We start from the raw sequence: 144,179 nt of genomic DNA, 5'->3' as shown, positions 1-144,179 counted from the left end.
ACTCTGCTGGCTCAGCTCTCCCCTTCCTCTCGCAGGGGCATAGCTGTCAGCTTACAGTTTTGAAAATAAGGGACCAGCAGCCTCGAAAATAAGGGATCAGCAGCCAAAATAAGGGATTTTCCGGGCACATGTTTGTTCAACTTCTGAGCCCCTCCGAGCCAAAGGCAGAAAGCCCAGCCAGCAGCCAAACGAAGCCTCAAGCGGTGGTCCCCACAGCGCAGCAACCCGGCAAAGGGGATGCAGCAAGGAAAACCACCGTCACCTCTCCACTGGGAAGCGCTGAGCAAAGGCGAGTCCCCAGGCAACGCGGCTGATTTGATCGGCACAAGGCATGCAAGCTCCACCCCCCAGTCATTCTTAGACTCCTTATTGGGTGAGCAACGCAGCCAAGCAACACAGTTGGAGCCTCCCTCCTCCCTGGCTGGCAGGGAGGGAGGGAGAGGAGCTGCTTCCTTTGAAACCCGGGAAATTTAAGGGACATCATCAATAAGGGACAGCAGCAGGACACGGTGCTGGGATAAGGGAGTTTCCTGCCAAATAAGGGACGGTTGACAGCCATGCGCAGGGGAAAGCAAATCACAAGGGCAGGCACCAGCAGAAATCACGATGCAATAAAAACCATGAAGCCCACCAATTGCCTCTGCACAGCTCCATCCTTCTTTCAGACACCGTGATATATCGGTATATTAGCTGGCGATATATCACAATGTTGAAAACTAGTTATCGCCCAGCCCTTCTCAGTACATTGCTTTTTCTTTTACATTTCTGACAACTTGAAACCAGGCGCTAAGGGACAAACTGACACTGTCTCCCATGCATGGTGTTCTAAAAACTACATATTGAAAATATTCCGGAAAGACACTAAAGGAATGACCAAATCGTTGTAATATTAAAGGCTATGGCCGGTAGAGTCCTGTAGTTAGATGAATCGTTCTGTTCAATTTTATTAAAATGATCTACTCTCATCAGGAGCATGAATTTCAGAATCAAGACCAATTTCTGTCTTGCCTCATAAGAGCGATTAACATTAGGAATGCATTGGGGGGGGGGAGTGATTATCCATTATTAATGCCCTATCAAGGCAAAAATAGGCCTTTAAATATTGGAATATACATCAAACACATACATATTTTATCATCGGGTCACTTAAGTCAACTATGTTCGCTGCAGAATTTTCTTCCATTGGGCAGAACGTCCAAGTGTTCTGCATATCTAGTAGGCGGAAATACATTTACAAGCTTTCTTCTAGCTATCCATTTATTATCTATCTCTGCGGCCATTTCACAAAAACTTCCCATCCATAAATCTCCTATTACACTGGAAGGAGAAGGCAAGGGTGACCTTTCAGCACTTTTTATCTGGTCCACAAAGGACCTAAGTTCACGCCAAGGATACGAAAGAGGAAAACTCCTCGACTTTGGTCTTTCTGACCGCTGGTTGCAATTCACACCTTGTTTATTCCAGCTATTCTGATCCCTTCTGGCTCGTGTCTGGGCTGCTTGCGTGTTGAGGTCCCCAAGCCACCCTCAAATAAACACAATGTGCTGGTCCCAGGGGGTTACCGTGCAGCATGGTCTGAGGCCAGTCTGAGGTCGAGGGTGCGGAATGGAGGCTGTCTGTCAGGCTGAAGTGGGGTCCAAGGAGTCGGGGGAGGTCAGGAACTCTGCCAGAAGAGCAGGACAGGGTGCAGGCAGGAAACCCAGCCAGATAGGCGGGGTATAAATAAATTATTATTATTATTATTATTATTATTATTATTATTATTATTATTATGTGCAACTCCAGATACATTCATACCTGTCAGCTTTGCATCTGTGCAACAGTGCTCTTCCGTGTCCGATCCTGATCTCCTTATGTTGGGCTTCTAGTCTGGCACCAGAATGGGCTGTAAAAACTAGGGCTCAGCGCTACCAAGCGAAAGGCACAGCATTTTTCTCAGGTTTCCTCTGAAAGCCACACGCTTTCCCATCTCCCCCATCCTTCCATATCTCATTTAAATTCAAAGAGAGTCCTTGATACCTTTCTTTCCATCTCGGACCAGGCAGCTCAGTCCAAAAAAAATTGAGTTCTCACCCATCTGCCCCCAGGCAGAAAACCAAATTTTTTTCTTATGTGGCTGTGCAGTTTCCCCCTCTTTCTGTTTTCATTACATCAGTCCAGCTAGTGTGTGTGTGTGTGTGTGTGTGTGTGTGTAATATATATATATATATATATATATATATATATATATATATATATATATATATGTAAAAAATATTATATTTTTATAATTTTAATTTATATACATTACAATAATTATTTTGCCAAGTTTTAACATTTTCAATTTCGACTCCCTTCCCCCTCTTTCTGCTGTTCCTTACATTTATTTTCATCCTCATACTCCAAATTGTCTTATTCTTTTATTCTTTTATTCTTTTATTATGTCTCATTCTTTTATTCGTCTGTTCTATCACATTATTTTTTAAAATTGCAGGCTTTTACAATAATCCTTCCAATGTCTTAACCTGTTTGATATTCATTTGCAAATACTAAATACTCAATAAACCACTTCCATTCCTTTCTAAAAAGTTTGTTGTCTTGATTTCTTATTCTTCCTGTGAGTTTCGCCATTTTTGCGTATTCCACAAGTTTTCATATCCATTCTTCTTTTGTCGGGACCTCTTCATCTTTCCACTTTGGGGCAAATAACATTCTCGCCGCACAGTTATCCCTTGGGACCAGCACATATAGTCACAGATGTTCACTTGTAATATTTTTGTTTTAAGATATATTACCAAGTGCCCCGCATTTTGCTATCATTGGTTTTTTAATTCTTGAGTTCTTTGCATATTTTAAGAGAGAGAAGTGCTCTTAGCAGCTGGGTGGCAGGCAGGAATTAAATGGAGCAAGCTTTTTCTAATGCTGGGGGAAGCGTCACCAGATCACATTCTGTCTGTCACACATCTCATTGCATTGTGCCCAAAATACATTCTGGTGGAGTGCAATCTTGCACATGTCTGCTTGGAATTAACTCTCATTGAGTTAAATGATTGAGGATGTCTGTGCCTCTTCGCCAGTTGTAACTTCCGGCATGCTGCAAAAACTGCTGGCAGCAGTCACAACTCTCTCACTGCACTCAAGGCAAACTGAAAGACTTGTTCGTAATCTTACAGTGCGGTGGTTCCCAAACTCCCAAAGATAACTTGGAAATTGCTGAGGCTCTTGGCATTATACCTGATGATTTTTCAGGTTGTTGTAGCAATTGGAATGCACCGTGCTGGATGCTGGATGAATTTTAATTGCATTTTAATTGCTTCTTTTATTTGTTATGTCACAAATTGTTGCGTTACAGTGGTACCTCGGGTTAAGAACTTAATTCATTCTGGAGGTCCGTTCTTAACCTGAAACCGTTCTTAACCTGAGGTACCACTTTAGCTAATGGGGCTTCCCGCTGCCACCGCATGATTTCTGTTCTCATCCTGAAGCAAAGTTCTTAACCCGAAGTACAATTTCTGGGTTAGCGGAGTCTGTAACCTGAAGCGTCTGTAACCCGAGGTAGGTAAAGGGACCCCTGACCATTAGGTCCAGTCGTGACCGACTCTGGGGTTGCAGCACTCATCTCACTTTATTGGCCAAGGGAGCCGGCGTACAGCTTCCGGGTCATGTGACCAGAATGACTAAGCTGCTTCTGGCAAACCAGAGCAGCACACAGAAACGCCATTCACCTTCCCGCCAGAGCGGTACCTATTTATCTACTTGCACTTTGAGGTGCTTTCGAACTGCTAGGTTGGCAGGAGCAGGGACGGAGCAACGGGAGCACACACCGTCACAGGGATTCGAACCACCGACCTTCCAATCAGCAAGCCCAAGAGGCTCAGTGGTTTAACCCACAGCGCCATCCATGTCCCAAGGTACCACTGTACAATTTGAATTCCATAGACTGAGAGACAACAACTGGCCCAGGGTCACATAGTGAGTTTCGTGGCTGGGTGGTGATTTTAACCCTGATCTCCAAGCTCCAAGTCCACTTGATATCCCTGCATTTCATTCCACATTCCGAGGGGGAGGGACGTTGAAATAAATATAATATAATTAATATAATCCTTTCCCATAGGCCTGGAAACACATTGGGTTCCTTGTTAACAGTCCTGTGTTGCACCTTTAAGACTAACCAATTCATATTGCAATCCCGTACATATCAGGGAGCAATTCCCACAGAATTCAGTCGGGCTTCTGAATATTATTGCGTATCAAGACCCCAAGGCTTATGTTGAATAATAACACCAGGACACAGTATAGTAGGTTAATGGGGAAATTTAGACCACAACTTTATTGGTTACAGAATGTGAGCGGTATTGGCTTAGGCACTGGAATTGAACTGACTATGTCTGACTCCTGCCCACCATGCAGGTAGTCTAGTAAGGGTCAACCGCCAATAGGGGAAACCATGTTGATGTACATCAACTCAAGCTCTCCCAGGGTCCCTGATGCACCCGGGGACTTTCCAATGACGTGGGGGCTATAATAATAATAATAATAATAATAATAATAATAATAATAATAATAATAATAATTTATTATTTATACCCCGCCCATCTGGCTGGGCCTCCCCAGCCACTCTGGGCGGCTTCCATAAAAACCAAAAATACAATAAAATATCACATGTTAAAAACTTCCCTGAACAGGAAGTGGAGCGGCCTTGTCACATGAATCCACAACAAAAATTGGGACGGGAAGGATCCCTTCTGAACTAAGAGATGGAGGCCGTATAAGCTTTGTCCCTGCAGAATGGCAACTGTGACAGCCGGGAGCCCTTCTGAAAGAAGTAAGACATTTTTCAGATTAGCTTGTTGCTAACTACAGTGGTACCTCTGGTTACGTACTTAATTCGAGGTCCGTTCTTAACCTGAAACTGTTCTTAACCTGAGGTACCACTTTAGCTAATGGGGCCTCCTGCTGCCATCGCTGCGCAATTTCTGTTCTCATCCTGAAGCAAAGTTCTTAACCTGAGGTACTATTTCTTGGTTAGTCTGTAACCTGAAGCGTCTGTAACCTGAGGTACCTTAATAATAATAATAATAATAATAAGTGGCAAAACATCAAACATTAAAAACTTCCCTAAGCAGGACTGCCTTCAGATGTCTTCTAAAAGTCAAATACCTGTACTTATTTACAAGTCAGATATCACAGGGATTCATATTTTTCCGTCTTCAGATGCCCCTTGTGGGATCAAGCAGAGGGGTTATAACTCAGGAAGCCCCTCTTAGTGCTCCACACTGCCCTAACTACAAAATTGCTCCCTCCCAAGTAGACAAAACCACATGCAGGCTGACTATAGAGTCACAATCAGAACCTCCATGGCGTTGAGTACTCCTCTGGCTCAGCAAGCACACACAGCGGGAGACGTTTTTGGCAAAACTCTATTCTTTGCCCTGAAGGAAATTAATGTTTGCAGATGGCGTCCACATGACCGAAGTAGGAAGTATGAATGGAATCCTTACCCACGAACAAGAAAACAAGGCTTGCATCTTCAGTCACCAAGATGCTGATAGATGCTTGCCCAGAAGGCGGTTGACATCTGGCTGGATAACTACATTCCTGGCCTGGAGACAGTTCCTAAATTTACTCTCATCAGACTGTTTACAAAGCTGTGGCAGAAGAATGCTACTCAGTGGTTTGGAGCACCTACACAAGCCTGACACACAAACCCCATTTTACAGCATTTCTGAAGTTTTTAGGGGCTCCCAAAATATCCAGAACAAGCGCCAGGATGAAGACCGCACTCCAGTTTTCAGGATTTTTAGTGCAATTGTTATTATCCGTGGCAAACAGAACCTGGTCGTTCTGTTGTAAATAAAAATATGCCCTTTTCCCTTATGGGGTATCCAAGAGCCCATATAGAGTCCTTACATAGGTTCCCTATTGGTAGGAGAAAATAACAGAGGCCAACCAGAGAATATTGAGAAGCAAAGCAGCTAGTAAGCTTGATCTTTATTGATCTGTTGCAACAGGGTACCCCCCTCACACGCAGGAGAGGAAGAGGACCCAGAACAATGGCCTGCAAGGCCTTATAAAGACTTTTGAAATTCCCCTTCTCTAGATCAGGACCACCCCCAGAAACATTATGCATACATCACAGAAGGGGTGTAACCTAAGACCACCCCTCAGATACATCCCACCTACATCACAGAAATTTAAATGTTGTTTTTCTCTTCTCCTTGTTTATCTGCAAATTGTGATAGGAATTTTATGGTTTTAGATATATAGTAATGTTCATAACTCCACATACATGGATCAGTACAGGAAGGCAGACCTGGAACCATTTTGATTCCTAAACTGACCAAATCCTTTCTCTGCAAGGTTAAAAATGGAAAAGCCTCCCCATTGTCTCTTCCTTTAATCTGTGTTTGAATAAGGTGTGAGCCTGTGACCTGGCCCAGGAAATAAGTATTTTAGCACTACAAAAGAATGGCCAGGCTCCCCAGAAAATCCAATCAAGTAACCTGCTAGACAGGAGATAAACAAGGAGAAGAGAAAAACAACATTTAAATTTCTGTGATGTAGGTGGGATGTATCTGAGGGGTGGTCTTAGGTTACACCCCTTCTGTGATGTATGCATAATGTTTCTGGGGGTGGTCCTGATCTAGAGAAGGGGAATTTCAAAAGTCTTTATAAGGCCTTGCAGGCCATTGTTCTGGGTCCTCTTCCTCTCCTGCGTGTGAGGGGGGTACCCTGTTGCAACAGATCAATAAAGATCAAGCTTACTAGCTGCTTTGCTTCTCAATATTCTCTGGTTGGCCTCTGTTATTTTCTCCTACCAATAGGGAACCTATGTAAGGACTCTATATGGGCTCTTGGATACCCCATAAGGGAAAAGGGCATATTTTTATTTACAACAGATGGCGACCACGCACGAAGGGACTTTTGGTTACCCGGATTCTGGGAGGAGGAAGGACTGGTTATCCAGCGCGCACCAGGCAGTTTGCCAGGAGGAATAACCAGTCTTCCATCGGTCCCAGGGTCTGGCAATAACTTGGAGTTCAGCGAGGCTAACCAGGGGAAGCAAAGCTTGATCAGGCCGGCCTTAAACAACCAGTCAAGAGATCCCGGGATCACCAGGACAGCGCTTGCGAAGTGAGTATGAGTAGGAAAAATGGGTAGTGGGGTGGGATTCTGCAAACCACAGCAAACCTATACTTCTCAAATCCTTACTTCTTTCCTCACTTTAACTCTTGAAAAAATTGCCTTCTACTCCTTTCTGTCCCCTCGATCTCAACACCAGCCTTAGCCCTTCGGAGTATGCCCAGGCAAAGGTTGTGTGTGATTTCTTCCACTTAACTCTGTATGCCAACCTATTCCTTCGGAGTTTTGCCCAGAAAGGTTGTGCAATTTCTTCTGCACTGAAAACTATAATTCCCAAAACTATAACTCCCAGGTGTAGCCGCACCTCTGCCATGGCGATCTTTGTTAGAGATGACCTGTGAGCGGAGAAAGCAAGGGCACCTGATTCCTTTCCTTCTTTGTCATTTCTGAGTCTCAATCTGGCATTGCAAGTGTGCAAGCGTTCAGTAGGGACTCTGAGTTAGATTGTAAAAGGCAGGGAGGTTGCTGTGAGTTGTAGAATAGAGATTAAGTGAGGTATCCCCAGGTTTTTCCCCTCGGAGATTTGTCCAGGTATCCCCAGGTTTTTTCCCTCGGATCCCCAGGTTTTTCCCTCGGAGATTTGTCCAGGTATTCCCAGGTTTTTTCCCTTGGATCCCCAAGTTTTCCCCTCGGAGATTTGTCCAGGTATCCCCAAGTTTTCCCCTTGGATCCCCAGGTTTTTCCCCTCGGAGATTTGTCCAGGTATCCCCAGGTTTTTTTCCCTTGGATCCCCAAGTTTTCCCCTCGGAGATTTGTCCAGGTTTCCCCAAGTTTTCCCCTCTGATCCCCAGGTTTTTCCCATCGGAGATTTGTCCAGGTATCCCCAAGTTTTTTTGTCCAGGTTTCCCCTTTTCCGGACCCTTCGGAGTTTTGCCCAGGTCCAAAACCCTTTTAATTGAAAATGGGTGCACCTCAATCAAAAGAAATGAACCCACAGACTCCTGATGGGAAAGAAGCCCAGTTGGTGCTTACTTCCTGCCTGGACTCTGACAGTCCCCTTCAATTTGTGTTTAAGAAACGTTTTTCCTGTGTTTAAATTGTACTTAGGTAACATCCAGCAGCTGCTTATCTTAAATGTGCCATCTAAAATAAAAATGCAAGCTTGCTCCAAATTCTAAATCTAAGGAAGCCATGTTGAGCCTTATCAATCTTAAAGCAAGACAAAATGGAGAATGGAGTGTGCAAATGTTTGTTATTTGAGAGAGGCTCTAAAAGTTTTCCTCCCAAGTGGTAAAATCCTGTATACGTGCTACTTGTGTTCTGAAAGGGGAATTACCCCACCTCCTTCCTCTAGTTTTAAGTGAGGAGGGTGATTCTAAGTCTAATGGCAAATGATGTTTGTTGTAACTTTTGAGTTTGTGAGAAGGTGAAGTTAACCTAATGTTTCTGCTGCAAAAGCCTAGTTGAGCCAACTGCTCTCTCAAGCTAAAATGCAGTGTATGTATTTCATTAAGCGTATGCCTATAAAAGTATGGTGTTCATTCTAAGAAAAAATATTTGAGTCCAGTTTTAACTTCGATTTGGTTGGACAGAAGAGTTATTGTAAGGCTCCTGATATCTGTCTCTATAAGACTTCATGGCCTCTTTTGTTAGAAAATGCCCACCCTCCCCCTTGTTTCACTCTGCCTCTTTCAGTTGTTTTCTCCCTTCTTACTTCTATGCCAGGTAAATTTACTCCCGAGTAAGCTTCCTTTAAAGGAAACTGCAAAGGGGGGGGGGCATAAATTAGGCTTACTATTCCTCTGCAAGTTCAGGAAAAATTGTTCACTCTTGTATTCCTTTTAAATCAAATCTATGGCTGTTTAAACTTTGCTTTATAAAAGATCCTCTCCCTATCTTAGGAAAAATGTTAACTTCAATCTTCTTTTAAAGATAATTTCTATAGGAATTTGCACTCTTTAGTCTAAGGAAGTAAACTCTCACTCAAACCAGCTTCAAGATCTGCTAAAAGGGTTGGGTACTTTTATTTTCCTTTTCCTTAGTACATGATAGGCGCATGGTTTGTGATAGGCGCATGGCTTGTGATCTCTTCCCCAGTTGTGTCTGTGTACATAAGTATGTGTGTGTTTCTGGTAGTACAAATCTTGCTATGAACCCTGTATTTTAGGGTTGGACTAGATGACCCCAGGTCCCTTTCAACTTTCCCAATTTGTGGCTGATGAGTTGAAATCCAGCCCAGATTGCTCTTTGTTTTTAAAGGTGAGAGGTGAATGTGTGTGTTTCTGGTAGTACAAATCTTGCTATGAACCCTGTATTTTAGGGTTGGACTAGATGACCCCAGGGTCCCTTTCAACTCTCCCAATTTGTGGCTGTGTGGAAGACCATGTGTCTGCAAGCATTGGAGGGTAATTCTTAAATTCTGGTGTGGTAATGGAGTTGAAATTCAGCCTAGCTTTGCTTTTTAGTTTTAAAAGGTGAGAGGTAAAAGCCATGATGTTTTGAAGCACAACTGGTAATATCAAGCATTTGAGTGATTACAGTATTTATCATTTTGTCTACTATTTTTTTAAATCAAACTTAAAAGTCAATTCAAAGTTTAAGCACATACAAATGAATAATCAAGTACAATTAGCCTTGGCCATTCCTGTAAATTAAGGCGCAGAAAATAATAATATTAATAATAATAATAATAATTTTTTGTCTGCAAATGGTAAGGCTGAAATGACTGAGAATGTTAAAAAATCCTATGAATTCTAACGCTCTGGCCATTTTTACTCATAAATAAGAGAGCGGTTGATTGTTCCGCGAATGACCAGATAAAATGACCAATAATGATAGCCCTTTCCTGTACATAAAGGAAGCTTGGGCTGAAATTGCTAGCTTTGGTGAATACTTAAATTGCTGAGTTTCTCTTTTTTGTTGTTTTAAAATCTAACCCTATTTTTAAAATCTACTCCTTACCTTTCCCTTCCTTATTCTAATTGAGCCAAAAGATGCAACATTTTCAATGGTATAAAAGGTTTGCTGAGACATGAACTCTGCACATGCACAGAGGCTAGATCAGCTAAAGAAGAGAGAAAGAGGAAGGGGGGAACTGTAAGGGGGGAGAGGAGGTTTCTTTCAAATGTAAAACTTGGAACCATTGAGGGAAATCATCCTTAATGTGTTTTGCTCCAGGAAGACAATAGTTAAGTACTGGACATGCCAAATTCTTTTCACAGGTAAATATCAAAGCACTCCCACTGTGAGTTCCTCTCTTGAGTAGTTTCTCCCCCCCCAATGGGATTTAAATTTCATAAGTTTTTTTTTTTTGTGTGTGTGTGTGTGTGTGTGTGTATGTGTATATGCCTATGCATTTTAGGAACAGCATTTCCTGACAGACCTCTCACATGAAATAATTTTCCCTTTCAACAGGTGTGTGTATATTGTGTGTATATGCCTATGCATTTTAGGAACAGCATTTCCTGACAGACCTCTCACATGAAATAATTTTCCCTTTTAACAGAGTGTCCTTTTCTCCCACAGCACAAATGATAATGAGAGGATGCAAACAGTGATTTAAATACTCTATAAAAAGCAATTGCATTTGTTTCTCTTTTGTCTTTCTTCCCTAAAAGCCAAACAGTCACTTTCTTTCTGTTCAGCAAAACAAGTCTGAATCCCTGCTACATTAGTTGATTTCCTTCTATCTCTTTGTGGCTTTGACATTTTTTTTGGTTACAAATAATCTGTTTTCGTTTATTAAGTTCGTTTTATCAGTTCTTCCATTATATATATGAAATTAATCGAAGCACAACCAAACATTGTTTGTGGAATGGTATTTGTTTACTACCTTTTTGCCTGAGCATTTCTTATTAATTCTGTCATTTTGGCTAGTGCAAGGTACCTGCACAACTTTAAATTGCCATTCATTTTTCTTGGTATTAACTCATTTCCCAGTATTAACATTACAGCTGATGATGTCACATCAAGAAACAGTTTTATTTTCATTTGGGATGTTAGAATGCCAAAACAGATTACTTCAGGTTACTTCAGGTTGCTTATTAATTGTGTGTCTTAGCATTTATTTATTTTTGGTTCCTCATAGCTCATTTTGTGTGTGTGTGTTTTACTTTGGGGACATGTTCATCACATGTTGAAAGTCAGTTTCATGAAGTTCTTTTATCAGATAGCATATGGTGAATTTTAAGTTTTTCCCCATTGTTTTCCCATTTTTTCAGTCCAGTAGTAATCTGTGCGGTTTTTGATAATATCTTTGTATTATTTAATAATAATTCTTTTCTAAATCTGATGTTTTTGTGTCAAGTTTGTTTTCATCTAACTGGTAATCTAATTTTTTGCTTTCCTTTTTATTTTTTAACCTTTGTATTTTTTACAGTTCTCTTTCTATACATGTGGAGTAATTTTTTATTTTATAATATGAAAAGAACAACAACAACAAAAATTAAGTGAAAGAAAGCAAACAAACTTAGCAGATAATAACAGTAATTATATGGAAATGTGATAATAAATAATAATAAATAATACATTTTATTTATATCCTGCCCTCCCCAGCCGAAGCTGGGCTCAAGGCGGCTAACAACAATCAAAATAGTCCAATAATGATAATGAATAAAATGTTTAATCCACTAAAATTGTTATTATTTGCAGCTTCCCATGGAAACTGGAGGACATCCTTTTTGCCTTTTGCCCCTTTGATGTCTAACTGTGTTTTTAAGTCACCCCAAAACCCTGCCCCTTACAGGATATCACTTCTACAGATGTGCAATGATGAGCAGCAACAACCCCTCAACTCAGTCAACCCATCACAAGACCAGCAACAACAGAGTTTTCAAAGTGCCCACAGCTATCTCTTTCAAAGGATATAGACTGCCGGGGGGGGGGAGTGGACCTGACAAAGGGGGGAGTGGACCTGACAAAGGGGGGAGTGGACCTGACAAAGGGGGGAGGAGTTGAATTGCAAGGACATTTTTTCACTTGAACCTTAAGACTGTGCTCCAGGATTCAAAAGATACATACGTAAAAGATCACAATTGTGTCAAGATATGTAACAGATATTTAATTATTATTTTTTTTGTATTATGTGTTATTATGTAAGAATGTTGAAATGTGTCTGACAGTGTAATTTCCACAAAGGGGGGAATATTGTGTGTAACTGTTTTTATGTTTAATGTCTTATTGCTTACACACCAATGGAGAATTCTCATGCATTTTTTTCTAATAGCTCACACTATTGTGTAGTCCAATGTTTAGATAACCACATTTCATTGTCCCACCTGACACTATGCCAATCTTTCCCTATCCATTTTAATATGTGTTAAACCTCTTTTTGCCAATGACAAACTTCTGGATCCATAAAACACCAGGTACATGAAGGTGGATATGCTTTGGTTTAGCAGGAATGATTCCTTATAGACTTAAATTGACTTATTTGGACAACTGCCCTTGTTAAGAATGGTTTTCTTTTAACAGATTGGTTTGAAGACTTGAGAACCATGGGGCAAGATAAATTCAAATTGGACTCAGTTTGAATTGGGCAAGTGTATCCAGGCTGCAATTAGCTTTTTGGTCCTTTAAGTGCAAGTGAGCAACTTCCCATTGTGCGAGTGCGAGACCATAGCCTGTAATAAAATCCCATAGCTAAAGGCCAAGGCGAAGACCTCTCCCTCACGAGATGCCCAAAACCTGTGCCAGCTATGGTGAATGCCAGGCGACATGGTTAAATGAAAGCCCTGAGGGGATTCAACAGAAGGGATGTGTTGCTGTAGCACTATGTCAGTGTGAGACCACAGAAGAGCTACCTTGACACCTGAGAACACAAAAAATGGCGGGGGGGGGGAAGCAAACTGCACTTTTCAGTCATTAGTGGACCTTACCTTCCTGCTAGGTGTAAAGCATAGAACACTATTGAGTAAATGGTCTCTCCCAAAGTGTTAGAATGCCACAAGTAATTTAGTAGCAAAACGCAACATGTGTTATTTTTATGATATATTTATACAAACACATCCATTTACAACATACGATGTTATTAATTGTGGGGCAAAAATTTTTAAGAAAAATTCTAGCCCCAAAGGGGGGAAATTGTGATAGGAATTTTATGGTTTTAGATATATAGTAATGTTCATAACTCCACATACATGGATCAGTACAGGAAGGCAGACCTGGAACCATTTTGATTCCTAAACTGACCAAATCCTTTCTCTGCAAGGTTAAAAATGGAAAAGCCTCCCCATTGTCTCTTCCTTTAATCTGTGTTTGAATAAGGTGTGAGCCTGTGACCTGGCCCAGGAAATAAGTATTTTAGCACTACAAAAGAATGGCCAGGCTCCCCAGAAAATCCAATCAAGTAACCTGCTAGACAGGAGATAAACAAGGAGAAGAGAAAAACAACATTTAAATTTCTGTGATGTAGGTGGGATGTATCTGAGGGGTGGTCTTAGGTTACACCCCTTCTGTGATGTATGCATAATGTTTCTGGGGGTGGTCCTGATCTAGAGAAGGGGAATTTCAAAAGTCTTTATAAGGCCTTGCAGGCCATTGTTCTGGGTCCTCTTCCTCTCCTGCGTGTGAGGGGGGTACCCTGTTGCAACAGATCAATAAAGATCAAGCTTACTAGCTGCTTTGCTTCTCAATATTCTCTGGTTGGCCTCTGTTATTTTCTCCTACCAATAGGGAACCTATGTAAGGACTCTATATGGGCTCTTGGATACCCCATAAGGGAAAAGGGCATATTTTTATTTACAACAGTTCAAAAGGCAAAATTCCAGGCAAAGGAGTTATAGCCATCTTTGCCAATCTGGTATCTTCCAGATGTTTTGGACTACAACTCCCATCATCAGCCTGAGCCAGAAGTTGGGAGCTGGAGTCAAAACATCTGGAGCTTCTCTGGTTAGCAAAGACTGAGCTGTAAAGTATTTCTCTTCTGGATGAGAAAGGAGGTGGATGAGATTGAGCAGCAGGCCCAGAAGTCGTGTGCGGAATAGCCTGTCTCCTTGACAATTACCAGTCCAAGAAAACTGGAATAGTTCTGATATGATGTGCCACATTACTCATCCAAAGACTATCTCTGGAGAGACTTATCTTTCATTTGTTGGCAGCTTCTCTAAAGCTTCAACTTGAATGCGGAATATCTGCCCAGGTTTCCTACGTGAAGGGTGGAGAGAAGGTGTGTTTATCCCATGGAAGGCAAAAGAGCTTAGTGAAGTTTGTGCAGGTTCTCACAAGAGGATGAGTGACTCATTAACAAACCCCAAATGAGCAGGCACGCTGCGATTGTGACGGCAAGTATTGTTATTGCATTCCTGCTGTGGTTCTCCCTTGTCTGGCTGTATTGTTGCCAGCCTTCTAAGTAGGGAAGTTAAAAATAGAGAACAGTTGTTAGAAAGCTTTAGGGAGCATTCTTTTTTCCCAAAAAAAAGATAATTATGGATCCCCTATGGTGCATAGATTCTCACTAGTGGTGCAACAGTCGTTCTGTTCAGAGGATTATTCAAGACATAGATGGGAAATCAGAACAGCTATTCCGATGTCTTGGGCGTGTGATAAACTGCAACTCTTTTGGAAGACTGCTGTTAATGAGATAAGCTTCATTAGAAACCCAAACGTTATTTGCACCCCAGCCTTGGTTTTGATAATCTTTCTCCAAGGTCTCAGGCAGTTCCAAGAATGGAAACTCAACTGATGTGTTTGTGTTTCTCTCTCTCTCTGTGTGTGTGTGAGAGAGAGAGAGAGAGAGAGAGAGAGCTCCCATGACTTAGATGGGAGTGTTTGGGTTCCTGTAAACCACAGAGCCTAGGACTTGCCGATCAGAAGGTAGGCGGTTTGAATCCCCACGACGGGATGAGCTCCCATTGCTCGGTCCCTGCTCCTGCCCACCTAGCAGTTCAAAAGCATGTCAAAGTGCAAGTAGATAAATAGGTACCGCTCTGGCGGGAAGGTAAACGGCGTTTCCGTGTGCTGCTCTGGTTCGCCAGAAGTGGCTTTGTCATGCTGGCCACATGACCCGGAAACTGCACGCTGGCTCCCTCGGCCACTAAAGGAAGATGAGTGGCACAACCCCAGAGTCGTCCGCAACTGGACCTAACGGTCAGGGGTCCCTTTACCTTTACCTTTGATATTTTCAGGGGATTACAAGTCATACTAAGGCTGTCTTGAGGGGGTCTTAGGGCCTGGGGCAAATCACACACCCGAGCCTTCCAAAGTCCAGGCCATCCTTCTCAACGACATCCCCGGATATCATGCAAGGTAATTTTCAATGAGAACGAAAAGCAAAACCCGCCGAGGCTGTTTTTCTTCCTGAGAGGATGCCGTTCACTCAGATGTCAGCTTAAAGGTTGTGTACGTCTTCTCTTCCCCTTCCTCTTAAAGTTAGAAGTCCTGTAGGTACCATAGCAACAGCTGCATCACGTGGCTTTCTGCAATGCCACCTAGAAGCAGATGTGAACTGTGTTGGCTAATAAAGTCTGAGCAAGTGTCAGACAGAGAGAGAACTCAGCCAGACTCGGCATTGCTTTGGAATAATTCATTACTCAATGATTCCTCACTCCTCTGATTCACATAGGTAAATCCCAGCCCACAAGCAAAGTGAACTCTAATTACAATTCTGCCTTTCAAAAAGGAGCTGTCAGTGCTGCTTACATTCTGCTGATCTCTCTCTCTGTCTCTAATTATCCAGTACTCCATTGTGCTAAAGCTTGTAGCTAGGTGGGTTTGGGAGTGGAATCTCTATTCCTATGCACATGTGTTAGCAACCATTGAGGGGCCCTTTGCTTTGCTATTGGTGGGATTGATCCTGGCTGCAAGGCTGTGATATAGAAAAAATAGGGGTGGTTGGCTTTTGCTGCCCAACTCCCCAAGGAACTGAGTCCCCTAAGTCCATGATCAGTCAGAGATGAATGGATGGAGGCAGGATGCAGTGAAAGCAAGGCAGATCTTTATTTTTCTGTTGCGACAGAGTTCCCTCCCCTCCTAGCAAGGAGGCAAGAGAGACCCCAAACCAAGAAGAAACATCTCTTTTCAGGGTTTGAATTTTGGCATCAAGAAGAAGGACACCCCCTCTACAAACAGTCAGAAATTACATCACACACAAGGTGGGGTTACTGTGGCTCAGGCAGGCCAAGGTGTGATATTCCTGAGGATTTAGCAAGCTTCACAAAGTTCCAGACACAGTTTACACAAAACATTAGCATTTGATAAGACCATCAGGATGACCATCGGACATCCCTCAATGCAGAGCATCTGGGCAAACCATGACAATTAATACAAAGGAGGTTTATAGATATAGGAGAAGAATTCCTTCAGGAACTTCCCCTGATTGCTGTCTGCCTGCCTGTTCTCAGGTAAGGGGAATTAAGGAGGCAGAGGAAATATTGAGAGCGCCAAGATGGCTTTTGGATTGCTCTCCTGCACTATTTTAGACATGTGATTTATATACTTATGTATGTGCATTTACCTTGTGCAATTATCAACATTTATTCTATAAGGGTGGCGCTGTGGGTTAAACCACAGAGCCTAGGACTTGCCGATCAGAAGGCTGGTGGTTCGAATCCCCGCAATGACGGGGTGAGCTCCCATTGTTCCGTCCCTGCTCCTGCCCACCTAGCAGTTCGAAAACACGTCAAAGTGCAAGTAGATAAATAGGTACCACTCCGGCAGGAAGGTAAATGGTTCGCCAGAAGTGGCTTAGTCATGCTGGCCACATGACCCGGAAGCTGTACGCCGGCTCCCTCAGCCAGTAAAGCGAGATGAGCGCCGCAACCCCAGAGTCGGCCACGACTGGACCTAATGGTCAGGGGTCCCTTTGCCTTTACTAAGACTTTAGAATTCCTATAACAGCTGGTTGCTTGCATTTAAGGGGGGGTGAACCTAAAATTGAGTGGGTATCAGGACAGTTGCATGCTAAAAAACTGTTGTGCCTACTAGAAGCACACACTAAAACAAGCATAGATCCACTTAACGCAGGAACTTCGGAAGCTGTTGTACCCTGAGGCTCTGCACACACACCCATTTACAACCAGTGACTCCCACTGCTGGTTTGGGAAGCAGTGTAAACATCCATATCTATTCTGTATCTTGGAGCGATGGAGAATCGTTCACATCTCTGCACCAAGAGATCTCTTTATCAGAGATATGTTGTTTGAAGTTGATGTGCCCTTGACAGCAAACTTCAAGGAAGCTCTACAGAGACTCATCAACTGTTTTGCCCAAGCCTGCAGGGAGTTCAGCCTTCTCATCAGCCTGACGATGAGAAAGACCAACATTGTCCTGGGTCAGGACGTTACCGGCACTCAACGTTGATGACTACACACTTGAGGTGGTAGATGATTTTGTCTACCTGGGTTCCACCATAACCAGGAACCTCCCGATTGTCAGGGGCTGGACCAAGGAGGAATGGTGGGGACTGCCACCCCTCCTCCTGAACCTTCCCAAGAATAGGACAGTCTTAAATAGCAGAGACATCACATTGCCAACAAAGGTCCGTATAGTTAAAGCTATGGTTTTCCCAGTAGTGATGTATGGAAGTGAGAGTTGGACCATAAAGAAGGCAGATCGCCAAAGAATTGATGCTTTTGAATTATGGTGCTGGAGGAGACTCTTGAGAGTCCCATGGACTGCAAGAAGATCAAACTGATCCATTCTGAAGGAAATCAGCCCTGGGTGCTCACTGGAAGGACTGATCGTGAAGTTGAGGCTCCAATACTTTGGCCACCTCATAAGAAGAGAAGACTCCCTGGAAAAGACCCTGATGTTGGGAAAGATGGAGGGCACAAGGAGAAGGGGACAACAGAGGACGAGATGGTTGGACAGTGTTCTTGAAGCTACCAGCATGAGTTTGACCAAACTGTGGGTGGCAGTGGAAGACAGGAGTGCCTGGCGTGCTCTGGTCCATGTGGTCACGAAGAGTTGGACACGACTAAACGACTAAACAACAACATAGATTTAGAACAGTGGTTTGCAGAAGAGCATAGTTCAGAGGCTGCAGAGGGGAGAAGCAGGGAAATATTGGAAGATGAACAGCAGCAGGAAGAAGAAGAAGCGCCAGGGGAGAGACAGCTGACAGACTCAGTGTCCTTGGAAAGCATTCCTGACACACACACACCCCAAACCAGACAGGCATTGCGGGTAGTAGAACAGAGAGCTCAGAGTCAGAAAGCTCAGTTAGCCGACACAGGGGTGATGTAGAATAGGGACGACATAGGGGGGTTGGACTTTACTTGGAGCAACGCCATTTCTAGAAAGAGACCTCATTCCTTTGTCTCCCGCTGTGATTATTGAATAAACGAATTGGTAAGAACTCTTCTCTGTTTTTCTCTGCTTCTTTGCTGCCACCATGGGAGAGATCTGATTTCCTGAAGCCTGACAACTGTCAACGCTGAGCTGGGCAAACATTTTAGCGACACAACTACAGCAATGGCTCACCCCTCCAAAAGGGCATGAGAGAATGCGAGGTTAAAGTTCATTACCAAGATGAAGGTCTATCAGGCTTGCGTGTAAGCAAGTGAGTTGTGGGCAGCTTACAACCACCAGGAGCGATACCTCAACGCTCTCCACACAGGCTGCATCAGGAAGATTGGGTGCATCAAAAGGCAGAATGGAATTTTAAACAAAGCTGTGCTCTCCTAAGCCTACATTCCCAGTATGTTTGCAGTCCTGTCTCAGCAAAATCTACACTGGCTTGATCCCCATGGACATGCTCTATGGGGAGCTGGCTTCAGGCACCAGCCCCACTAGTAGCATAGCTGTCAACTTACAGATTTGAAAATTAGGGACCAGCAGCCTCGAAAATAAGGGATCAGCAGCCAAAATAAGGGATTTTCCAAACACAGGTATGTTCAACTTCTGAACCCCTACGAGCCAAAGGCAGAAAGCCCAGCCAGCAGCCAAAAGAAGCCTCAAGTGGTGATTCCCACAGCGCAGCAACCCGGCAAAGGGAATGCAGCCAGGAAAACCACCATCACCTTTCCGCTGGGAAGCGCTGAGCAAAGGCAAGTCTCCAGGCAACACGGCCAATTTGATCGGCACAAGGCATGCAAGCTCCACCCCCCAGTCGTTCTTAGACTCCTTATTGGGTGAGCAACGCAGCCAAGCAACACAGTTGGAGCCTCCCTCCTCCCTGGCCGGCAGGGAGGGAGGGAGAGGAGCTGCTTCCTTTGAAACCCGGGAAATTTAAGGGACATCATCAGTAAGGGACACGGCGCTAGGATAAGGGACTTTCTCGCCTAATAAGGGATGGTTGACAGCTATGGCTAGCAGACTTACTCTGCGTTACAAAAATGTCTGTAAATGAGATGAAGGCCAGCAACACCAACCCTGCTGTGTGGGAATGCCTTGCAGTTGGCCACAGTGCCTGGAGACAAGCAGAGAGCAGTAACGCCATGGTGCATCTGCAGCAGCACAACCGGACGCCTTCATCTGCTCCAGCTGCAACAAAACATGTCTCTCCCATATCAGTCTCTACAACCACAGCAGGCACTGCAACCTTCCAACAGTTTGACTTCGCCCCCAAAGGCTCACTCCTCCATTGCCTCCCAAGGCAGGATATCAGGGAATGGGCAGAGGAGGAATGGTGGAGACCGCCTCCCCATCCTGACCCTTCCAAGGAGGAGGAGGAGGAAGACATATAGATTTACAACAGGGGTTTGCGGGAGGTCGCAACTCAGAGGCAGATGAGGGGAAAAGCTGGGGTATCATGAGAGAGCCGGAACAACACCCGACTGACACGTTCTCATTAGAAAGCATTCCAGACCCTCCATCTCCCAGAACCCGGCGAGCCTTAAAAGTAGGAGAGCAAAGAGCTCAAAGACAGAGGGCATGTAGCAGCACCCGTAGATGAGATGATGAGATTGACGAATAAGGAAGTGGGAGAGATTCACTCGGGACAATGCCATTATCCAAGAGGCTGGGTTCTATAGCCTCTTTCTGCAAAGATTGAAATGAAAAAGGACTGTAAGAAACTTTTCCTTGTCTCCATACTTTCTTGGGCAACCAGCCAGGAGCCACTGACAACATCCTGACACAGATGGATGCCAATACTATCATACCTTGGGATAAATACGCTTCAGGTTGAGCGCTTTTGGGTTGCGCTCTGCGGCGACCCAGAAGTAACGGAGCGCGTTACTTCCGAGTTTCGCCGCTTGGTCAAAATGACGTCACACACATTCGCGGAAGCGGCAAAACGTGACCCGCGCCCGCGCAGACGTGCTGTCGCGTCTTACGTTCTGTTCAGGATGCAAACGGGGCTCCAGAACGGATCCCGTTTGCATCCCGAGGTACTAGTGTAACAACCAGGAAAGGAGGATATCCCTGACAAAGCACAGAGTAGGTGAAATTCTCCTCTGCCCATCACTCAGCAGCCCTTTGCACCAATTCCAAACCTTTTTGAGGAGTTTTCATTCAAGACCATGGTGTGTAGCATCATTGCCACATAACCTTTTTCCGCACATCCTGTTTCTCCTCCCTCCATCTTTCTCTTGTCTGTTTCTGCCACACCTACTCGGCTACGAGTGATGGCCAAAGAAGAAAGAGGAAGAAGACACGCCGTATTTCTCTCTTGCCACTACTGCCTGTACCTCCTCTTTTGTTGTTGTTCTCACCTAAAGGCTTCCATCCATCTCCCTACCTCCTCCCCTCGACCAAGTCCTTCCTCATTTCTCGATTTCTCCCAACTTATCCCAAGTGCTTGAATGATTCAGCGGCTCAGCGAATGAACAGGGAGAAGCTGGCGTACTGTCATGCAGCAGACAACAGCATGTGTTTGCTGCTCCAAGCAAAAGTTAAATGAAGCATGGCGCCAGAAAAAGGAAAGGAAAAAGCTCGCACATATATGCACACACATTCACAGTGAGAAAGTTGCAGCAGAGAGAGAGCTAGAGGGTTCGCTGGAACTTAACTAATAAATTGAACAAAATCATCAACAGCGCTGGGAGTTGGCAGTCAGCCTTCAGCAGCAAGCTAAGGAACAAACGATCCCCCTCATTCCCAATGCAAGAAGTAAAGTTACAGGGAACCAGGCAGAGGGCCTTCTCAGTAGTGCCACCTGCCCTCTGGAATGCCCTCCCATCAGATGTCAAGGAAATAAACAACTATCTGACTTTTAGGAGACATCTGAAGGCAGCCCTGTTTAGGGAAGTTTTTAATGTTTGATGTTTTATCCTGTTTTTAATATTCTGTTGGGAGCCACCCAGAGTGGCTGGGGAAACCCAGCCAGATGAGCAGGGTAACAACCACAACAACACAACAACACAACAACAACAACAACAACCTGTGTGCAGGATTGCAGCCAACATGTACATCAGCAGAGAGGAAATAAACAACTATCTGATTTTTAGAATACATTTGAAGGCAGCCCTGTTTAGGAAAGATTTCAATATCTGATGTTTTATCACTTTGTTGTTGTTGTTGTTGTTGTTGTTATCATTAATTCTGTTGGGAGCCACCCAGAGTGGCTGGGGAAACCTGAAAGCACCTGAAGTCTGAAAGCACGTCAAAGTGCAAGTAGATAAATAGGTATTGCTCCGGCGGGAAGGTAAACGGCTTTTCCATGCACCGCTCTGGTTTTGGTGTTCTGTTGCGCCAGAAGCAGCTTAGTCATGCTGGCCACATGACCCAGAAGCTGTACGCCGGCTCCCTCGGCCAATAAAGCGAGATGAGCGCCGCAACCCCAGAGTCGGCCACGACTGGACCTAATGGTCAGGGGTCCCTTTACTTTAAGGAAAAGCAGGATATTCCAGGATCAAATCAGAAACTGGGATGGCTTCCGTAAATCTGGGGCTGTCCCTGGAAAATAGGGAGACTTGGAGGGTCTGAAATGGAATCCATGCTGAATCCAGGAATTAGAAGAGCTCAGCATTAAACGTACTCCCCGCCGCCCCCGCCCCCCATGCCCAAACTCACAATGCTGCTTTTTTAAAGGGGCCTCAGGTGGTGCCATTTCAGTAGTGGGAGAATCAGAGAGAGATTTGAAGTGGCCGAGGATTCAGCAAGTTTCAGAGATCCTCTTTTCAGTCGATTCCAATCCCACACACAGTTATGCATCTCAACGGCATTCCTTGTAATCGTCTTGCTCCTTAAGAACTATTAGAATACCTTCTACCATATGTGGTGGATATGTAGGAAAATACAGGTATTCTGGGAGAGTATCCCTGCAGAACTGCAAAAAATGCTAAAGATCTCTTTCAATAAAAAAAACCACAGAGGCCTACCTCCTGGGAATAACAGATTTGGATATTCCACAAAAGAGGAAGGGTATCTTTTTATATGCGACGGCGGCAGCAAGAGTTTTGATCGCAGCAAAATGGAAGAGTAATGAAATCCCCTCTATACAAGATTGGATCCAAAAGCTGACAGAATATGCCGAATTAGATGGTTTATCAGAAAAAATAAAGAATAAATCAAAACAGGAATTTGTTTCAAAATGGGAGGTTTTCAAAGAATATCTGAAAAATAAATATAGTAGTTTAAATTCTGTTGCAGCATTCGAGGAACTTCAGTAATAGTTGCAAGGTAGATATAAGAAATTAGATATATTAAGAATAAGTTTATGATAAAAGTGTGTATTGGCAATAAGTAATATGGAATTGAAATATGGAATAGACGGGAGGTTGGGTCTTTAGTGTTAAGACCAATATATGTTTTATTGTTTGCTAAGAAATTTATGTGTCTATGGTTATTCTTGTGTGTAATTTGGTATTTGTGGTGTTTTTTTTCTTTTTTCTTGCTGTATCAATAAAAATCTTTTTTAAAAAAAGAACTATTATAATACCAGCACGGTAACGTTATAACGTTATCATGTAGTGCAAGGTTATTATGGGGATATGATAATCACATGCAGCCCTAGTTCATATACCCAGTTCAAAAGCCCCTGAAGAGTGCAGAATTAGGCCCAAACAAGACATGGCATTAATTGGGCAAATGCAATTAACACGTGCATTAGAAACTGAAAGTAAATAGCAGCTGCAGGGAGCCTGAGCAGCAGGGAAAACGTGGAGGTGGAGAATTTAATCCTCTGTCTCTAGCATTCCTGACAAAAAATAAACTCCCTGTTTGCAGAGGCAGAATCCTTCATGGGCATCCATCACATATGGGAAATCCTCACGGCAAACTGGTGATTTGCTCCACCTCCAAGCAAGGATGATTATAAGACAAACTTTAGTTAACTTTCTTCGATCCACTCAATTTCTGCCCTAGACAGACACATCTACCCAAAAGCTACCAATTATACGGACCTCTTGGATGCCCTTGCATCTCTGAAACACAAACAGATTAAAATGGAATGTGAATTGCACGCTGGATACTTTCACAGGGAAGAATGTACTTTTTCGTTCTGTTTCTCTGCCGGAATCAGGTTGTTTGGGGATTCCAATGTCCTTGGTAGGAAACGTCCTTTCACTAAAGGAAACCACAGGAATGTAGATATATCTCGCATTCTCACTGCATCTTAAATCCTTCTAAGCAGCAGTGAGAACGTGGATGGGAGGAGCTGAGCTGCATTCTGGCTTGGGAATGACCAGTTCTGGTGATGCATTTGCTACAAACACAATTCTTTGGGCTCAAAACTGACAGCACCTGGTACTGTAGTATTTTAATTCTAGTAAAGGTAAAGGGACCCCTGACCATTGGGTCCAGTCGTGACCGAATCTGGGGTTGCGGCGTTCATCTCGCTTTATTGGCCAAGGGAGCTGGCGTACAGCTTCCGGGTCATGTGGCCAGCATGACTAAGTCGCTTCTGGCGAACCAGAGCAGGGCACGGAAATGCCATTTACCTTCCCGCTGGAGTGGTACCTATTTATCTACTTGCACTTTGAAGTGCTTTCGAACTGCTAGGTTGGCAGGAGCAAGGACCAAACAACGGGAGCTCACCCCGTCTCGGGGATTCGAACCTCCGACCTTCTGACCGGCAAGTCCTAGGCTCTGTGGTTTAACCCACAGCACCACCCGTGTCCCTATTTTAATTCTATTATGGGTTAATTACTTTTCGAACTATTATCTTTTTATAGATTTTTACCTTTTTGCATGTTGTTCAAATTTGTGCAAACCACCTTGAGTCCCAGCTTGGGGGAAAGGCGGGATAACAACAACAACAACAACAACAACAACAACAACAGCCCAACGTAATTTGCAAAGAAAAGACAGTTATGCCTGAATTGGCACAGCCAAAGCAGCTGACAACTTCTTCCTTCATAGAAGAATGTAAATAAGACCTGCTTTGCGGGCTAAGACCCCAATAGCTCGTGACCAGCATTTCTATGGTGAGAAAAGCAAGTTTTAATAGGATTTTGTTATTAGTGCGTTTTCTGGAACTTAGCAGACATTCTCATTTCTCCAGAGCTGCAATCTTAATTTTCCGTTGTCACAATGCAAGTCGTTTACAAACTGATTGTGCTATATTACTTTTAGAGAATGGAAGCCAACATCTTGATTAACCAGGGAATGTTCCTTCAAACACCAGAAGTTTCTTCCCCTTCCACCCTTCTCACAGAATTCTTGCTTTTACTCATTTCTCTAATGTGAGATTCCGACCACGTCAGACCTTCCAAGTGCCCCTATTTTCCAGGGACGGTCCTGGATTTTCAGAAGCCGTCCTAATTTCTGACTTGATACTGGAATGTCCTACACTTCCTTAGGACGTCCTTATTTTCATCAAATGTTGGAGGGTTTGTTCGGGTGTCCTTATATTCACCGGAGAAATGTTGGTGGATATATAGAGCTTTGTGACTCCCGAGCCAAGGAGATAAGTTACTATACAACTTTCAGAAGACATCTTAGGACAAGCAGGTTATCTGTAAAGGAACTCTGCCTCGCATTCAACAGTATCTGGAGAAGGTTTTTCTGCCAAAAGTGAAAAAAAAATAAGTTGAAGCAGTAATTGGCTGCTTTGGATAAGTTGGGTGATTTATTTTATTTTATTTTTTCCAGGAGGGGGGACTTTTGAGAAGTTCCCAGAACTCCTAAATCAAAGATCAGTAATTTTTCTTGTGTCTTAAATGGAAAAGTGAATTCCAGCTTCGTGAAACAATTTGTTTCATTCCTTTGGATAGGGTCATGGAGTGCCTGTCTACCCCCTATAAAAAAGAAGTAGTGTTTACTAGGAAATTGTCATAGATTAATCTGGAGGGAAAAGAAAATTTGTATTAGTGTAGAAGGAACAAAATATTAGTGATATCAATTCTCCCCCTCTCTTTTCCTTCAGATTTCTAACTACAGTGGTACCTCGGGTTGCATACGCTTCAGGTTACATACGCTTCAGGTTACACACTCCACTAAGCCAGAAATAGTGCTTCAGGTTAAGAACTTTGCTTCAGGATAAGAACAGAAATCGGGCTCTGGCAGCACGGCGGCAGCAGGAGGCCACATTAGCTAAAGTGGTGCTTCAGGTTAAGAACAGTTTCAGGTTAAGTACAGACCTCCAAAATGAATTAAGTACTTAACCCAAGGTATCACTGTAGACTGTGTCAGTAAGTTATATATAACAGCAGGGTTGAAACATTGAAATCAGAAATTGCCTAACAGCAGTCTAAAAAGAAGTTGAAAAAGTCGTGCTTTATGGTCGCAGCACGGATATATTTTTTTGTTTCAGCCAGTTCTCCTCCCCAGTTTTATATATTTCTACAGTTAGTAAGAGCGGTTTTTAAGAGCAAGCGAAATGTCATGTGTTTATCCCCGTTCAGTCAATTGCACAAGACGGTTAAAGCAATATTACCTGGGAAAAGCCCCAAACACACTCACCACCTTGGGCGGGACTTGCCTTGACAAAAAATTTCCACACTGGCAGGAAACCAGAGCAAGAAAGTAGTCATTATCCCACACTGATGAAATAACACTAAGGAAAAACACTTTCAATGGGATTACTATGAAACGGTTGAGAGGAGTGGAAAAATACCCAGCGGCTGCTTAAAAACCACGTAAGGTCTTGAGCATTTCGTTGGGTGAAGGAAGGGGTAGGTTGATTTTCAAAAAGGAAATAAAATGGGAGAAAGAGAATATCGATAAAATATACTCGGAGTTGAGTGTTGATTTCATGCTCTTTATTTCAGCTCATGGTAAACAGTGAGTGAGTGATTTCCCAAAAAACCTCTGGCTATATGTACATTATTTACACAATGGGTCCCGCGTGATTGGCTGATTCAACTTCCCTCCTGGAGCCTGATTGGACTGCTCCTGCAGACCAATCAGGTTGCTGTCTTCTAGGATCCTACCTGCCTATTGTTCTAGGAACCAAGCTTAGTACATAACAATCGAGGTCCTGAGGAGCAGTGGGCAGAGTCAAACACTAACTTTGTCTGGTGGTCTTTCAACGACAACCAAACTAGTTGTGATCTGCATCATTGATCTGCATCACTCGTGTAAAAAATAGGGGAGAGTTTCTACATCCTGTATGGAGAAATTTTAATGTCTAATGTACGCAGGTCTGTCAGGGGTCCCTTTACCTTTTTAAGGAAAAGTGGGACATTCTGGGATCACATCAGAAACAGTAAATCCATGGGAAACAGGGATGCTTAGAGAAACTTGGGTGTTCCTATCACATCTTGTGAATGTAACAAAGCCCAAACAAAGGCAAACAGTTCCCCTGGCAGCATCCATTTGAAGGGTGAAAGGTCTCCTCAGTGGCGTAGCGTGGGGGGTGCAGGGGGGGCCGGCCGCACCGGGCGCAACATCTGGGGGTTAGGGTTAGGGGGCGCAAATCCACGGGTTAGGGGGCGCAAATCCACGGGTTAGGGGGCGCAAATTACTTGCCTTGCCCCGGGTGCTGACAACCCACGCTACGCCACTGGGTCTCCTATATATGTTATTGTCCATCCATGGGCATGTAGATCTGGAGGTCGATCTGCTACTCTGGAAAATGAAGGAGTTTTTCCCTCCGTGGCCTCTGGGCACCCAAGGCTGCTTCATAAATCAATTGCTATTTGCTAATGCAAGCTGGATCCAAAATGCTACCTTCCTTTCAAATCCAAGCTCAAGGCTGAATAATAATAATGAACCTGTTTCTAACCATTGCTCTGTCTCTCGGTGTCTATTCCCCACCTGAAAATGGGGGATGAACAGAGACGGGCTGTGAAATGTGGTTAGTTAAGGTAGTGATAAACATTACCTGCCCATGACTTAAGAGACAGGGTGGGCTTTAAATCTAGGCTAGATAAATAACTTAAAGTCAAAATTATACTCGGAGATGACTCACATTCTTTGCAACCGCCATCAAAGGAAACTACAAATGCAGTTTTAATTAGTTCCATATTGTTTCCTGTCGTGCTGAAAGGGTGTTTTTTTTTAAAAAAAAAAAAAAAGTCCAATATTGTGCATTTGAAAAGATGTGACTGTTCTATCTTCGGACAATATACACTGCATCCCTTTACATAAGTAAACTAACTTCTAGTGATAGCATTGCTTTTTGAGTTGATTTAAAAGAAAGAAAGAGAATATGCTCTAGTAATAGGATTTTCCCTGCAATAATTATTCCCCTTTATCCCTGCTAAAGCTAAGTGTTGCCTAAAAGCATGTACACGTTGCTACTTTAATTGACTCTATGCCCAAAAGACAAAGGATAACCACATGACAATATGCTCTTACGCCGATGCGGTGCATTAATAACTGGAATGATTGTTCATAACACCGGCTGGTTTCATTAAGCCAAAAGCCACACGTCACTTGCAGATTTCATCATTTGCCAGTCCTGTGTCTGAGTGTTTGAGGAAGTCGGTTGCTAGCGGAACAGACTTAGCAGACGGTAATCACCACATGAAAATAAACCCAGCTTAATCATGGGCATCGTTAAGGCCTGCCTACTACCTGTGAGTGGCACGTAACAATCTTCAAACTGGCAAGGCAGGCGCTGGGCTGAGGGTTCATTGCTGTTCGAACGAGGAGGGAGAAGCCTGTCTTAACCTGTCCACAGCCACAGGAAACGCAGACAGGGAGGGCAAACGAAATGGTTCTACAGGTGTCTCCTGCCTGAGGGTACCGAACACCTACAAAAACAGTAGGCTCTTTGAACCAGCACTCCACTCGTTCTTCTCAATCCTGGGACTCTGCTACATTGGCAAAGAAAAAGCGCTATATTGTGTGTTGCTCGCGCATTCTAACACTGTGACACCAGATGGCGCTGCGGAGTTCCGCCTTTCGCCAACCCAATTCTCATACAAAGTCAGATCCAGCCCTGGTGTGCCATGATACCCAAAGGGTGCCCTACTGTCAGACAGAGGGAGGCAGCTGCCTGTTATGGGCTGACTAGATGCAGAGGAGTGGGGGGGGGGGAGACCAGCTGGGGAACCCCCAAGGGAACCCCCCAGAATAATAATAATAATAATAATAATAATAATAATAATAATAATAATAATAATTTATTATTTGTACCCCGCCCATCTGGCTGGGTTTCCCCAGCCACTCTGGGCGGCTTCCATAGAAACCAAAAATACAGTAAAATATCACAGATTAAAAACTTCCCTGAACAGGGATGCCTTAAGATGTCTTCTGAATGTCAGGTAGTTATTTATCGCTTTGACATCTGATGGGAGGGCGTTCCACAGGGCGGGCGCCACTACCGAGAAGGCTCTCTGCCTGGTTCCCTGTAGCTTTGCTTCTCGCAATGAGGGAACCGCCAGAAGGCCCTCGGTGCTGGACCTCAGCGTCCGGGCAGAACGATGGGGGTGGAGACGCTCCTTCAGGTATACTGGGCCGAGGCTGTTTAGGGCTTTAAAGGTCAACACCAGAAGAAGAGTTTGGATTTGATATCCCACTTTATCACTACCTGGAAGTAGTGGCTAACATTCTCCTTTCCCATCCTCCCCCATAACAAACACTCTGTGAAGTGCTGGTTTTGACCTATGAAGCCTTAAACAGCTCAGGACCACAATACCTCAAGGACTGCCACTCACTTCAGTATTGTGGTCCTGAGCTGTTTAAGGCTTCATAGGTCAAAACCAGCACTTTGAATCAGGCCCGGAAACTAATTGGTAGCCAGTGCAGTCGGACCAGGATCGGTGTAATATGCTCAAACCGTCTTGCTCCAGGGAGCAACCTGGCCACTGAATTCTGCACCAGCTGAAGTTTCCGAACCGGCTTCAGAGGCAGGCCTACGAATAATGCATTGCAGTAATCTAACCTTGAGGTTTCCAGAGCACAGACAATGGTAGTTACCGTAGGCTATCCTTGTCCAGATACGGGCGTAGCTGGGCCACCAGCCGAAGCTGATCGAAGGCACTCAGGCCCAACAGTCATTAAACGGACATTTGTTATTGTTTAGTCGTTTAGTCATGTCCGACTCTTTGTGACCCCATGGACCAGAGCACGCCAGGCACTCCTGTCTTCCACTGCCTCCCGCAGTTTGGTCAAACTCATGTTGGTAGCTTCGAGAACACTGTCCAACCATCTCATCCTCTGTCGTCCCCTTCTCCTTGTGCCCTCCATCTTTCCCAACATCAGGATCTTTTCCAGGGAGTCTTCTCTTCTCATGAGGTGGCCAAAGTATAGCGCACCAGATTTCTGTTCCTCCATCTGGGGAGGTGAAGAGGTGGAGAAAACCTCTCTTGAGCTTGTTGATGAACTGCCACAGCACAGCCAGCTCTCTCTTTTTTATATATATAAAATATTTATTAAAGTTTCAGAAAAAGGAATTACATAAAAACAAGAAATACAAAAGTAAAAGACAAAAATAAAAATACAGAATAATAAAAAGTACACTTACAGAAAAAAGGAAAAAAGGAAAGTAAAAAATCAACCTTTCCATATCTTAGATTCATATCCTTGTTTCCCTGACCTCCTCATACCTCCCTTTTTTGTGTTCCAATTCAATTAATTAATTCAGCAATTTCTTTCCCTCCTTATTATCCTGATCTTTGATCTTAATATATTATAACATTAAATTTTTACCTATTTAAAAATCCAATTTTTCCATATTCTTTTATATCATTACAGCTAGGAACCGCTTAACTTCAATCAAACATCATTCTAACATTCATTAATTTTGCAATACTTCTGTAAATAGTCTTTAAATTTCTTCCAATCTTTTTCCACCAACTCTTCTCCCTGGTCTCGGATTCTACCAGTCATTTCCGCCAATTCCATGTAGTCCATCAGCTTCATCTGCCATTCTTCCAGAGTGGGTAAATCTTGTGTCTTCCACAGCACAGCCAGCTCTGGTTCTTACAGGGAGTACCTTTTTACAAATTTATTCCCAGCTGAGCCTCCTTTGGGGGTGGGGATCTCCACCCAGCTGATGGGCAGCTTCTTGGGATCAGACATCTCTTTGGATTCAGAATCCATTAGCCCTCTCTGCTCGGACCCGCTCCAAGGTCCTCCAGATCGAACTCCCCAGGCTCTTCCCACTCATGACAAATATGCCTACAAAACACTCCCATCACTGCTGGCCTATTTTAGCTCAACACAAACCGCAATACACAGATGTTTCAAATACCGCTTCTGTGAAGGGTAAGATTTATCACCCATTCAAAGATGTGGAAGAAAACCACAGATGGAAATATTAAGTGGTGGAGTGAATCACAAGTCGGTTAAGTCTGTGGAACCCAATGAGTTTAAAATCAGTTTAAAAGTTAAGTATTTCCAACTGGTTTGAAGAATGCAACTTGAGTTATATCAGGCAGGCAGGAGTACGTTGTTCCGAATATAGGGATCCCATCTGTTTTCTCATAGTCTTCTTCTTCAAAGTTGTGCTTGACTTCCAGATCCTTTTGACAGATTTGCTGGTGGAGCCTGAAAAAGCCAACCGATCCCTGTGCCTCATTTTCCTCGCATGTGTAATAAGAATATGTGTCTGTCACAAATGGCTGTTGCTGAGCTCAGTTTCCCATAGTGTGAAAATCTATTTGCACTCCTCAGATGGGGGGGGGCGGAAATCACATCAGAACAGGAGTACAGTGGTACCTCGAGTTACAAACGCTTTGGGTTACAAACGTTTCAGGTTACAGACTCTGCTAACCCGGAAGTAGTGCCTCAGGTTAAGAAATTTACCTCAGGATGAGAACAGAAATCGCGCGGCGGCAGCAGGAGGCCCCATTAGCTAAAGTGGTACCTCAGGTTAAGAACAGTTTCAGGTTAAAAACAGACCTCCAGAATAAATTAAGTTCTTAACCAGAGGTACCCCTGTACGCTATTATTATTATTATTATTACAGTGGTACCTCTAGATACGACAGGATCCGTTCCGGAGCCCCGTTCGCATCTAAAGGTAAACATAACTAGTGATGGCACGTCTGCGCACACGTGCATCGCTTTTTGCCACTTCTGTGCATGCGCGTGACGTCATTTTGAGCGTCTGCGCATCGCGCTCCATTACTTCCGGGTTGCCAAGGAGCACAACTCGAACGTGCTCAACTCGAAGCGTATTTAACCCGAGGTATGACTGTATTATTATTTTGTCGTGTTCATTCCTATTAAATGGCATGTTATAAAATGGCACCTGGAAGGTGTACCAGTAACAGGAAGAGACTTTTAGATGAGAAAGTTCATCTAAGTTCATCTACATTGAACCGAGCTTGATTTCTAACCACACTTGAGTTCTTTTATTTTTTAAAAAACGAAAGTGTTTTGTCATGAGATAATTAAATCCAGTATAAACTTCGTTATAAGTTACTCCTTAAAAATGTTCATGCAGGCTGCATTCCAAAGGTAGGGGCAAGTGCTTATACCTCCATATTCCAGTATTGGGAAATGATATATAATGAATTGGGGGGGGGCGTTTAAAAGTACCTTAAAAAAAAAAACCAGAGTCCTTTTTGTTGGGGATAATTCAGGGGGAAATTCACAGGTGTCAAAAAAGATTAATCATGTATGCCACTACTGCGGCCCGTGTTTTGCTAGCCCCCAAATGGAAAACGAGAAAGGTCTCAACCAAAGAAGAAGAATGGCAACTTAAACGGATGGAAAATGCACAGCTTGCAGATTTAACATATAGAATAAGAGAACAAGAAGAACATTCATTTAAAGAAGAATGGAAAATGTTTACTGAACATATGGGTGAAAATTGTGTACATTTGAAAATGCTGGTAGCATTAAGATAAATTCAACAGTGTAAAACAGTTTTGATGGATGTAACAGAATGGTTTAGTTCATGTAAAATATGCAGGGATGTATGACAAGCAAAATGAACCATGGAAAGAGAAGAAGGGAAGTCGTTGATTTAAGGTTGTTTAAATGAATATTTTGAAATGTAAATTAGAAAAATTTAATAAAAATTATATATTTTTAAAAAGAACCTCTGTATCCCAAACTCAGGTGTGCTTCTCCTTCCTGGTTTACATTTTATTTTTTTATTTTTTTGGCCAAGTGCATAAAGCTGAAGGCACACAAGTTAAATGTGTGTTAGTTGTGGGCTTGCTATATACTTGGAGGACACCTCAATTTACTCTGACTTACCCCATATGCATGAGGACCATATGAGGGCAGTATTGTCAGAGTTGCAGAACACAACCTTGAACCAGGGCAACATTTATTTTATTATTATTCTATCCACCTTTTCGGCGAGGAGCTTAAGGTGTGTGTTGTTCTCCACCCTCTCCATTTAATCCCCACCGCGACCTTGCAAGGTAGGTTCGGCCGAGAGATGTGATTGGCCCAAGGTCACCCAACGAATTTCACATCTGAGTAAGGATTCGAACCCTCATCTCGCAGGTTTCGCTCCAATACTCAAACCGCTACTCCTTGGGGCAGAGACACACAACCATTGGGCACGCCTGTTGACCCTTGGAAAACCACCTTAAAATGCTGGCCATGTTTTGGTAGTGGAATTAGAGTTTGAAACTGCTCTACCTGTAGCAAAAGGAAGCCTCCGTTGTTGCATTCAGCTGGGGTTGCAATGAAATGGTGCCGAGGAGGAAGGCATAAATCTCTCCCCCTTCCACTATGCAGACAGCTTCAATGTGAACGAAGCCTTTTGCATAGGTCCCCAGTCTGAAAGTTTGGAGAACTGCTGCCAATCAATGTACAGTGGTACCTTGGTTCTCAAACTTAATCCGTTCCGGAAGTCTGTTCCAAAACCAAAGTGTTCCAAAACCAAGGTGCGCTTTCCCATAGAAAGTAATGCAAAAACGGATTAATCCGTTCCAGACTTTTAAAAGCAACCCCTAAAACAGCAATTTAACAAGAATTTTACAATCTAATGAGACCATTGATGCATAAAACGAAAGCAATAATCAATGTACTGTACTATAAAATAAATAAAACAGTATTGTAGATGATAAAAATTTAAAAAAATATTTAAAAATTCTTACCTGCACTGATGATAGTCATTGTTTTTGCTTTTATCCATTTCCGCAGTCACTCAATCAATCAAACAAACTGTAGCTGAACTGGGATCCACACAGTCACAAAAACAAATTAACTGAAAAAGCCTCAAAACAAAGAACGCAAAATAAATAGCAAAAACAAAAGTATCAAATATAAGCTCCAAATAGCACCTCAGAACACTGCGATCAGAAATCGCTGAACACAATTTAGCAGCGCAACAGGAAACACAGGGGAACTCAAAACGGAGCACGTTTGGCTTCCGAAAAAGAGTTCGAAAACCGGAGCACCTGCTTCTGGTTTTGCAGCGTTTGGGTTCCAAGTTGTTCACAAACTAAGCTGTTCAAAAACCGAGGTGCCGCTGTACACAATACTTAAATAGATGGACCAATGCTCTGATTCAGTATAACACAGTTGCCTATCTTCCTGAGACAGAAGTCACATGAAGTAAGTCACCACTTTGTCTGACACTCCGGTTTAAGGCTGTGTCTCCCTCTGCACAAGAGGTAAACTTTAGTTTCGTAAGTCACGCTAAGGATGAAGGGAATAGGACCTTAAAGGCGAGGAGTTGTAATCAAGGCGTCATTCTTTGATTATAACGTTCAACGCGGAGCATTCAATATCTCTGCTCTAATAATACAGAGCGTAAGGCGCTTGGACGAATCTAACTGCTCATTTTAGTATTATTGCTTCCACTTTTGCCTTGTTTTGCTTGTGTTGCTAGTGAACAGAGGAGGGATGTTGCCAGCAAGCTAGCAAGCAAGTTCAAGGCTATAAATAACGATAACCAGGAAGAAAATACCTGTCACCAAGCTTTATGTTCCATTTATATTGACTAGAATGATAGCTTTTGTTGTGGAAAGGGTTTTTTTTTTTTCTGTCTCCTACATCTATAGCAGGGCCAGATTTAGGTTTGATGAAGCCCTAAGCTACTGAAGGTAATGGGGCCCTTTATATGTCCAGCTGTCCTTTGTCAGCAACAAATTGTCGCTGTTTTTTGTGTTGAATATATGCTATATGGTCATTTATGGACCTAGTAGGTATCTAAAGTCATTTGCACATAACAAAATATGCATTTTATCGACTTCCGGAGTGGTGCCATCGGCAATGGCGGACTCCCTCTGAACCGGAGGGACCAGCTCCGCGTGAAACGGGTCCTTTCCGCTGCGGCGAAGCAGGGACCCTTTTAGAAATCACAGGCGGATGAAGCCTGTGACCGTGGGACTTGGTGGACACCCTTAGCGGCCCCCCCAACCCGCAAAGGAACCCACTAACGGGCTCCGAAGCGAAGAGGGGGAAGTGGCACGGTGCTGTGAGTCAACTGCTATTTCCGCGGAGCGAAGCCGCATAGCCGTTGCCGGAGAGCGCTGCCTTTTTCCTGGGACAATTTGGCATCTAAAATAATCACCCGTGAGTACTTAAACATTGAACAATTGGACTTCAAATAAGAACTTGTGATTAGAAAGGAATTGGACTTAAAAATTCACCTTAATTTGGTACTGAAACGGGAAGGTCTAAACAGGAGGTCAGCCTTCCATTTCCTTGTAGTCAGAAGAAAGCAAAGATAACGTACACTAGAGCTTAGAAAATCACTTTTAAAGGATCGGTTTTCACCATTTAAAATCGTTGAACCCCCCTTCGGTAGCAGGAGAAGAAGGGGGATCTTTTTTGGACTGTTTAAACCTGCAGAAGTGAGTTTAAAGTAAAGTAACTTTCCACCGTCCTGACCCTGGAGCGGGGTGTCAGAATTGACGTTTTGAAGCTCATTGACCAGAGACAAATGTTTTTGACAGATAGTTAAAAGAAGAGTAACATTGTGATTCCACTGTTTCCTTTCGCATTTTAAAGGAACAAATATTGACAAAATATCTAAAAAGAAACTGTGTTGCTATTGTCCTTAAAAGAAAGAACAACCAGAAGTTTTCCCTCTAGAGGGGGACTGTGAAACTGTAACAAGCTCTAGGGAGCTTACAGCTGCCACAGATTACAACCGTGGGAAAGGACTTGTGACCTTGCAGGACAATGTTTTCAGAAGCACTGTTGGGTGCTTTCTGTAAAATAAATGCCCTATTGGATCAGTTAAGTCAGAAGACGGATTTGATAACTAATGCGGCCAGAACATTTGAACAGGTAGTGGGAAACTATTTGGAGCCCACCCAGGAACTTAAACAGGAGTGTGTCCTGACAGAGCAGATGAGAAAAGAGGATGTTGCAGAATCTTGGGCGCCAGAGATGGAGGGACTTTTGGCCCAGCAGGAAAATGAGCTTTTGGATTTGACAAATGAACTTGGAAAAAACCAGATTTGGAAAGACAAAGTTTGGATTGATTTGGAAATGGGGGGTTGGACTGACCCCCCCCCCCATGCAGGGATGTTTGGACTTTCCGAGTCTGGCAATGGGCCGTCAGAGGTTTGGAGTTGTTGAGGCTTCCAATTTTGGAGGGAATTTGAAAAAAATACCACATGGAGTCTAGTCTGGACTATGGGAAAGGGGCTGATTTGTTGAAAAGGGTCAAAAACACTACCAAGCTGGAGTTCCCACGAGTGAAAGGAAAATATGAAAAAGAGCCGCGGAAGGGACATGGAAGAGATTTGAAGGCCTCGGATATAAGATCACCAAGTTAATGTGCCAGACTAATGGGATAAAAAGGACTGACAATCCTGGGACCGGGGGGAGGGGACGCTGGAAGAAGATTGGATTGTTTTTATTTCCTTTTTCTATCATTAGGATTTTTTTATAAAATTGATGAACGTTGGAAAAATGTTGAAATGAAATTACTTGGCTCTTGTAAAAATGTTTAAAGAATTAGGTAAAAAGGTAATGGTTATGAGAAGTTGGCAAAAATAAGATTTAAGTCTTAAATTTTAAGGTTTTTTATAAGATAAGATGAAAATAGAGTAAGGTAATGTAATGACAGAATATTATGAATTATGGAAAGGATTTGCTGTGATAATTATTAATTAAGATACAAGAGATGGGAGGAGGAGGAGGTCATGGAAAGAAGGTAATGAAAGTGGAGAATTTGAAAATGATGGTTTTATTTTTTATTTTTATTTTTCTGTTTTTGTCTTTTTTTCTTGTATTTTTTTTTAAAAAATTCAATAAATATCATTAAAAAAAACAAAATATGCATTTTATCAAAGTAATCGTTGAAATGAAATACAATTAAGAAGAAGTAAATTAATAGCGAAATTGGGGGGGGGCAAGAGAATGGGGCCATAAGCTATAGCTTGTTTAGCTTATACGTAAATCTGGCACTGATCTATGGCATGTATTTTATGTGCACGTGCGCACACACACACATATATGAAGCCTAGGAGCAGCTCATCTCATTTGGATGCCTGAGGTGAAACGGGAAGCTGCCACTCCGCGCCACCAAAGCGAGGGGCAGTTTCAGGTGAGATCTTCCACAAGCTCCCCAATATCTCACCACTTCCACTCGCTTCACTGGTGATGGCAGGCAGGCTGCCCATATCTCCTGCTTGGACTACTGCAATGCACTCTACGTGGGGCTACCTTTGAAGGTGACCTGGAAACTACAACTAATCCAGAATGCAGCAGCTAGACTGGTGACTGGGGGCGGCCGGCGAGACCACATAACACCAGTCTTGAAAGACCTACATTGGCTCCCAGTACGTTTCCAAGCACAATTCAAAGTGTTCGTGTTGGCCTTTAAAGCCCTAAACGGCCTCGGCCCGGTATACCTGAAGGAGCGTCTCCACCCCCATCGTTCTGCCCGGACGCTGAGGTCCAGCGCCGAGGGCCTTCTGGCGGTTCCCTCACTGCAAGCAGCCAAGTTACAGGGAACCAGGCAGAGGGCCTTCTCGGTAGTGGCACCTGCCCTGTGGAACGCCCTCCCATCAAATGTCAAAGAGATAAACAACTACCTAACATTCAGAAGACATCTGAATCAGGGAAGTTTTTAATGTGTGACATTCTAATGTATTTTTAATCTTTGTTGGAAGCTGCCCAGAGTGGCTGGGGAAACCCAGCCAGATGGGCAGGGTACAAATAAATTATTATTATTATTATTATGGCATCGCCACACAGGATTCCACCAACTGAAGAGGCCACCTCAGTACACCTCATGGGCAAGCTGGCCCTGATGAAGCCCTTCAGAAGTTGTTGAGCTACCTCTTCCATCAGTCCAAACTGCACCACTAATAGTAAGGGGTGGCTGTCGTCAGAATACAGCAACATATGTCAGGCACTACATTGGGTATCTCTGTGTGAAGGCTTTTGGTAGAAGACTCTTAAATGAAGCCGGTTCATGAGTGGCATGGGCATACATCCGGAATTTCTTGGGCATACATGGAATATTGTCGTCGGAAGCAGTGTCTGGGTGTAAATTGGCAAAAACGTCTGGGAAAATCCAGACGTATGACAACCCTATTTCACCATGCTACTCATGAACCAATTTTCACCAAAAAAGAAGAACCTAAAATTAGCTTAAAAATGGCAATTTGTGGTTACTGCAGGATACTGTCTTGGTGTAGGCTGTTAGGGGGTCTCAGCAGGCTTATTCCCTCTCCTTATTCCTTATCCTCAGCTCCCCACTCCCAATCCTCATCTCTGCATTTTGTGCCTTCACAGGTTCTCGTCAAAGCTGAGGAAACAATGGCACGTTTTAGGAGTGACCACCAACCATCTAAAACTGCATATATCCAAAACTCTGTGTGTGTGTTTGTGTGTGTGTGTGTGCATATGCATATGCATATGTATATGCAGTGTTTTTTTCTGGGAGTATACAGGGGTATGCACACCCCTAAACATTTTTTAAAATATAGTTTCTTCTCTAGCACAGTGAATCGTCAGTTCCGTTGCTACTCCCGATGGCGGCCTTATTTCCTTTCCCAGTGTTTCCTGAGTCTCAGATGGAAGCGAGCGTTTAATGTGTGAAGCAGTGTGGAATGTGGATGTGTGGTATTTTACTGATGAAAGTTTGGCCTCATTGGGAAGGGGGCAGTATTTCAATATGAGTAATGCATGTTCTTTGTCCTTTTGTCCATTTACTGAATTAATTTTCCTCGATTTGAACTGTAAAATGGTGATTTTCCTGAGTCGAAATGAGAGTACCCATAAACATTTTTATAGAAAAAAAGTTCTCTCTGTGTGTGTGTGTGTGTTCGCTAAAAATAAAATAATAAAAACGGCAATTTGCCCCAAAAAATAAAAACTCAAGAACTCTAGGCTAAGCTAAATAAAAGCTTTGCCTCCCCCCCCCCCAAAAAAAATAAACTCAACAATTTTTGTGTCTGGATTTTCACTTTTCAATATGGCAACCTTAGAAAATATCCAGCATAGTATAGAAACAGTATGAGAATATGACAACAGAATCTGTTCCTTCTTCTTTGAAGGTTACGTGTGAAGATTTCTTGCAGAATTCCATACAAACTTAGCATTCCAGGTACAAATAAATTGATGTGGCCATATTTAAGCAGGAGGAGTCATTGTGAAATCCCAATTTCCGAGCATTCTTCGAGGTGTCAGGTGTTGGGTGTCGAGGTCCCCAGGGCCACCCCAATAACTCACACATCACACAGAAATTTTTGTTTAAGGTTTTTGGCATAATTTTGGCCACAACTTTATTAAAATACAAAAATGTCAGTGGTTGCTTAGGCATTGGTTGCGACTATCTGCCCCCACCGTGGGGGACAGACTGACATTCCGCACGCCTGTGAAAATCAGAAAAGGGGAATACACTTGGGCGTAGCGACGGAGCAGGGAACCTGCCCTCAGCCCTCCCCAAATGCAACCAGGAGCTCATTGCAATGGCCCGAGCCCCCTTGACAGAGTGGACAAGCAATAGTTAGCCCCCGATTCCTTTAACGGAATCCCTCACAGCAGCAGCATTGGAGGGGCAGGCACAGCCAGTCCACGCCCCTCAACCAACCAAACCATAAACCAATGCCTAACCACAACCTTACAGGTTGTAACAATTTTCTACGCAGTAAGCAAAAACCAAATGGCCCCAGCCAATCAGCCAGATGGACAAAATTCCTACCGGGCCCCTGCCCCAAAGCAGACGACCCCATGACAGGCATAGCAAGGTCAAGCGAACAACCCTAAATATAGGGAGGGGGCACGGGCAATCCGATGCACGGGCGAAAACAGGAAGCCCTAGCCTCATGCAAAGAGTTTTAGCATTTCTGGCTGTCAATCAACAAATGGCAACATTAACTGCTTCCCAACAACAAGGGAAGCCCAATCGCATCGCTGGCCAACGATCAATTAGCCCGCCCCACAACTTTGGAGTGTCCTGGCAGCCCCCACCGCAACACGTGCTCTCCATGAAGGAGAACACTCTTTATCGGATGACGGTAGATTTAGTCTCTCTCTCTCTCTGCTGCCACTGTGGTGCGGCCCCAAAACTAATCTCACAAACGTGGTCTGGAACACGAGAGCTGGCAAAGGGGCTGTGGGGTGGGGGCATAATGTTAAGCTAAAAATAAAAAAGGAGAAAGACAGCTTCCTCTTTGCTCTGTAACTGAAGCCCCAAGACCAAGGTGACACTATGGAAAAAGAGGAGGCTGTCGACTCGAGTGCCAACCTCTCCCAGATCCACAAACAGCTCTGGCCTGGGCAAGGCTAGAAATAGGCCCTGTCTGGAAACATTCTGTAAAGTATGTCATGCTTATTATGAGGTCACATTCATGAATGGTTTTGATTACACTTATAGTGCCTCTCTCAAGGGACGCGGGTGGCGCTGTGGGTTAAACCACAGAGCCTAGGACTTGCCGATCAGAAGGTCGGCGGTTCAAATCCCCGCGACGGGGTGAGCTCTAATTGTTCTGTCTCTGCTCCTGCCAACCTAGCAGTTCGAAAGCACACCAGTGCAAGTAGATAAGTAGGTACTGCTCCAGCGGGAAGGTAAGCGGCGTTTCCGTGCGCTGCTCTGGTTCGCCAGGAGCGGCTTAGTCATGCTGGCCACATGAGCCGGAAGCTGTACGCCGGCTCCCTCAGCCAATAAAGCGAGATGAGCGTCGCAACCCCAGAGTCGGTCACGACTGGACCTAATGGTCAGGGGTCCCTTTACCTTTATAGTGCCTCTCTAGTTTCATGGTAATCATTCCGCCGCCTCCCACCAAAAGTGGGGATGTAGTCAAAACAACCCCTCTGAAGCGCCACAAATCCAACTCAATGGTGTAATGCCAGAAAGTGTCAATCGCTTCTCCTACCTGGGCAGTTATCTTTCCACAAGGGCCAACATTGATGCTGAAATCCAGCATCGTCTGAGCTCTGTGAATGCAGCTTTCTCCCGACTGAAGCACAGAGTGTTTGAGGACCGGGACATTCGCAGGGAAACCAAAATGCTTGTTCACAAAGCTCTTGTACTACCAACCTTACTGTATGCTTGTGAAACACGGACCACTTATAAACGCCATCTTCAACTCCTCAAAGGATTCTATCAACGGTGCCTCAAAAATTTTACACATCACTTGGGAAGAAAGGCAAACTAACGCCAGTGTACTGGAAGAAGCAGAGATCACCAGTGTTGAAGCAATGATTCTTCAACATCAGCTTCGTTGGACTGGTCATGTGCGTGTCTCTTTTTTTGGATTACAACCCATTTATTTTGGATTACAACCCTTTGGGGGGGGGGGAGGTCCCACTGGTGAAAGCGCGCCTTGGGTTACAACCTGTTTTCGTTTACAACCGGACCTCAGGAATGGATTATGGTTGTAAACCAAGGTACTACTGTATTCTCTCTCTCTTTCTCTTTCTCTCTCTCTCTCTCTCTCTCTCTCTCTCTCTCTCTGTGTGTGTGTGTGTGTGTTTGTATAGTGGGAGTTGAACTTAATCATCAATGAAAGGTCCACATGATCAAATTATATTATTATTTTTATTTATTTATTGAATTTATATACCGCCCTATACCCAGAGGTCTCAGGGCAGTTCACAGAACAAAATCAAAATATTAAACCACAATATATATAATCAAGATAAAAGCAACAACCCAATAACACCCAATTCTACCAGCAAGACAAATAGGGAGAAAACCATCTGCTGTGTCATTTCTGAATGGCTTTGTTCTAATGACACAGCGAAAAGCAGTTTCTAGGCAAAACAATGCTTATTGTCAGCACAGCGCAGTTCATGGTGGCAGCTCAAAATGCTGATCTCTTTGTCACGAGAGAATACACTATTGTTCTATTACTTTTTAAAAGCCAGGCGATTAAACACAGCTACCCTGATCCAGTCAAATAGGCTTGTTGGCCGAAAGAGGTTTCTGGAACTGAACTGCAACAAGTATTTTGTCCTCTCTGCCTGTTTTATCTGAAGCATTAAGATTTTTACCCCAGGAATTAATTGATGTTGTTATAATTTGGCTATTATTGGGGGAATATTGGAAAACTAATAAAAACGCTGATGGGGATCTTGGTACACCCATTAGTGGGACTGCTTACATCTGTTTTCAAATGGATGCACTGAAGAAGAAGAAGAAGAGTTTGGATTTGATATCCCGCCTTTCACTCCCCTTCAGGAGTCTCAAAGCGGCTAACATTCTCCTTTCCCTTCCTCCCCCACAACAAACACTCTGTGAGGTGAGTGGGGCTGAGAGACTTCAAAGAAGCCTGACTGGCCCAAGGTCACCCAGCAGCTGCATGTGGAGGAGCGGAGACGCGAACCCGGTTCCCCAGATTACGAGACTACCACTCTTAACCACTACACCACACTGCCAGGTAACGCAGATTCAATCTGAAAAGGGCTTTTGTTTTCAGAATGAAACCAGTTTCTAAAGAAGCACTTTTCAGAGGCGCAAAACATGCAATAGAGCCAGATTATGTGTGTGCTACATTGATGCTAGAAGAAAATGTATGTACCAAGCTGTTGGGTTCTTGCACTCTTAATTTAAGAAAGCACTGAAATCAGCTTACTAATACAGAATACACACCCACGGTGAAATTTAAGGGGTGTTTCTGGGTGTGTGTTTGGTGGCATTGAGGCAGAGATTCTGAAGGTAAGAATAGAATGACCCTATTTTCATCTGTTGGTGTTGGAGGAGACTCTTGAGAGTCCCATGGACTGCAAGAAGATCAAACCCATCCATTCTTAAGGAAATCAGCCCTGAGTGCTCATTGGAAGGACAGATTGTGAAGCTGAGGCTCCAATACTTTGGCCACCTCATGAGAAGAGAAGACCCCCTGGAAAAGACCCTGATGTTGGGAAAGATCGAGGGCACAAGGAGAAGGGGACGACAGAGGGCGAGATGGTTGGATAGTGTTCTCGAAGCTACCAGCCTGAGTTTGACCAAACTACAGGAGGCAGTGGGAGACAGGAGTGCCTGGTGTGCTCTGGTCCATGGGGTCACAAAGAGTCGGACACGACTAAACAACTAAACAACAACAACATTTTCATCTGTGACTTGTTGGAAGAAATGAATTTTGCAGATGCTTTGGGCTCCACAGAGCTGGTCGCCCAAATATTCTGCTTATACAGCTGGTGGGGTTATTTTCCGTGCTTCTGATGAGCCCAGGGACAGAAATGCAACCGCCTTAGTATTTGCAATACTAAAATGATACCTGGTTGTGCTTCCCTACCCACAAGCACCCTGTGGCCTCAAGCCTGCCAAAGCCTTAGTCACCCTTGCTGAGCCGCCCTAACCATGCGAGGAATCCTAGGGAGGGTGAAAGCTCAAGATTCAAAACATCACATGTGAACGAGATCATGCCTAGTGGTTTGCAAGCGATGAAAGGTATTAACTAACAGAAGTGTCATAGCTCTAGTATGCGGAAAAGAATTATCAAGTTCTGAAAAAGGGCATTGGAAGTCATGTGTCACGGAGTGGTGGGACACAGAGGAACCAGCTGGGGAGTCACCAAGGGAAGAAGATTCAGAGCCCGGGGAGTGGTGGTGGGGAAATGATAAGTAGTCAGAGAGAGAAGACTGGGAAGAGGAGGCATTGGAAGCTGAAGAAGTTACAGGGCTTAGTGAGCTGGGAGAATCTGTGGCAGAAAGAAGTTTGGAATCAGAGGCAGAAGCTGAAACAGGGCAGTGGGAGGAGGGCGGCTGTGATGAGTCAGGCTGGTGAGGAGTCACAGGGGTCTCCCACTCCTGCTGTGACAAGCTCTCCTCCCCTCTGGTCTCCCAGAACCAGGAGAGGCATGAAGTGGGAGGAGCAAAGGCAGGCATGCAGGCACAGTCTCTGATTGCTTGAAAAACACCCTGGAGAGTGTGGATAGGACTGCAATCCTATACCCCTTACCTGCGGGTAAAGTAAAGGTAAAGGGACCCCTGACCATTAGGTCCAGTCGTGACCAGGGGTTGCGGCGCTCATCTCGCTTTATTGGCCAAGTGAGCCGGCGTACAGCTTCCGGGTCATGTGGCCAGCATGACTAAGCTGCCTCTGGCAAACCAGAGCAGCGCACGGTAACGCCGTTTACCTTCCTGCCGGAGCGGTACCTATTTATCTACTTGCACTTTGACGTGCTTTCGAACTGGTAGGTGGGCAGGAGCAGGGACCGAGCAACGGGAGCTCACCCCGTTGCGGGGATTCGAACCGCCGACTTTCTGATCGGCAAGTCCTAGGCTCTGTGGTTTAACCCACAGCGCCACCCGGGTCCCAATGTAGATCTTTACCCATCCCTTATTCCCTGATGAAGAGGGGGACACCATTTAGTGGTTCATCTCTGGTGCCAAAATGTCTTGGTCTAGCTCTGGGGGTTCCTAGAACTGCTTTTTAAAAAAATAATGAAATGTGTGCAGTCTAAGTGTGTTTAAACAAATTAAAAACTCTTTTAAACCAACAAGTAGTTTGACCCTCAGCCGAAATTCCTTAGTAGCAGTAAGAGCACTATTATTATGATTGAATTGAGTCCCTTTTCCTTGTGTTTTCTGTTCTATTTTTATATAGTTGCACAATAAGCTGTTGCCTGTTGCACAACAGAGTTGGACTTGGGCCTCATCAGACAGGGAGAAAAAAGGCACACAAGATCCCTAAAGAGTAATGAAATCCCCTCTATACACGATTGGATCCAAAAGCTGACAGAATATGCCGAATTAGATGGTTTATCAGAAAAAATAAAGAATAAATCAAAACAGGAATTTGTTTCAAAATGGGAGGTTTTCAAAGATTATCTGAAAAATAAATATAGTAGTTTAAATTCTGTTGCAGCATTCGAGGAACTTCAGTAATACTTGCAAGGTAGATATAAGAAATTAGATTTATTGAGAATAAGTTTAATTATGATAAAAGCGTGTACTGGCAAAAAGTAATATGAATTTGAAATATGGAATAGACGGGAAGTTGGGTCTTTAGTGTTAAGACCAATAGATGTTTTATTGTTTGCTAAGAAAATTATGTGTCTATGGTTATTTTTGTAATTTGTGTGTAATTTGGTATTTGTGTGTGTGTGTGTGTGTTTTCTTGTTGTATAAATAAAAAACTTTTAAAAAAAAACAGCAGCACCTGCAGGGCACCCCTTTTAGTGGGGTTGGGTGGGATTTGTCCTTTTCATGGGATCATTAGATGGGGCACTTTAGGAATTTTGTTGCTATGTTTTGTTTTCTCGTCAAAGTTGTTTTGAGACATTTTTATATATAAAGAAATGAATAAATGCAAAAAAAAAAAAAAAAAAAGGATCCCTAATGCTGCCTTCTGCGTTTTGGAAGCGTTTTCCCCTCCCTAACTAGCCGGAGTCTATGTGGTAAGAATGATTAATGCCAGCCACAGAAAACATTTCCTGTTTTCGAACACTTTCAGTAAATAAAACTGATTTCTAAAGGATACGAAATCGGGTATTTTTGCAGGACATCTGGAACTTCATCATCCCAGAGTCCTTGAAAAGAAACAACTTTGCTTGCTTTCAAAAGTGAATCCCTTTCGCATACTCTCCAACATTTCTCCTATGAAGGTAAAGGGACCCCTGACCATTAGGTCCAGTCGTGGCCGACTCTGGGGTTGCGGCGCTCATCTCGCTTTACTGGCCGAGGGAGCCGGCGTACAGCTTCCGGGTCATGTGGCCAGCATTACTAAGCCACTTCTGGCAAACCAGAGCAGTGCATGGAAACACCATTTAACTTCCCACTAGAGCGGTACCTATTGATCTACTTGCACTGGTGTGCTTTTGAACTGCTAGGTTGGCAGGAGCTGGGACTGAGCAACGGGAGCTCACCCCGTCGCGGGGATTCGAACCACCGACCTTCTGATCGGCAAGTCCTAGGCTCTGTGGTTTAATCCACAGCGCCACCCGCGTCCCTATTTCTCCTATAGGGACGCCCTATTCAATAATAATGATAATCATGATCGTAATTTTACTATTTATTTCCCACCCATTTGACTAGGTTGCCCCAGCCACTCTGGGCGTCTTCCAACATATAAAAAAACACAATAAAACATTAAACAACTTCGCTATACGGGGCTGCCTTCGGATGTCTTCTAAAGGTTGAGGCAGAGACCTCGTTTTCTCTTTTTGGTGAACTTACTTTTTATGTTATGTTAATGCATCACGCATATTGATGACATCGTCATGACCAGGATGCGAATTGTTAAACACGGCTCAAGATTAGCAGGAAAACATTTAACTCTTCAGAAATAAAGAGGTTGGAAAGTAGGGTGCAACAGAATGGTAGAGCTGAATATCTGCATGGGCAAAGAGATTAAATAGAACATGATTCAGCCGATGAGATTAAGAGCTTCTGCTTTGAAGTGACAAGGACCTAGGAAGATATGACAGATTCACTGTGGAGACTTCCTGGAAGAGGAACGGCCCTCAAATAGATGCTGCAGTGACAGCGGACGCTAGTTATCTGTCGTCTTTTATCTCACAAATAAAAGTTATTTCTCAAGCAGAGAAGAGAAATACCTGCTTGGGAAAAGTACGTTTTCCATTTGCAGAATCCCACCGCCCTAGAAAGTCATCGAGCAAACAGTTCAGCACAGCTAAATCGGGATTAGATAGCTATGAGGCCAAAGATAACATTTGCAGCTGTGTGATTTAGATTAAAACAATACAGGGGACAATCAGGACAGCATAAGCTGATTGCCTGTGAAGGCCTGCAAGATAAATTTGCATGGCCTGAGACAACTGGCATTCACAAGGAGGACAGGCTTCTGTGCGATGAAAGAGAAGGCCCACCTCTTTCACACACGAAGGACTGGCAAATGGATGTTTATCGTCATGTCCCTATGTACGATCTGTATGACCCAGACCATGAACCTCAAGAATAAACTCATGCATATACAATGTATGAAGTACTCCTCAGCCACCACTTATGGAGAAAAGCTTACGCAGATAAGACCAGGGTGTGGCTACTATGGTATCACAGCATGATGATTGCTGCGTTCCTTCAAGATGGACTGATGAAATGAATCGGGGAGAACTTAATTGCAACTGATTTTGCTGATCAGAAGAGCTTCCATATTTAACCTGTGAAGGTGAGGGGGTAGCAGGAGCTCAGAGCTTTAGAGCTCAATTCCTGACCATTTCAAGGTGACTCCAGAATCACAACCATCACTCCGAGTCTTCACAGGAATTGGCATTTTCCCCGAACCACACTCAGCTGCCCTACACCGGACATCATATGTGGGGAGGTAAAGAAGCAGTTCCCCTTCATGGATTGGTTCAAAATTGGGAAAGGAGTACGGCAAGGCTGTATATTGTCCCCCTGCTTATTTAACTTATATGCAGAATTCATCATGCGAAAGGCTGGGCTGGATGAATCCCAAGCCGGAATTAAGATCGCCGGAAGAAATATCAACAACCTCAGATATGCAGATGACACAACCTTGATGGCAGAAAGTGAGGAGGAATTAAAGAACCTTTTAATGAGGGTGAAAGAGAAGAGCGCAAAATATGGTCTGAAGCTCAATATCAAAAAAACTAAGATCATGGCCACTGGGCCCATCACCTCCTGGCAAATAGAAGGGGAAGAAATGGAGGCAGTGAGAGATTTTACTTTCTTGGGCTCCATGATCATTACAGATGGTGACAGCAGTCACGAAATTAAAAGACGCCTGCTCCTTGGGAGAAAGGCGATGGCAAACCTAGACAGGATCATTAAAAGCAGAGACATCACCTTACCAACAAAGGTCTGTGTAGTTAAAGCCATGGTTTTCCCTGTAGTGATGTATGGAAGTGAGAGCTGGACCATAAAGAAGGCTGATCGCCGAAGAATTGATGCTTTTGAATTATGGTTCTGGAGGAGACTCTTGAGAGTCCCATGGACTGCAAGAAGATCAAACGTATCCATTCTTAAGGAAATCAGCCCTGAGAGCTCACTGGAAGGACAGATCCTGAAGCTGAGGCTCCAATACTTTGGCCACCTCATGAGAAGAGAAGACTCCCTGGAAAAGACCCTGATGCTGGGAAAGATGGAGGGCACAAGGAGAAGGGGACGACAGAGGACGAGATGGTTGGACAGTGTTCTCGAAGCTACAAACATGAGTCTGACCAAATTGCGGGAGGTAGTGGAAGATAGGAGTGCCTGGCGTGCTCTGGTTCATGGGGTCACGAAGAGTCGGACACGACTAAACGACTAAACAACAACAACAGCAACAAAGAAGCAGTTGCAAATGAATCAACAGGAGCCTAGTGCATTCCTGATCATTCCTTGGGAAGTGGGACTCACTTAGGTAAAGGTAAAGGGACCCCTGACGATTAGGTCCAGTCATGGCCAACTCTGGGGTTGGGGCGCTCATCTCGCTTTATTGGCCGAGGGAGCCGGCGTGCAGCTTCCGGAGGGTCTCTCCGGAGGGTTTGGGGTGGGGTATAAAGGTGAAGGGACCCCTGACCATTAGTCCAGTCGTGACCGACTCTGGGGTTGCGGCGCTCATCTCGCTTTATTGGCCAAGGGAGCCGGCGTGCAGCTTCCGGGTCATGTGGCCAGCATGACGAAGCCGCTTCTGGCGAACCAGAGCAGCGCACGGAAATGCCGTTTACCTTCCCGCCGGAGTGGTACCTATTTATCTACTTGCACTTTGATGTGCTTTCGAACTGCTAGGTTGGCAGGAGCAGGGACCAGGCAACAGGAGCTCACCCCGTCGCCGGGATTTGAACCGCCGACCTTCTGATCGGCAAGTCCTAGGCTCTGTGATTTAACCCTCACTTACCTGGGAGTAAACTCTGCAAAATCAGTGGGATTTAATTCCAGCTTAACATCCTTAGGGCTGCACTGCATAACATGAGTAGAAGCTCTTGCACAAATCTCTCGTGGGTAATTTGTCTTCATTGAACAGCAATAATACTAGGAGGAACCTGAAGGTCACTGAATCTATGCCTTGGTCACATGGAAGAAACTACATACCTAATCAGAATCTTATGAAGAGCTCCTCTGTTTCCTGCCTACGGCGGAAGCATGAATGATTGGGACAAGAGAAAGGAGCTTCTCGGTAGCTGCATCCAAGTTGAGGAACACCTTCCTCCATGAGACTTGATGGAGCCTTCCTTTGCTGTCTTCCATCAGCTGGTGAAGACTTTTATATTCCGAACAGGCTTTTTTTTCAAGTAGTGAATGTTGTTTTTATCTCCCATGCCTGTTTCTATACCTTGGAAGTCGAACGGAATCCATTCTGGAAGTCCGTTTGACTTCCAAAACGTTCGAGAACCAAATCCTAGCTTCTGATTGGCTGCAGGAAGCTTCTGCAGCCAATCAAAAGCCATGGAAGCCCCGTTGGACGTTCAGGTTCCAAAAGAATGTTCACAAACCGGAACAATCACTTCCAGGTTTGCGGCGTTCGGGAGCCAAAACATCCAAGTTCCAGGGCGTTCAACAACCATGGTTTTATTCTGAAGTTGTGATTTTAGCTGTTGTAAAGGTTGCAAATTACCTAGGTAATGGATTAGAAAGATGGGACAGAAATTATCAAATAAACAAAATAAATAAGTAGCCATTGTTTTGGGTGGAAGGGGGGAATCAAATTTATATTGAAAAACATTCCCAAGAAAATATATATATTATATATATTCTAAATTTATCCATCGGTCTGGTCTCCGGGATAACCTCGTTTCCTCTTTGATCGACTGCATGAAAGAAAGATCCAATCACTGAACCTTGGATCATTTAAGGATCAAAAGTTCTTACCACTTGGGTATCACTCTGTCTTATCTAACACTCCAGCTTCAGTTGCTGCCAGCTCTTCATGTCAACAAAGACAAGACTGAGAGAAGGATCTGGGGAGGAGAGAAATTTCTGCAGTGATGCAATGCTGCTTCGTTGGAAAATAAGGCTAAAAGCTGAACGATAACACAAGCCATTCCTTCTTGGCTTCTTTAATAAACAATGTAATAAACAACATTCTAATCTACAGTGGTACCTCGGGTTAAGTACTTAATTCATTCCGGAGGTCCGTAGTTAACCTGAAACTGTTCTTAACCTGAAGCACCACTTTAGCTAATGGGGCCTCCCGCTGCTGCCGCACCGCCGGAGCCCAATTTCTGTTCTTATCCTGAAGCAAAGTTCTTAACCTGAAGCACTATTTCTGGCTTAGTGGAGTGTGTAACCTGAAGCGTATGTAACCAGAGGTACCACTGTACAGAGAACGGTAATTCACAACTGCTGCCTCGTGTGTGTTTTGCTGTGTTAGCAGGACCAAAGTGACCTCGCTGGAGTGCAAGCCTGCACAGTGTGCATGGAGTTCCTGGGCTGCCCAGATGACAAGACGCCACTCTTGGCCTTAATGATGTGGTCCAAAGGAAAGCAGAGCAATACACTGGGCAACAGCTTGGCTGCAGGAGTTGCCGGAAGGAGGCGTAAAAGGAGCCATCCAAAACTGTCATGGGGATTCCACTCCAGATTTGTGTAGGGTTTATTCCTTAGCATTTTCTTCTCCTGAAGATGTCCTGGAAGAAGAAGAGTTTGGATTTGATATCCCGCTTTATCACTACCCAAAGGAGTCTCAAAGCGGCTAACATTCTCCTTTCCCTTCCTCCCCCACAACAAAGTCTTTGTGCCCAATTCTACATTATTATAGTTCACAGCACTGGGTCACATTTTTTAATTACAGGGTGGGGTGGAGAGAAGACGCAAATTGTTATAAAGTTTTCAAATATTGCAAAGTGTTCAAATGCAAATGTTCCAGCAACCAAAACGTATTTTAATAAGCCAACAGCGAAAAAGAAGGGCTCGTCCAGCTTTCTGGAAAATCCGCTCTTTGGTGCTAAATTGGAGCAAACATCAATCCGGGGGGAAACCCAAGTGCCATTTGTCCCATTTGAGCGCTAAAGAGCAGTTTCTGTAATTCTGTTTCCTAGCCCAGTGAGTTTAAACAAACAAACAAACAACTTTTCAAAGTGAGGTCATTGGTTTCAGGGCCAAGCATTCATCCGATTTATGTCAGGTGCTCTCGACAAGAAATAATAAGACGTAATATTTCAGTTTTGGCAAAGGTAGCCCGTGATGGAAGCAGCCACAGGAGCGAGTGGTGGTGACTTTGGCCAAATGTAAACCAGCAGTTGAAGACAAGCTGCCTTTATCAAACTCAGATATTGAGATTTGTAAAAGAAACAAATAAAAAAGAAACAAATAAAAAGGGTAGGCTGAAAAAGGGTAGGCTGAAAAAGGGGAAGGGAGATTTAAATCTGCTTTAAAAGGAGCTAATCACATAGCTGCCTTTGGGTCAAAGCAACCTAATTCAGCTTATAAACTTTAATATCAACAGCCTTAAGCTGTTTGAAAATTCCCACACTTGTTTCTGCAGTTTTTATACATTGCAGGCTGCATCTTAGAGCAGCTCCAGATGTTTCTTGTGCAATATGGGATGCTCTGCTTTTTTTAAAAGCATGCATCAGATGCGCATTTTAGACAGATTCACACACATTTTTTTTGGCAGGGTAAATGAGACTGAAATGTTGTACAGTGGTACCTTGGGTTAAGAACTTAATTCGTTCCGGAGGTCCGTTCTTAACCTGAAACTGTTCTTAACCTGAGGTGCCACTTTAGCTAATGGGGCCTCCCGCTGCCGCCGCGCCGCCGGACCACAATTTCTGTTCTCATCCTGAAACAAAATTCTTAACCCGAGGTACTATTTCTGGGTTATTGGAATCTGTAACCTGAAGTGTCTGTAACCCGAGGTACCACTGTACTTACTTGCCTAGGAGGAAGCCCTGATGAGTACAAGGGGGTTTAAGTTGGAACAGGCGTGCATAGGATTGCAATGTAAAAAAAGTCTTGCATCTCTGTGTGGTGGTGAAGAAGAAGAAGAGGAGTTTGGATTTGATATCCCGCTTTATCACTACCCGAAGGAGTCTCAAAGCGGCTAACATTCTCCTTTCCCTTCCTCCCCCACAACAAACACTCTGTGAGGTGAGTGGGGCTGAAAGACTTCAGAGAAGTGTGACTAGCCCAAGGTCACCCAGCAGCTGCATGTGGAGGAGCGGAGACGCGAACCCAGTTCACCAGATTACAAGACTACTGCTCTTAACCACTACACCACCAGAGAAAGGACACAAACCTACTTAGATAATTTCCAGATCAGCCTTATCAAATAAATGTTGGCAAGCTTCCGGAATGCTTTGGGGAACCAAACACTGCTATTACATTGTGGGGCTTGCATGTATGTTTAACCCGGTGCTCTGTCATCTTGGTCAGCAGTTACTTTGCGTGTCGAGGTCCCCAGGGCCACCCCAATAACTCACACACCACGCCAAATTTTTTGTTTAAGGTTTTTGGCATAATTTTGGCCACAACTTTATTAAAATACAAAAATGTGAGTGGCTGCTTAGGTCCCTCAGCAGTATTAGAGGCGCAGGCACAGCCAATGCATGCCCCTCAACCAACCAAACCATAAACCAATGCCTAACCGCAACCTTACAAGTTGTGACGATTTGCTACGCAGTAGGCAAAAACCAAATGGCCCCAGCTAATCAGCCAGATGGACAAAATTCCTACTGGGCCCCTGCTCCAAGAGCAGACGACCCCATGACAGGCATAGCAAGGTCAAAGTGAACAACCCTAAATATAGGGAGGGGGGACGGGCAATCCGATGCACGGGCGAAAAGAGGAAGCCCTAGCCACATGCAAGGAGTTTTAGCATTTCTGGCTGTCAATCAACAAATGGCAACATTAACTTCTTCCCAACAACAAGGGAAGCCCCAATCGCATCAGTGGCCAACGATCAATTAGCTCACCCCACAACTTTGGAGTGTCCTGGTGGCCCCCACCACAACACGTGCTCTCCGTGAAGGAAAACACGCTTTCCCGAAAAGCCACTTTGATGTCCGGGGAAGGGGCACAAGGAGATGCTGCCGCCCCTCCCCTCCAAATGCCCTGTTACCAAGTCTCTTTTTTGCTGTGGGGTTGGCAGTCGGTGAGGACAGAAGACACCACTTAGGGGCTTGCATTTGACCCAGGGCTTGCTGACCCAGATCTCTATTCTGATCTATTCACATCAGATACGAGGGACGTTCATTAAAGATTTCCCCTGACGTACTTCCCGTGGACTGAGACAAACGAAACTGGGCACAGTCCTTTTTTTTTTTTAAAAAAGTATATTTTTATTAAGTTTCTTACAGATATAACACATATCACAACAACAAAAAAACAGAGAAAAAAGAAAAGAAAAAAGACAAGATCACAAAAAAAGAAAATAAAAACAAGGTACCTAAAAACCTAAACACCTAAACAACACAAATTAATTAATTATTTAAACTTCTAACCTCATAAACATATTTTGGGCTTCCTCTGAGCCCTCCCATCTGAATTTCTTTGTAATTAAAATGTATCAGTTTTCTGGTATCATTTTTTTAAAAACATGCTATTCCAATTGAAATAAAATTTCTTAACTTCCCTTTAGGTTCTAAATCTTATTTATTTAATTAACTCTTAATTTAATCCTAGGCCCATTCTGGTACTTTCAAGTAATTTCTGGTTTTTAATATCACAGCACAGTCCTTCTCTACATAGCTACCAGAAAGAGTCAAACACTTCTCCCATAGCTTTACACAGCTGTGGAGACCTCATCTGTAGAAGTTGGCAGGTTGCGTCAGAAGCCACGACTAACTAGAAATCAGCATTTCATCGTCTGGAAAAAGCTTGTCCTTCAAAAACAACTTCAGGGTTGGAAAGAGGTGGAAGTCCGATGGTGCGAGGTCAGGAGAATAAGGGGGAATGAGGAAGGATTTCCTAGCCACAGGACCATGCTTCCGTCTGAGCAATATGCGAGTTGTGAACCAGGGCATTATGCTGCAGGAGGCAGACACCTTTGGTCAGCATACCACACCTCTCGGTTTTGATGTCCTTCCGCAATTTCAGAAGCAGTTTAGTGCAGTATGTCCCGGTAATTGTGGTACCCTTTGCCAGAAAATCCATCATCACTACTCCACGCTGGTTCCAAAAGACCGTGAGCATGACCTTGCCCGCTGACGGACCTGTGCCTATTTTGGAGGTAGGTAAAGGTAAAGAGACCCCTGACCATTAGGTCCAGTCGTGGCTGACTCTGGGGTTCTGGCGCTCATCTCGCTTTACTGGCCAAGGGAGCCGGCGTACAGCTTCCGGGTCATGTGGCCAGCATGACTAAGCCACTTCTGGCGAACCAGAGCACCGCACAGAAACACCATTTACCTTCCCGCCTGAGTGGTACCTATTTATCTACTTGCACTTTGACATGCTTTCGAACTGCTACGTTGGCAGGAGCAGGGACCGAGCAACGGGAGCTCACCCCGTCGCGGGGATTCAAGCCGCCAACCTTCCGATCGGCAAGTCCTAGGCTCTGTGGTTTAACCCACAGCGCCACCCGCTTTGGAGGTAGTGAGGCATATATTTTATCCTCAGTTTTATCCACGCAACAAACCCGTGGGATAAGTGGCGGCAAGAAATGGCGGCCCAAGATTTGACAGTGGCTCAGTGGAGATTTGCCCTGCCCCAATTTGCCATTTTTTGTTTTGGTATTGTTTGAATTTTGCACATCCGCTGAGATCCTTTTGGGGTGAGAGGCTTCATGGAAATAAACCGTAACGAAAGCCTAACAGTCAACCATTTCCACTGCTCTAGCTGTTATGTTGAAAATTGGCAGGGAATAGAAATTTTTCCACCTGGACAGTTAACTCTAGCAGCAAGCCCAAAAGAGAAAGTACGGAGGCAGATATTGAACTGAAATATTTGCAGACACACCTAGTTGTGAATCTTCCGTGTTTCACTTTGCCCAAGACTGCACAGCACCCTGTGACCTTCTAATCCAAACAATTATGTACAGTAGTCCACTAGAGGCACAAGGGGGGGGGGGAATCTTGCCTGACGGGGAGTTTAACAACAGCGGTTGGTAAGCACTGACTAGGACATGACACAATACATTAAGGACAGGCTGTGTTTGGCTTGGAAGTTGTGCCAGACTGATTTAGGCTGAACAATCTGCAGGTTCTGATAAACACACTTTGCTTTCCCTTAAGCCTAGTTCTGCTGCAGTTATCGCAGTCATCTTGGAAGGGGCTTTAATTATATCAAAGGACATATTGCAATAGTCTAGAAGAGACTGTGACTGAGCCCCCTCGCCCCCAGGAAGCTTGTCTCAGTGATCTGAAATCATTATAGCCCTGACAGTGTTTTTATTCGGATTTTAAAATAAATAAAAACAAATCCCTCTATATGACCAGGAAAGCAAGGATTCTAGAGGATGTTTCAAACAAATGTGAAGCAGCCCAGTCCTACAAGCTCCCATCACCCTTACTGGTCAGTACCTTGGTTGTTTTATCAAGAAGATCTGTCACAATGTGAATAGATGGAGAGAGAGAGAGAGAGAGAGAGAGAGAGAGAGAGAGAGAGAGAGAACAAATGTTCACTTATGCACACCCTATGCTCCAACCAAGAGGGAACACCACTAAATATGGATGCCTTCTCATGTCTATAATATGAGCAGCAGTTTCTAAATCTGGCATATCAGACAGACAGATTTTGGTTTTAAATGCATTGTAAGGAGTCTGTAGGGACGTGGGTGGCGCTGTGGGTTAAACCACAGAGCCTAGGGCTTGCTGATCAGAAGGTCGGCAGTTCAGATCCCCGCGATGGGATGAGCTCCCGTTGCTTGATCTGTGCTCCTGCCAAGCTAGCAGTTCCAAAGCACAAGTAGATAAATAGGTACCACTCCGGCGGGAAGGTAAATGGTGTTTCCGTGCGCTCTGGTTCACCAGAAGTGGCTTAGTCATGCTGGCCACATGACCCCGGAAGCTGTACGCTGGCTCCCTTGGCCAATAAAGCGAGATGAGCGCCGCAACCCCAGAGTCGGTCACGACTGGACCTACCTGGTAACGGTCAGGGGTCCTTTACCTTTACCTTTAAGGAGTCTGTATGGGAGTATATTGTATTTAAAAATGGGGTATCAGAGTTTTTAGGAGACTAACCAGGTTGGGATAGCTGGGATAGCAGGCTTGTTGGGTTTTGAATGTCTTGATACAGAAAACTAAGTCATAAGTGAGAAAAGGTTGAAATTTAAAGAAATATTATGTTTAATTTAAGGTACAAATAAGTTAACAAAAACTACTTTAAATTTAGAAATATAACATTTGAAAAGTACAAAATAAGGTATGAAATAAGGTAACAATTTGCTGGTATTTTTTAATACAAAGAACGCAGGGTTAGGGAGATGTGAGGAAGTCCAGTTAGTTATATAAAAAATGTCTTGAACAATTGGGTTTTGTTTTATTTCTTTTTTTCTACATTGTTTGTCGGTGTATTTGTATTTATTTTCTATGTTTGTTATTTTTTTGGTGAAGGGATTTTGTGTGTTGACTTTTATCTTGTGTTTGAAAATTTAATAAAATATTTATTAAAAAAAATGAATGTCTTATGTAGATTTTTCAATTTCAGTTTCGTTGTTCTGTATGGGACAATGACAATAAATATATCATATTGTATCATATCGTATCAAATGCACCACCCTATTCTATTGGCATCCCAATTCTCAGTCTCTCCATCTCATAGCACCTTCCTCATCACGTCCTTTACCAACAGTAATCATTCCGTTGCTAGGAAAGGAGACCAGAGCCTATCGATGTGATTTTTATCGTAAATCAGGTAAACCTTTTGTACCATGCAACCCCACCCCACCGTGCCTTAGAGACATGTTCTTAGTCAATGCTTGTACATGGCTTGCTGGGAAGTGGCTATAGCAGCTGCAGCATGCTTCAGAGCGAGCATGAGGAAATCATTACCTACCTTCCAGATGCCTCCATGGTGATACTTTATTGTTCATTAGCTATAGCCAATACCCCATCAATAACCTAGCAATGAATCTAAACGTGTCCCACAGGCTGATATTAAGAATGCTGAGATGATACATGGAGCAACTTGCACATATTAAAAAGTGCTTTATAAATGCTGGGGTTTTTTTTAAATTTATTTTACAATCACTAACAGCATGTTTGTTTTCATTATCTAGCCAGCTGTACACTGAGTCGGTCACGACACAGCTGCTGCTAGGTGTGTCTCGGTCTACGTTTTCATTTCTTGCCTGGAGGGTGTTTATTCTCGCCTGGGCAGCGCTCCCCGGGTGTTGCCCTCTCATGTCTCACTTGGCCAGCTTGCCCGCAGTTGTCCATGGGTGTGTCCCCTGATTTGGCACTGCCCATTGAGCAGGCTGGAACGGGAGGCAGGGCTGTTTCATGCCACTCTAGCAAGTGGGTCACAGCTGCTAGAGGACTCTCAATGCCCCTTTCCCCCCGCCTGCTTCAGGAAGTGTCTCTATTTCCTTTTCATTTATGACTGAGCCTGAGCTGGCCGGTGACGCTGCATGCCCAAAGTTAATTTAAAACAAATGCATTGCCTATTAACACGTGATAAACGCCGTAATGCCCATAGTGTGGTTTAGTGCAGTGGCTTAGACACTGTGCTGAGGACCAGGAAGTCCCTGGCTTTAATGTTGCCTCTGCCTGAACTCACAACGACAATTATAGACACATTTAATGCACCTGAAGTTCTTTGAATGCCTGAAAGAACGATGCCAATGTCGTTTTCTTATTATGGCCAAGGCAGGTAAAGATGAAAATTTCTGCCTTGTGTCTTCTAACGCTATTTATTGATTCAAATCACACACCAAAAAGAACTGGGAGGTAGTTAGTATCTAGGTTAGTGAATTCGGAATGAAGTGTAGTACTTCATATGCCTTTCTTGCATGAGCACAGGAACGGGCAGAATTTTAATCTCTCACTTTGTTGCAATCTCCTTTCCTCTGGTCTACTGTTATCTCACTGTTATCCACTTAAGTCCATCCAACACTCTGCTGCTAAAATTATTCACATCTCTCCTCATCGCTCTGACCACGGTGCCCCTCTTTAAATCCTTACCCTGGCTTCTTGTTTACTCCCAGATCCTACTATAGCTGTCTACAGCTGGATCTACAGCTCTAGCCTGCTGGATCAGAATAAAGAAAGGCTTATCGAGTCCAGAATCCTGTTCTCACAGTGGCTAACCAGATGCCTAGGTGAACTCCATAAGCAGGACACTTGTGATTCCCAGGATTGATGGCTGTCACTTAAATCATTTGGGAGCCAAGACCACAGTTTAATAATAATAATAATAATTCTATTATTATTTATACCCCACCCATCTTGCTGGGTTTCCCCAGCCATTCTGGGTGGTTTCCAGAACATATAAAAACGTAAAAAAAACCACAAAACATTAATTGCTTAATTGTGCATGTTGCAACAAAGTACCTCCTTTTGTCTCTCCCGAACCTTCTAACATTCCGTTTCATTGGACAGTCCCAGGTTCTCGTGTTATGAAGGAGCAGAAAAGCTTCTCTCTTTCTCCATATCCCTCTTTCTTCCTATCGTGTATAATCTCTGTTATCAGGTCCCTGCTTCCTCGCATTCTCGGCATTTTTAAATGTTCTAATCTTTCCTCATAGGGGAGCTGCTCCAACCCCTTGATCATTTTGGTTGCCATTTTCTGAACCTCTTGCAGCTATTAAAAATATGCTTTTTTTTTTTAAGATGTGGCACCCGGAACGGTACACAGCATTCCATGGGTTTGTGTAATGACATTGTGATATTGGCAATTTTAATTCCATCCCTAATGATCCTAATTTGTAAATCACTCCCCCCCCCACAGCTGCCACACACCAGGTTGACATAAAAATTAAACAATATTAATACTACCAACTTAATCAGAGGTGCTGCATCAAGTTAGGATTTTCAGACAGAAGTACAGGGGACCTGCTAAAACAGCAATGCCAGATATTCACATTTTTAAGTACCATCTAAAAACACCCCTCTCCCAAGAACAGTAGCAGGTCCAAGAGACTAAAGTCATCAGCCCTACTTCTGAAAGGAGCAAGCCAGCAGCAAATCACACTGAGTTAACTCTGTATTAGCAAAACAGAGAATTTGGGGAATTATAGGGACAGAACTACCCAAACTGTATAGAAATTTATTTATGTATGCGACCACAGCGGCAAGAATGTTACTTGCCCAAAAATGGAAAGAAGTCCCAACAAAAGAAGAATGGATACAAAAACTTACAGAATATGCAGAAATGGCAAAACTTACTGGAAAAATAAGAAATCAAGATAGCAAACTGTTTATAAAAGAACGGAAATGGTTTATGGAATATTTACAAACTGTAAACATATAAGAACATTAGCAGGATTATTGTAATAACCTGCAGTTTTATAAGGGTATATATTTAAAGTAGATGAACAAATCAGTTTGGGTAGTTCTGTCCCTATAATTGCCAAAAGGAAGGTTTCTGGGTTGTTGTTGTTTTACAAACGTTATTTTAAACATCTTTTTCAATTAATTATACAGTACAGTTGTACAGTGGTACCTCGGGTTACATATGCTTCAGGTTACAAACGCTTCAGGTTACAGACTCCATTAACCCAGAAATATTACCTCGGGTTAAGAACTTTGCTTCAAGATGAGAACAGAAATCGTGCTCTGGCGGCGTGGCGGCAGGAGGAGGCCCCATTAGCTAAAGTGGTACCTCAGGTTAAGAACAGTTTCAGGTTAAGAACAGACCTCCGGAACGAATTAAGTACTTAACCTGAGGTACCACTGTACCTTGTTTTGCAGAGCAGTTTGTCTTTCTGTGCATGTGTGAAGCGCGATTTAACACTTCTGTGCATGCGTGAGCAGCAAACCCAGAAGTAACCCGTTCTGGTACTTATGGGTTTGCTGCGTACGTTCGCCGAAGCGGATGCTAGACGAAGCGGACGTTGGCAGAGGTATTACTGTATACCATTTCCCTGTAAGCTTTAACCTTACTACAAGACCACCACATATGCTGAAAAGGACTGAAGCAACATATTTAGGGTGTTGCAGGAGGCCCCCTATGACAGGGTGCCAAGGGGAGAGGGTGGGTACAACACTGAGAAGATCTGTAATGGAGAAGATTCCTTAAAAGGTAAAGGGACCCCTGACCATTAGGTCCAGTCGTGACCGACTCTGGGGCTGCGGCGCTCATCTCTTTTTATTGGCCGAGGGAGCCGGCGTACAGCTTCTGGGTCATGTGGCCAGCATGACTAAGCTGCTTCTGGCGAACCAGAGCAGCGCACAAAAACGCCGTTTACCTTCCCGCTGGAGCGGTACCTATTTATCTACTTGCACTTTGACGTGCTTTCGAACTGTTAGGTGGGCAGGAGCTAGGACTGAGCAACAGGAGCTTACCCCGTCGCGGGGATTCGAACCACCGACCTTCTGATCGGCAAGTCCTAGGCTCTGTGGTTTAACCCACAGCGCCACCCGCGTCCCAGAAGATTCCTTGGGGGGCACCAAATTCTGGCCTCGCACAGGGAGCCACATTACGAAAGATTACCGCCTCGGCCAACCGGCAACCCATCTTGTATTTGTGCAAAGGGTTCTTCATGCCTTGGCAAAGAACCTCAGCTCAGCCGGCAAGCATGATCTTAAATCTCAGGGTTGTAAGTCGGAGCCCCACATTGGGCAGAAGGATTTCTTTTTTGGGGGGGGGAGTATCGGACGAGACGACCCGCGTTTTACTTTCCAAGTCGACGACTCCGTGACCAGAACCTCACTTGGGTCCTGACCGAAATTGATGACCAATTTAAATAAAATATTGGCGGCCTGTGGAATGCCCTTCCATCAGACATCAAGACCAGGGGTCAGCAAACTTTTCCAGTAGGGCGTCAGCCCACCGTCCCTCAGACCATGTCGGGGCCGGACTATATTTTGAAATAAAAAAAAGAACAAATTCCTATGCCCCACAAATAACCCAGAGATGCATTTTAAAGAAAAGCACACATTCTCCTCATGTAAAAACACCAGGCAGGCCCCGCAAATAACCCAGAGATGCATTTTAAATAAAAGGACACATTCTACTCATGTAAAAACACACTAATCCCTGGACCACCCGGGGGCCGGATTTAGGTGATTGGGTCAGATCCGGCCCCCAGGCCTTAGTTTGGCTACCCATGGTCAAGACTATCTGACTTTTCGAAGACATCTGAAGGCAACCCCGTATAGGGAAATTTTAAACGTCTAATGTTTTATCATTTTTTATGTGCTGTAAGCCGCCCATTATTATTATCCAAGTTAAAGATACCAAACTTCAACTCTTCCTCATAATTTGGCATCTGAAGTGTGCATGTGCACAAAAGATTATACCCAGAACTTAGTTGGGTCTCTAAGGTGCTACTGGACAATTTTTAAAAAATTTTTATTCCTCATAAAGTTTGGTTTCCAGACCTTTCATCCTCTAGGCTGCCCTCCTCTGCACATATTCTGGGAACCAGGGTATAAATTATTATTATTATTATTATTATTATTATTATTATTATTATTATTATTATTATTATTATTATTATTATTATTTTATGAAGGGGGGGCAGTAGGTAAGCCCCTTCCCACATAACCCATCGCATGATGCCATTTGAATGGCAAGGCCCATCAACTGTTATTTTGCGGGGGGCTCCGTCGAATATTTGTTTGGAGGCGGGGCCGGAGGGACCCCGGAGTTTGGCTCCTAGGGGCGGGGGGGGGGACTCTTCGCATGCTCAGAGGAGCTCTCGTTCCGCGGATTGGCGGGAGGGGCGCGAGGAGGGCGAGGCTAGTTTCCTCCTCCTCCTCCTCCTCCTCCTCCTCCTCCTCCTCGCGCGGGAGGCCCAGTCGGAGCGGAGCCGGGCGAGAGGCATCTCCTTGCCGCTCCCCCGCAGCCGCCGCCGCCGGAGGAGGAGAAAGGCGGGGAGGCGCGGCGAGGCCTGCGCGCCGGAAGTGAGCTGACTGAGGGGAGAAGAAGGAGAAGGTGGAGGAGAAGGAGAAGCGGGGCGGAGGAGGAGGAGGGAGCCCGGCCGGCTGCGCGGAGCTGCTCGCGGTGTGGCTGCTGCGGCTTGTGTGTGAGGGAGAGGAAGATTGTGAGGCGTCGGAGGAAGGAAGGAAGGAATCTCGTCAGCCTTGGCTGGAGGGGTTTCCGCGGGCGGGCGGAGGAGGCAGCCAAGCCCAGCCAGGGCGCTGAGGGAAAAGGAGGAGGAGGAGCAGCCGCCGCCGGGTGTCCAGCAGGAGCAACAGCCGCCGCCGCCGCCACGGTGAGAGCCCCGCTTGCCTCCCCTCCCCGCCACACCTTCCCCCCGAAACCTCCCCACACCCGGCGTTGTGGGTGTGAGGGAAAGTGGGGGGGGGGGCTTCTCTTCTTCCGCCGCCTCCTCCCCCAGGAGCCTTACCCCGGGGTGGGATGTGAGTAAGGGGGTGCGGTGGGGTGGGGCCGGAGAGAGACCCCCCCCGCCAGTACTTCGGCCTTTGCCGCCCGCTTTCCCTCCCCCCCCCCGCCGCCCCTTTTCGCCAGGCGCTTTTCCTCCCCTCGCTGGGGAGGGTCTCCCGTTTTTTATTGTCCCTGCTTGCGGGTCGCAGCGTGGGGAGGGGGCGGTCAGAGGTATGAATGTCTTCTTCCCCCACCCCCCAAAAAAGCTAAGTAAGTGTTGGGAGAGGGATTCATGTTTCGAAACGTACCCCACCCTGCCTCACCCCACCCCACCCCACGGATGAACTTATATCTGTATCCACATCTATAGATCTATATATGTGTATCTGCATCTATATCCAAATCTATATCTATATATCTGCATCTTTATCCATATCTATATCTTTATCTATATCCACATCTATAGATCTGTAGCCACATCTATATTTCGATATAGCTATATATCCACAGCTATATAGCTATATATCCATATCTATATCCACTATCCACATCTATATAGCTATATATCTATATCTATATCCACTATATCCACATTTGTATAGCTATATATCCATATCTATATATCTTTATATCTATACCCACATCTATATAGCTATATATCCATATCTATGTATGTGTGTGTGTTTTCATTGGGAGAATGGGTGCAGCAGGGTCTTTTCTGAATTATTATGGGGGGGTGCACGACTTGGGTATATTTATGTACAGCGCATTTCTGCATGCAGGAAAGGTCTCCACGGAGCAAGCAACCCAGCGAGCCAGTCCCCTTTTCCTCCAGCCTGCATGCGAGAAGGGAGGGATGGGCTTGCAGCAGAAAACAGCATTACAGTACATCCCTTCTCTGTCTGTTGCTATACCCAACTGCTTGTGGATCCAGCCTCCACCCTTACACCCCTCCTTCCTTCTGGAATCTGTTAAGCGCAGGCTGTGCGCTGGAGAGAGAGGGGTTGGTCTAGTACTCTGGTTAGCTCCCCTCTCCCCCGCCCCCCCAAATCTGAAATCTCTCCCAGCGGCATTCCCGAGGATTGCTGTCAAATAGGCAGAGATTTGAACGTAAAAATAGGAAAGCAATAGCACTTAGCTGAGCTTTCAGAACGGACTTGGAGGCTGTCAGAGGAAGGGTTTGCTCAGGACTGAGGCATTCAGGCAGTGCCAGCGGGGGGGGGGGGGACACACTCCGCCCTGTGGAGCTGGCAGACCAACATAGCGCCTCTCTTGCAAGGATATGCAAATCCGTGTGGAATAATTCTTGCGAAAGCCTCGCAAATTAAGAACTTGAGGGCAAAGGGGTTGCAAGCATGGCTTGGCGTGAAATAAATGTTTCCTTTCAGAATGTGTTCGCATAGCTGTACAGAGAATAGTGGGGTTGGCATGGTGTTGAAGAATCCTGCCGGCACAGCTGGTGGCTACCATTAGGATGAGGAGAGGTTTCTAGTGCATGGTGAGGATTATTGGTGAAATGGGAAGGATGAAGTAGGAGAAATGCTTTTTGTTGTAGAGAACTGTTTGATCATGTTTGTTCCCAGTAATTGCCGTTTTTGCAATAATGTATACTGGCCTCTTGTGCAAAAAGGAGCAAAACTTAAGATAAGGCAGAAATGGTAATGAAAGTGCCTGCTTGAACTAGCACTGTTACAGATCCGCATAATACCAGCAGTTGTAAGAAATCTATCTTTTATTTTCGTTATTTCATAAAAATTCTATACTGCTTGATTGTAAAAACAAATAAACCCCCCCAGACCCCACACAGTTGTTAACAAAGGCAAGTTTAGTGTGATGCATCTGATGTATCTGAAAGTTCACTCAGTAGATTTCTAGATTTCCCATCAACCAAAGTCTTCTGGGTGGTTTATAAAAAATGTAGTTTAGACCCCACAAGTCATGTGAATTCTGGGAAGGACAATGTGGCACTGAAAGGTGGAAAGGGATAATATGTAAAGGAGACAGAAGAATCGTAGTGGGGAGTATATACATGTTCCAAGGAAACATATACAACAAGGGAAAAAAATAAGGCTGCAGAGATGTGAAAGAAATAATGGATGCGTAGCAGGTATCAATGACACAAGAAAAGGTTGTCTTTGGATTTTTGAAGTGTTCCAAAAGCAGATATTTTACAAGGGTCCTGCCTTTTACAAGAGGTGGAAGCTACCATTCTAATGATAACACTAAAGTAGTGCAAGATGAATATTTTTTATATCTGAAAGGCTCTTAGCTGGCTTATCACAGTTTTCTCTGGTTTAATTCAAATTAATTTTTATGGTTACTCTTTTGGGGGGGGGAAACTTTTCTTTCTCCCTCTAAGATTCAGTTTCCTGAAACCAAATATGTGTGTAGAAATGCAGGTACATATCATATTTGAACAGTTTTGCCACTTTTGTGTAGCCTGTTAAATTATAGCCCTCTGCTTACTGAAGCAACCCTTGTAAGTGAAGGGGCGGAGAAGTGTAAGGATCTGGAAAAATGCTGAATCAGATTCCAGCGTCTCAGTGTCTTTCTCCAGTGACTAAATTTGACAGTGCGGGCTGTTAATGTGCCAGTTTCTCTTATGGTTATGTGTACAGAATATAGATCTAGTTGTTTTGCCATGCCTCACTTGGTATGTAGCCCTTCTCTGTATGTTGCACTGCATTCCAGAATACAACAGTATTCCAGGAACAAGCAATTTTAAGGAGACAGTTTGAGGAAAGTGCATGTGAGTAGGAAATAATGCTGAGGGAGACCACAACTGGGATTGTAATCTTATTCATACTTGGAGTAAACTGCAATTCCTATTGAACACATTGAGGATCAATCTGCAAATACAGTAAACTCTTCTGGAATCTAAAATATTCATATGAGGTTGCATCTGTTTGTTGATTTCACTTGTTTGTTAATTTATCAAACACTAATGCATTTAAACGTTATGGCAATTCTATTGTATGTGGGTTTTAAAAAATCCTTTCTCTCTTGTTATACATTTACAGTGGTACCTTGAGTTACAAACACCTTGGGTTACAAACACTTTTCGGGTTACAGACTCCACTAACCCAGAAGTAGTACCTCGGGTTAAGAACTTTACCTCAGGATGAGAACAGAAATTGCGTGGTGGTGGTGCACACTGGTGGCGCATCAGCAGCGGGAAGCCCCATTAGCTAAAGTGGTACCTCTGGTTAAGAACGGCTTCAGGTTAAGAACGGACCCCCGGAACTAATTAAGTTCATAACCAGCGGTACCACTTATTAGAATGTTTTAGGCACGAGATGCATGTTTAAGGGTAGTATTATCAGGTTGTTGCTGGGGGGCTCAGGACAGCATCACAGGTGAAACTATGCTCAGGGAAACCTGGAACAATTCCATAGCAAATAGCTATGCAGAGTCCCACCAAGTGGTGGTGAAGGGGTTGGCTTTTGCAGTGCCCTTGGCAGAGAAGTAGCATGCACAATTACCGAGATCAGCTCTAGCAGTGAGTCCCAGGGGTGGCCACACTTAGGGAAGAAGAAGGAGAAGAAGAAATTTTATTTATACCCTTCCCTCCCCAGCCAAGACCGGGCTCAGGGCAGCTGATACCAGATAAAAACAATTGATTGAAATACAACTTAAAAACAAGATTAAAATACAACATTAAAACATTAAAATGCAGCCTCATTTCAGTAGGAACTCAAAGCAAAAACTTTTTTAGGGATGAAAACGTCAAGTCTTCACCGAGGCCAACTATCCAGACTGGTCCTACATGGGCCAGAAAAAATCCAGGGAAGTCCCCAAATAGGAGTTCATCACAGAAAGAAAAAGGAAAGAGGGGGAGGGGATCAAGTTGATTCCAAGCCAAAGGCCAGGTGGAACAACTCTGTCTTACAGGCCCTGTGGAAAGAAATCCGATCCTGCAGGGCCCTGGTCTCATGAGACAGAACATTCCACCAGGCCGGAGCCAGTGTTGAAAAGGCCCTGGCTCTGGTTGAGGCTAATCTAACTTCCTTAGGGCCCGGGACCTCTAGGGTGTTACTATGTATGGACCTTAAGGTCCTCCGTGGGGCATACTGGGAGAGGCGGTCCCGTAGGTATAGTACTGTTGCGGAGGAGGCACTGAGCTGGTATGTTAGGCTTGGAGACAAAAACCAGGCCGCTCTTGCAGCTGTTCCTTGGCTGGGAACTCCTCTCTCCACCACCCTTCAAGGCATTGCCTTCTGGCACCACTTCTCCCTAGTTGTCTTGCTCTCCACTTTGAAAAAGGAAGTGTGTTTTATTTCAGCCACAGCTGGAACCCAGACTCCTCATTGACCTGCACCATCACCTCTTGTCCTGGTGGCTGCTGCTTCCCCTGAAGGTGGGGTTGCCCCACACTGTCACCTCTTTGAGAAATTTTGGACCTTTTCCCTATTTTGAACTGGGACCCAATGAGAAGTCCCCTCCCCCCACCAAGAGGAAGTTAAGCTTCAGAGCAGGGATGCAGGGAGGTGAGGGAACCAGCTAGCAACAGGTACGTACAAACAAGGTTGAGGCAATTCTTCCTCAAAGAACAAGACTAGTAACTGGAATCTGTATAAGACAAATATGGCAAGCATATATCCTTTCTCTCTCTCCTTCCCTCCAGCACCAGATCTTCCCTGGAACATTTGTACAACAGACCTGATAAAGTTTGATAAATTCCTGATTTGAGAACTGGAAATAGTTTATTTTCCATTGTCTCCTCCATTCCTGCCCCCGCCCCCATATATGGGCAGCAACCATTCTGTGTGCATTCGATTGACGTGCATCTGCTGACACATGAGTCCTTTTCGACCTCAAAGAGGCTGGAATGGGGGTTGGGGGGTTGCCTGTGTATAAAACACTCTTAAATGATATTATTTGTGCATACTTTATTGCTTTTTAATATTCTAGAGGCACACCACCATTTGGTTTTAGGGACTTGATGCCCATTGATGTGTCAGGGGTCAGGGTCAGACACATCCAACTCATACCATTTATTTTACCGTTTTTAATGCTAAATGAAAACCTTTTGGATTATTTTCACTACTCATTTTTATCAGCAGCTGTGTATAAACTCAGCCCTAGTTTTTGTTTTTTTGTTAACCTGTCCTGGCTTTAGACCATAGTTAGTTTTGCTATTTCCTCTGGGTATCTGGAGTTTGATAAATCCCTGATTTGAAAACTGGAAAGATTTTATCTTCCATTGTCTCCATCATTAATTATGATAATATCTTCAGAACGTTATTCCCTATTGAGAAAGAGGAATGTGATTGGGAACAATATTTTGGATGCTTGTTGATTTCTGCACATGGCATATTTTCAAAACACTCCATGCTTTTTTTGGTATGTAGATATATTGGTTGGTTTACATTTGTAGAGGCCCAGAAAATGTTGCCATGGCTTGTTCTTATGACACTCCCATCTTGCAGACCTTGGGTAATAGACCAGTACAGTTACAAACCAGCAATAGGAGACCAGGTAAAAAAAACCATAAATGCAAGAACCAGACACTGCAAAAAACCACATGCCAGCTTTGTCCCCATATCTACCCAGGCAGCACTGTTATAGAGTCTGATAACGTCAGCCACATTATCATGGGTTCATTTACCTGCTCCTTTCCTTATGTGATATGTTGCTTTTTTTATATTGTTTCGTACATCACTTAATTTTTTAAAAAAATTAAGGTAAGGATTTTATAAATTTTTTGATATTAAATGCCATCGTCTGCCAGCAATGCCCTTCTGCATCCTACAATTGATCAATCTCTGTATTAAAGAATAAGCAGACAAACATGATATCAGAAATAGCAATATGCAGAAACCAGTAGGAAGACATAATAGGAGACTTTATGCAGCAGATTTTAAGGTGTCTATCATTAGAACAAGGACACTTCATAGGGAAACTCCAGCGTGAAATCATATTTTGTCAGGCAATACAGTTTTGTAACCTGTGGCTTGAATTCAAATTACAGATCTGTGTCCACCAAATGAGGATTAATTTACCAATGCCCAGAGTGTTTTTGTTATCCCCAAAACTGCCATTTTGGTCACTGTACTTTTACATTCCACTTCCCCTGTAACTCCACTTCCATCCATATGCATGTATGGATAATATGGTTGTATTACACTCAGTGCATCTGATTAAGTGGACTGCGGTCCACAAAAGCTGATGTCATAAACAGTGTATTATTGTTTAAGATGTTGTTTGTTTCTTTTCAAGTGGTATCTTAAAACCATTTGATCTATTATGAGGAACCAAAGTTATTTTACAGAACTTCTTTCTGTCATCAGATATATGTTTCATTATCTTACTCTTGTGACTCTAGCTTGGTTTCCTCATGAGTTACACCCTTATACCGTCATTGATAATTTCTGTATGTATGAGGCAGACCAAATTTCTGTAGTTTTCATCTTTGTCTAGCCACACTACTTTTAACACTTTTTTCATTCCATTTATCACTCTTTTCCCAGCCTTTCTCCTTGTTGTATAGGTTCTTCATTTGGTGCAGCCCTGGGATACTGTGTCAAATATTTTGCAGATTTGTTATTTTTCAGACTATCCCCTGTCATTTCCATTACACAAACATTATGGTGGAAATGAGCTATGCAGATAGGGTTCATTTGGAAAACATGTTAGCAAATAGGACTGATTGGAACCAGGGGCATGTGACTCCGGCCATCTTGTGTGTACCACTACCTTAGCAAGGATTGTGCTAATAGCCTTTTTGTTTATTTCCAAGCTTCATTTCTCCCCTCTCCTGTTCTACAATTTGTTCACCATTTATATTGAGGCTACATATTTGCACTGCCTCTCAATTTCTAACATAAGTCATCTCCTCTCCTTTGAAAGAACATAGGCTTATTTGAAGAAGAAAAATCTAGGACTTATGTAGGTGTGGAGGAAGCTAGTCCATCATTTGAGTGTATGTGTTTAGTACATGCTCTGGACTCATATGTGACACAATATCACTAGTTCTATATTTTTTAAAAATCAAGCTTGCCCTTCCAGACTTATAATTCATCCTTATATCCAGTAGGAAAACCATTGCTGGTATCCTGCAAACATTATACAGTAATTGTTAGGCATCAGACACGTTTTGTGACTGGCACAGTTCCAACTGTGACCACATGGAGGTCTCTGGAATGCCAGGTTGGCAAATGACATCTCTGGTTGGCCCCTCCAGCTTTCTTAAGCTGGTAAGCAGAAGAGCTTATTTATTGCATTTAGTAAAGGTAAAGGGACCCCTGACCATTAGATGCAGTCGTGGTTGACTCTGGGATTGTGGCGCTCATCTCGCTTTATTGGCCGAGGGAGCTGGCGTATAGCTTCCGGGTCATGTGGCCAGCATGACTAAGCCGCTTCTGGCGAACCAGAGCAGCGCATGGAAACGCCATTTACCTTCCCGCTGGAGCGGTACCTATTTATCTACTTGCACTTTGAGGTGCGTTCGAACTGCTAGGTTGGCAGGAGCAGGGACCGAGCAACGGGAGCTCACCCCGTCGTGGGGATTCGAACCGCTGACCTTCTGATTTAGTCCTAGGCTCTGTGGTTTAGCCCATAGCGCCACCTGGGTCCCTTTTTTTGCATTTATATCCCACCTTTTTCTCCAAAGAGTACATGGTTTCACCCCCTCCTCAGTTAATCCCTACAGTGACCCTGTGAGGCAGATTAAGAGGCTGTGTCACCCAGTGAGCTTCATGACTGAGGGGGGATTTGAACTCTGGCCTCCCAGGTCCTTATCTGACACTCTAACCACTACACCACACTGATTTCCTAGAGTACTTCTGCTATGGGGCAGCTGTATAAATTAAGTAGGTAAATGAACATGGGAAGAGCAAAATGTCACAGAGAAGGATCTGAAATATTTTCCTTGAAGCTTGAATTTGTTTTATTTTGAATTGTTTTATTTGATGTTTTAATGTCAACTTTGAGATTTTTTCCCTTAAAACATAAAGTGGTATAGAAATGAAGACGATTATGATAATAATATCTGGGGGTGGTGGTCCGTAGACATACCGTTGTGGCAACTGTAACCCAAGTTTAAGGTCCCATTTGGTGATTAGCTTATATACCTGAGTTTCTAACACCATAGTTTTTTGATTACCCAAACCCTGCTGAGCTACATAAATATGGACATGCTAAAACCCACAATCTGAAGCCATGCTTTTTGTTGGTTTATTAATTTGGTTTATTTTAACTATGGTTTGGTATTAATTGTGAACCTGGCACTCTTCCATAGCAATGGTTTGTTTGCCCATCCCAACTCAGGTGTGCAATCTAGCTACAAAGCACAATCAACTGGAAAACAAATCAAGCTTTGGAGAAAAAAGCCATGGTTTGTTTGATCACCTGTGGGACTGCTTGTTGTTCAGTGGTGCTTTGTTAAACAAACAGCAGCTTAGTATGTGTGAACAAGGGCCTTTGTATTTTTCTAAAAATGTTGTGTATATGACTGCTGTAGTCTATAGTTTATCCCTTCTGGGACTATAGGATGTTAGGTGCTAGCATTATCTAGTAATGGCTCAGCATTCCAAACAGTTGCACTGTCTTTGTGTAAAAAAAGATTGTAATCTGGTTTCTTTGGCAAAAGCATATCAAATATTAGAAACATAAAACTAGGTCAGAGATGTTTTTAAAATGATGAATGAGAACCACAGAACCATTAAACTATCTGGGTCACATTTTTCAGTTTTTTCTTTTTACTTTAAGTACACATTTTATTATGCCTATTAACACACACAAAAAAAACATTCTCACTAGAAGACCATCCTGCATTGTTTTAAAAGCTGTTTTTTGGGTTTTTTTTAACTTTAAAAGTGAATTGCTTTTATGGCATAATGCAGTTTCCCAAACCTTTTCCCTTTGTGGACCACTTGAAAATTGCTGATGGTCTCGGTGGACCATTTAATGATTTTTTTGCCTATTGTAGCAGTTGCAGTGCACTGTGCTAGATGCTGTTATGATTTTTAATTGCATTTTTATTGCTTTTTTGTTTCTTCTAATGTATGTATTGCAATTTGCATTCCATAGAATTCAAATTGTAATGCAGTGTAATACAATATAAGATATAAATGAAGCAATACAAGTACAAAAAAATTCAGCATAGACATGCTACAGACTCATAGAATCGTAGAGTTGGAAAGGACCCTGAGGTTCATATAGTCCAACCCCCTTCAATGCAGGAATACGTAGGTGTCCCTTGCGGGGATCTGTGTAGAAACTAGCCTACTGCATAAAGTTAAAATTCATGTTGATTGCTCCACTCACTTTTGTCTCTTGTCCCACCCACCGCTGGCATGTGGGCTCTGGAAAGTTGCCCAGAGGGGAATGCAGCCTTTGAGCTGAAAAGTTTCCTTAGCCCAGCCATGATGTGTCTAAGCTAAACACAGTGCTGTGCTTGGGTGGATATGCACGTGACGTTGGTGGTTCCAGGAGCAAGGTTAGTTTCAGTTTGTTGCTCAGGTGCTCACCAGGGGAAAAGTTCAGGTGGCAATTACTCTTGTAAAAAGTCGTCCTTTTCTCAACTTTCCCTTGCACACAGTTCCCCACTATTTCCATGCCTGATCCTCTCTCCTATATGCAGCCCCCTTTGTGCACACACCCTTATAAAATTCAGTCCCCTTTTCTCTGCCTCCTCCTTTTCACAGCTCTCCCTTGCACCCAGGACGCCCTCATTCCTATCCTCCTCTCTTGTACTACAGTTCCCTTCTTCCCACTCCCATGCCAATATATGTTACTGTATCTGTAAGATGAATAGAACTTTATGAGCAAGTCTGTCTGCTACCTAACATTGATCAGTGATTGATCACTTCTTTACTAAGGTAACAATTCTTGTCTCAAATGCCACACACCCTTCCTCATCTCTCACTACAGTTCCTTTTGTTTACATGAGCCTTAAAGTAGGAGGGCTGGTTCAATTCTGAAGGATTGAAGTAGGCTACAAAACAAATAGAACCTATGGCCCTAGTAAAATTATGAGAGACTATGGCTGTCATTAATGAATAGCTTTTACTGGGGCGGGAGCAACCTTAGTGGGGGGGGGGGAGCAGGGAGGAAACCAAAATAAATTGACTCAAGTGGAGCAACAAAATGGCAATACATATGCAACATATTCGGTGTCGGCGGGGCAGGAAGTAGATGAAAATGAAAGAGAACTTGATTCCATGAGAATACTATGTGTCGCTATCATTCAGAAATCCACAAAGATAAAGTACAGTATTGTACAGTACAGTGTTTTCTCAAACATTTTGACTAATCCTAGAAGTTGTGGTCATCATTATCTGCTTCAAGGAAGGATTCAGCACTACAGTGGTACCTCGGGATGCGAACGAGACCCATTCCGGAGCCCCGTTCGTATCCTGAATGGAACGTAAGACAGGACAGTGCGTGCACCAGTTGCGTTTTGCCACGTGCGCGTGACGACATTTTGAGCGTCTGCGCATGTGTGAGCGGTGAAACCCGGAAGTAACACGCTCTGTTACTTCCGGGTTGTCACGGAGCGCAACCCGAAACACATTCAACTCAAGGCATGACTGTATGCCAATAATAGCAAAACACTTCTATGACTTTTATTTCATGTTTGTCACATTGTTTTATTATTTTGCTGCTTAGGTTTTAGTATTTTGTATTTTCGGGTTTTTCTCTATGTAACTATGGAGTGGTTTTGTTTTGTTATGGTGAAAGCTACTCTTGGCCCATAGACCGTCTGATTCAAATAAATCTAAGGATTCCCTTATCTTACTATATCTCCTCTTGTTAGTCTTGAACTGCTTCCATTTACAACCTTGCACATGCTGCGCATACAGTCGTACCTCCTTTTGTGTCCGGGATCCGTTCCGGAGTCCCAGACGCTCAATGAAAGGGATGCTGGACAAAGCGCCGCTCTGCGCATGCGCAAAGCGCCACTCTGCGCATGTGCGGAGCGCGATTTAGAGCTTCTGCACATGCATGAGTGGCAAACCCGGAAGTAACCTGTTCCGGTACTTCGGGTTTGCCGCAGACGTTTGAAGAAATGGACCCTAAATGGGACAGACTCAAAACCAGGTGCGACTGCACTGTTGCTAAAGTGTTTGACTTCTTATAAAAATCTAAGCCATTTGCACTGGGAGGACAGGGGCGCATGAGTGTGAAAGCTGTCTTGTCTGTCCTAACCAGAATAATCCTGCTTACCTTTTAATAGTGTTTGACTATAAGATGTAATAACTCTTCAAAATATGAAGTTCAGAGCATCATAATAGGATGCAGAGAAACAGAGGAAAGGGCACTCCGAAAAATTTTGCTTTTGAAAAGTTGTTCTTAACAGCCAGTGGCTTTGCCTATGTATTAATGCATGATCTCTCTATTACAAATAGATGAGATACAAGGATCTAATTATTCCTCTTTACCTTCCACCTTTTCTAAAAACATTGTAATAAAAGCTATTAATCCTACATCCTGTTTGATTGCGCTAAACATAGTACAATCCTTCTCTCTCCTCAGGCGTATATAATTTGGTTTTATATAAAATGAGATATTTAACTAGTTTAGGGAGTTTTCTTCATTTTGGCACTTGTATGCAAGATGCATTTTCCATAACCTTTTTTTAAATTTTCTTGAGAATGGATCAAGTACCGCCAAGCAGCTGATTGTTTCACAAGGGAAACAGTTTGGCAGGGGTATCCCTCTGTCAACTGGATAGATGCCTATTTTTATCCTTGCTTCATAAAACCTTCCAGCTGTCTTTAATTTAAATAAAATGTGGATATGCTGGTTGATCCAGAGTGAGAAATTTCTGTCGAGATCTGTCTTTTGTTGAAACACTCCAGTCTCTAAGCCATTCATTCTAAGGATAAACTACTTTAGTTCCAATTATGGCAGAGAGCACATACAACAATTATGTCAGTAGTTGCTGGGTTCACACAACATTAGACTCTCTATTGCAAATTATGTACTCTTGACAAGTAGATACTTTTATTGACTGTCATCTACAGCTCAAAATATCTTGAGGAAGTTTAGATGTGAAGCAGTCATCAAAGTAGCTCAGTGCATTTCTTTGTTTGCATTTGGCACACAGATGACGTTGTCAGTCAGGAGAGTGTTCTTCTCAGTCATTCTTAGAGACCACAGAGACCTGTAGTTAGGACGATAATCTTTTAGTGTATGGTGCACAAGCCATTTACTTACTTTCTTATTACATTTTTATACTGGATTGGATTGGATTTGATATCCCGCCTTTCACTCCCTTTAAGGAGTCTCAAAGCAGCTAACATTCTCCTTTCCCTTCCTCCCCCACAACAAACACTCTGTGAGGTGAGGGGGGCTGAGAGACTTCAAAGAAGTGTGACTGGCCCAAGGTCACCCAGCAGCTGCATGTGGAGGAGCGGAGACGCGAACCCGGTTCCCCAGATTGCAAGACTACCGCTCTTAACCACTACACCGCCATTTTTTATTTCATGTTTATGTCTCACTTTTATATATTATGGTTTTAATTTTTACTGTTAACCTCTTAGTTGACACCTTTGTAGTTGAGCAGTAGGGATGCGGCTAGTCCTGTGGTCTAAACCACTGAGCCTCTTGGGCTTGCTGATCAGAAGGTCGGTGTTTCAAATCCCTGCAATGGGGTGAGCTCCTGTTGCTCTGTCCCAGCTCCTGCCAACCTAGCAGGTCAAAATCACACCAGTACAAGTAGATAAATAGGTACTTCTGCGGCGGGAAGGTAAATGATGTTTCTGTGCGCTTTGGTTTCCATCACCGTGTTCTATTGCACCATAAGTGGTTTAGTCATGCTGGCCACATGATCTGGAAAACTGTCTGTGGACAAACTCTGGCTCCCTTGGCCTGAAAGTGAAATGAGCGCCACAACTCCATAGTCGCCTTTGACTGGACTTAACTGTCCAGGGGTACTTTATTTTTACCTTTTTATTGGGAAGTATATAATTTCACCCTAATGTTTTTATTGAACATATACAGTTCAAGAGTAATATAAAAAATAAGTAGTCAGAGTGATAAAAAAGTAAAAACGCAACACAGAGAGAAAAGCAGAATACACATTTTCTGTAATTGAATACAAGATGATGTAGAGGGAATGATTAATATGAGCAAGTAGATGGCAGCTTATTGTTTTAAGCTTATCGTCATGTGGAAGAATTAGTCCTCTCCAAAGTGATACCTGAGTAACTGGGGACCTGACAGTTGACTTTCTGTTAACACAACATAAAAACAGAAACCAAACTGATTCAAAACAATCCTGTTTTGAAGTGCTGTGGACCAGTCTGTTATGGTAAGTGAGCTTTTCTGAGAGTGCCACAGACCAGATCCTGTCCAACCATCCTTTCTTTCCTAACCTATTTTGCATTTCCAGTGGCGTGCTATTTGTGCCTGCACTATTGCCAGCAATAAAGCAACAAATTCCTTGTGTTACAGAGAAAAATCTAACTCACTAACTTTTGACAGTACTGTAGTGGGAAACAAGGATCTGGGTTTAGGAGTTGCCCGAAATTGTAGAAAAAAATCATTGTGATGCTTAACATATGTACAGTTCCACCCACAACCCCCAAGCACAATGGAAATAAATTTGGATTAATACTATGATGTTTCACCAGGATCCAGTGCCAATGAAATACAATATTGAGAACTGCCTTCTTCATTTTAGCAGAAATAGATTTCAGGGGCAGGTGGGTCTACAAACATCCTAAATTGGAATCATCTATTTTTATCCTGAGATCTTCTTCCTATGCATATTTCAACGCCACTATAGACCACATGGACACTTTGATGAGAAGCTTATAAGTCTTAGAAGCAGCCCCCTTAAATTCTGACAAAGGTTGTGTCCAAAGATGTTGGTATACAGTTTGAAAACACAGGCTATGGGCCACACCTATGACACCCCATAGCAAATGACAAAGAAAAATAGCTTTTTGTAGCCAATTGCATGGTGGCCCCATGAGCTTGGGCAGTCTGTTAAAATCATTGTTTTTAGTCATCTTCTTGAAATTGCCTTATGAAGATGTATCATGCTATTTGTCATCTTTTTATGTTGATAGTTTTATGTTGATACGTAGAGTTAAGATTTGATAGATTATGGAGACCATGCTGAAGGAAGAACACTCTAGTGTGTAGTAGAGTGGAAGACCATTGTAGTGCTAACATCAGTGACCAAAATCAATTGGAATGGAGAACCTGCAGTTTTTATCTGGGCTAGACTATGGATTAACAATGTGTGAAAATGGCATATGTGTGGAATCCAGTTGGGGCATCTTTTGCAGTTGCTTCACTGAGACATCTGCTAATGGGCAGAAGGGAAGGAGAGGATTGTTGCCAATTCCCCTTTCTGGGAGCCCCCAGTCTGTTCTTGAGGGTTGGGGGACCCTCAAACAGATTTTGGTGGGCACAGGAGGCTGCAGAGGGGCAAACAGTACTTTGCTGGTTGAGGCATAGATGCAGTTACTGTCAACAAACTTATATTTTGTAATTAGCATAAATGTAAAACCCACTGATGATTAAAAGTCTCTTGTTATTTTATTTATTTAGGCAAGTCGTGTATCACTTATATTTGGAAAGGGGAGATTTTAAACAGTTGCCAGTATATTTTAAAACATAGAGTATAAATAATAAAGTACTGAAAAAAATTCACATTATAGAACATCTCAATTAACAACCAGTCTGGGCACTGTCTAATATCAGCACAAGCTACAGAAATACACTGAAAATGCCAAGTTTTAGAACATAGTTAGCAGCTAAGCAACTAAACAAAATGACCTCTAAAAATAGCAATAAAATACTACAAATTATAATAAACTACATAATCTAAAACCCACATTTTAAAATAATATAATTGACAACTAAGCAAAATAAAAAGCAAACTCTTTCCAAACCACCATGTGACCTGTCAATCATATACTTAAACAAACTGATCTAATTAAATTCCTAGCCCCTCCTTTCCAGCGATAAAGACAGCTTAATCTAACTGTAGCAGAAAATTCCACCCACTTCTATTCAAGAGCACCCTTTCATAATCAACACTCAGAACAAACAGATAACTGCTATAAACCAACATACTCAAACCTCAGTATTCTATCATGCCCTCCAGTTAAACTATTCATTCACCACAACCACTCCTATAATTCAATCTAACATCAACCACCGACTCACATGTCTACACCATGAGACTTTCACCCTCTCCTTAAAAAAACCTGCCAATAATGCCCCCTCGCCTCTCACTCAGGGTTACTGGTGGAGATAATCTATCCCCATTATTAGTCTGCAACTCGATGGCCTTTTAAATGTGTTTGTGGGGTGGGAGGGAGGTTAATGGTTTTTTCTTTCTTTGTCTGTTTTATTACATTATGTATTTGTGTTTTTATTTTGTATTTTTGTGCTTTAAACCACCTTGTGATTTTTGGAAGAAAGGCAGTATGATAGATAGATAGATAGATAGATAGATAGATAGATGATAGATAGATAGATAGATAGATAGATAGATAGATAGATAGATAGATATTCTATCTACCGTATCTCTATCGTCTGTCTGTCTGTGTATCTATCAGCAGCCAAGCAATAACACAACCTATAAGAATGAATGCCTTGTATAAATACCACCTACTTCCCTCATCTCTCACCAAAAACTACTCCAGTATCAGGTTGTCACCCTAAGAAGGTGTAGGAATGAATGTCTTCAGGTTCATATGCAACCTGATGATAAAACCTTATACACCTCTCCCCACAGAAAACGGGAGAAAGCAGTAAAAATACAATATGAGGTGACACCTTTGTTCTTCCGGTGTACCTGAAGGGTGATTGGTGTTGGCCTGCTGCAGGAGATCTACCACCCTTGGCAGGTCTGTTCAAAAAGTCCCAGTCCCATAAGCAGCGAGTCAGCCTGCTGCTCAGCTGATTGCATTAAGCCAGATAACAAGGCTCTGAATCACAGCCTGCTCACTTGCCCAGGTCTCACCATTGTGTGAGGTGATTCTGCCTGGGGGGGGGGGGAATTGTGCATAAGGGCCTTCGATGTCCCCTCCCTTCCTTTGCACATACTCACACAGTTTTGCCCAGAATCTAGTAAATTTAATGTTTGAAGAATATTATTGCCACTTCACATTACCTGACCAGTCTATTGACCATTTTATAGAATCACATTTATGTTATGGAAACTTCTAAGTGAGTGGGACAGGACTCTGATAATAGTCTGGAGGAGCTGATTCTCTGAATCCTGTCACATGACATCCATTTATGTTCTGTCCACTTTTAGTTTTTCATGGTTATCAGGTAGCAGAAGTTTTAAATACAGGAAGTAAGACTTGTTAAATTTCCACCTCTTTTAATTAATATCCAAATTCAAGGTCAATATTATAAGGCCTTATTTCTGTACTGTATCATTCTTAATAAAGCCTTTTTTAAAAGTCTGTAATTGGTTCATCGGTGCAATTGGTTAATTGCCTAAGTTGCAAATTAAAATATGGGCTGGTATTCTATTCTCCCATTCTGCCTTGTCATATGAAAATTGTACTAGCTCTTCCCTTACTAATCTTAACTAATAGATTTTACATTAGCACAGATATTGCTGTGGTTTACACCTATCATGCTCTATCAACTAGAGTTTGCTATCCAGCTCAAAATTCTAGTTTTTGATCATACTTAAAACTACACAAACTCTCTTTTACTTATTTCAGATATGAAAACCACTGGAAAGGATTAACTCTTCACACAGTGGCTTCATTCTAACGATCATATGTCAACTTAATGATGTGAACCATGAATTAGTCCTTTGCCCCTCTCTTTGTAGCACAAGCAATTGAGCAATTTGAAACAGTGGTTCCCAAACATTTTGTGGCCACCGCTCCTTTGGTTCCATAACCTCATCCTCGGTGCTCCCTGCCCTTTGAAAAGCATTATTCAGAAAAGTGATTTGCATAACCCACTAAGGAATATAACAAAATTCAAAACTATAACAGTTAATTGCACATTTATTCAAAATCCAATTAAAAATAATCCAATTAAAACTATTTTATTTAATTCATCAAAATTGATGAATTTGTTCCAGTGCTACAAAGTCTTTTCAAAGTCTGATAGACATTTACACCTCCAGCACCCCTGTGCCACCACCTTGCCTCTTAGCATAAGGTTACCAGATTTTTTTTCAATGAATCCGGGGACACTTTTCAATGGATTTTGTATGGGGACTGATTTGTAAATCCGGGGACTGTCCCCACTGGTAACCTTATCTTAGCACCTCAGGTAATCCCCCCCACTCCCAGGGGGTGGTACCACCCACTCTGGGAACCACTGTTCTAGATTGTTCTAAGGCTGGTAACCATAGTCCCACCATTTGGACAAAATAGAAGACTATGTTTAACTGAAGGTTTAACTGTTTTAATTGTGAGTTGTGCAAAGGAGTGGAGAGCAGTGGAGTTGCCTGTGCAGGCAAAAGTTTTGTTCATATCTTGACTTACTAAACCAAAATACAACTGACCAAATTGGGATGGTGAAGTAAGTTTGATAGCACAGTCTTTCTTGTGTCCTGGAACTGGTTCATGTAAATCTCAGTAGACATGACTTCATGCCAAGGAGGATATTTGTGAGGAAGGGAAAATAATTGTTCTATTGGGATGTTATTCGCACACACTGATCTATCTGAACCATGCCAATACGCTGCGCAGCTGTTTTAGTGACATAAGGTTTTTTGTTTAAGTAAGGACGTAAATAAGAGCTTCCTTCCTCTTCCATTCATGCTTGTTTTAACTTGATGTGGAATTGTGATTTGGCGAAGAATGATCATGGAGTTACCGTCCTTGTAAAGCAATCCATGAAAATGTTTTCATCTGAGATATTCTCTTTACATAGAGACACTTGATCTACAAGATGAAAAAAACATGGTTTCGTATTTTCACTTTCAGGAAATTATTTGGGGACTGCTGACTAGGTGGCACCTTGCTGTTCATAATTACCAAAAGGCTTTAAAAATACTAACAAATACCTAAACGGGGGAATTAAGAGGGTTAGCCCAGTTCATGGTAACACATCGTTTAAAGTAATAATCCAGATTGAATTGTTACATTGGCTGCATGTAGCCACATATGTGGCTACCTTTTTGAAGAGCTTTGAGAAGCTTCAGTTGGTTCAGAATATGGCAGCAAGGCTGTTGGTGAATGCTTGCCCATGGGTCTATATTGCACTTACCCTGTACTGATAGTAAATACCTTTAAAAACCCCAAAGCATAGTTGGTTCAGTCAGCCTTCAATGGTTTGTTTGCTGTCTTCTGCTGTTATAAATACTTTTCTGTTCTTGCAAGGTTTTGCCTCACCAGGCAAATAATGTGTTCTGTGATGAGCTTTGCATTTTAGCTGGTGAGACTGTCTCTATGTTTTTAAAAAGATATCTTAATTGCTGTAAGTATCTCTGATTAATGCATATACATTTGAAGAGTGGGGTATAAATTCTTGAATAAATAAATAAAACAGCTAGACTTGTGATTGGGAGTGGCTGACTGGACCATATATCACTGGTCCTAAAGGATCTACATTGGCTCCCCGTACATTTCCGATCACAATTCAAAGTGTTGGTGCTGAGCTTTAACGCCTTAAACGGCTTCAGCCGGGTATACCTGAAGGAGTATCTCCACCAGCAACACAATCTGTTAAAGGAAACAAGTTTAAAGTAAGATGGCAAAGAATGTTAAAGATATTGCAGAAGAAGTATAGAATGTTATATTTAGAATTATCTCCAAGTGTAAGTATTGAAGAGAATCGCTTTAAGATGTAGTAGTGTTATTTATGATACACAATGTTGTAGTTAAAATTGGAAATGTGGAAAATCTGGAGTTGATTTCATGCACATGTGATGGAGCTTGTGAAATGGTGAAATAATACTGAGAAAAGATTATTAAAACACTGAAACTGACTCATTATTATTTACCTTTAAACTCTTTATTAATACTTCACAGTTATATGAAAACAGACAGGCTATCATAACGGCATATTTTAGGAGGCTGTTTGTTAATAACTACATGGATGTTACTGGTCACAAAATGGCATATACTCGCAACTCCTACAGTACAAAAATAGTTTGCTGAATAAACAAAATTGGTACAACTGAGTGAAAGGAGGCAGAAAAAGGAACAGCTTGAAAAATCCTGGTTTCATGTTTGTAAGCAAAAATTTGAAATTGAAGTGTTTGAGACCTCACTGCTGAAATGATAGGATAACAACAGGAGGATAGCATGGAGAATAACAGTAAAGAATGAAATTATGCATTAAATATTATATTTATTTCCTTGTGTATTATAATATATATTTGTGTTCTAAGTATATATTTGATAAACTTATTTAGAGATGAAATTTACTACAGATGGACAGAGCAGTATCTAAGTTTATTTTATGCATTTTAGCAGGGAGCTGTATAACAATGTTGAAGTGTAAAATCCCAGTAATAGTTATGTTCCGATTGCCACAAAATAAGAGGGGCATGGGTATTGAAGCTGAAAACAGGTGCAAAGAGAGGTACAGGATAGAACAGAAAAGTGGCTTCCGTAATGGGATTGGCAAGGTGAAAAGCAAGTTTAGTAGTTGCAATGGGGGGGGGGGGAGCTATATGGTGGGGATGGTAGAACACCATTCAGTCTTTACAGCTACCTTTTATTAAATAGAACAAAAAGAATTTTATTGGCCGCAAGCTACAAAGTTCAACAATTGCAACCCTGTTATTGCTTAATAATTACCTATGTAATTATGCAGGAAGGATGGTTCACTTAGACTGTTGGAGGTAAGAATTCAAGATTGCAGGTGTTGCCTTCTGGCATCTTGCTGTTTCTACTTGTCTGTCAACTCTGCAACTAATGAACGGTTGTGTTTTTGAATCCTCAGATAGCATATGCAGTGCTCTTTTTGGTATGTCCTAAAGACATACTAATGCTTTTTTAATTTATTTTACGGGCTGTGGCACAATAGTAAGGTTGGCTCAGCAACCCACTACATTACCTTGATGCCTAAAAGTTGCTAGTGAATATGGTTTAGTTTGTAGATGGCAACAGATCTGCTACTGGTATTCCCCTATCTACCATAGAGCAGAAATAGGGCAGTGTCTGAGGAGAAAAGATGGCAAGGAGAAAAGCAGGACTTTTCCACTCTCCACCTGGCCCAAGGTGGGGCCTTACAGGCCTCATAAGGACTGTTGCTGCAGCTGCTGCCCAGCAAGTACTGGGGTATTTTGGAGGAAGTTTTGTTGGGAATTTTTGCTGCTGTTACTGATATTAACTGATATTACTGATACTAACTTTTTGTATCTTCCTTTTTATGTGGAAATTGTTTAGTTTGGTTATGTAGATTTTAATGTGTTTTATTTATTTTTGACTACTTTGCTACGTTTGTAATCATGTCAATCTTTTCATATTGGAAGCCGCCTTGAGCATTGTTTTAACTGTGGAAAGGTAGCGTACAAATAAAAAAGGGGGGGTTCACAGAACCATGGAATTGTAGAGTTGGTCTCCAACCCCAAAGGTCATCTAGTCCAACCCCCTGCAATGCAGAAATTTCAACTAAAGCATCATGACAGATGACCGTTCAGCCTCTGCTTTAAAACCTCCAAAGAATGAGAGACCACCACCTTCCCAAAGAGTCTGTTCCATTGTTGAGGAGCTCTTACCATCAGAAAGTTATTCCTGATATATAGTCTGAATCTCCTTTCCTGTAACTTGAAGCCATTGGTTCATGCCCTACCCTCCAGAGCAGGAGAAAACAAGCTTCCTCTATCTTTCCTGTGGCAGCCCTTAGATATTTCAAGATGGCTATCATACCACCGCTCAGTCTCCTTTTTTCCAGGCTAAACATACCAAACTCCCTCATCTGTTCCACATAAGATCAGACCCTTGATCATCTTGTCAATGTCCTCCTTAAATATGTCGTGCCCAGAACTGGACACAGTACTCCAGGTGTGGTCTGACCGAGGCAGAAAATAAATGGTACTATTACTTCCCTTAATCGGGAGACTGTACTTCTGTTGATGTTGATTTATGGCTGGAACTATTAGTTTAAGATTGGGAAATACATTGCAAGCTCTAGGGGTGTGTGTGCATACTAGCTGAATGCACACAAATTTTGCAGATATGCAAAGAAGAAAATTATATATGCATGTAAACATAATTCAGGAAACAGGTTGTGTCTTGGTTCTAAAAGCAGACAAAGGTGTGAGTAAAAATCATTTGCATTATGCTTCCACAGAAAGGAATGTAGCCAAACTATTCAATATGTGGTTTATGTTAGTCTCTGCAGTGTAGGCAGTAGGAAAAGCTACTGAAATATGGTAAGCTTCCGAAATATGGCAAGACCTGAAGCTTTACTTGGAATCCTACCTGTACAAATTCTATTGAACTCAGTTGGGTTTACATTCAGATAACCATGCTAAAGATTTACCATGCACTTTCCCAAGAAGTGCATGTAGAATTGCGAAGTGTTGCTTGTAAAAATGTATTTTCCATGGATTCTCATGTAGGAAATGGCAAAGAAACTGTTCCCAGTCCATAGTTGAACGAAGTGCTTCTGCTGTCTCCTAGGTAAAGGAAGGGTGAAATATGTATTGCAGTTTACTTTTAACTCTGATTGAGGATTCCTTTTCTTAAATGAAAGAACTAATCCCAGGTCTTTGGGCCTGTTTGACTTTTAAATATGGTTGGCCATGGTGCCTAAGCCATGTCTTCACACTTTAATTTCTCTTGACACATTTATTTCTTTCTTGGCTCTTGCATACCATAGCTTGCCATTATGTCTGAACAGGCAAACTATGGTTTGTACTTGTTCCTTAAACCAGAATAGATTTGCACGGCGGTTTCCCATTCTGGTTTGGAGAACAAGTGCCAAGCTATACCGTCGTTTGCTAGAACCAGGAAGTCTCATAGGGAGTTTATGTGTGAGAGGAGGATGAAGCGCTGAGTTTTTAGACCCAGTGGTTAAACCAGCCGCTATCTGTGCCTGCCCATTCTGTGTATTGTGCAGAGTTGTGCAAGCATCATCAGTTAGTATTTTTAGAATATGGTTGTTTACAATTAAATATTTAATTACAGTTAAAGGCTTATAAGAATAGGCACTCTGAGTAATAGTGAAGAGAGCAAAACAGAGCCCAACAGCTCATGCTATCAGTACCTGAGCATTTGCTGTTGGGGCTGCCCCTCCACCTTCTCAAGCATTTTTGCCCCAGGGGTGATTACTCTCAAGTGGTTGACAAAGCATGATATCTTGGTTGGTCATTTGGGGTTGTTTGGGAACTGCAGTGATAGGAATGAAGAACACTTCTTACCTTTGTTCAAACTTGCCCGTTGTGTGCTTTGGTTAGGAAGAAGATAGGGGGTGGGAACTCATGACCCATTAAGCTAAATTCAGCCCACTAGTGATGTACTGTGGCTTATCATGTTTTCTATCACAGACTAGCAGGAAAGCCAGGAGGTTTTTTGATCTTCTGGTGGTTGGTACACTGTGTTCACTTTGTTGGGTTACAAGTTGTCCAAGCCTCTTGCAGGGGTTGGGACGTTTAGGATTGGGAAAAGAGTTAATTGAGGCAGTGCTGCCTCCACAGACATGTAAAAGAGAAAGTATGCCTGTGAAGGATCATTGTGTTGCAGAGTTCAAACCATTGTGAATGAATGAAGTGGGAATTCTGGGGAATGTATCATGAGAGTGAAAATGGGGGGGGGGGGGTGATCAGGGATTCATAGAGTTGGAAGGGACCTTGGAGGCACCTGGGAGAAATTTATGGTTTGGATATGTCAAACTGGGGTTGATTTTAGGTGAGTATCTGAACTGGACAAGGGAAAGATGTCTTGCACTGATAAGTATGGGGCCAGGTATTATTGGTGATTAAGTGTTCCTTCCAGTATTAGAAATTCAGGTGAATATGCTTATACAAATGCAACTGAGGAAGGCATGTATTCCCTACTCCTTTTTAATGGTTCTTTGTGTTTGTTTTTAAGACTTGTTACAGCCGTAGCTCAGCAAAAACTGTTACTGTAACAGTATTTCTTAACTACAGAATTGAATCAGATTGCTGTTGGGTTTAGCTTAGCGGTTATGAACTATAATTATATAGTATGGCAACTGTATGCAGGAAAAGATGTTTTTATTGTAGCAGTTTGAAGACTGTGTCCATCTTTGTAAAAAACAAAAACAAACCGCAGTTGAAATGCTGATACTGAGTCCTTGTTGAAAGGAATTTGGCAGCTCCTCTGGACTTTTACTGGATAAGTACCCACATTGTACAAACCAACAATGTCTCACATGGCAGAGAATCTAAAAAAACTGAACACTCACATAATTGCCACTTAAATCCTTATATAAAGGATCCATTTAGCAAGAATAAGAGGGTGTTTATTATTGATGGCTTTTTAGAAAGCTCGGTCTTTATAAGCTGGCTTTTTCTAGACCAAGGCCATATTATTTTATAGACTTTGCATCTTCTAAAAGATATAATCCCCCCTCAATTACAACGATGTCCCAGGAAATCCCGTCCAATATTTCAATTTAAGCTGACTGTTTTTAAATAATTTATTTGCAATATATTTCACTTAACTGATTTATTGAACCCCGACAAGAGCAGGCAGCCTCCCATCTCATCCGGTCTGTGGAACCACCCACTAACAGTGCCTCAGTCTTGTCTGGATCAAGCTTCAGTTTATTGGCTCTCATCCAGTCTATTACCGAGGCAAGACAACGGTTTAGCACATTCACTGCTAAGCAAGTAGAGCTGTGTGTCATCAGCATATTGCTGACAATGTACTCCAAACTTCAGATAACCCCACTCAGTGGTTTCATGTAGATGTTAAACAGCATGGAGGATAAAATTGAACCTTGAGAAACCCCACATTGAAGGCTTCACGGGGCTGAAAATCACCCTCTGGAAATGACTATCCAAGTAGGACCAGAACTTCCACAAAGGGGTGTCACCCACTCCTAACTTGGACAACTGCTCCAGAAGGATACCACAGTTGATGGTATTAAAAGCTGCTGAAAGGTAAAGGAGAATGAACAAGAACATATTTCCCCTATCTCTCTTCTGACAGGTCATCATACAGGGGAGTGGGTGTCTCAGTGGTTTAGACCAACCTTCCAATCAGCAATCCTAAGAGTCTCAGTGGAGACTCTTAGGATTGCTGATCGGAAGGTTGGTGGTTCGAATCCGTTCAACAGAGTGAGCTCCCATTGCTCTGTCCCAGCTTCTGCCAACCTAGCACACCAGTGCAAGTAGATAAATAGGTACCACTTCGGTGGGAAAATAAACAGTGTTTCCATGCGCTCCGGTTTCCGTCACGGTGTTCAGTTGCGCTAGAAACCACATGACCCAGAAAGCTGTCTGTGAACAAACACTGGCTCCCTTGGCCTGAAGCGAGATGAGTGCTGCAACTCCATAGTCGCCTTTGACTGGACTTAACCATCCAGGGTTCCTTTAACTTTTACCTTATAGGGCAACCAAAGCAGTTTCTGTGCCCAAACCAGGCCTAATTGAAATCAAGAAAATCAGTTTCCTCCAAGAGCGCCTGGATCTTATGGCATTCCCTTTGAACACAAGGTTCTGCTGCACAATGCCAGGCAAAAAATCATTTACACCGCTAAACTTCCTGATAATATAAAGAGGATGTTTCAGATATATATACACATACAAACATACACACACAAAAACAAACCAACAAACATATATATATATGTTTCATACTGTCTTCCTGGTGCTAAATTTATCTGCTTTGAAGTAAATCCCATTTCAGCAGGACGTTTCTTTCAAGTAACTGTTCTTCAACTGTTGCAATCGCTCCTTTGCTGCAGAGTGTACGGACATAGCTCATTTTTATTTTTTTCTTCAAGATTTAGATTGTGTGGTCTTAACTCAGTGCCTTTTGTTTTCTAAATGTTTATTGTCAGTTTAATACCAAGGTAGCATTTATAATATGATTGTGCTTCTTTATATTCCAGGAATGGTAAAAAGAAAGAGCTAGCAATAGATTGAACATGGGCAGTGAGGTCTTTATAGTAAGAGAAAGAACAACATGCAGTGATTTGAGGAGCATTTTCAAATCCCTTTAAGGTCTACTACAGATAAGCAATTTGTTAATCAGTGTTGCTAAATGTTTGGCCTAAGAAGCTTTTGAGTGCTGGTTTGACCAATAAAGCTTTAAACGGCTCAGGACCACAACACCTCAAGGACTGCCTCTCCCCATATAAACTGTCCTGGACTCTGTGTTCATCATCATAGATCATGAGAGGTCTGAAGGGTGGCAACACGAGAACAGGCCTTTTCTGTAGTGGCTCCTGGTTTGTGGAATGCTCTCCCCAGGAAGGTTCGCCTTGCACCTTCATTATTTATAATTTAGACACTAGGCAAAAAAGCCTCTCCTCCTTCCGGAGGGGAGAGGTTGTGAGCGGGAGACGATTCCCAAGTCATGCAGGGGGCGCTCCGCCCCCTGCTTCAACTCCAGGGCTGGTGCGCCACGCCCCTCCCCAGTTGGGCACCCAATAGGGAAGCTCGGCAGGGGCGTGGCTTGCCGTTCAAATGCGGCCGCGCCAGCCATCCCCGCCATTGCACACACATTTTCTTCGAGTCACCCACCCTCCACTCCCTTTAGATTAGCTTTTCCTGAGACTTTGCTATGGACCTCTGCTTGGTCGCCCTGTTTAACCAGGGGGCCTGGTAGGAGTTTTTTCCAATTGGCTAAATTGGCCCGGCCTCTTGGTTTTTTTCGCCTACCTCATAGCAACTGTCACAATTTTCGTGGTATTTGGCGGTTAGGCATTGGAATGTGTTGTTGGTGTTTCGGGGGGCAAGGTGTGGCCATCGCCTTCCCCGACAATTTTGGGTATTCCGCTAAAGGAATCCGGTGGTCGTGGATCCTGTCCGATGCCCGTGTGGCGGGGGGCCATGGCACGACCCTCGGTGACATCAGGAGAGAGCCTATAATTGTATTAGCATCAACAGGCTCCACCTTCTGGTGAATAAACCCCCTTTGGGCTCACCCCTCTCCGAGTGGGTGGAGTCTAATGTTCCGTGGTCCAATGCCTAAGCCAATACCTTCTCACATGCTGTAATCAATAAAGTTGTGGCCTTTTCCTTACCCATTAACCTTACATACTGTGTCCACGTGTCTTTATTCCCCAAGCGGGGATCGGGTCCTTGAATCACTAGGCGAAAACATTCAGGCCTTTGGCTGATTAATATCCTACAGCCTTTTAACTATATCTGTGAGAAGGATGGTTATTGTTTTGTGGTATTGGCTTAAATATTTACCTGTGTTTTATCTTTATTTTATTCTGTAAACTGCCATGGGATCTCTTGATGAAGGGTGGTGTATAAATTTAATCAATAAATTAATTTGAGGGCAGCATCCCATATAACAGTCATGGCTGAGTGTAATGTAACTTTCTGAATACAGTGGTTTTCAAACGCCTCCAAAGTTGGAATGTTTCGGAACTCAAACGCTGAAAACCTGGAAGTTAGTGCCTCGGTTTTCAAATGCGCCTCGGAAGTCGAACAGGAAACGCGGCTTCCGTTTTGAGTTTTCCATATTGAGGCTTGTGCTTTCATTTTTTGAACATTTCGGAACTCGAACGGACTTCCGGAATGGATAATGTTTGAAAACCAAGGTACCACTGTAGTTAAAGTTTAAATGTGCTGCTTTCTATACTTTTGATATTCTGTGTATTATAGTTTTGCAGGCTACGTTCAGAAATATAAATTGAAGAAAGCAAATAATGCAGCCCGTTCACTTCCACATTTAAATTCTGCTTTTACATGTTCTAACAACAGAGATCCTACTTAATGTTTGAATAGGACCTTGGGAAAGCCAACGGCACTCTCAAATTATGTTTGACAAGCTATGCTTAAGAGGTCAATGTTCAGCTGTTGAGCCCCTGGATGTGAAGACTTTTGGATTAAGATTTTTGTATGTCTGAACCTTAGTTTTAGAGCTTCAGTTTCAGGGGAAATATTTCACTTCTGACTAGCAGCTGCATATTGCAGGTATAGGTTGTACTCATGGAAGTTTGCAAAGTACCCAGAGAACTTGTTTTCACATAGCCCATATGGAGCTGATGGAACACTTTACAAAAAATGCAAGTGTGAAAGCCCCCAACCCCAGAGGCAGCTGCATAGGGAAAAAATATTACTCTGTTCAAACCCTCTCACTGATGGATCTCAATAACCTCAGACATGGATTTTTGTTCAAATTTGGCTTACGAAATAGTTTCGGTATTATTTTTTTAAAAAGGCCTTGAGTCACATTCTGCTCAGCTGCTATTTTTAGCAGCCAGCTTCTTTGAATTAGACTTAACTGGTCGCAGAGAGTACACGTAGAGCAGCCAGGGCTGTGCACACACAGCCCTTCTTTGAAAGCTAAAATCCTGCTCACAACTGCTTAGCAATAAATTGGGAGGGGAGACGACTGAGTCTAGCTCTCTACTTCTGTCACAAAGAGTGAAGCAGTGGGAACTGAGCTTTCTATTGAAGGGTTTTCTGTGTGCATTCTCAGCTGCAGGTTTGAAAAGAAGAACCACCAATGGTTAGAGCTATAGAAGAACAAGGATATTTGTATCATTGTCTTAGCCAGCACATATACAGCCCTAGATACTTTAGAGTGTTGGTCAACTGGCTAATTACTTTAAATCACTGATTTATTAGAACAGAGAGACTTCTAATTACAAAAAAGTGATATTCTAAACAACTGTGAACTAGAAGGTGATGCGGGGGGGGGGGCATTGCTCACCCCCTTTGCAGGTGTCCTTTGGGGGTCTTACAAGGTTCTGTTCTTTCCCAAACACACACAAAAAGACAGCTGCCAAAGTAATTGCCTGGAGATCCAGAATGTGGATGACACCCAATTTTATCTGCTTTCAATTAGATGCCGATTGCACACACCAATTACAAAAACTGAAATGCAGTTGTGCTGTTTAGTATAGTGCTAGAGGTTTTTGTCCTGGTCTTCTGGAATATATTCCTCTACCACCCCACCCCTTCTCTCTCACACACATACTTGCACTTAAAAGGGAGGAGGTACCTTCCACTGATGATAATCCAGCACCAGACTCATGGACCACAGGTTCCGCAGCCCTGGTGTGGACAGTATGCCGCCACATGGCCTTGGTATAAGGCAGCAGCACCCTGTGTTCCAACCACTGTTCTTCCTCCTCCTCGCACTGTCAGTACTGAAACTAGGTGGTGCAGTGAAAAAGAGACCTGGGGTTGGCAAGAAAGTGGTGATCTCTTGACATGCAGGTGCAGCCTGTTTTTTGTGTTCTTTTTTTGCCCGGTTTTTCCAGAAGGAAGTTAGCAGGAAGGGAAAGCCTGACATGTTCAGCTCTGTCTTGCCCCTTTCTCCAAAGTGGTTTCCAAGATGCAGGCTTGACCGCAGGTGGGGGAGGGACAGGCTCCTTGTTTGAAACTGTTTAGGAAGCCTTAAGGCTGAAGTGTTGGCCATGCTTTAAGTAAAACTGCTAGAAGTCTCCCTTACTTGGTTTATTTGGCTGTCCCAGACTGTTTGCCTTGTCCTGAACTAATTTCAGTTCTTGTTTATGTACTGGAAAAGCTTCTAGGCTGCCACTTTTTTAAAAAAAAAAATACACCAACCCTTAACATCCTTCATGTTAGGTCAACACTTTGCCCATACCTGAATCCTGGTTGCTGCCTTCTTCTTTACCTAACTTGGCCTCGCTCTAGAAATCTTTTACTCTTGTACATACGTGGTTCAACCACTTTTCTAATTGTTTTCTACAGCTACTGACCATACTTCCTTCTTTAGCCTACAAGGCTTGCCTACTTCGCAATTACTCACTCAACTGTTCTGCAATTCAACACTTAAGTGATTTTGATGCAATATCTACGTAACATTCAGTCTTCTTTCCCTATTTCATACCAGATTGTTTCTCCAGATAGTAAGTCTGGAGGCACTGATTTTATTTATGTATATTGCCCAATGTGCAGGTATTTAACAAATAGTAATCTGCCGAACCTGTGCTATTATAACCTCTTGTATAGCTTCAATCTCCAGTCTTGTTTTCACTCTCCTTTTTCCAGCCCAAAGTTCACTTTTACTTAATAGAAAACTTTAAAACAACTTGCAGTGATTGAGTAGCTATCTGCCAAAATGTCTTTAAAAATTACTAAACAGAGTATACTTTAGTCTATGGGCTCAATGAGCTTGAGATTTTCTACTGATGGATTTGTACATGTTCCACTTCTCACAAATAACATCGTTTGTTACCTGAGGAACTGCATATGTGTACCTACTGTATTGGCCCAAACATAAGCCACACTTTTTTTCCAAATTCCAACTGTGAAAAGTTAAAGTGCGGCTTAAATCTGTGACCTTACAAAAATTGGCTTTTACGATATCGCTGCTGAAACAGACATACAGTAAAACGGATCAGGTGTGAGTGCCTGTGGAATTTTAAGGGAGCGGCTTATATTTGGGTATTGTCTTTTTTTTCTTCTGCCCTTGAATTTTAAAGTTGCGACTTATTTGCAGGTGTGGCTTATATTCGGGCCAATACGGTATGTGCATTGCTTTCTGCTCTCAACATCTGAAACTTAGGAGCTCGGTTATGTCCAAGGTTTGGGGTCTTCCCATTTTATTTTATTTTTTTGCTGTATGTTGCTGCTTCTTAAGTATTTTTTTAAAATTTTCTCATTACACTGAGATAGTTTTGTCTGTTCTTTCTGTTTTAATTAGTCCAGCCTTGAAAGACACATGCCCAAAGTATATCTGTAATTAAATTTCTCTAAATAAAAGGAAGCACACCATCATTTCCACATATGGAAAGCATCCTTTTTGCCCCCCCCCTTTTTATGAGGTTCCTTTCAAGTGGCTCAGCACCCCAGCAAATGAACTCCTGTATACTAAATACTCGGGGTAGTTATATGCTTATGGTGTTAATTGGGAAGATCACACGAAGCCAACATTGTCACTAATGCAAAAGTTTCTGTAATAGCAATAATATTTACAGATATTTCCCTTTTCTTTTGGGCACTTTAAGAGAAGTGAGGGTTTCAAGATTATTTGCTGTCTGGCAGCGGCTTTGAATGTGAGGGCAAGAAGTTACAGAGGTGCTTTTTCTTCAGACAGGAATCAACACATTTTGGGTAGGTTTGGCAGCAGTCATGGTTTCTTGTGACAAGTGTTGCTTGGCTGGCTGTGTGTGTGCCATAGATGTAAAGTAACAGCATCATTTTTCTACCTGCAGCTTGGTGAAAGGGTTTTATGGGGAATGAGTAATGGGCAGTGTGTTTATGTGTATGGCAACCTTTCCCCTGTATCCCTGGACACTGATGGTGTATCATGGTGCAAAATATAGTATGACACCATTTTGAAAGAGGTACTGTCTTCTCCTTGTGTTGCTAGCAGGTTTCAAAAATGTACAGTGGTACCTCAGGTTAAGTATTTAATTCATTCCAGAGGTCCGTTCTTAACCTGAAACTGTTTTTAACCTGAAGCACCACTTTAGCTATTGGGGCCTCCTGCTGGTGCCACGCCGCCGGAGCACAATTTCTGTTCTCATCCTGAAGCAAAGTTCTTAACCCAAGGTAATATTTCTGGGTTAGTGGAGTCTGTAACCTGAAGCGTATGTAACCCAAAGTACCACTGTATTATTATTATTATTATTATTATTATTATTATTATTCAGTGTACTAGATGCCGTGTCCTTGCTGGTTTTCAGAATTAAGTTTATGGCCACCTCTGACAACTGTATTTGTGAATCCCTGACCTTCAGGGAAATGGAGTATGGACAGGTGGCTAGGTGTTGTTAGCGCCACAGCTTGTCAGTGGTAGCAGTGTGTTTGCCCGCTCCAGATTTTAAATCTTGTCTAAATGCTCCCGAAAGCGAGAACAAAGGGCTTATTTAGTAATGTTTCCTTTGAGGAAATCTGTACAGCAGTGATATTCATCACTAAACATTATAAGCTGGATTGCCAATATTAACTTGACTATTATCTAAATTTTGGGCGCAGTGTGTTCCCTTTCATGAACACGACACTACTAATTAAGAAGAAGAAACTACTCGCTTGGCTGTAGGAATCTTTCCCACAAGACAATAATCAGACTCTTCTGACAAGAGAGCAGCTGTCTCTTGCTTCAAACAAAATGAAATGCTCACTACAAACACATCCTTCCTCAACTTCCTCTTTTATGCACCAGAAATAGCGCTGTGGAAGCAGGAGGCTTGTAAAATATCAATTTATAGAGGAGTGTTACTAGTGTTGCTCTAGGAAGAACTGCAATTCAAATGCATTAAGATTTTTTTAAAAATTCCATGCCAGCATACTATTAGAGTAATTGTTGCTGGTCTAACAATTCCTTGGATTATGTGGCTGGTGTCCTTGTCCAGGAAATAAAGAATTAAATTATTAAGCTCTTCCTTTTCATCAGTTTGGCAAGCAGTTACATTAGGATTTGGAAGATGTAGGGATGAATAAAGATTTTACTGTGTGCATTTTTTTTAACTATACAGTCTTTAGATGTGCTTCTTTCTGGTCTTTCTGCTAACCATTTTAGCAGTTTTGAGGTTATCTGTTCACCTATAAATCTGCAGAGTAATTGGTCCTTTCAAATTTCCTGAAATTGGTTGATGTTATTTCTAAACTTTCTCATCGTAGAAAGAGAATGTACTGACTGTTACTTTAAATTGGGCAGACCTGAATGAAGGCTAAATTCAAGTGAGTCAAAGTAAACTCCCTCTATGCTTTAATGTAATACAATGCAATCTTCAGTTTCCAAGGAAAGAACTAGTTCTTGAAGTCAATTCAACAGTGTTTCAGGTTAGCTGTGAATGTTGACATTGAATTTATAAGATTTATAAGATGAGAAAGTACACACATTTTTACAAATCAGCTATGTCTAGATTTCCAAATCTGTTTATTTAATATGTCTAATAGAACTAGTTTTGACATTCCCTATTATTTTGTCAGATTACCTCTTTTTAAAACATGCTCTAAGATCTGAAGCATCCAAAAACAATTTTGTTTGGGTACAGTCGTACCTTGGTTTTCAAACAGCTTAGTTCTCAAACGTTTTGGCTCCCGAATGCCGCAAACCCAGAAGTGACTGTTCTGGTTTGCGAACTATTTTTGGAAGCCAAACGTCCGACGGGGTTTCCGCAGCTTCCTAGTGGCTGCAGGAGCTTCCTGCAGCCAATCAGAAGCCACGTTTTGGTTTCCGAATGTTTTGGAAGTCAAACGGACTTCCAGAACGGATTCCATTCGACTTCCAAGATATGACTGTACTTCCAATTAAGTGCATTGGAAGTTGCCTCAATAGTAAAGATTAAAAACACAAATAACAAGAATAGAAATAAATTCAGAAACTGTCAGGGAACTGACATCGGAGCTAGAGGCGGAGGGAAGGCTCTCAAATGATGCTGGAGAAGGGCCCAGCAGGGAGAGAGGCAGCTCAGCAGATGGGGAAGCAAATCAGCGCAACACCAGGGATAAAGGGGGGCAGATGGGAGAATCGGCGAGAGGGCTCCAGGACTCTTCACCGGACACCAGCGGGGAGAGCACGGGTCCTCCGCTACCCACGCCCTCCCTGCGCAGAAGACTTCCGCACAGGGAGAGTAGGAGGAGACTTGGCGTCAAACAACTTTTATGTTGGAAAAGGTTTAAGAAACGCCCACTGACGGATTCTGCTAGCGACTGAGGCAGCCACGAAGTGAAGGGCTGTCCAGACAGAAAGGTTTAACCAGGCAACATAGCCAGGAGAGGCGGCAACTTACGCACGAGCAACCCATACTCATTACAGAAACATACTGAGATCATTTCAGAAGCCATTTCAGAAGAGGACAGTATTTTCATTTCAGCCAACCAGAATATTGTCCCCTATTTTTGGAATATAAAAGCATTTTATCTTCCCCAAAATGTGGGTCAGACATTTCATATTCCATCTTCCTAGTAGCAATTGATACAATCTGCATAGTAGCCAACAAAGCCTCATGTGAATGTCTGCCACCTCTTCTCACGTTCAGCCTTGAGGCTGTGACCAGATGCAGACTCTGTGACTTCAGCATGAGCCACCTCGGTTCTGCCTGCTCACCCATCCACCCCACCCACCCACTGTTTGACATTGGGCTTGAAGAAAGTTTGCATGTTGCTTTGCAGCGTTTGGGTTGGCCTAATAAAGGGTATTGCCCAATATGGATTTTGAAATCTTTATTATGACCACTTTTGCTTGAGATGATGCTAAGATTTTTCAGTAAAATAAATTGCCCAATACTTTTCTTATCAGACTTTATCACTTCACAACTTCGTGATGGGGTAGTCTGGGAGGACACCATAGAGTGGACTAGAGATGAAACACGAATCTTTGCTGCTTATCCAACCCTTCCTGTCTACATCATGCACCAACCAACTGCTTTCATTTCTTTCTGATATATACTATCTTAATCGGAAAGTGGGATCTGCAACAAAACCATGGTTAATTGTTGAGTTGTGTCAGTGAAGGCAACGACAAATGCTATTTCCCATGTAGTGTTAATAGTTTGTTCCACCCAGCATGGCAAGAGAAGGAGATGGAAGCAATTTGAGCAGTGTGGACCACATGCTTGCTTGTTCCCAGCAAGGCATAGTTTATTTCACTCTTACAGTTATATGTGAACAAGGCCATGGTCGCCCAAATGGCCGTGTTTTTCCTTTTTAGTGCTCTATCAAGTCTGCTGTCATTTGTGTTGCAGTGTGTGTGTGTCTTGTAGTCCTTTTCTCTTGAGTTCTCGCCATATTAACATGGTCAGTGTTTCTAGGATATGTGTATATCTAGCTTATCAGCCAACTTTTTATTCTACTCTGTGTCATATGATAAAATAACTGTCCTTCCTGTTGGATAGTCACCATAATTCAGTTAAAATCTTTATTGAAAGCAGATGGTAAATAAATAAATAAAATATTCAGTTATAGCTGGTTCTGTTGTGCCTTTATTTTGTGTAGAGATCATAGAGGATATATGACTCAAGGAGTCTGGACAGTTTCTAATATTTAAACTCTGTGACAGGATGTCTTCCAGGCATTCTCTGTGGCCTATATAAGCAGGATTTCTATGAGCAGAAGTATATTCTGCTATTTAGGAGAGTGCATTTCTTATTGAGTGATATTGCACAACTTGTGGTCAGCTTGAATTCCCTGGACTTTTCCAGTGCAAAAATGGTTGCTGGCACTGACTCACAAGAAATGTCAGCTAAATGCATGCTGAGGATCTTAATGGTTGTTTTTTTTTTTTTTTTTTTTTTTTTTGCCTATTATGAAAGAGTGATTTTGAAACAAGGACTTCCTAATCCTCCAGTAGAAAGCTATTGCATCTTTCTCCTGAAAAGAGGACAAAGTGTGGTCCTATTATAACGAACTCTGTTGGAAAGCTACCATTATGCCATTTGCTTCAAAGTCAAATAGAGGAACCTTTTTACACTTTTTTTTTTTAAAAAAACCAAACACTTTGTGATGGAAAGCTTTGCTATCGGCTGTCTTCTCTACCTGGGTCAGTGCATTTGGTTGATTCTTGATAGACAGGATATTACCACTGTGCTGTTTGGCTGCTAAAGGGTTTATTCTCAACATCAGTGTGCTTTTCTCAGAATACTGTTTGATATTTTATATGAAAACAAAACTATTTGCACTCTAAAGCAATGGCCAGTGTTTTAATCAATTTTTTGTTGCACAAGATCTTGTGATGAGATGAGCAGGATTATTTGTAGGAGAGCAGAGTTTATAAGGGAGGCAGCATAATACAGTAATCTCTTCATACATGGGTTACATCAATGAAACAATTTAAATTTCTAAACCCTTGAGCAGTAATTTTAAAAAACCCAAAAAATTGTAGCCATATTTTCAACTGAGCAAGAACTGAAGAGACAGCAAGATTGGCAGGCATACTGGGTTCATTCAAAATCACATTTGTGATCCTCCAAACATAATTCAAAGAGACTTAACAGTGACCTTGAGTGACTTGATTCTGGTTTGGAGACATCACTCAAACCACAGTTTGGTGGTTCAGATGTCATGACAAACTGGTTTGATGAAACCAGGAAGACGTCTGTTTAGGGACATGAGAGGAAATAAGTGCTTTAGTTTGTGATCGTTTGAATATATCCAAAGCATTAGGCTGTGACGCAAAAGCCCCCTTTCTGGAATTAAGTTAGTATGTGCTGAATTTTCAAAGTGAACTGCTTCTCTTTGTTACTTGGGTGTAGCAAACAGGGGGGAGGTTCTATTTTTTATGGAAAGAAAATGTTTCGCAATAACAGTTGTGGATTTTTTTTTACCAGTTTTTAGTGACCCTCTAATATTTTTAACATAACTGATCATTGTGGTTATCCACTTATAAAGAAACATTAGGAAGGTTGTTGAGCATAAGTGTGTTCTGAAATAACGTCATATAATCTTCAAAACGTTCACCTTTAAAATGCTGCTTATTTGTCTTTTTTAGATGGAACAGCTATCAGATGAAGAACTTGATCATGGCGCGGAAGAAGATAGCGATAAAGAAGATCAGGATCTGGACAAGATGTTTGGGGCTTGGCTTGGGGAGTTAGACAAACTCACACAGGTTAAAGTCACTTTATAACACTCTCCTCATTCCACAGTGAAGGAGATCAGCATTTATAAAGTAGCATTTGTAATGTGATAATAGTTCCTCGCTGACAGGTAGCAGAGCTGTCTATTGACCTGTCAGATGCACAGCCACTTTTTGCTGTACAATGCAATAATATTACTGTGGTCTAAACCACTGAGCCTCTTGGGCTTGCTGATCAGAAGGTTGGCAGTTCAAATCCATGCAACAGGGTGAGCTCCTGTTGCTCTGTCCCAGCTCCTGCGAACCTAGGAGTTCAAAAGCACACTAGTGCAAGTAGATAAATAGGTACCGCTGTGGTGGGAAGGTTAACGGCGTTTCCATGCACTTTGGTTTCTGTCACGGTGTTCCGTTGTACCAGAAGCAGTTTAGTCATGCTGGCTACATGACCCGGAAAGCTGTCTGCGGACAAATGCCGGCTCTCACAGCCTGAAAGCGAGGTGACCCATAGTCACCTTTGACTGGACTTAACTGTCCAGGGGTCCTTTACCTTTACCTTATTGCCATATGACTAAGGACTTGATGCAGAAGATGGTAGGATTATGTGTTTGAAAAGTTTAAATTTGTTTAGGAAATCTGTGATATTAGAACTTAACAAAGTTCCTTCCTTGCTTCTGATAAATAGCAGAAAATGAGGAGCATACAAAAAGACAACTAAAATAATGCTTAAAACTAAAATTAAGTTGTTGGGGTTTTTTTAATTGGAATTTATGCACAGAAACACTAATCAGCCTGACTAGTGTTGTTATTTTGCTGAGTTGGTAGTGCAGAGATTTTGTTTTCCTCCATCGTCCATGCCATCTAAAATCGGAATGTCTGCAATTGCTGTATGTAATGATAGCTTTAGCAGAACCCAAGATTTGTAAGCATGCAAACATGCTTATAATTTTACAAGTGCATCATTAGTTTTGGGCCACTATCGTACATCGAATGTCTATATTCCATGTCCATGCAACTTATTATTATTTATTGGATTTAATACCCAGTCGTCCCCCTAAGGTCCCACAGTGGGTCACAGCAATGTAAAATACAACTTTAAAACTAGTTTGGTTACAGTCACAAGAATAGGGTGGGTCCTGAAAATATACACTTCATGTGTCAAATGCCAGGGTAAAGAGTTGAGCAACAAAAACTGTACAGTGTAGGTGTCGTGTGCACCTTGGTGGGTAGGGAATGCCACAATGTAGGGCTGACACAGAGAATGCCCTGTCCCAAGTCACCAACACCTCAAGCTTCATAGGGCAGTGGAACTATCAAGGGGGTGCCCCCTGCTGATCTTAAGCAGAGGTGGTCTCTCAGATATTTGAGGACTAAGTTTGCTATAGTTTTAAACATTAGTTTAAACCTTCACTTACCGTATTTTTCGCCCTATAAGACGCACTTTTCCCCCTCCAAAAATGAAGGGGAAATGTGGGTGCGTCTTATGGGGCGAATGCAGGCTTTCACTGAAGCCTGGAGAGCGAGAGGGGTTGGTGCGCACCGACCCCTCTCGCTCTCAAGGCTTCAGGAGAGCCCCAGTGCCAGCCCCACAAGGTCGGGGGACAGAGGGAGGCGGAACGCCGCCATCCCGCTGTCTCCCAAAGTGGTTTGGAGGCTGACGGTGGGGAGAAGAGCACTTCTCCCCGCTGCCTGCCCCACCACTCCGGGGACAGCAGGGAGACGCGCTGCGTCTCCCTGCTGTCCCCGGACCTGATCTCCAGGCGGGTGGCGGGGAGAAGAGCGCTTCTCCCCGCCGCCTGCCCCACCACTCCGGGGACAGCAGGGAGACACAGCGCGTCTCCCTGCTGTCCCCGGACCTGATCGCAAGGCGGGCGGCGGGGAGAAGAGTGCTGGGGGGGAAATAAATTTTTTTTCTGTATTTCCCCCCAAAAAACTTGATGCGTCCTATGGGCCGGTGCGTCCTATGGGGCAAAAAATACGGTATGTCCAGAAACAGACTGGCATCAAATGCACCTGTTTTCAAACTGTTATATGAACACTATACAGGCTAAAATGTCTTACACTGCCACGTAAAACTGAAATAGTTAAGGCACACGAACAGTTGTGTATTTGGCAAGTGCCTGGGGGGGAAATAAATTTTTTTTCTTTATTTCCCCCCAAAAAACTTGATGCGTCCTATGGGCCGGTGCGTCCTATGGGGCAAAAAATACGGTATGTCCAGAAACAGACTGGCATCAAATGCACCTGTTTTCAAACTGTTATATGAACACTATACAGGCTAAAATGTCTTACACTGCCACGTAAAACTGAAATAGTTAAGGCACACGAACAGTTGTGTATTTGGCAAATAGATCTTAGTGCCATCAAATGTTGGTAGCCTTTTTTTTCCTGTTGAACATATGTAAGGGGGGGGAGAAACAAGATTTTAAAATAGCACGGATACAAAAGCAATATATTTGCCCATGTTTGACTATGCTGATTTATGTTTTACAATGTTGTAGCTTATTCTGCCTCCAATTTGTTTTACTTAGAGTCTGGATACAGATAAGCCCATGGAGCCAGTGAAAAGATCCCCTCTTCGCCAGGAGACTAATATTGCCAACTTCTCCTATCGCTTTTCAATGTACAATTTAAATGGTAAGATGCATTATTAAATCATTTTCAGCTGGAGGAGGTGGGGAAATGCTTAAAACTTAGAATTCTTCTAATAATAGAAAACATTGTCTGTATCAGAATGGGACCTGTTTATAAAAGACACTTAAAGTGACTTTTAGTGGGCACAAAATCCATTTGCCCCCCCCCAAGAATCTTACTATTGAATGAAGTGTTGGACTTGGAATGGATGAACTTGTTAAACATTCCAGTAAAGCTGAATGTTGGAAGATTCAGGACAAACAGAAGAAAGGGCTTCCTTACACACCACACAGTTAAACTCTGGAAAAATTGATGGACGCCAAATTGGATGGCTTTGGAAGATGATTAGACAAATTTCTGAAGGAAAAGGCTATCAGTGACTACTAACCATGATGGCTATTTTCTGTCTCCATTGTTGACGGCAATATACCTTTGAATTGCAGATGTGGAAAGTGCTGTATTGCTCAGGTTCTACTTTTGAGCTTTCTATAGGCACCCGATTGTCCACTTTGAGAACAGGATGCCAAACTAGATGGGCCTTGGAATTGATTCAACAGGTTCCTTTTGTTTTCTTAAGAAATGCTGACTCTACGATTCAAACCCTGTTGCAAAATTTATAAAATGCAAATTGTAATGTCACTATAATGAGAGTGACTAGGGCAACAAAATGGTACATAAGCTGAAACCTAGTAAGATGTAAATCTAAATATAATTTTGAATTACACCTGTCATGTACTACTTTTCTCTTACGTTTTAACGATTAAATGCGTTTATTGCAATTTGTGCTGCTTTTAGGCTGTAAATCCTTCCAAGGCAGCTTACAGGAAACATTAAATTATATTTTAAAACCGCAGTAAACAATATAACAGTTTCAATGTAGGGCAAGTTGGTGGTAAAATTGAATGTGTTCTAGGGCACACTCTGTTTAAGGGAGCCAATAGTGAGAGTCAAATACCCTGCTACTTCCCTATGTTTACACTCTAGAACTGAGGTCCTCCAGAGCCTATGCACATGGCCAATAAGGTCAGTGGAAGTTGTCCACAACTTCTGAAGTGCACCATATTGACTATTCCTGCCCTCAAACATGCCCCCAGAACACAGTGCAGAAATCCAGTTTCTATACATACATACATATATATGTCATTTTATTTGTGTGCACCTTTTCATAGTTTAAACCATGCTCAAGGCGGCTTACAACATAAAAAATACATAATTGCAACATAACAAAAGTAAACAATAAAACATAAAAAATAAACAAATAAGTCAATCTGGAAAGGGGAGAAAACTTGAAAATTCCCGCTGTAGGCTGACCAAATAAATTAGATATCAGAACAGTGGAATGTTTAACAGAGTATTGTGATAGAATCTGGATCATATTTCTGTCATTCATTGCAGAAGCCTTGAATCAGGGAGAAACCGTGGATCTTGATGCGCTCATGGCAGACCTTTGTTCCATTGAGCAGGAGCTCAGCAGCATCGGGTCACAGTCTGCAAACAGCATGTCAATGAAACGCTTTGCCACAGAAGGAAAAATGGCTCAGAAACCATCTGGTGGCGGACGACTTGCTGCTAAACACAGTAGTATGAAAGGATTGTCCTCTTCGTCATCTAGCCGGGTGACAAAGCCTTCACATGCTATCTTCTCCCTGGATGACATTACGGCACAATTAGAGAAGGCATCTCTGAGTATGGATGAGGCGGCACAGCAACCTATAATGGAAGATAGCAAGCCTATAGTTGCCACCCAGCATAGGAGGACAGCCTCAGCAGGTACTGTGAGTGATGCTGAAGTCCGTTCTATCAGCAATTCCTCCCGTTCCAGCATCACATCTGCAGCCTCCAGTATGGACTCCTTGGACATTGATAAAGTGACAAGACCTCAAGAACTAGATTTGACTCAACAAGGACAGCCAGTTAGTGAGGTACAGTATGATTCATTCTTCACAGTTACTCAGGCTTTAAAAATGCAACTAATTAGCCTGCCTCGGTGCCTTTTTGTAAAACATGTTTTAATAAACACCACGCACTGGCAAGAATTACTCATTTTAAATATTTCCTAGAGGAAAATGAGTCTTTTTTAAACAGCAATCTTATAGCAGCACTGCAGAGGGAATCAGGAGCGGTGGCAGTTTTGCTCGCGATAGACCATTGGGTGAAGCTGCCATCGCGGTCTTGATCGCTGTATTCTACCTCCAATATCAGAGTAGGATTCTGAATTCCATTTGTTGTTTCACTCATGTCCTGCTTGCAGGCTTCCCAGAAGCACCTGCTTGGCCACTATGGGCTAGACCAAGCAGGCCTTTGGTCTGAACTTGCAGGGCTCTTCTGTTCACAAACCATCACCTGTCTGATGATTCTTGAACTTCAGACAATATAGCATTTTTGCTCCATCTCCTGGGGAAGGACAATCCTCGTAGTTCAGCTCTACTTTACATGAAACATGGCTTGAAGAAAAACCTAAGAGCCATCAATATCATCTGTAATTAAAGGGAAGAACAAGACAATGACTGAGGGGTGAAATGCCATATTTGTTCCTAATCCGTGAGGCTTTGCAATGAAGCAGTAATATAAGTAAGGATAAAAACCATCGAGAGGAAATGGCTGAATAAAACATCATTCATACCTGCCTAGAACATTCAGTCTCGTGCTTGGTGAGATGGCAGTCATATCTGATCCTTAACATTCTCAGTTAATAGTTTGCAAATGAATTTTGAAGTCTTCCATGTGGTCTTTGACATGACAATTCTATGTAATTACGATAGATAAAAGTAATTGACTGAGGGCATTTGCCTAAGGATCAGTCCATTTGAAGATGTAGATACAGGCTAAAAAGAAAAGTATGTATGTTCCAGAATTAGTCTGAAATAAATACAGAAAACCACATTCCGTTAAATTCAGTAGCAGAACATGTTAACTTATCAACACAGTTGAATTTCTCCATGTAACTTTATATAAAGTATTTTTACTTACTCAGAATCTGTCTTGCACTCTTAGATTAGTGATAATGGTCAAGCACTTCAGTTTAGAAGTCTGTAGGGGCAGTGACTTTTGGAGTGGGGGAAAGCTGCTCCTGAGTACAAAAATTTGAAATTACTCTTTTTCTTTCTCCAGTAACTTGTGGAAATAAAGTAATATGAGAATGTCTTCCATAAGAACCATTTCCAGAGGGATAGCCATGCCTCTGTATGCATGCAGAAACAACATGGTCTAATAGCAAGACCACAAATATGACATGAGGCTCCATGTACTAGAGTCCTCTTCATCAGGTGCTGAACTCTAGTTCTTGTCCACAAATAATTATGCCATAATATGTTTGTTAGTCTTTCCATAAGAATCTGCTATTTTATTTCTATCATATATATTCAGTCTTCTTTAAATGACTCCGAGTCATGATGTTAGCCCAGTTTGTTTCTGAGTTTGTCATGGACTGTTGGGAACATACAGCTTACTGAGACTGTTTTGGCAATTTGCTTCGGTAGAACGCATTTTGAAAATGTTGCTGTTTCGCATTAGATGAAAAGCTGTGTATACCAGGCCATCCCCTGCTCAAAGCACGGGGATCTACTTCAGCATATCTTCCATTCAGTACTGTCTTCTTCAATATTGGTGCTTTACGGAGTTCCATACAACATCATGTATGAGGAAAATCTTGTTAAGGGCACTTCAGGACAGGGTTGAGAACCTTCAACTCTTATCAGTGTAGGCCAGCATAGGCAGTGGTCATGGATGATGGGAATGATGACACCACCACCGCCACCCAGATTATTTTGGGGCTATAGCTTCCACACTCACTGCTCCAGGAAGACTAGTCAAGAGATTGCTTGTAGCTTCTCAGAACAAATGCTTGATATGTAGAAGGTCTAGATTTGACCCCATCCTCTCCGGGTAGAGCTGAGAAAGACTGCACCCTGAAATTTTGGATATCCATAGCCATCATAAGTACAGTGGTACCTCGCAAGACGAATGCCTCGCAAGACAAAAAACTCGCTAGATGAAAGGGTTTTTGGTTTTTTGAGTTGCTTCACAAGACGATTTTCCCCATGGGCTTGCTTCGCAAGACGGAAACGTCTTGCAAGTTTGTTTCCTTTCTCTTAACACCGTTAATACAGTTGCGACTTGACTTCGAGGAGCAACTCATAGAACGTGGTGTGGTAGCCTTTTTTGAGGTTTTTAAAGACTTTGGTGATTTTTGAAGCTTTTCCAAAACTTCCCCGACACCGTGCTTCACAAGACGAAAAAAATCGCAAGACGACAAAACTCGCGGAACGAATTAATTTCGTCTTGCGAGGCACCACTGTAGATCATAGTGAAGTAGATGAATCAGTCTAACTTATATCCTGTGATAGAAAAGGCCCCAGGTGAATTTATTTCATAATTTTGGCTGAGAGAAATACATTATCCTCCATCAAGAACAAAGGTCCCCTGTTTTGCAGGCCTATTTTGCTCTCCTCTGCTATTCCCTTTTGTTCTTCCTTTGACTCAGAATTCCTCTTGGCTGTTTCCACTTCGTATCACGTGATGCAAAGCTCTATTTTATTCCCACCACTGCAAGGTCCCATTAATTTTTAATTGGTAGAGTTCTCCTGTGCCAAAATCCATGCATGCTGCTGGAAATTAGTCTATGCAGATCTGCTTACTTTGCATATTTACTCAATTTGCATGCTGCATTTTGAATCAGATGTTTGAGATTTTGCAGAATTTTTTACTTTTGAGCATGTTGTAGTATGACATCTATTTGTGGAATAGAGATCAGTAGGCAAGGAAGCATAGATAGAGATAATGTCCTGTCCTTTTTGATGATACATTTGAAAGATTAAGGCAGGGTCAAGCAATTTTCAGGGATTCAAATTCCATTTTAATCAGCAGTGTTGCAAAAAGACAAGCAGTCTTGTCTATGGAGAGATCTTCCCTTTTCTATGTTGCTATCAGTGGTCTCCAAAAGGCTGGTTTCCAAAAGGTGTTTCAACCACAGTTGTTAGTTAAAAGTCCTATAGGCACAGGATAAAGTCTGCTTCACAGCATGGTGGTAATTGGCTTGAGAGGAGGCAGTATTCTACATCTCAAAATACTACATTTTGAATATGCGCAAAGTTTTGAAACTGTGTCTTCATTATTGTTGCTTAGCATCAGCAGTGATTTATTTATTTTGTTAATTTATAATAAACTAGCGGAGAGGAATTTTGATCAGTAACGATCTTGAAATATTAGTTTGGCTCACAGCTTTGTTGGCAGCATAAATATCAGCAGTTTAGCATCTGTTATTTTTGGAACAAAAAGAAAAGAAAAGCTTCACTCTTCTATTGGAACAACTCCAGTGGAAATATTCAAAGTAGCATACCAGTTTGCAATGAGAGTCTTTATATATGCACTACAAATTTCAAATGAAGGAAGTGTTCATCCTAAATGTGTTGTACAGAAGTTCCGTCTCAACATTCCTTTCACATAATATGCTACAGCTATAAGATTACTGGAGGAACTCTGATATGGTGGGAAATTGATTTGAATTTCCCTTCCTACTCTCAAGAACAATACAATTTATTTAAAATGTGTGATTTTGTTCATATGTAGATTATGTTTCCCAGATTAAATATGGCTTCCACTACCATTTAAAAAAATGGTTTATGAAGGATGTTGAAGGCAGATGTGATCCATTGGTTCCTTTCCCTTTGGGAGTTGGCTCCTGATTTGCTGCTATTTTTAAAAAGTCAAAAACAGTGGTGAGGAAAACTAAAAGGGAGACGTTTTATATAAGGCCTACCATGCCTCTTGTATTAGTATGTTGGCCCTTATTTGCAGTTGAGTAGTCAATAGTATCTGGTTTCTTTTTGTTAAATTCTCTTCCACAGCAGGACACTAGGGCAGACACTAGGGGTGAAACATCAGAGCCTTCAAAAAAATAGCAAATTGCTATTTCATATTCTCCATTATTTTCCTCCAGTTGACCAACTGCGGGAGGCAGTGGAGGACAGAAGTGCCTGGCGTGCTCTGGTCCATGGGGTCACGAAGAGTCGGACACGACTAAATGACTAAACAACAACAATAATTATTTTCCTCCATCCCCATTTATATATATTGGTTCATAGGCCACAGTCACATACTTAATATGAATAAGCCTCTATGAACCCATTTAAATCCCATGGCTTGCACACTTCCCCCTCATCCCTCTTCCCTTCTGCATGAGCAGAATTTAGTGCTGCTTTCAAAGAATCTCAGTTTAGCTTTGTGAATGAAGCAGGGATCCTGATTTAAAACACAAACAGCACTCGGTTTCTAAACAGGTTAATTCAAGCCATGGGTTATGAAGCTGGCTTATTTAATTAACTATTACCTGTTTGAAACGAATGCCTGGTTTTAGCATTGCATATGAACCTGGCCATAACCTGTGAGAGCAAAAAGGCAGAATGGAATATAGCAATAGTCTGGAAACCACCATGGATGCTGCAGAGATTCCCCACCCCCTTATTTATCTGCTCAGAATCGCTAATTATCAAACTCTCTATAGCTTGACTTGGTAAACAGAATGTGATGGATATTTCTCAGCTGTTCCATAAGTAGTCAGCAGAATAATTTTAAACAAGTGGTAATCCTTGTGGTGACCTCACAACATTGTTGTTGCTTCAGTTTACCTGGACAGGACAGGGTGAAAGTGAGGTTCTGTCAGTATATTCATACCCATTCTGGTAAGATGCAGGGACTTGGTTTTCAGGATGGTGTCTCGGTGGCACCATCCAACCACATCACAGGTACTGCTTTAACCAATTACTTCCACAACATACCTAGAAACTAACAGTTCTTCTCAAAACAGAAATTGCAATTCGAGCATTCTGTGGCCGTCAACTGTAATAAAATATAAATCGCATAAGTGCAAATCTATTTATTATTTTAAAATTTGTGTCCCATATATCTATATAAAGGTAAAGGGATCCCTGACCATTAGGTCCAGTCGTGGCCGACTCTGGAGTTGCGGCGCTCATCTCGCTTTATTGACCTTGGGAGCCGGCATACAGCTTCCGGGTCATGTGGCCAGCATGACTAAGCCGCTTCTGGCGAACCAGAGCAGTGCACGGAAATGCCGTTTACCTTCCCACTGGAGCGGTACCTATTTATCTACTTGCACTTTGTGCTTTCGAACTGCTAGGTTGGCAGGAGCAGGGACCGAGCAACGGGAGCTCACCCTGTTGCGGGGATTCGAACCGCCAACCTTCTGACCGGCAAGTCCTAGGTTCTGTGGTTTAACCCACAGTGCCACCCGCATCCCTTATATATATCTATATAATGGCACCCAAATGAGATAAAAACAATATAAAACAAGCCTTTAAAAGAAAAGTGGTATTTGAAACAAGCTGGTAAAAAGTGGACCACTCCAGCTAAAAAGATTCACCTGCAGCAGCAGGTGGAAAACCTGTCTAAATAAAAAGAGCTTTATCCATCATCAGAAAGTCACCAGAAGGCGATTTTCTGGTGTCAGATAATTTATTTTTATTTAGGCAGGTCTTACTCGGAAAGGAGTTACAAAACTAATGTTTGTGCATTTGGGGTGAGCTATTAATTGTTTGCATTTGCTTTTTCTACAAAGCTAGCAATCTTACAAATAACGGAGCTGACAAATGCATCTAAAAGCTAACATGGCTATAAACAATTTAGAATCTGCTGCAGAAGTAGTGTAACACAGTAAAAACATAGAGAAGCTGTAGGTTAAAATATTTGCAAATTAAGTGATACATTCTGATTTTTGATGATGCATTTCTGTTGTAGCCTAATACCAAACAAATTCTTCAACACAGCATTAGAACCCTATGTTCTTTACACTCAGACCTAAATATTTTAATTGAAATTCCCATGTACAATCCAATGCTATACACATTTACTCAGAAATAAGTCTCACTGGCTGTGAAGGGATTTACTCCCATTTGGTCTGTAGGATTGCCAACATTTTATCTTAAAAATTGAAAGGTGTTGTAAAAGACAACAGCAGCTTACACCAGTGAGATAATAGTTTTCTCCACAATTTGACTACTCTCCTGTTGGTATCAGTCTGTCTCGAGACAATGGAAGCGTTCTCCATTGGAGAGTTACAGTGCCTGCTGTGGCTGTTTTACAGACCAATATGGGAGAGGCGTGTTTTATTGCAGGTGGGTCAGATGAGGGCATCTGATTTCACTGGGACAGGTGCACCGTGGCATTTCTTCCCTCTGTGGTCTTCCCAGCGGTAATTTCTCCTCTGTTCATTGCTGTGGATACACGACCTGACGGTTTCCAGGCAGTGTGTTCATCTGCAAGGGATTCCTACAAGGCACAGTTTCTGTTTCCAGTCTTCATGTCACATTTGCAAATATCTTCATAACACAAAGTTGGTCTGCCAACTAATCTGTCTCCATATAGAATGTAACTGCAGACTTGTTTATTAGTAAAGCTGTGCAGCAGGAGAAAATACATGCTTATTTTCTCTGAAATGGCTAATCTCACAGGGTCTGCAAAGGTGCTCAATGTTCAATGTATTTTAATTCATATTGCCGCTCCTTGCCCCTGTCCTGCATGTTAATAAATAGTTCCTTCCACCGCCCCTTTCTCCTTTGCCCTTCCCCATCCTTTTCCTCTGACATTTTCACAGCATATTGTTTCTGTGGAACATTCCAGCAAGCAAGCCAGACGTCGCATTGACTTTTCTGAAGAAGAGGCTGAATTGGCTCCTGTAAGTTCTTAGTTGGGGTCCTTACCTGTGTGTCTGTGCGTGTTAGTTTCCTCAGTGTACAACGTATGAGAAAATTTGCAATGCTGATTCCATTACAAGTTGCATTTACAAAGCAGCAGTGTGGAAGATGCAACATTCTATATCCATTCTCAGAGTTGCATCATGCTGATTCTTTTTATAAATCTGATAAATGTATGCCCTGCCTCATCAAAATTAAACTTGAAAACGAAAAAGAATAAACATTAAAACATTCAAAATAAATTCACAAATAATAATAATAATAATAATTTTTTATTTATACCTCGCCCTCCCCAGCCAAATAGCGTGAAACCAGCAGGCAACATTAAAACTAAATGAAAATCCTAGACAGCAGCAGGTAAAATATTAAAACTACAGAGGCAGCAGTGAAACAAGCAACTGAACTAAAAGGCCTGGACAAATGAAAACTGGCCCCTAAAACTTCAAAGAGTTAGGTGCTTGAGCGCACACAGGTTTAGAGAGAGCATCCACACCTGAGGTGCTGCTCCTGAAAAAGGAATAATAATAATAATAATAATAATAATAATAATAATAATAATAATAATAATAATAATAATTTAAATTTTTATTTATACCCCGCCCTCCCCAGCCAAGGCCGGGCTCAGGGTGGCTAACAAGCAATAATAAAACGAGTTGAATGAATACAACTTAAAAGCAAGATTAAAATACAACATTAAAATATTGAAACATTAAAATATTAAAATGCAGCCTCATCACAGGAGGAGAAAGGAAAAAGAAAAAAGAAAGGGGGGAGGGAATCAAATTGGCTCCAAGCCAAAGGCCAGGTGGAACAACTCTGTCTTACAGGCCCTGCGGAAAGAAATCAGATCCTGCAGGGCCCTGGTCTCATGAGGCAGAGCGTTCCACCAGGCCGGAGCCAGTGCTGAAAAGGCCCTGGCTCTGGTTGAAGCCAATCTAACTTCCTTAGGGCCCAGGACCACTAGGGTGTTGTTATTTATGGACCTTGAGGCTCTCCATGGGGCATACCGGGGGAGGCGGTCCCGTAGGCTGCTTGGGTCTTCTGGTGCCTGACATCAGTAGATGGGACACTTTGAGGTCTAGATCAGGCTTCCTCAAACTCGGCCCTCTAGATGTTTTTGGCCTACAATTCCCATGATGCCTAGCTAGCAGGGCAATGGTCAGGGATGATGGGAATTGTAGTCTCGAAACATCTGGAGGGCCGAGGTTGAGGAAGCCTGGTCTAGATGGGGAAGTTCATATTGATGTAAGCAGTGCTTGAGAAAATCTATAAACCCCCATAAGGTTTCAGGGTACAGTAACACTAGGACGTCTAATCTCAGTTAAATCAACCACACTGATGGTGTGAATCAGAACTACTGGACTGTTCTGTTTAAAAATCTATAGAAACTTAGTACAATATCTTTGTCTTAGAATCAAAGACATGGGACAAATTTTGACAATAATATCTTAGCCTAATAATTGCCTGAACTTACAAAAAAAAAAATCTTTAAAGCTCTGAGTTATATCCCTATCTGCTCTGTGAGAATGTTTTGTAATGCAGGACTAAATAAAACAATTGTGTCTTCATTAATTATCAGTTGCACAATATTGCCACCTGCTGCCTAGAATAGGTATAAAATTTATTATCTAAATTTACTACCTCTATAAGTGACTAGAATGCCTACACACACACACACACACACACACACACACACACACACTAGTTGCATACTAAGATAGAAAGAGATATATATTTTGGAAAACCTTATTCTCAGCTAGACCAGCGCTTTTTGGATCATCACTCTTGCTGTTGGCTATTATACAATACTTTGATGGTTATATGGTAGTTTTACAGTTGCATGTAGAAGGAACTTCTTCATAGAAAAGAAATGCATGTTCTGTTACAGTATCATTAGAGATACGATAAGAGAATCTCATGGTAGCATAATGTTTTGCATGTCCACTTATGGTTGGGATGGGAAAGCAGGTTGCTAACTGCTGTAGCAAAGTTGTATACCACTTTGAGAATATTTGGGTTGAGGGGTGAGTAATAATCTAAAATGTAATAAATAATTTCAAACTGGATTTGACAATTTCTGAATTACACTTGTAACTGTGAAAACTAGAAACTTGCTTTAAGCTATAAGAAGCTGTTCTGTCTTGTGAGTAGGTATTTGCAATTTTATAGAAAGGCTCCCTCTTATTGTTAAGTATAAGAGGCTCTGTGTTTTTAATCTGAATTCTGTACCTGTGTCCAGCAACATGATGCACCAGCTACACGTACTTAAAATATCATTTGAACCCTTTGACTGAATTTGCTAAGTTCAATAGGCTTTGAGAGTTTTAAAGTTCTTTTTAACATCTCTGTTGTTCTAGTAGTAAGCCTTACCTTTTAAGGTATATTTTGTTTTCTTGTATTAAACAATAATTTGGGTTATTATAATAACACATACTGTATGCGGCTTACATGCCAAAATAGTTTCCAAGTGGTTTACATAAAACCTTGCTTCATAGATTTCCAGGTGTCCATGTATGAATTCCTTTTTGAATGGGGTTCCAGGTCCCCCCAAAAAAGATTATGCAAGAAGACTCTTGTCTCATAGGTGATTATTTTTCTGTGTATTAGAATATCATTCGGCAACATCAACAAAAGGAGAATCCATGTGAAGCAGGGATTCATTGGCCGGGGTGTCCATAGTAAAAAATGCAGCATGGTGGTTGGCTGGCCTTTCCGTGTGCTTTGTAAATGGATAAAATCTATTGTAACAGGATGCTGCTTCTGATAGCACGTTGGCAGTCCACACTGTTTGTTTGTTTGTTTGTTTGTTTGTTTGTTTGTTTAATCAATCAATCAATCAATCAATCAATCAATCTGTTAGTTGCTTTATCTTGCCCAAAGTAACCTGAAGCAACATTCAACCAAGCAACCAATACTATAGCATTTGTCTAAAATAATGTGCTCTTCGGGGTAGCAATTTCTAATGAGAATATTTAATTTCAGCACTTGACACCAAGCCACAACCCAGTTTAATATGAGCTATACACAGCACAAAACAAGCTGGCTTCAATGATTTCTGGCTTGCTTAGGCTAACATAGTTGACCACAATTACTGGTAGAAATAATACTGCAAGCTGTGATTTTAAGTAGAAGTGAATCCTTCTAAATGCCTCCCATCTACGTATGCAGGCTAAACATCCAAAACTCATTTGTCATGCACATTGCACTAAGCTATGGTTTTGTAAAGGTAAAGGGACCCCTGACCATTAGGTCCAGTCGTGACCGACTAGGGTTGCGGCGCTCATCTCGCTTTATTGGCCGAGGGAGCCGGCGTTTGTCCTCAGACAGGTCATGTGGCCAACATGACTAAGCCACTTCTGGCGAACCAGAGCCGCTCACGGAAATGCCGTTTACCTTCCCGCCTATTTATCTAATTGCACTTTGTGCTTTTGAACTGCTAGGTTGGCAGGAGCAGGGACCGAACAACAGGAGCTCACCCCATTGCGGGGATTCGAACCGCCGACCTTCTGATCGGCAAGTCCTAGGCTCTGTGGTTTAACCCACAGCGCCACCCGCATGTGGTTTGTAAAAACAACTATTGCCACTCTTACGTTGTTTTTCTCCTCATTTCTCTGTCCTTCCTCCCCTCTTGCAATGCTGTAGCTGAATAGGACCCAGAAACCTAGCGCTAATTGCAGTGGTCTGTGCAGGTGCCAGATACCCTCACCCTTTTCTTGGTGAGGATGGGACTGTCTTGTTCTAGCCATTCCATGGGTGGATCTACACAGAGGGAGGGGGGACACGCTATAAATAAGTCAGAAATTAGATCGTTATAACAAATAAACAAAAAACTTTGGAAAAGCACATATAAAAATTTCCTTCCCTCTAGCACCATCTGGTGTTGCATGTGTATAGCGCATTCAAATCGTTGTTTCTTTCCTAATGTAGCTGAGTCTCAGGTTTCTAGAAGAGCACAGAACACCAGAACTCACTCTATCCAAAACTTAACATAGTTAAGAAACCAAATGAAGCCAGAGGTGGTGATATGATTAACAATAGCAAAATCAGAGACTGCACATGATTGAAAAATCATCCTCAAAGTCCTGCAGTGAATATTATGATTTTAAACAGTTGTAAGACACCTTGAATGGTGCATGGTCACTAGAAGAGTGAGTTAGAATTTTAAATAAAATAGACTTTAGCCTTTGCTCTGTTCTATGAATCAAAATAGCTTGACTAGGTTTATGAAACAGATTTATTTTGTGTGCTCAAACCTCATCTAGGCTTAGCTCAGTGTGTGCCCAGCAGCTACAGATAAGGTTTACATAACAACCACCTAAATCTGTGGTTTAACTGCACTGACAAAAAACTGCAGCTATGATGGGATCAAAGGCTTGTGAGGATGAACCCTGTGTATCTATTGCATTCAGTCACCTTTTACAGAAGAGGAACATCTCACAATTGGTTCTAGGTGAATCCTACCATACAGCAGGGACAACCCAAGGACTTGGAAGAGGTTTCCATAATAGTGTGTCATAATAAAGGTGAAAACAGTCAAAACTGGGTGGCGCCTGTAGTCCATTACCACAAAAGTCATTGCTACTGATCTGTCCTTTCTTTAATAAACCTTTGAACGACCAAAGTGTTTTCATGGCTTGCTTTGTTGTAATGCGCCAGTCAGCTGAGAAGTTTGGTATGTTGAGAAGCACCTGGCAAATGTGTGAAAATGTGTCGCTTTTATATTATTATTAAGCAGCTTTGAATGCGAGAGGAAGTTTTCAGCCTGTATTAATATTCTTAATTGGTCGAACAGGATAACTGATATCAAGAAGTAGTCTACTTGCGTAATAGTTAATTCTGTAATACTTTTGTAGAATTGCTAACAAGTAGGGCACGCAAAATGAGAATTGGCCACGGATTAAAAAAAGGAGTTTTGCAAACATGCAAAAAGTATATATCCTGATCACTCACTTGCCTATTTGCCGCTTAAAATACACCTGGAACTATTATTGAAGTGCTTCTGATGTAAAGAGGAAAAGTTGCACCTGTCTGCTGCTAATCATACACTATAAAATTACTGTACTGACTTTCTTTTTGACTTATTCTTTCTTTCTTTTCTTTTCTGCACAAGCATTCCTATTTGGACAGGGAAACCTCCCTTCTTCTGAGAAACATTGCAGGAAAGCCTTCTCATTTGCTGACCAAGGTGATACTACTATTTCCCACCTGCATGTGACCATTTCCTGGTAGATAGAATGGCATTCATAAAATGGCATTCCTGGTTGATGTTTGTGTGTGTGAATTTGGACTTTGCTTCCAGTAGCTTGTGGTGGTTGGGAGAATGACTTTTCCTCTGGTTGGAGCAGAGGCACTTCATTTTAAAATACCTCTGGATGAGGAAGGCCGGAATTATTCAGATGTCCTTTCCTAAAATCAGTCTATTACAAACTAAGATATTTCAGAGGAAGCACTCAGAGCAGTAGGGCATGTTAAGATGCTCATTGTCCATGTTGCCAAAAATCAGTTGAAATTGAAAATTTAAGAAAACATCAAAAATATCAAATTCATGTTGTGCCACAATAAAGAACCTGTTTACTTTTGATTTCTCTCTCTCCATAATAACCTTGGAAAGAGCATTTCTAGTAGCTGACCTCGTCATATTCGATGGGTTCCCCGAAATTTACAACCTGCACTATTTCCATCCTCAGAATAAAATTACTGAAATTAGTACATTTCAGTATAAACTGTTTGCTCCAGTTATGTGCGTCTTTCTAAACCCAGTTTTTGAATCTTTCAAAAATAAAATTATTTTTTTTTGGCAGTGTGGCAAATTAAAGTTTAAAAGGCAGGGAACATGACTGAGAGCCACAAGGTAGGAAGTGAACCCAGGCGTCACCCCCTAAATTTGTTTTCTATCATTAGCTCTTCATTCGTCTTCTGAAAACCGAATTCACAATTGCAGCAGAAAATTGTTTCTTAATTAAAGCCATAAATATACTGTAAACCTCCCTGTGGATAACTCAATCAGTAGAGCATGAAACTCTAAATCTCTGGGTTGTTGGGTTCAAGCCCCATGTTGGGCAAAAGACTGGTTGGACTAGATGACCATGGTTGTGCCTTCCAACTCTACAGTTCTGTGATTCTGTGATCCTTGGATGAAGGGTGGTATATCAATTTAATAAATAATAATAAACCAGATACAGATAAGTAGCCGTGTTGGTCTGCCATAGTCAAAATAAAAAAATTCCTTCCAGTAGCACCTTAAAGACCAACTAAGTTAGTTCTTGGTATGAGCTTTCGTGTGCATGCACACTTCTTCGTATCTGAAGAAGTGTGCATGCACACGAAAGCACATACCAAGAACTAACTTAGTTGGTCTTTAAGGTGCTACTGGAAGGAATAAACCAGATGTTATCCAGATTCCATACAAAACTTGTATGTTGAAACTTGTATGGCACATAACCTTCAACTACTGTAGGTTCCTAACAATTGGTTTAAGAAAATGCACATAAGGCACTGTCATGCTTCTAACCCATTTCCCCATTCTTCATTTCTTTTGTAAATTATTATTACAGTAGAAAACCATAATTCCTCAGCTGTTCCTGATTCCTATTTATCAACAGGTGAAGGCTGCTTATGGAAGCATGATTAAAATCAATTAAGCAGCAACACTATAAATAAAATCATGATTGATTAGATGAAAAACATTTTATTTTAATTATTCTAGAGCAGCCTTTGCCAACCTTGAGTCTACAGATGTTGTCTGGCTACAACCCAACTCATCCTTGACCATTGGCCAAGCTAGCTGAGGATGTAATTGTTTGTAATCCAACAGCATATAGGAACCTACGACTTGGGAAAGCTGCTCTAGAGAGAAAATGGCACCACTTTGCTCTTTGAGGGAAAGTTTTTGATAGGATGCTAGTGATTACTGTTGGTGATTACATAAAGTTTTGTCGATACTTGCTAGAAAGATAGAAAAACTAAAATTGTAGGGAGATTTAGTAATGAATTTGCAAAGTGACATACTCAAAATAATTTGAAGCAACTGGGAAAAAAGACAAACTCAACATCTGTGCTGCTTCTTTGATGCTTTCAAATTGAAGGACCTAGTTCAGATGTCATGGGAAACCATAATTTCCTGCCACGTGAACAAGCCATAGCCTAACACACTCTTCTCTTCTCTTGACTTGTCTTTCACAGGAGCAGGAAGTTGGCAGCTTCTGTTCCCATTTTAAAAATAAAGACAGTTCTCTGTGACATCCCAACTGTGCTTCGCAAGAACCAGTTGGGATGAAACTTCCCCATTTTCAGATCTCTTTCCCATTCTCATTATCCGTAGTTTAAACAAATTGCAGTTCCCTGCATTTGGACAAGAAACTATAGTTGGCTGAAAAACAGGAAGTGAAAGTTTTCAGTGTTCTCCTGGCACTCAAAAGGAAGAGGCTTGCTGTATCTTTATTTACAAATGAGAAAACCATGATTTCTCACTGTTTCTGGAAACAGGCCAAAATGAGCTTGCAACTTGTTGCAAATTAGCATTGCAAATTAGCACAGAAAACCAAGAAGTGGAAACCACAAATCTATAAATTTTGCTTATGTTTGATATACTCTCTGTGATGGAGACATTTGATCTTGCTGGCTAGATGGCAGTTCCAGCAAGGTGGTTTAATCAGTTCTGGTTAGATATGCTATCATCTTACCACAATAGGCAAGAGGTTGGCTGTGATATTCTACAAGACCTGCAGCTCCCAAATAGCCTTAGAGGTACAGCACCACATAAGACCATGTTACAGTAATCTATTCTAGAGGGCACAAAAAGCATGAATGATCCATTCCTAACAGGAGACTCAACTAATGTAGAGTTGCTACTCCTGATCATGGCCGCTGCCTGTTTTAAGGAGACTCTTTAGACTGCTCAGAAGCTGATCCACTTCACCAGAGCGCCTGGCTTCCCCATCAACATTAGCCACCTTCTTAAAATTTAGCTTTTGCTTGCAAACAAGCTATAAATAACATTAGCATTCTTGACAATGTATTACTGCTTATTCGCACCACCCTTCCAAATTCAGTCTCTGTTTTTTCTGCTGTTTGCAATCGCAATTTCAATGTGTAACTAAAGCCAAATTTGTTTGGAATATATTAACCGTAGGGTGATGAATGATAAGTATTGACGAAATAGTCTTAAAATCTGATGTGTTAATGCTTTATAGTGGAACGAATAGTTTTTCCTGGAATAATGAAAACTGCCCTGGTATATCAACAGATTTAGTACAACATCCTAGGCTAGCTTAGATGTCCAGAATTGGCCGCATAGTTAGTGGATCAGTAAGATAATACTCTTCTCTGCAATGACGAATTAAATACCATTACCGCAATTAGCAAAGATCATTAGCGCACTGTCGCTTTGTAGCAAATTGAACTAGCAGTCCAGAACAAAAGTCATTTTCTGCTACTTCACAATCTCTGGTTTAGAAATCTTTCTTTTTTTAGCCCATGCAACTTAAGTAGTGGCACAGTTTAAAACTGTGTTTTAACAAAACATTTCAATGCTTGTTCTTGCATGCCTATGGAGTAAGAAAAAAGAAAGCTCAATGAAAATGTTGATTCACTAAGCTGCTAGTTTGCTGTGGAAGCCTCCTATGTTTAAGAAGCATTTTCTCTTTTGAATATATGCCTAGAAGCAACTATTTATGGCATCTATTTTAACAATGTTGTAAATCGAACTATTATTTTTTAAAAACATTACCTTCAAGTGATGGAGTTTTATGTCCTGTGTTTTCTGAGTTGGTTAAATAATACAGTCGTAACTGGCTACCTGTAACCATGCACCCCTAAAGAGTTGGATCTGTTTCAAGAGAAAATACTGTGTAGTATCATCTAAGAGGAAAGTTTGGAGCAGCAGAATAGAAGTTAACAGTCCATTGTAGAATTAATAGCTTTGTATTGAATATCAGATCTTTTGAATTATCAGCCATTTATAGTTAATGGGCAGTATCCAAAGAACGGCGTAAAGCAGAGCTTTCCAGACTGTGTGTCACGACATGTTAATGTGTCAGTTGCACTGTGTAGGTATGTCACGCGAATGCTCCCTGTGCTCCTCCCAGGGGTGGAAAGGGGTTTGTTTAACCTCCGGTTTGCTAGTAAAACTGAATTACTGTGTCATGAAATGATGCATGTCTTTTAAAAGTGTGTCACCGACATGCAAAGTTTGGAAAGCTCTGCTAGGAGCTTCTGCTAGGCCAGTAGAAGTTTTTATTTTTTATTTTATTTTGAAGTGCTGGTTCCCTGGACCAGATTAGTCAGCCAAGTTCCCTCTAAATGTTGGAATGCATCTCCCATCCTCCCTGAGTATTGTCCATGCCTGCTTGGATTGATGAGAGTTGGGATCCAGCAACACATGAGGGGCTCTCTGCGGGCTACCCTTGCCTACAATCACAGACTGGTTGTGAACCTCCCCTAAGCTTCACAAGCAGTTTTGGTAGATGAGAAATGAGGCTCAATTCGTGGAACAGATTTCATAGTTGCTTTGATTTTGGCACTGTTTAGCACAAGCCGTGCTAATAAAAGAACTTGGAAAGCATCCCTGCATAAGTAGTAATTAGACATATATTTACATTGTTCCTTCTTGCATCTCAGTGCCTAAGAAATAACTTGGCCAAAGGATAAAAGAGACATTTGGACATATTTTGGCATCTTTAGCAAGTTTTGGTTTACTAAACTGCAAGCACAGTTCTGGAGTTGGAAGTTTTTTCTTAGCTTAGTTAGGGGAGAATACTGCAAAACAGGGTGCTTTTTAATAGGGGTGTTCATGGATCCCATTCTTGGGCTTTCATGTATACAGTCATACCTCGGGTTAAAGACGCTTCAGGTTGAGCGTTTTCAGGTTGCATCCCGCAGCAACCCGGAAGTAACGGAACAGGTTACTTCTGGGTTTCGCCGCATGAGCAGACGCGGCAAATCACGACCCGCAGACGCGGGTTGCGTTCTTCTCAGGTTGCGAACGGGGCTCCGGAACGGATCCCATTCGCAACCAGAGGTACCACTGTATCTGCATTTAAAAAAAAAAATCCAATGTGTTTGAATTGCTCTGTGGTCTCTGGACTTCAAACTGTCATGCAAGTTTGAAGCCACTCTGAAATGATGAAATGAAGCTTTCCTGTTTTCTGTTCACTATGAAGGGGGATCTAAAACTGCCAGCAGAGTTCTGAAGATTTCTGGGTTACAGTGGTGCCTCGCAAGACGAAAAGAATCCGTTCTGTGAGTCTCTTCGTCTAGCGATTTTTTCGTCTTGCGAAGCAAGCCCATTGACAGATTAGCGGATTAGTGCTATTAGCGGCTTTTAGCAGCTTAGCGGATAAGCGGCTTAGAAAAGGGGGGGGAGGGGGAAAAACCCGCAGGAACTCGCAAGACATTTTTGTCTTGCGAAGCAAGCCCATAGGAGATTCGTTTTGCGAAGCACCTCCAAAACGGAAAACTCTTTCGTCTAGCGAGTTTTCCGTCTTGCGAGGCATTCGTCTTGCGGGGCACCACTGTATTGTTCTTCGTTAAGGCAGAGCAATGTACATTTGAACCTTAAAAAGTTTTTTATTTTTAAAAAATTCTTCCACTACTGTGCTTTAACATTTTAAATAAATAATAATAATAATCAGAGATCTTCAGCACTCTACTGACTTGGACAGCCTCGCTTCTTGAAAAGCTAGGTGAACACTCATATATAGAAAAACATAGAGCTAAAAGGGACAGAAGAGTATGCAAGCCACAGAGTAACTTGAGGCATTGTGGAGGCCCTGATCTGACTGGGGCGGGTGTGCTATTTGGCCTGCATACTTGTTAGTGATAATGCTTACACTTTGGTTTTACTTCTACAGCACCTTCTTTCAACACACTTTCCATCTTTCTAAACCGTGAAATACATTTCACTGGCCCTAGTAAGCACAAAGCAAGTTTATTGATTTATATTAAAACTGTATCCTACCCTTCCTCCACAAGGAGCCCAGGGCATAAATTAATTGTATTAACTGAATACAGTTTAAAATAAAATAAAGCATAATTTGAAACAGTTTAAAACAATAAAATAGAATTTGTTTAAAAACCCGACAACAATTTTAAAGAAATTTATGTCTTCAAAAATTTGACAGTATAATTTCCCCCCAAAGATCATCTGAAGTGCGGCATGAAGAATTGGAATTTATCCAGATTTAAGAGGCGGTTCAGCATGTGACTTGCTTTCATCCTACCCACCATGTTAATTGACGTGGAGACTTATTTTAGGCAAAAAGCCAGAAGTCATGCCAGCATGTGGGTCCCAAAAGAGGAGTGGTCGCACCAATTTTTGTATCTTCTCTTTCTCAAATAACGGCAGAGCCCACCAGTCCTGTTATATGCCACCCACTGTCGATTCGTTTTTAAGGTGCTTGCCATTCTCTGACTTGTGGGTTGTGCTCAGTGCTGTAAACCAGTTGGGAGGCAGTTTTTGTGTGTGGCATAGCTTGCTGGTTGCTAAATGCCGTGTTAACTTTTCTTGTAGCAACTCATTATAGGATTCAGTAAATTGTCTCAAGATGGAAGGCTTGGTTTTCTTTAATTGCAACCGTTCTTAAAAAATATTGCTCATTGAATGAACTGGGAGATAAAGACTTGACCCTTCAGCTGGAGCTCTCCTTATTTGACACTTTCGCCAGCTGTCAGCTGGGCTCCTCAAATCATTTAGCAGACGTGTAGCTGCCTTTTCGAAAGCACAGTTTGGTCTGCTTGTGCAGGTCAGGTGTGCGTACATTTCTACATATGCTGCAAATCGTACAGTGGGCTATAATTCTTATTTGCTAAGAAAAAGTTGCTGCCTGGTCCACCTCATTTCAAGTTTTGCGTGCCTCCTGGCACTCAGCATAGAATTTGAGCCTCCCTCTCTTTCAATTTAAGGCTCCAGGACTGAACTTTCCAATAAGTCCCTTCTCTCAGCAAGCTTTGCATTTGCCGCAGGTGTGTTTTAGTACATATTTTGAGAGGCGGCTTATGGGACTCTTTTTAATAGAAATCGGAAAATAAGCATAAGCTTTTTATAAGTTCTCTCTGTCTTGCCAATGCTGCCAACCTTTCATAATTAAGTTGCTAACCTTCAACATTTGCTTCCATTTATAGCCTTGTCTTTTTCTGTGTAAAGACGCTGGTCCTTCTAATGGCTTTTTGCTTGTGTTATTAGTAGACAGAAGCAAAGGAGACATGCAAAAGTAGGCCAGTCTAATCTAACCATAACAGTCTCTTGAAATAGTTACTGGTTATAAGCTATAACTTGTCACATGCAAGAGCCAATCTAACTGGGTTTGACTTCCTAGATAGGACGGCCAATAGCTATATAGTTTGAGACCAAATGAAACATGACCCTACAACCAATGTGAAACCGTGGGTATTTAAGTGAGTTAAGGGAGGACTACAGTTGTTCCCTAGGGTGGCGCTGTGGGTTAAGCCGCAAAGCCTAGGGCTTGCAGATCAGAAGGTCGGCGGTTCAAATCCCCGCGATGAGGTGAGCTCCCGTTACTCGGTCCCTGTTCCTGCCCACCTAGCAGTTCAAAAGCACGTCAGAGTGCAAGTAGGTACCACTCTGGTGGGAAGGTAAACGGCGTTTCCGTGTGCTGCTCTGGTTTGCCAGAAGCGGCTTAGTCATGCTGGCCACATGACCCGGAAACTGTACGCCGGCTCCCTCGGCCAATAAAGCAAGATGAGTGCCGCAACCCCAGAGTCGGCACAACTGGACCTAATGGTCAGGGGTCCCTTTACCTTTACCTACAGTTGTTCCTGGGTGTTTAAATCACCCCATCACCCCCCAAAAGGCAACAACATTTAGATGCTTGCAAGAGTTATACTTCAAAAGTTCCACTCCAGTTTTACTTTTCAAGCTGCAGGAAACCATCTAAGGAAGGTCCTTAAACCAGCTTAATAACCTTCTTTGTGTCATGCTTAAGTGGCTATTCAGATAACGTTTCAGGCCTCATTTATTATTGCTGTTATCATCTTACTTGTTACTTTCATTGAAGATGGTTGTAATGCTGGTGAACCAAGGCCGTTGCTGTTAGCAGCTGTTGCCTTTTTCACCGCTCTTTGTAGAACAGACTGAAAATGATGGTGCTGAATGTAGCTACATGTGACTAGGAGAAAATCCATATATAGAAGAGCTTTCTCGGGAGGATGAAATGCGCAGCACAAATGCCACTGTGTAGAAAAATGTGCAGCTGCTTAGGTCAGGTGAAACTAACGTGAATGGCGCATGTCTTTTTATCAAGAAGGGAATGGTGAATTTGTGTTGGTGGTATCTTTCACAGTAGAGAAAAGTAATTTTGAAGCAGGAAAACTCTTAGTAGGATTCCATGTTCTTTATATGTGGATGGAAGAACCATTAAATAACTTGTAGCTGGGTATTGTTGGAGGGTGTTGCAATAGTAAGAATAGGATAATAAGCATAAAGAATAATGAAAATACCATGTAAGAAAAATGGTGATTTAAGGAAATGAGTAGTTTGCTTTAAGCGGTTCTACTAGAGCAGGCATAGGCAAACTCAGCCCTCCAGATGTTTTGGGACTACAACTCCCATCATCCCTAGCTAACAGGACCAGTGGTCAGGGATGATGGGAATTATAGTCTCAAAACATCTGAAGGGCTGAGTTTGCCTATGCCTGTACTAGACGCTATCATACTGTTTTAGTTGAGTGATTGTTGCCTCTGGGTAATCAGTATTCAAAAGTTTTTCAGTGGTTTAAGCTTTGCTTAGTGTTGGTTAAACAAACTTTTCTTCTCCCACAGGAGGAACAGGCTGCTAAGCTAAAGGCTGAAAAGATCAGGGTTGCTTTAGAGAAGATTAAAGAAGCACAAGTTAAAAAGGTAAACTATTGTTCTTGCATTATCCAAAGTCAGTCTTAATATATTGTGGAGGTCTGTTTTGAAATATTTGTTCCCTGTTGAGGAATGCATACATATGGCATAAATATTTTCCCCGTGGTTGTATTCACATCGTGTATTTTTCTAGCATGGTATTCTCATCTGGTAGTGTTGTTTGCATTTGTATCACATCATAGTTGATTAGTTCTCAAATTCTGAATAGTGTAAAGGGGAGTCCCTAAAGATCTCTTAAATTTTAACACATTTTGCAACCAAGTACCATGGTAGTATGTCTACAATATGAAAACTAAATAGGCGCAAGCTAGCTTATTATCTTGTTTTACTGAGAGATAACAGTAATGAAATGCATGTAATTTCATGAATTTTTGACTTGGCGCCTTTCTTAGTTTGCAGTTACTTAACGTGCTCTTGAATTCCACTGAAATCAACAGGAGAATTGGTGTTATTCACAGAATAGCAACTTATTAAGCCAAAAATGTTGGCTAGTTGCAAGGTTAATTCAGATTGCCATTTTATAGCCTTTTAAAGCAAATTGATAACAACATAGGACTAATTAGAAAAACGTCAACATGAACATGTTAGCATTTACTTTTCTGTTTTCAACTTCTGTCTGGCTGATTTAACTCTGTCTCCTTCTGTCTACATACAGCTTGTCATTAGAGTCCACATGTCAGATGACAGCTCCAAAACAATGATGGTAGATGAACGACAGACAGTAAGACAAGTGCTGGACAACTTGATGGACAAGTCCCACTGTGGTTTTAGCTTAGACTGGTCTTTGGTAGAAACCATCTCAGAATTACAAATGGGTTAGTAAAGCTTGAAATACAGCTTCTTCCTGTCTCTTGCTCCGAGCGGATGCAGAATTTTACCGATACGTGGTCCTGTTTTAGAATTCTTTGCTAACTTGCTCTGTATTCACAATCTCAGGTACTTGAGTTTTCAGTTTCCAAACTATGTGTTACAACGCCTCAGGGATCTAAGACTTTTAGTGAAGGGCCTGACGTTGTACTTTTTGTGATCTCTTAGTAAAAACCTATGGAATTACTGGATGCGCTTAATGTGGCTATTACTCATAATTGCATGTGGAAAATACTATGGCAAAGAAGTCAAGTAAACAAACCCAGTTCCATTGCTCTTCCTAAGTCTGTAAACCCCATTTTTAGATTATAAACCCAAGGGCAGGGACTGTCTTACTACTGATTTCGGTAATCCTCTTCAGGAGTCTTGCTGGCTTAAATTAAATAGGATTACAATCATCGTTTGTTTATATTACCCACGTTTGCATGTCCTGATAAGCAGGATTCCTGGCTAATGGTGACACATATATATCAGATATATTTAAGCATGGCATTACTGCTTTTTGTCATGAGTCAGCAAACCATTGACCCCCCCCCAAAAAAAACCCCCCACTCCTGTGTTTATAGCTTAGAATATTTATTATGTGATTTGTTTATTTTGCAGAGAGAATCTTTGAAGACCATGAAAACTTGGTAGAAAACCTCCTCAACTGGACAAGAGACAGTCAAAATAAACTTATGTTTGTAGAACGTATAGAAAAATATGCACTTTTCAAAAATCCCCAGGTGAGTCTATTGCTTCCCCCCCCCCCCCCGCATCTGAGCACCTTTCTGACACTTACTATATTTTAATATATGAAACACAAATTATACACACAATAGTGGAAATATCTCTCTTTAATAAAGTTTAACTGAAATACATGCACAGAATAAACCTCTGCATATACATTTCTCAGTCGTGTGGCTGTTACATTCATTTTTAACTATGAAAAGCAGGGGAGGTGGGTCTACTTCGCTAAATAGTCCATAAATGACCATATTCTGGGGAAGATTCCCTTCCTGTGTTCTACAGTGGTACCTCAGGTTAAGAACTTACCCGTATTTTTTGCTCTATAACACGCACCCAACCATAACACGCACGTAGTTTTTAGAGGAGGAAAATCCGTAGGCATGCCACCCGTAGGCATTCCCTCCATAACACGCACAGACATTTCCCCTTACTGTCTAGGAGGAAAAAAATGAGTGTTATGGTGCAAAAAATACGGTAATTCGTTCTGGAGGTCTGTTCTTAACCTGAAACTGTTCTTAACCTGAAGCACCACTTTAGCTAATGGGGCCTCCCGCTGCTGCTGCTGCGCCGCCGCCACACAATTTCTGTTCTCATCCTGAAGCAAAGTTCTTAACCCGAGGTACTATTTCTGGGTTACCAGAATCTGTAACCTGAAGCGTCTGTAACCCAAGGTACCACTGTATTGGTATATAGTCAATAAAGTCCCACAATATTCTAACAAAAGTATATTCTAACAAAAGACCAGAGTCCAATATGCTTCATCTGTTTGGATACCCAAGTCATGTTCCCAGATTTGTCTAGCCCCCCTGAACTTTCAGAATTTAATAGTGATCAGTAAATATTTGAAACATGACTCTTTGAGCTTGAGGTATAATCAGTTAACAATCTTTCAAGTACAGTCATACCTTGGGTTGAATACGCTTCGAGTTGTGCACGTTCGAGTTGTGCTCCGCGGCAACCCGGAAGTAACGGAGCACGTTACTTCTGGGTTTCGCCGCTTGCGCATGTGCAGACGCTCAAAATTATGTCACGCACATGCGCAGAAGCAGCGAAAAGCAACACGCATGTGCGCGCGTAAACGCGCCGTCGCTAGTTACGTTTAACTCTAGATGCGAACGGGGCTCCAGAATGGATCCCGTTCGTATCTAGAGCTACCACTGTAAAAAGTAAAAAGTTTGTGGGCTACTATACATGAAGAAACAAAAACGATGCTTAGGAGCCCTATAGAAAAGAAACCCGAAGCTTACCTGTAATGTGTATGAGTTACTTGTGCGTAAACTGCCGCCTTTCTAGGCCTAATTGCCTTGGTTAAACCGTTCTGACTGCACAGCCCATCTCCGCGTGGCTGCCTCAGTCGCTAGCAGAATCTGTCTGTGGGCGTTTCTTAAACCTTTTCCAGCATAGAAGCTGTCTGACTCCTAGTCGCCTCCTCCTCTCACTGCGCGGGAGTCTTCTGCGCAGGGAGGGCGTGGGTAGTGGAGGACCTGTGCTCTCCTCACTGATGTCCAGAGAAGAATCCCGGAGCTCTCCCTCCACTTCCCCCATTTGCCCCCCTTTATCCCTGGTGTTGCGCTGATTTCCTTCCTCCTCTACTGAGCTGCTTCTCCCCCTGGTGCTGGGTCCTTCGCCTGCAGAATCTGGGAGCCTCCCCTTCGCCTCTCGCTCTGATGTCAGTTCCCTGACATTACCTATTGGGACTATTGGGAAAAGATATCCCACAAGAAATGAAAGTAATTTTTTTATACGCTACAGCAGCTGCCAGAACAGTACTAGCCAGTAAATGGAAAAGTGAAACAGTTCCCTCCAAAGAGGATTGGATATGTACAATGAGTGATTATATACAGTTGGCAAAATTAACAGCAGCCATAAGGTCGCAGTCAAACCAAAAGCTAAGATCAGAATGGAAATGCTTTGAAGAATATATAGAAAAACACTGTTCACAAAAGAATATGTTGCTATGCATAGATTAAGATTGTAGAGTTTAAAAGAGGAATGAAGTTTGGAAGGAGACATTAAAGATAATTTAGATAAGGAATGCAATGTTAATATTTAATATAATATATAATAGAAATCAGGACGTGGTGGAGGGAAGTCAAGGGTGGGTGGTGGGTGTTATGTATGTAATGTTATATATTGGTTTATTTATATTTCTTTTTTTGTTTCCTTTTTTCTTCTTTGTATTCTTTTGTATTACTTAAAATAAAAATTCAAAAAAAAACTTTTAAAAAACAGTCTTTCAAATCTGGACAAGTTTATTATTGCACATTGTCTAACATTTTGTTTCACCAAGAAGGTTCAAATCTGTCCCCAAGGAAGCCATGAAAATGGTGTGACTTCTTGCCTCTTTGATCTCTTCTGCAGCACCTTTCTTGTAAAAGACACAGACCATTTATAAATTCTTGGAGCACCAGAGTCTAGGTCTGTTGAAAAAGAGGGGATGATCTCTGGGACTAAAACGACAGTTCTCTTTGACGGAACTTTAAGCATTACTTTTGTAAATCTCTTATTTAACCACTCTGAGGATTGAAATTTATGTTTGTAAAATGAGTGAACAAAAAGCAGAACCCTGGCAGTCTCCCCAGACTCCAATTTTACCCATTGTCTGTCCTCAGCCACAATGGGAACCATGTGACTTATATGTTTAGTCTTACAATAGAGAGCTATTGGACATTCCCCAGTCCCCTTCACTTGCTGGTTTGTATATAAGAGCCTTCAAAATTTGGGGTATTCTTGAGCCAAACGCATACTGGTGTACTTTTTTTTGCAATTTCTTTATCTGTTGTAAGGAGCATTTGAAATAAACAGAGTTGTTTAAGGAAGGGTGGTTTTTCTCAAATGCTACCAAGTTTTCCCATCCTTTTCCACGGTTTGCCATAAAAGTAACTTTGTTTACATTTATAGATATTTGAATGCAAATGGTGAAAATTATGGTAACGTGTAGGGATTAACAGCATATCAGATAAATCTCTTTGGAGCTTAAATGGAGTGGAATGTTAAAAAACATGACTTCAGATTTAGTAAAGTTGATTCAAAGCCCAGCAAATAAAATAAACTGACTCCTTTCTGAGTTTGAGAGGTGTTTTAATAGGTCTGGACATCATCTGCATCCCCCTACAAAAAGAATTTGTTCCTTCATAATGTTGATTTCATGGACCGGTTCTGCTTCAGCCTTCTTCCGATTGGTTCTGTGGCAAGATAAACAAGAGATATCTCTGCTTTGTCCCATGCTACAGATTGGTTTTGAATCCAAATTGCTTATCTTGATTGTCATAAATATTCCATAAATTCCCCACCCACCCCAATATTCCAACAACTTTGATGCCCAGTCCCATCCTAATTACTTCAATCAAAGGTTTCAGAGATACCTTGCACAAGACTCCAAGGGAGTAAACGTTTGGTTTTACAGAATTGTATATTTAGCCGAGTCCTGATTGGGTCAGGTATTTGGCAAGCACATGTAGATTCAGTTATCTGGATCGAATCCAGAAGAGAGTGTAAGTAGTTTAAATATACACACACACACACACACACTCACACACACACTTCTCTGGTTTATAGGGTTTTTTTGTGAAAATCTGGAGAAGTTACTCTGAGAAACGGCACCCTTCTAGGGATATCAGGATGATTACATTTCTGAATTCTAAGTGCTTCAGCTGAAGTCTCAATCCCTCTCTTACAGAATTACCTTCTAGGGAAAAGAGAAACCTCTGAAATGGCAGACAGGAACAAGGAAGTACTACTGGAGGTGAGACTTTCCACATTATTGATGTGGTGGCTGTTTTGCTACTGCTGCTATTCATTTATTGCTATGCAAGAAGGGTGAAGGATTCTTAAGTCCTGCCTACAAAGCTCATAGGGATGCTGGTGGCGCTGTGGGTTAAACCATAGAGCCTAGGACTTGCCGATCAGAAGGTCGGCGGTTCGAATCCGCATGACGGGGTGAGCTCCCGTTGCTCGGTCCCTGCTCCTGCCAACCTAGCAGTTCAAAAGCACGTCAAAGTGCAAGTAGATAAATAGGTACCACTCCAGCAGGAAGCTAAACTGCGTTTCCGTGTGCTGCTCTGGTTCGCCAAAAGCGGCTTAGTCGTGCTGGCCACATGACCCGGAAGCTGTATGCCGGCTCCCTCGGCCAGTAAAGCGAGATGAGCACCGCAACCCCAGAGTCGGCCACGACTGGACCTAATGGTCAGGGGTCCCTTTACCTTTACCTTACAGAGCTCATAATCTAAATCCATTGGTCAAGTCAGTAATGAGGGCCAGGATAGAGCTGAAATAAGTGGGCTAAATAAGAGGACAAAAAGGCTGAAGATTCAAGGTTAGCTAATGTGTGTTGGAAGAAATATCCCTGTGACTGCAGAACATTCTCTTCAAATCTATGTTAACTTTCTATTCCAGGAGTGTTTTTGCGGAAGCTCGGTAACGGTGCCAGAAATTGAGGGTGTCTTGTGGCTGAAGGATGATGGCAAAAAATCTTGGAAGAAGCGTTATTTTCTTCTGCGTGCTTCTGGAATCTACTATGTTCCCAAAGGAAAGGCGAAGGTGAATCTTCTGCTTCTAAAACTGTTTTTAAGACTTGTGCCACTCTCGTCTTTTCAAAACCCTGACATCCCAGTTTGTCACTCCCATCGGCTCAAGTTTGGAGCCTGCCAGATAAGATGATCCCCCTTCTCTTCCTCTCCCACACTGTTCGGAGGGTTCCTCCCCACTCTCCCAAGCTGATTTCCTGGGGAGGAAAGGGGAAAAGCCCCATTGCATAAGCGGAAGTCCTTGCATAGGGGGCTTCCACTGATGGGGTCGGTTAGATGAGTCCTACCCATAATTCCCAACTCTTCCTCTTCCCAAAGAAGGAATAATAAGTAGCTAGCTCTGATAACTGAATCTATTTCAGTCTCTGTCAGAAGATATTTGGTTAACCAAGCCCCATCTTTTACCCATCCCCATGGTGGACTCAATTTTTGAATGAAAACGCTCCCAATAATGATGAAAATATCTATTTAATATTAATCACCACCTGATAAAGAAATCTTTATGTCCCCTTTCTGGTAATATTGTCAATAGTGACTTAGTGTACATCACGAAGGCATTGTTTTTTTAATTTGGGAACATTTTAATCTAATTTGAAGTTCTTTTCATAGTTGAGAGAGCCTAGAAAATTGTTCCACTTTGATCTTGTAACATTTTCCATTCTGCTGATTATATAGTACTAATGTTTTTATTCCTATCTTGGGTTAATTTGTTTTATTCTAGTTGCCTACTGAGATTGGTTCCTTGTATTTACATTAACCTGAAAGTTACACAGGAGGTAACTTTGAAAAAGTTACGGTAAAATGATTTGAGGGTTTCTACGTCCATGACCGTATGTGTTTCTTTTTATAGGTCTCTCGGGATCTTGTATGCTTTCTTCAGCTGGACCATGTAAATGTTTACTACGGCCAAGACTATCGGAATAAGTATAAAGCTCCTACAGACTATTGTTTAGTACTTAAAGTAAGTGTTGAGTAGTAGCTGTCAATATGAGAAATGAAAAGGGGAAGGGGAAAAGGCCACACACTACCGTATTTTTCGCTCTATAGGGCGCACCTAGTTTTCAGAGGGGGAAATCAAGGGGGGAAATTAATCCCCCCCGCAGCTCTGGGGGCAGCGGACAGGCTGCACGCAGCCTGTGCGCTTCTCCCTGCTTTTGCGGGAGGTCCCGCCAGCCTCAAAAGCGCTGCTTTCCCCCACCGCCAGCCTCAAAGAGCAGACTCTCCTGGCTTCAGCGAAAGCAACGTGAAGCCTCCAGAGCGCAGGCTTCGGAAGCTTCACTTTGCTATCGCTGAAGCCAAGGAGCCTGCATTTGCTCCATAGGACGCGCGCACATTTCCCCTTAATTTTTGGAGGGGGAAAAGTGCGTCCTATAGAGCGAAAAATACGGTAGTTGCTGGAAAGCTTTTTGTACCTTGTGTGCTGCGTGTTGCCCATTTCTGCATGAAACGCAAAAAAAAGGCATATTTTGTATCAGCCAGTATTGATTTGACCCACTCTCCATCAGTTTGAATATACAGATCCTGTTTTCATTTGCCTATGAGAGAAGGCGGCGATCTATTTTGCAGCAGTTTCTGCCAACAGCTTCAGTGAAGAAATATGAACCCTGGCATTCAAAGGATGCATTCCTCACTTTTTGCTATCGCAACTGCAAAATTTTTGAACGTAAGGTTAAGGTTGTTATTTTTAAATTCGGTTCACCCTGACTGCGCCAAATGTTTCTCTTCCAGCATCCTCAGATTCAGAAGAAATCGCAATATATTAAATATTTGTGTTGTGATGATATCAGAACCCTACATCAGTGGGTAAATGGCATCCGTATCGCTAAGGTATGTTCCAGTTCTCTGCTCCTCTCCCAATAGCTGTCATACCATAAGAGTTGGAAAGTATAAACACAGAATGGCGTTGCTAATGTCCAAACATAGACACTGTTTTTAAGGGCAGGGATTCTAAAAATCGGATTTAAATATATTCTTTTAAAAATTGTTACTAGCATATAACAAAGTATATGATTATATAAAAATGGATTGTTGTAACAATTTAAAGTTATCTGTTTTTATTTACTCTGCTGGTCATCAGAATATGCATTTCCAGGCTGGTATAACACATTAAACCAAAAGTATGTCCAAATTAATAGGTGATGCCCAACTTTAGTCTCCCTTAGATTTGAAATCTGGGTCTACTCTTGAGTATGACCTAGTTGGGTATCACTCAGTCTGCATTCTGTGACCATTTATTTTCACGCTGAAGCGTTTCCAGCCTCTTTAACATTTTTATTCCTCCTTTGACAAGCAACCCTCTTCCTAGGATTCCATGTCATGTGGAACTTTGTACTTGGGATGGCATCTGTGCCTTCTTGATTTTTCCCTATACCCTCATATGCAAAGCTCTGTAGTTGTCTGGAGAATTGTAACTCGGTGTGTTAGAAGAGTTATTGGCTGGAACTACCAATTTCACCCCATGGCACTTTCCAGATAGTTATTCCATCTGGCGAGCATCTGTTTCTAGCTTTCAGTGCAGATTGGTAATAAGAAACCAAGACTCCAGCAGGCACCAAACAAAATTTCAGCTAATCTTACAGTGTAGGTTTTGTCAGGAGCAAGCCCACTAGTCTGAAATGAAAAGGATGGGGTTGATAAGCTTGGGGTTTGAATCATGCAGTGTTCACATTCCCTGTTCTGTTTTGTTCAGTATGGGAAACAATTGTACGTAAACTATCAAGAAGCCCTGAAAAGGACAGAATCGGCATATGACTGGACATCCCTCTCCAGTTCTAGTATCAAGTCTGGATCCAGTTCATCTAGTTTGCCAGGTAAGCCTAGTACCATTCTGTTTCTAGAAAATGTTTCTATAAAAGTTTTGATTCACTGTAAAAACACCCCTTGGGTGACATGAAAATAAGACCTACCATTTAATTCAGAAACATACACGTTTTAAAATGTGAAGAACGTGAACTAAAGAATAATTACATTGAGATAGTGTTTGCGGGACTTGTTGCCAGAGCATCAAGATGAAATAGACTTCTGTTCAGTCCTGTGTCCTGTTTTCAGTTGTTAAAAGAACAGAGAAAGCGTTCGATTCCATTGAGTATCTTCCAGCTCACACATGGAGCATAGCTGTCAAGTGTCCCTTATTTGGCGGGACAGTCTCTTATCCCAGTGCCATGTCCTGCTGCTGTCCCTTATTGATGAAGCTTCATTTGGCTGCTGGCTGGGCTTTCTGCCTTTGGCTCAGAGGGGCTCAGAAGTTGAACATACCTGTGCCCGGAAAATCCCTTATTTTGGCTGCTGATCCCTTATTTTCGAGGCTGCTGGTCCCTTATTTTCAAATCTGTAAGTTGACAGCTATGACATGGAGTCAATTATACATGTGAGAGTGATTCAAATAAACTTGTTTTTATGGGTTTTGCATTGATGCCCAATGTGTGTTCTGCATTTCTTTCCACAGAATCTCAATCCAATCATTCTAATCAATCAGATAGTGGAGTTTCAGATACCCAGACAGGACATGTCCGTTCTCAAAGTATCGTTAGCTCCATCTTCTCAGAGGCCTGGAAGCGTGGTACCCAACTGGAAGAGTCTGGCAAAATTAGCGTAAGTATCATACAACAGACAATACTATATTACCGTGATAGGATATGAATTTCACCATTGCGTAACATTGGCCTTGCTTGTAAGCCATGATTCCTACGTAAGGAAGCAGCCAAGAATTCTCCATTAAATTTGGAGAAACAGCCAAGCCTCATACATTCTGGGAATATACCATTATGGTAACAGTTGCTTCATGTCGCAGCTTGCTCCCCTATGTTTTATGCTATGTTTTGTTTTGTTTTCCTGTTGCCTCGCAGTCTCATGTGGCAAATGCAAAACCCGGAACAGCTCAGAGCTCCACTGCAGTGATGACTTAAGCAGGGGTAGAGTTAAGGTCAGGGGCCTTGTTTGAACTATTAACCTGGGTGAATGATGCAACCAAAATCATGCAGACTAACTTTTCTCAAGAGATATCTAATATTTAAACACACTGATTAGTCCACAAGTGCCTGAGCCTTTAGTGCCCTAATTTGACAATGTCATGCACCCCCCCCACCCCAATTTATTAATAATCTGTCATGGTTCTGGTTTAGCATATATTGCTGGAAAATTCTTCCCAGAATGAAGAATCTTAAAAGAGTTCTATAGCTTGCTGAATTTCAGATAAGTACTCTTTGCAATGGTATGCATAGCTCTAAATTGCAGGAAACCATCGTTTCACAATGCTTCCCTCAAATAATCACATAATATGGAGGAACGGTCATAAAATATAGGATTGTTCATTTGGTGGTCCATTATCTGTTGAAAGATGTCACAAAGTAAATCACCTTAATAACTTGACCAGAACTCTTGGTGCCTTCTGTTTGACCTCTTCCTTCCCCCCCTCCGCCCGGTGCAATAATCCCTGCATGCCTTGACTTCCCTTCCTATTCTGTGATATAGTTAGTCGTGATGGTTTTCACTCTGTATATTGATTATCAGTGCTTGGTCACTTGCATTCCCCTCCCGTTAAATATGGCCATATATATTTCCACCTTAGGCAGTTGTGAGGGATTCTGCTCTAAAAGCAATGGGAGATCTTGTCTTCCCTAATGCAATTGCGAACTTTGTGCGGGTCCCTCTGCACACAGTACCAACCCAACCTTCTCTCTCAGTTATACAACACTTTATTCAACTTTTTGTAATTCATAGTAGTTAAGTTTATAGCAGGCACTTTCACAATCATTTCTCTTTCTATATATGTTTGAATTTTATTTTGGGTTTTTTGTATTCCCTTCCCTTTTAGGCTAGAATGGACTCAATAAGTCGACCCTTTACTTCAGTCCCACCAGCTTTGTCTCCGCAGGCCAAAGCGACCCCCCTATATTCAGCTTCACAGCCATCGCCTCCCCTTCCGCCCCCACCCCCTCCTCCGCCACCCCCTCCTCCTCCGCCACCCCCTCCGCCGCCGCCCCTCCCCAGCCAGTCCATGTCATCGGGAGGCGGCTCAGCCACCGTGTTTGTGAAGTACAGCACGATAACAAGGCTGCAGAACGCCTCTCAGCATGGGGGGCTTCTCTTCAAGCCCCCCCATATGATGCAGCAACCCCCACCAATCCTGCCACCGGCAAAACCCCAGAACCCAGTGCCCCCTAATGGCGTGGTCCCTCCGCCGCCGCCGCCGCCACCTCCCCCTACCCCGGGCTCAGCTATGGCGCAGCTCATGAAGCCTGTGCCCTCCATCCCGTCAGTGCCGCAGTTCACGCCGCCACCCCCTCCTCCCCCTCCTCTCAAAATCCACCAGATCCATCAGAACATTCCTCCGGCGCCAGCCGCGGCCCCTGCCACGCCGCCGCCTCCCCCGCCTATGCCTGCGCCGCTGCCTCCCCAAGCCCCTCCTAAGCCTGCCATGACTCTGCCTACACAGAGCAGCTCAAAAGCCGCCTCGCCTGTCGCGGCGCAACCCACGCCGCCTGCCCCTGCCCTGGTTCCTTCAGTGATGAAGAAGCAGCCCAGTTTCGCAACTCCGCAGGTTCCCCTGTCTCCTGTCCCGCTAGGCCCTCTCCCCCCGCCCACTTTGCCCAAGCAGCAGAGCTACTCCGGCAAACTCCCGCCCTCGCCGCAGTCCCCTGTGCCATCAGTGGTGAAGCAAATTGCCAGCCACTTCCCTCCGCCTCCCATGCCGGCTTCAGAGCCTCAGCCTTTAAAGCCCACCCCTCTGAATGTGCCACCCCAGTCTCCTCCGGCAGTCAAAGCCAAGCCGAAATGGCAGCCCACCGCCGTCCCATCTCCCGACTTTCCTCCGCCGCCACCTGAAAGTAGCCTAGCCTTTCCTCCACCGCCCTCCCCTGCTCCAGCGGTGGTGTCTCCCACGCCGGACAAGGCAGGGGGTTCCCCGGTCAAGAAGTCTACCAAGACGTCCAGCCCGGGAGGAAAAAAGCCCCCACCGACTCCCCAGCGGAACTCCAGCATAAAATCCAACAGCTCAGCGGAGTACCACGAATCAAAGAGACCGTCGGTGGATAGCCTGGTCAGCAAATTTGCACCTCCGCCAGAGCCTTTGGGGTCTCCTGTGAAGGAAACTCCGCTCCCCCCTGCAGCTCCCCCAAAGCCAGGAAAGCTCAACCTGCCTATCGTACTTCAGCAAGCGGGAATTTCCGCAAAGGCACCTGCCACAGGAGCGCCCGGGAAGGGTACCGTGGAAGAGTTTCCTTCCCCTCCGTCGGATTCAGACTTCCCCCCTCCGCCGCCTGAAATCGATCTCCCTCTGCCGCCCATCGAGATTCCCGCCGTGTTTTCGGGCAACACCTCTCCCAAAGTGGCCGTCGTCAACCCTCAGCCCCAGCCCCCGTGGTCCAAGCAGTCGGGGAAGAAAGCTCCTCCCCCCACTCGCCCCAAGCGCAACGACAACACCCGGCTCACGCAGGCGGAAATGGCTGAAGCGCAGGCCGCCGCGGCTCTGCAAGCGGCCGCGGCTCCGCAAGCGCCCACCTCGCCCAAGTCTGGTCTTAGCGTTCAGCCCGGGTTCCTGGCCGACCTGAACAGGACTCTGCAGCGCAAGTCCATCACGCGGCACGGCTCCCTCTCCTCGGCCCGGATATCCAGGGCGGAGCCGACGGCCACCATGGATGACATGGCTTTGCCCCCGCCCCCGCCGGAACTTCTCACGGAGAAGCAGAAGAGCAGCAACTTTGGAGGCAGCCACATATCGGGCTATGCAACGCTACGGAGAGGTCCACCGCCGGCGCCCCCCAAGAGGGATCAAAACACCAAACTCTCTCGAGACTGGTGATAGTAAGTGGCCGCCAGTGAACTCTACGAATGACATGTCTGATACACTTGTGGAACTCCTTGTCTTAATAGCTGTGTGTGTGTGTGTGTGTGTGTGTGTGTGTGTGTATACATGCATGCACGCACGCATGCACACACCACACACACACGAACAGAAGCTATGGGCGCCTGTTTCGGTTCACAATCAGCCCAAAATATTTCTCTGTTTGCGGTTGGTTTATTGGGGCAAGGGGCGGGCTAACTCTTTTGAGATCCTCCTTACGGATTGGACCAAAATCTTTGAAACACTTCTTTTTCCTGCAATTCAGGAAAACATCTGTTGTCTGTCACGTGAGACATGTTGGTGCATGTATTATAAATGTAGGTATATAATATATTGTGAAGTATTTTGTTGCAATGATAGAGGCTAACCAGAATGTTTTTGTACATCTGTATTTATTTGTTTCAGTCAACCGATATGTATATTACCGGAAATTGGATGGCACATCTTAAAAGAAAAGCCCTTTTAAAAATTGAAGCTAATAGGAGGCACTTTAATCAGAAAAAAACCTATTTTTCCCAGTCGGTGACGGGTATAGGGTACTGACAGATTCTATCGGCGTTTGTACATTGTCAGTTGATTGAAAACTCCGAAACAATCTACCAAAACATTCTGGTTGTAATACTACTGAGATTAAATCCATACATAGGAAAGGGGATGTGTTGTATTGTGGGCCTGGAGTTAAATATATTTGGACTTCAGAATACAGACATTCCCTTCTGGAACTGTTAAGGGGAAAGGAAAGGATTTATTTAATCAAAACACTTAAGAAGACACTGCCCTTTATTACACCTTTGTGCACTTAGGTGTAAGCCCCATGGAACACGGCGGAGACATATTTGAGACTAAATAGGTGTAGGATCCGGCTCCGAGGCTGCAATCCTGTTCACACTTACCAGGGAGCAACTTGCAATGAATCAAGTGGGATTTTCTCTGAAGGGATCGTGCTTTTAATTAGAATAAATACACACTCTTCTAATCCATGTTACTCATTTTTATTTAGAGATCAGTTTGGCATTTAAGCAGAAATGGTGCATCTGCAAGCTCAGTTCAGAATCATTCTGGGTGTGCCAGTTGTCATGTGTGACCACCAATTCGGCTCAGTTCGCGAGCTCCTTGCTCTGGTGCTACTCGGCAGGTTGCCAAGATGCCATCTTGCGTACGACCCAAGCGCACCTGCATCTCTTAAGATTAACGCTCAACGCGAGTCCTCTCCCAACGTTCGAAACATGTATCTGTGGAGAGGAGTTGGCCACCCCTCAGAAATTGGATGGCACGAGGTTCTGGGTTACGGGCAGGGCTGCTGCGAGCGTGTTCAGCCAAGCGCACTTGCAAACCCGCTTAAACCTTGCCGCTTGATGGGGGAGTGTGGAGAAAATGGGGTTTGCTCACCCAGTTGGGCACCCTCCCCCCCCCAAATACATTCTGCATGGCTGAAGAGGGGCACGTGCAAATATGACCCCCGTTTCCACAACAGCTGGGCAGGCAAGCATTGCTTAAGTGGTTGAAATGCTTCTTCACACACAGGTGACCCCAGGGGGTGGCAGAATGGCTTGTTAATGGACAAAGCAAAAGGGCGATCATGGCGCAATTCCCTTTCGCCTGATTTGGTGATGGCACGAGAGCTAAGTCTTGGCTCCCGTCATCTGCGATGCTCTAGTCGAGACGAAAAACCTCTTCGTCCTAGGAACCTGCGCTATCCTAAGTTCAAGTAGTGCGTTTTGGAATTTAATCAGAATTTTTACCAGGCGAGGAAGTTCTGAAGCAGCTCATGCGTTATGTTTACACCAGTCTCAATTATGGCTTAACATGAAGGACCAGTGTGCTGGAGAGACCGTGCTTCGCTCTTCCTTTTGCTAGAACGCCAGCGAGGAACCAAACCAGGCGCTGGTTTGCTGTTGTGCGCAAGCCAGCTTTTACGGTTAGGAGAGAAGCGAAAAATGTGATGGTAGGCTCCTTCTTGGCTAACCAGCTGGATTTTTGTTGAGAAACGTACCATGAGCATTGTTTCGCGCGCAACAGCAAACAGCCTATGGCTTGTTTCGTTGGTAGCATGCTGAACAAAGGTTAGTGCTGTGCACTGATGAGCCAGTGTACCAGCAGCGCATTGCTTGTTCCGCTTAAACCATTCAAGTGATGTGCAGGCCCAGGCAGCAAGTATTGCATCTGCTGTGCGATGCAACACAGAAATTGTACAACTTTCTCATTATTGGCTATTACTGAATTCCATATGAGTGCAGTGCGTGTGTGTGTAAGGGGAAGGACAGCGATAATTTGCTCTGAACTTGTGTTTAAAGGGCTTGCCACCTTTTAAACCTGAAAGATTAGCCCATCGCAAGCTTGTCTTAGGTATCAGAAGTTTGGGGCTGAGGTGGTGGTGTTTGCCTTTTTTTTTTTATTTAAAAAAAGACTGTCGTCTGCCTGAGCTCTGTTTGTAGAAAGGTATCCAAATTTGGGTAATTTGGAAGGCTTAACATTTCGCTCTAGAAAAAGCCGGAGAAAGTTAAGAGTCATTTTTGCTTTTGGCCTAGAAGGATCTTGGATGCAGAAAGGAATGGTGCTATGTCATCTGATGCTGAATCGGCTTGTTTTCCCTTCCCCAAATGTGTCCTGGACACAGTTTTCCTATTTTAGAATAGTTTACTTGAGCAATAATATACCATTGTGTGCATTTTTAAAGCACTGCTGTCGGATGGCACTTTTTTTGGTAACTTACAAAGTGTTCAGAGTTTCATTTCTTCTATTTTTGTGCTTATAAAGTGTCCTTAACCATTTACATTGCAGCATTTTAGCTTGTCTTACAACAAATGGTGGTTATTTTTTTTTACTTACAATGCATTTGGTGCTCAACTTTCTTCTTTCCATTGCTGCTCGGACCACTTGCTGGCCTAAAGGGGGGGGGGGAGAAAACCCACCTCATTTGGGAGGTGTGAGGAATATGCCAGATTTGTTCCATGTCCAGTAGCAACCTCACAGCCAGGTACATAGGCTCCCTAAGAGAGTGTGGGATTGCTTTGGGCAGCCAAGCCAGTTAATTCACTCACTTCCCTGCCCCCTTTTGTTAATTTAGAACCAATGCCTTTGAAGTACTGTTATGTCTCTTCCCAGCTTTAACGAAACGTCTTAAATGCAAACAACTGACCAAGATCCACATTGACATTTTCAGAATGTCGTGAATTTTTGTGCCCTGGTATATTAAAGAATGTGCCCCGCCCCACAAGTAAGCAACAGCAGGGGTAAGAAGGTACCATTTTAGCTACCCATTGGTGTCTTCTGAAAAACGGTAATGTAGAACATATTTTCCAGATGTGTTTATGGGCATCCATCTGTCTCTGGAGACGATGTAGGAGTGCACTTTTGGGGGTGAACTGTTGGAAGGTTACAGCACCTGTGGTGAGGCATGTTTTGTTGCAGCCGGGGCAGATGAAGGGGTCTGGTTGTGCTCCTGCAGATGTACTGTTGCATTTCTTCTCCCAGCGGTCATTCCTCCTCGGGTCACTGCTATGGATGCAGCATTTGGATATGATACCTTAATGGTATGTGCAGCTTACAAACATTCTAATATGGTATGTGCATCTTACAGTCATTTAATGCTGCAATTCTACACACTTACCTCGAATTAAGTCCCACGGAATGCAGCGGGGCTTACTTCCGACATTATGTAGGACTGCACTATCTCCATGGATCTTTTTTCAAAATCGTGCTCATTCTGAGGTTAGCTAAGCCTGCTAATTGCCTGGTGCTTCGCCATTTTGCCAGCATCTCTATCTGTTAACCGTGCTCCGGGATTTTAAATTGCCTACAGTGGATGCGAGGGGTAAGTTACTGAAACAGAACAGGGCAACGCAGCTTTGGCCTCACACAATCTATTCCGTTTGTGAACAGAAAAGGGCAAGTTGCATCTTTGCCCTGGATGGTGTCCTAATCTTAGCAGCGGCAACTGTTGTCTCTTCTTGAATGTCTCCCTTCCTTAATTTATAAAACTATCTTAAGAACCTGTGGCCCTCCAGATGTTAGGACTACAAGCTGCCTTATCCCAGGCTATTGGCCATCTGTCATGGATGCTTGAGCTGAAATTCCTGCATTGCAGAGTGTTGGGCTAGATGACCCTTGGGGGGGGGTCCCGTTGAACTACAATTCTATGATGGGAGCCCACCCCCACATGAAAGGCCACAGGTTCCCCCACTATTGCTTCAGTCGTTCCTACGGAGTCTTAAATTGAGTTTGCAGGTCTACCACAATGCTCTGTGTCTAGGCTGCAATTTTCTTTACAAACCTCCTTGGAAGTCGAATGTGGCATGCCGACATTCTTGAAAGTTTGGGAAGGGTTCAAAAACAAGACAGGAATATTCAGTGAGCACAACATGGGCAGACATGTAGATGGAACTCAGACTTTTCTGAGCAACATCAGCTGAATTCATGCCTATTTAAACTTCAGTGATGCAAATGTTTGTTTTGTTTTTCATTTCTACTTGCATTTCATTTTCTTGTCTGCATTGTTGATTAGAAAATTGCAAATTTGAGAAGAGGTTAGCCACACTGCTTTTGACGACAACCGTTTGGCCTTAAACGCCTTTTAGTGTTTAAAGATGTCGATCCCGTTTAAAAACCACTTACAAGTTAAAAGAGTACTGAGGACAGATAGGTTCTAAATGCATTTAGACATTTTTAACATAACCCTAACTTTATAATCCCAAGTGTAAAAAGTACATGCTGCTGCTTCTTCTTACACATAGTGAGGTACTTCTGTAGACCCTTTGGCCCGGATAAGAAAAGTATCCTATATTTATTTTTTAATGGTTACCTACTTGAAAAGATATTGCTGAAAAGCTTTGTAGGGCCAAATCACACCTTAACTGGAGAATTGGCAACTGTGCTTGTTTCTCTTTGCTAAATAGTTGAGTGCAGGAAAACCAACATTAAGCTCACATCTGCCCCAAGGCAGCATTTGGGGGGGGGGCGGAGGTTAGAGAAGGGAGGAGACGGAGAGGTCCTTGTTCCCATGCTGGCAACCTAGCAATTTTGTCCTTTTACTTCTACTGATTACATGCTTCATGTGTAGTTTGGCTTTTAGATGTGCTGGAACCGATTTAGGCTTGAGTGTACCATTATGCCCACCCCCCCAAAAAAAACCCCCAATAACCATAAAGTGAATATTTAAAGCACTGTGATCAGTGGCAATCTTGTTCAGTGTGTGTAATGTACACATCTGTATGCTGCTTTACTCTCCCCCCCCCCTTCCCACCACTAAAGCAAATTCAAAATTCAGCTACACATTGCAAACCTGTATATTTAGGACCTATGGGGGGTGTAGAATTTATGAGCCCGACACTATCAACTGTGAACGCCCTTCTAGTACATCACGTCCTTGCCCAGCTGTGGCAAGAGCGCTGCTCTACATGATGGCTTTAAATATATGCAAACTGCAATCCTGAACCAGCAAGAAGCTGGTACCAGTTGCTGTGATGATATGGATCACCGCCTTGGGCTTGGTAGGGCATCTTCGTACGCATGCCCTCAGCAACCAATATTTGGGGTTTTCTTTCTACCAAAGAGATAACAGGACAGTCTGTGGTAGTTTTCTCAAAACGCCTATCTACGTCCAACAGGTTCTGCTGCCTATTTCCATCTTTATTACAAGGGGCCAATACAAAAATGTTGGGAAACATTGAACTCTCTGGACGAGAATGTGCTTCACTTTTTAGAGGGCCGGGGGGGGGGGGGAGATAAAGATCTGTGCTGCAGCATCTTAGATTTCTCACAAAGTATGCGTTTGAAAATGGGATTGGGTCATTTGTCTGCTTTTTCCTGCTTCACCTACTGTGCGATTGTAAATGCTGGGAAATTGAGCTGTTTTGCAGGCATTGGTAAGCATTCGATAGTGGTAAGGAGTCCTGATTATGCACCTGTTAAACACCAACATTGCAGCAATTATGTTGTCTGTGCAGATTTGTGCTAAGTGCTTAAATACATTCATATGTTTACTGCTTTACATAAAAAATTGCACATTTTATCTTTAGAGTGGGACTGCCTCCCCATCTCCTTTCCCTTTAAGAAAGCAAATCTCATTGAAAGTGGTAATTTACAGTCGAGAAGAGCTTTGTTCTATATAAATATTCTATAAATATGTATAAATATACTTTTTTTAAGCATGGGAGAAAAAAAATTAAAAAAATGCATTCAATGACAAAGTACTCGGAAATCATTACAATGGAATATGCACAAGTCAATAAAGATATAGTTAAATTTGTCTGCTGTTCTCATGTGACATTTTCTGTTTAAGTTTTATTTAAAAGTAAACTAACTGCAAAAGAAACCTCTAGCTGCAGTCTTGAATCCTTGGGTCTTTATTGCAAAGAAATCCTAGTGGCTTTCTCCTTTGTGTTTGAGTGAAAAAAGTGACCTCCCATCTAGGTAATAAAATATACTCCTTGTGCTTGAAAACATGAACGGTCAAGTGCATAGTATGAAGTGAGACTACTTGCCCATTTAGCCCAGTACAGTGGTGCCTCGCAAGACGAAATTAATTCGTTCCGCAAGTCTCTTCGTCTTGCGGTTTTTTCGTCTTGCGATGCACGGTTTCCCATAGGAATGCATTGAAAATCAATTAATGTGTTCCTAGGGAAACCGCTTGCCAGGCTGGCGGTGCGGAGAAGGGCGTTTCTCCGCACCGCAAGCCTTCAGGACAGGTACGGGAACAGAGGGGAAGGCGCGCAGCGCTTTCCCTCTGTTCCCGGGGCTTGCGTGGGAGGAGGGTTTTTCCTCCCCGCCGCCAACATTCAGAACAGCATTCTGAATGTTGGCGGTGGGAAGGAAAACCCTCCTCCCACCCCAAGTCTTCAGGAAAGCCATCCGATGCCGCGCGGCGGGAGGAGGCTTCCCCCCCCCCCGCCCGGCATCGGAGCTTCGTTCCGATGCCGCACAGGGGGGGAGGAGGCGTTCCCCCGCCCGCCCGGCATCGGAGCTTCGTTCCGATGCTGTGCGGGGGGAGGAGGCGTTCCCCCCCCGCCCGGCATTGGAGCTTCGTTCCGATGCCGCGCGGGGGGGAGGAGGCGTTCCCCCCCCGCCCGGCATCGGAGCTTCGTTCCGATGCCGCGCGGCGGGAGGAGGTCCGAGGACAGTGGGGAAGACGCGCTGCGCTTCCCCGCTGTCCCAGAGATTTCCCTATGGGCTGTCGTCTTGCGAGGCAAGCCCATAGGGAAATTCGTTTTGCGAAGCGCCTCCAAAACGGAAAACCCTTTCGTCTAGCGGGTTTTCCATCTTGCGAGGCGTTCGTCTTGCGGGGTACCACTGTATTGTCTGGCAGCAGCCTCAAGGCTTTTCCCAGCACTTTTTAAAACCAGGGCTTGAATGCAGAACTGCTTGCACACAAAACTAACTTGCCTTTGCAAGTACATAGATTACCCTTGGACAGGGGCGTAGGAGGTGGGGTGGGTCACCCCAGGTTTCATCATGGAGGGGGGGGTGACAAATTATCAAGGAACAATTACTGCCCTACTAGGGCTGTTCATAAAAAAAAAAATTTGAAAATGCCTGCTCCAAAGGTCTTATCTTACTACACTAGGGATTATATAGCTATAGATGATATTTCATACATATCAGTTAATATCTTGATCATCCTCCACGAAAATAGCTGTTTACTTGGCCGTTTTCCTGTGTCGTGACGGCTGGAATTTCAATTCAGTGGAGCACTTACTGTTCCCAACCCTAACCCTGCAGAAAGCCATCTAATTAGCCTTTAATTTAATTTAAAAAAAATTCTTCCAGTAGCACCTTAAAGACCAACTAAGTTAGTTCTTGGTATGAGCTTTCGTGTGCATGCACACTTCTTCAGATACACTGAAACAGAAGTTGCCAGATCCTTCTATATAGTGAGAAGGTGGGGAGGGGTGTTACTCAGAAGGGTGGTGGGAATGGGAGATAGGCAGATAGCTGGGAGAGCTATTTTAATTTAATTTAATTGTTTGATTTTAATTTAATTGTTTGATTTTATACCAATGTTATGTATCTGATGTTAGCCACCCTGAGCCTGACTTCGGCCAGGGAAGGCGGGATAGAAATAAAAGGGTTTTGGTTTATTATTATTATTATTATTATTATTATTATTATTATTATTATTATTATTATTATTATTACTTCTACTACTTATTCTTATTCCTTTGTAAGAAAATATGAAATAATGTAAAACCATTTTTGCAGGCAAAAGAAAAAAATCAATGGGGGGGCGACAAGAAATTTTTCGCACCAGGTACCACCTGACCTTCCTACGCCTCTGTGCTTGGAGTATATCAATACTTTTTCTGCAAGTGTGCCTTGCACATCCCTTCATAAGTCTCTACTGAAACAGAACATTCACCTTTTGAAGAAGACATTACTTACTCAGCAATGTTACTATTCCTCTATACACACCCACCTTTGCTTTTAATTAGGTCATCATGTACACAAATATCATTAGCAGGAATTGGAAGTTTAATGCCATCTTCGTTAATAGTGTCTCTCAAAACTAGAGGATACCAGCTTGCTGCTTCACATCAGACCAGAGGAAGAAAATACTGACAATCCCACACTTGTGAAATCTGGGAATGTCTAAAGCACAAATTTCAGTATGTGTAGACAAGAGTTTGAGGCAAAAGCATGAAATGCAACAAGTGCCTGGAAATCCCTGCATTCAAGGGCTCGTTGCTTCAGTCCATCACCATGCCCTGCGCAGG

At 42.8% G+C, this 144,179-nt stretch overlaps 1 protein-coding gene across 5 annotated transcripts; it reads left to right on the top strand.

The window, feature by feature from the left end:
- Positions 1-61,313: 61,313 nt before the first annotated feature.
- On the top strand, positions 61,314-141,718 carry RAPH1 (Ras association (RalGDS/AF-6) and pleckstrin homology domains 1). Of its 5 annotated transcripts, none has more exons than XM_081196232.1 (16): positions 61,314-61,698; positions 97,214-97,333; positions 99,829-99,934; positions 101,327-101,853; positions 108,543-108,623; positions 113,753-113,827; positions 122,419-122,496; positions 123,164-123,323; positions 123,979-124,100; positions 127,784-127,849; positions 128,500-128,643; positions 129,481-129,591; positions 130,359-130,457; positions 131,320-131,440; positions 132,076-132,221; positions 133,444-141,718. In XM_081196232.1, exons 2-16 carry the CDS (start codon positions 97,214-97,216, stop codon positions 135,427-135,429), a joined length of 3,942 nt encoding a protein of 1,313 aa, XP_081052358.1. In that variant the 5' UTR covers positions 61,314-61,698; the 3' UTR covers positions 135,430-141,718. The 5 variants fall into 5 exon arrangements, with proteins under 5 accessions (XP_081052358.1, XP_081052360.1, XP_081052359.1 ...); XM_081196236.1 differs by lacking the exon at positions 133,444-141,718 and adding an exon at positions 132,476-133,427 and having other exon boundaries at positions 61,315-61,698; XM_081196234.1 differs by lacking the exon at positions 108,543-108,623.
- Positions 141,719-144,179: the final 2,461 nt, after the last annotated feature.

Source organism: Podarcis bocagei (assembly GCF_964188305.1).
Source record: "Podarcis bocagei genome assembly, chromosome: 1".
Lineage (NCBI taxonomy): Eukaryota > Metazoa > Chordata > Lepidosauria > Squamata > Lacertidae > Podarcis > Podarcis bocagei.
This window is presented reverse-complemented; position numbering and strand designations above follow the sequence as displayed.

Excerpts from the sequence above, each read along its gene's own strand:
- RAPH1 (XM_081196232.1), top strand. The coding sequence starts at position 97,214 with ATGGAACAGCTATCAGATGAAGAACTTGATCATGGCGCGGAAGAAGAT. Across the intron at positions 108,624-113,752 it reads AAGAGGCTGAATTGGCTCCT|CATTCCTATTTGGACAGGGA; the intron begins GTAAGTTCTTAG and ends TTTCTGCACAAG. Across the intron at positions 123,324-123,978 it reads CATCTCAGAATTACAAATGG|AGAGAATCTTTGAAGACCAT; the intron begins GTTAGTAAAGCT and ends TTTATTTTGCAG.